The 144179-nt window shown below is 39.5% G+C and overlaps 2 protein-coding genes across 3 annotated transcripts; both read left to right on the top strand.

The window, feature by feature from the left end:
• Positions 1–37192: 37192 nt before the first annotated feature.
• LOC128648445 (acyl-coenzyme A amino acid N-acyltransferase 1) lies at positions 37193–55472 on the top strand. 2 transcript variants are annotated; one of them, XR_008400599.1, is made up of 5 exons: positions 37193–37294; positions 40525–41011; positions 51058–51260; positions 53643–54703; positions 54888–55472. XR_008400599.1 is itself a non-coding variant. In XM_053701106.1 (4 exons), the coding sequence occupies exons 2-4, from the start codon at positions 40549–40551 to the stop codon at positions 54237–54239; spliced, it is 1263 nt and encodes a 420-aa protein (XP_053557081.1). In that variant the 5' UTR covers positions 37193–37294; positions 40525–40548; the 3' UTR covers positions 54240–55472. The 2 variants fall into 2 exon arrangements, 1 of the variants encoding a protein (XP_053557081.1); XM_053701106.1 differs by having other exon boundaries at positions 53643–55472.
• A 5378-nt stretch (positions 55473–60850) lies between these two features.
• Positions 60851–109852, top strand: SKA1 (spindle and kinetochore associated complex subunit 1). Its single transcript, XM_053700404.1, has 7 exons — positions 60851–60910; positions 74208–74317; positions 77452–77576; positions 78277–78368; positions 83161–83292; positions 106122–106291; positions 106832–109852. The coding sequence occupies exons 2-7, from the start codon at positions 74230–74232 to the stop codon at positions 106978–106980; spliced, it is 756 nt and encodes a 251-aa protein (XP_053556379.1). The 5' UTR covers positions 60851–60910; positions 74208–74229; the 3' UTR covers positions 106981–109852.
• Positions 109853–144179: the final 34327 nt, after the last annotated feature.

The following is a 144179-nucleotide window of genomic DNA, read 5'->3' on the forward strand; positions in this document are numbered from 1 at the left end:
TCTCAGTCTCTTTAGCACATAATATATTTTCGTTTTGAGACGGACTGCTGCCCTATATTTCACTTCATGTCTTTAATTCTGCGAGCAGGGTTATAGCACTAAACTATAGAGAGTTGTTGTTCGTAAAAATTGGGAGCTACTAGGGGGGAACTTTTATCATTTATTTACATCTCCCAAAACTTTTTAAATTTACATTCACTTTTTATCTCAACTCCTCTCCCTTATCTGTATTTAGCAATAGCAACCATAAGACACTCAGTATATTCCCTCTACCATAAGTATCCACGGTACGCACATACTCATGAACTAAACCCACAAGCTATCCCATGCTCTCTTCCACTTTAAATTTTCTCAGGCATTTCATTTCAGACTTATGTGTGTATGGTTAATAGTTGTATGCCTAGATGCAAAAGACTTTGTTAGCATTTTGATCTCAAAGGGATGTATCACTATTAGACACCTTCCAATTTTGCTTAAATGAGGATCTCATAGTTTGAAATGCTTTAAGCTTATTTATACTAAGCTATAATTATATGTCCTGATCCCTGCATATGCTAGAGTAAGGAGTATGACCGGCGTAAGCAACATAATTCTATTCCCTTTTTCATTATTTCGGAAGACTGGATGATTTGGCCAATCTACACTACAAGGCAATATCCTCTCTAATACATATCAGCATAGTCTGCCCAGAAGTGACATTTGTTAGTTAAACTTAGTCTATAATTTTAGCCCAGTTTTCCTTTTCTTTATACGTTTGTTACATGAGGCTCTCGACCTTAAGATAGGCATACAGTCCATACAACCTTGAATTTATTTGTGGGCAGTTTACCTCTTTCATTGCAATGTATCTTTAGTTTTGCAAGTGTGGCAGTGACCCTTAGAGTCCATAGATTACTTTGACTATCCTATAGTTAATTGTTAACCCCCCTCCCCTCTCTGGTTAAATAGTTAAATATATATGACTCTTGTCCAATAACTTATATTTAGAGCGGTGCTTACCCGCTGATTCTTGTTGGATATTTCAAAGCCCATATGTGGCTGCCAATTTGGTTACCTTAAGCCTTTTCAGTTCCTCGTGTTTAAAAGGCCCATAAGGGGCCATCTAACTAACCAACCAATTAAGCTATTGTATTCAGAAAATGGAGGTTTGAAAAGCCTATTTGTTGTTATACATTGTTATGTCTCTTTTTCATTTATGATCCTTTTCATTTTTATTTGTTTTATATACGACAATGTTTATTGCATAATGATTCACCTATCTTTATTGTTACAAGGCTACCATTGTATGTTATTCCCTATCGCAAAACCTCAATAAAAAATTATTTAAAAAAAAAAAGAAACACAGATTATACTGATGGTTTTGTAAAGGTTTGAACTTAGAACTACTAGATTTCTACTTACACACAATTATTTTACATTCAAGGGGGGTTTCTATCTCCAGATATGTGGGACAGCGATAGGCGCAAAGTTTGCGCCCTCGTTTGCCAACCTCTTTATGGGGTGGTGGGAGATGTCCCGCATCTATGGAGATGGGAACCCCAATAGACAGAATATTCAGTTTTACAGGCGGTATATTGATGATCTACTCCTGGTGTGGAGAGGGACCGAGGGAAAGGCTAGGGAATTTGTGGATTGGTTAAATGTTAACGATTTTGGTTTGGAATTCACTTTTGAGTTCAATAAATCTGAAATCAATTTCCTAGATTTAACCCTAAAAGGCACTCCAAATACAGGTGTAGAGACTGTTGTCTATAGAAAACCAATCACAGGCAATACCTTTCTCCACGCCAGGAGCAGCCATCCAAAACAGGTTTTCAGATTGGTTGCAAAAGGGCAATTCGTAAGATTGAAACGCAACTGCAGTAACCTCGAGCAATAAAAGGTACATGCTAACCTATTATCTGACCGCATTAGAAATAGAGGTTATAAACCACATGAGATTGTGAAAGCTCAGGAAAGAGGTGAATTTGATTGAAAGAGAAAAGTTGTTAATGAAATCAGAAATATATAAGGAAAGGACCAGAGGAACCTATTTCGTTACGGACTATAGTACACAGTATCACAAAATTTGTAATATTGTACAGAGACATTTTAGGCTCCTTGCAGCAGATGATTCCCTGGTAGACACAATACAAGAAGGTTGCAAATGCTCCTTTAGGCGGGGTACTTCAATGGGGAACATCTTGGCACCCACACAACTGGAGCCATTAGTACAGAAAGATGGACGCTCTTGGCTTAGATTTAAAAGTGTGTATAGTTGTAGCAATTTTTCTTGTACGGCCTGTGAGCATTTGATTGAGGGTGGGGGCTTCATAAGTGAGGTTACTAAAAAGTCATATACACATAAAATATGCATGAATTGTAGAAATAAATACACAGTCTATTTGGAGAGTTGTAGAGACTGCCACCTACAGTATGTAGGGATGACGTTGAGAGAAACACGTTCACGTATTAGAGAACATCTCACTAATATAAAGGCAGGAGTTCTTACAACCCCCTGGTCCAACACTTCAAAATGGTCCTTAACCGAGATGTCAAATTTTTTTGATGGACCATTATTGAAATTGTTCATGTAGGTAGAAGAGAGGGGGATAGAGATAAAGCATTGGCCAAGAGGGAAATATTTTGGATATTCCAACTAAAAACCAGGTATCCATCTGGACTAAATTCGTCTTACGATTTAATTAACTATTGGAACTAGATTACGTCCTTTGTGAAATGTAACCAATATAGAATATTAAGCAACAGAATGTCCTGGGATATGTGTAAGGAAAGTAGTGAGTACAGTAAAGCCTCTTTCCCAATAACACTAGGATTTTTCTCTGTTCTACCAGATAGGGTGCTTAATGACATATTTATTTGGTACTAAAGTCTAGAACAGTCAGGCAGGATTCACACACCAATGTAAATTAAATCAAATTTATATTAGACCCACTACCATATAAGTAAAGACTCCAATTTGTTATTATAACAATACTGAAGGTTTGCCAACGAACACAATGAAAACAATAGAACTAATGTGTATTTGTGAATGAACAATAGCCTTAATATATGGGTTGAAGATGATGTAATTATTTTGAGTGGTCAAAGTTGTTATTATGTCTAGAGCTCACATGTAGTAAACACATTTGTTGAGTATTTTTACAGGTACTTTATAAATTAGAATGCATGAGAAATGTTATGGATTACATGGAAAATATATTTTGTATACTCAGTGATGAATGAGTTAATGAGTTAATTATACCTTAGCGAATCAGATGTTTTTAATTTCCTTTAAATAGCCCTTTAAGGAGAGGAGAGACAGTGATCTATGAGTATGGCTTAATTGCTGAAACGCGTAAGATTTATGATGTGCTAAGGGCATGTTTTTCTAATATCTGTTCCTGGTTTAATGAGAGCTTAATCAAGCTGAATAAAGTACATTGTTTTACTGCTACTCCGGACCTTTCTCTTTTTTCAATATATTGGTATGACAACAAGGGACCTACGAACATGAATTAGCGAACATTTGTCTTACATAAAAAACAATAATCCCTGTTCGGCTCTGGCTAAACATTTTATCACCATGCATAACCAAGATGTTAGTAGTTTTGTGTGGAATGCAATAGAAACTATAAAGAAACCGGGGGCGGAGTCTGGCCATGCTGGTGAATGGCCGCTAAACCTTGAAGCTCTGAGCCAGCATTAGACTCATTCAGAATGATAGCCAGATAAGAGTAACTTTTTTGGTCTACGTTACCAGACAAGAAGTCCCACTGACACCGGGAATGCTTACATCCCACATTGGAGACCATTGGGGATAAAATTGAAGCTGTTTACCCTCTCACGGAGAGCCGCGGCCGCCATCTTGGCCGACTTCAAGCTGAAACAGAACCGCTATCGCCTGCACATATTTTGTGTCCATTGCTTCAGGAAAAAGAGGTATGATGGCCGCAAGCACTTAAACACATGACCGCTAAGGAGAAAAGCAGAACTCATAACACTAATGCCGCTTGCCCTATTCAGAGCATAACCTATAAACCAAGTACAGCGTGGCATATTACCGCAATGCCGCATACACATAACCCCACTTCTTGGAAATAACAAGATATTAAGATGAGGAACTAGACTATGGGATAGATGACAGGCAGAGCAAGGAATCACTCACGATATATCAGATGAGCTGTTAACTCCGTTCTCAATATCTGCCGCCATAACGGACACAGACCACGTCACTAACACCTAATAACAGCTCCTACTTTAAGGATTCTTGCTGGATGGCAATGTTGGTTAACTGAATATTTCATGTTAATAATGGTCATACTTGGCATCATATTACCTATACCCTTCAGAAGTAAATAAAGCGACCTGCAGAGACTGAATATAGTTCCCTCTCTATATCATAAATATCATGTCTAGAAGGTCTGTTAGGCCTGATAAGGTACAGAAAGGGCAAACTTCTACCATTAAATCTGTTAGCAGTTTTTTCCAGGGAGCACTATCTCCTAATCTATCTAACACGGATCAGCCCCTATCTACAAAGATCAGCTCTGAGGAACCATCTTTAACAACAACCATGTCTGATGACTGTATAAAAGAACTCAGAGATAACATAGCTAATATGCCCACAAAAGCAGACTTTGACGCACTTAAAGCATTGATCACTTCTGAGCTGGTTCATATGAAAAAGGATATAAAGGACCTGGGGCACCGCATGGAATATGTGGAAGACTCACAAGATTCTCTAAGTACAATGTACGATAATCTATCTACATATGCCAATGTATCTAATTCACAAATTGAAGCTCTGCAAGACAAAGTAGAAGATTTGGACAATAGGGGGAGGCGGAATAATATACGCATAAGAGGCATTCCAGAAGCTATTAATTTCAACGAACTTCATCAATATTTACAAGGTTTTTTCAAGTTTATTCTTCAAAACCCGCAAGCCCCAGACTTAGAATTGGAAAGAGCTCATAGAGCCCTCAGACCTCCGCCTCCCCCAGGGTCCCCACCCAGAGATGTTATCTTAAAATTTCTGCGCTTTAATGAAAAGGAGAAGATATGGCTACAATCTAGAAAATCCCAAAGTATTATGTACCTGGATCATTCACTCCAAGTGTATCTGGATTTGAGCCCAACCACAGTTCAAAAACGCAAAGATGTGCGCTTCATCACTAAAGCCCTACAAGAAAGATCTATAAAATATAGATGGGGTTTTCCATTTAGCATATATATCTCACATGAAGGTCACTCCTACACTTACAAGTCACCTGAGGACTTAGACATGCTTTCTAAGGCCTTAAATATCAAGTGAGGTTACTAAAAAGTCATATACACATAAAATATGCATGAATTGTAGAAATAAATACACAGTCTATTTGGAGAGTTGTAGAGACTGCCACCTACAGTATGTAGGGATGACGTTGAGAGAAACACGTTCACGTATTAGAGAACATCTCACTAATATAAAGGCAGGAGTTCTTACAACCCCCTGGTCCAACACTTCAAAATGGTCCTTAACCGAGATGTAAAAATTTTTTGATGGACCATTATTGAAATTGTTCATGTAGGTAGAAGAGAGGGGGATAGAGATAAAGCATTGGCCAAGAGGGAAATATTTTGGATATTCCAACTAAAAACCAGGTATCCATCTGGACTAAATTCGTCTTACGATTTAATTAACTATTGGAACTAGATTACGTCCTTTGTGAAATGTAACCAATATAGAATATTAAGCAACAGAATGTCCTGGGATATGTGTAAGGAAAGTAGTGAGTACAGTAAAGCCTCTTTCCCAATAACACTAGGATTTTTCTCTGTTCTACCAGATAGGGTGCTTAATGACATATTTATTTGGTACTAAAGCCTAGAACAGTCAGGCAGGATTCACACACCAATGTAAATTAAATCAAATTTATATTAGACCCACTACCATATAAGTAAAGACTCCAATTTGTTATTATAACAATACTGAAGGTTTGCCAATGAACACAATGAAAACAATAGAACTAATGTGTATTTGTGAATGAACAATAGCCTTAATATATGGGTTGAAGATGATGTAATTATTTTGAGTGGTCAAAGTTGTTATTATGTCTAGAGCTCACATGTAGTAAACACATTTGTTGAGTATTTTTACAGGTACTTTATAAATTAGAATGCATGAGAAATGTTATGGATTACATGGAAAATATATTTTGTATACTCAGTGATGAATGAGTTAATGAGTTAATTATACCTTAGCGAATCAGATGTTTTTAATTTCCTTTAAATAGCCCTTTAAGGAGAGGAGAGACAGTGATCTATGAGTATGGCTTAATTGCTGAAACGCGTAAGATTTATGATGTGCTAAGGGCATGTTTTTCTAATATCTGTTCCTGGTTTAATGAGAGCTTAATCAAGCTGAATAAAGTACATTGTTTTACTGCTACTCCGGACCTTTCTCTTTTTTCAATATATTGGTATGACAACAAGGGACCTACGAACATGAATTAGCGAACATTTGTCTTACATAAAAAACAATAATCCCTGTTCGGCTCTGGCTAAACATTTTATCACCATGCATAACCAAGATGTTAGTAGTTTTGTGTGGAATGCAATAGAAACTATAAAGAAACCGGGGGCGGAGTCTGGCCATGCTGGTGAATGGCCGCTAAACCTTGAAGCTCTGAGCCAGCATTAGACTCATTCAGAATGATAGCCAGATAAGAGTAACTTTTTTGGTCTACGTTACCAGACAAGAAGTCCCACTGACACCGGGAATGCTTACATCCCACATTGGAGACCATTGGGGATAAAATTGAAGCTGTTTACCCTCTCACAGAGAGCCGCGGCCGCCAACTTGGCCGACTTCAAGCTGAAACAGAACCGCTATCGCCTGCGCATATTTTGTGTCCATTGCTTCAGGAAAAAGAGGTATGATGGCCGCAAGCACTTAAACACATGACCGCTAAGGAGAAAAGCAGAACTCATAACACTAATGCCGCTTGCCCTATTCAGAGCATAACCTATAAACCAAGTACAGCGTGGCATATTACCGCAATGCCGCATACACATAACCCCACTTCTTGGAAATAACAAGATATTAAGATGAGGAACTAGACTATGGGATAGATGACAGGCAGAGCAAGGAATCACTCACGATATATCAGATGAGCTGTTAACTCCGTTCTCAATATCTGCCGCCATAACGGACACAGACCACGTCACTAACACCTAATAACAGCTCCTACTTTAAGGATTCTTGCTGGATGGCAATGTTGGTTAACTGAATATTTCATGTTAATAATGGTCATACTTGGCATCATATTACCTATACCCTTCAGAAGTAAATAAAGCGACCTGCAGAGACTGAATATAGTTCCCTCTCTATATCATAAATATCATGTCTAGAAGGTCTGTTAGGCCTGATAAGGTACAGAAAGGGCAAACTTCTACCATTAAATCTGTTAGCAGTTTTTTCCAGGGAGCACTATCTCCTAATCTATCTAACACGGATCAGCCCCTATCTACAAAGATCAGCTCTGAGGAACCATCTTTAACAACAACCATGTCTGATGACTGTATAAAAGAACTCAGAGATAACATAGCTAATATGCCCACAAAAGCAGACTTTGACGCACTTAAAGCATTGATCACTTCTGAGCTGGTTCATATGAAAAAGGATATAAAGGACCTGGGGCACCGCATGGAATATGTGGAAGACTCACAAGATTCTCTAAGTACAATGTACGATAATCTATCTACATATGCCAATGTATCTAATTCACAAATTGAAGCTCTGCAAGACAAAGTAGAAGATTTGGACAATAGGGGGAGGCGGAATAATATACGCATAAGAGGCATTCCAGAAGCTATTAATTTCAACGAACTTCATCAATATTTACAAGGTTTTTTCAAGTTTATTCTTCAAAACCCGCAAGCCCCAGACTTAGAATTGGAAAGAGCTCATAGAGCCCTCAGACCTCCGCCTCCCCCAGGGTCCCCACCCAGAGATGTTATCTTAAAATTTCTGCGCTTTAATGAAAAGGAGAAGATATGGCTACAATCTAGAAAATCCCAAAGTATTATGTACCTGGATCATTCACTCCAAGTGTATCTGGATTTGAGCCCAACCACAGTTCAAAAACGCAAAGATGTGCGCTTCATCACTAAAGCCCTACAAGAAAGATCTATAAAATATAGATGGGGTTTTCCATTTAGCATATATATCTCACATGAAGGTCACTCCTACACTTACAAGTCACCTGAGGACTTAGACATGCTTTCTAAGGCCTTAAATATCAAGTTTCAAATGCCTAGGATCACGGATGTATCAATAAAAGGCCTCAGCACCGAGAGTCAAGCCACAAGCAAAGCAAAGAACTTAAGTTGGACAAAAGTTTCTTACAAGAAAATCAGTGTTAAAGCTACTACATCACAAGCAGATCAACAGATGGACTCTGTGACCTGAATATTCCCTCTTCGTCCAAAATGGGTGAGATCTTTACAGTTACAGCTAATTTTTGCATTTACAGGTTATATTGATATTTGTTTAATTTAGCTTTCACAAAGACAGTTCCTATGTAATTGGGTTACACTATATAAATTACTTAAATGACTTTGGACATGGTTTCTGTCTTGGAAGAAATGGAACTTGACTTTTCAGATAACCCAAGGGTGCCTAACCCTTTTTCTCTATATAGAATCCTCTGCTCCTTGAGCTCTAAACCAGCATATAACTACAAGGGGCCTCATTAATTATACGCTGGTAATGTTTATCTATCTCTTATCTCATTACATATGTCTACAAATAATGGAGTCTAAGCTGAGCACTCCTCACTCCACTTGTCATGTCCTATGACATACTTATGGTTTATTGTATTGTTTATTGTTATTGTTATATAATTTTGTTATATTATCAGTTGAATTTTTTGCTTTGTTCCGCAGCCGTCTCACAATGTCACTACGAGTTTTTTGTATATGTGCTCTTGGCCTTGATATATGTTTATGTGCCCATAGGTTTACCAACATATTTATGGCAGGTTTTGGTGTATGCTGAGATTAGCCATTACAGTCCTATAACGTTACAAAAGAGTCTAGCTAGACACCATCCCCATGTCTCAGTCAAATAAATGTTTAAAATTTATAACAACTAACACCAAAGGGTTAAATTGCCCACATAAATGTAACATAGCTAACCGAGACATAATAAGCCGCAAAGGCGATGTCATTTTTATGCAAGAGACGCATTTTTTGTCAGGTAGGGAGCCAAAGACTTTCTCGTATAAATTTGGGGATGCCCATTATGCCTCGAACTCCATAAAAACTAATAGGGTAGCCATTCTAATTAAGAGGGGGGTTCCCTTCATCCTAATCAAAAAATTTAAAGACAAATCGGGAAGGTTTCTTATCATAATAGGCAAATTGGTGAACACCATGGTCACCCTGATAAACGTATATTCTCCCAATTTGAAACAGGATGTTTTTTTTAAACACCTTACTAACATAATTCTTGAAGTGGCAAAAGGAGTTATTATCATGGGCGGGGATTTTAACCTCACACTGAACCCAAACTGGGATAATTCAAATGGTCTGTCCTCTGTGCCCCATAAAGTTATTAACTCAGTGAAACAAAACCTGAAAGACCTTACTGTACACGATGCATGGAGAATTATATACCAAGAAATTAGAGAATACACTTTTTAATCCAACCCACATCGTAGGCACTCTCGGCTTGACTATTTTATGTTAGATGTACCAACCTTTCAAGAGTAACTAAAATTGAGATTTCACCCAACGCATGGTCTGACCATGCCATGGTTGAATGTACTTTAGAGTGGTCACATACCCCCATGCACCAGTATATCTGGAGAATGGATGACACAATGCTGACAGACCCGATCGCTACTGAAAGAATTGGTGGGGTGATAGAAGAATATTTCCTTTTTAACAACGACGATGACTTTGACAGCAGACTAACATGGGAAGCACATAAGGCGGTAGTTAGAGGTGAGATGATTAGTATTAGATCTCACCAAGCTAAACTTGCTAGAAAACTACTGGAAGACACACTTAATGAGCTTAGTATCTTAGAAACACAAAGAGGTCTTGACCAGACGGACCTGACAATAACACAAAACATTGCTAACTGTAAATCACGCATTAATGACATGCTACATGCAGAATGTAAGAAGCAAGCTTTCAAATTACAGCAAAAATACTTTGAAAATGACAATAAGAGTAGCTCCCTTTTCGCAAGAAAACTAAAACGGAAGAAGAATAAAAGATTTATCCTATCTATTAACAACAACGAGGGGAAGAAAGTTTACACATCTCAGCAAATTGCCAGTTCCTTTAGGGAATACTATAAGAACTTATATAATCTTACTCCCACATTACCAATCTCCCCGACAGAACAGAAACACAAACCCACCTTGATAGAGAAATTAGCTCAGACCAGCAGGCTTCTCTGAGTAAGCCAATCGATCAATCTGAAATACTCGCAGTTATAAAAGACCTCCCTAATGGTAAGACACCAGGGCCGGACGGCTATACGAACGGCTATTATAAAACCTATAAAATATTGCTGGTACCACACTTACAGAAACTCTTTAATAAGATATCCGAAACTGACCCTTTCTCATCCTCTGCATTAGAAGCACATATAGTAGTCCTGCCTAAACCCGGGAAAACCCCAGACCGGGTAGAAAACTTTAGACCTATTTCTCTACTTAATTCGGATGTTAAGATTTAATATTTAAACTCATGGCAAACAGGCTATCCCAAGTGTTACCAAGTATCATAGATGGAGATCAGGTGGGTTTTATACAACACAGAGAAGCACGCGACAACACTGTGAGGGCCTTACATATCTTGAACTATATTAATCACACTAACCAACCATCAGCGATAGTGTCAACGGACGCGGAAAAAGCGTTCGACCGCGTCTGTTGGCACTTCATGAGAGCCACCCTGGAGAGGTTTGGTCTGGGATCATATTTCATATCTAAAATTATGGCCCTGTACAGCTCCCCAGTAGCCAAAATTAACGGAGTTAACGGAATACTATCTGCCCTGTTCCAGATATCTAACGGTACTCAACAAGGGTGCCCCCTATCCCCACTCCTTTTCGCATGCGTTATAGAGACACTGGCCTGTACTATTAGAAAGAATGAGACAATCTTTCACGTTTCAAATTTCCTTATTAATAACACTAAATCGGAGATGCTCACGGTTCACTGTGACCCTGATTATCTAAACCGTCTTACACAAACATGCCCTTTTCGGGTACATACAAAAAACCTAAAGTATCTAGGCATCTTTATAGCAACAACCAACCAGGAAATGTTTAGGGCTAACTATGATGCTCTACAGAGGATCATCACGGCCGATCTCTCTTCCTGGAGATCTAAAAGTATTTCATGGTTGGGCCGGATACACTCGATCAAAATGAACATACTTCCTAGGGTATTATACTTGTTGCAAACACTCCCTATCCCCCTTCCTAAAGACTTTATAACCTCATTACAGAATAAAATTTTTGACTTTATATGGGATAAAAAGAAAGCGAGAATTAACAAGACACTTATGTGCTTACCCGTAGATGAAGGAGGACTGGGAGTCCCTAATTTAAAGAAATACAGACAGGCGGTCTTTCTGCAGAGAATTGTAGACTGGTTTAGGAACTATGAGACTAAGAAGTGGGTAGCGTTAGAACACGACATAGCAGGAAAATCACATTTGGGAACGACATGCTGGCAACCAGCCCCACACCTGACTACAGCCTTCAAACAGAATGACATATTAACGGAAACTCTATCAGTATGGAAGGAAACATTGAGGCAATACCCAAACATTACCTCACAATTTTCCCCACTCACTCCCCTTACAGAAAATCCCGAAATACCTATTGGCCTCTCAAAAAATTAAACTCATAGACTGACCCCTAAGGGCTTTATTGTTATTACACTTGGGGGATGAGACAAGACTGTTCACTCTAAACGAGTTGGTGGAGAGGGGCTTGACCTTCTTTAGGTGTTGGTTTACTCTCCGCCAATGTCATTCTTATATATTCAAACACCCTGATAAACTTAACCTACTAAGAACCCTCACACCCTTTGAATCTCTGTGTTACTCTGACTCCCCCGCTGGAAAGACCTTATCTTTAGTATATACAATGCTTCAAAAACCTCCAGTAGGGTACACTCCATATTACCTAGATAGGTGGAACGAGGAGCTGGATACTGAATTAACTATAAACGATATATCCAAAATTTTTACAAATGTTTCTAAAGTTTCGGTGTCTAGCAGCCTTATATAACTAAATATTAAACTAATACAGAGATGGTATCTTACCCCAACGAGAATTAACAAACTGTTCCCGTCGGCTTCTCCCAAGTGTTGGAGGTGCGGAGGGGACCAGGGGACCATGATGCATATATGGTGGCAGTGCCCAGGAATAACACCAATCTGGGCTTCTGTGGTTAAAGCGACAAACACAATAGCTGAGCTGACGCTGCCCACTGACCCCCACATTTGGATACTCAACATCCTACCTGGCAAACTCCCAACATATAAAAGAAAGCTGATTTTTATTGCCGGCAATAGTCTAAAAAAAATGATTGCAAAAAATTGGAGATCTCAGTATGTCCCTTACATGGCCACCTGGTACTCCCAGTTTCAATTCATAATGTCTCTTGAAGAGTATGCTTATATGAGAACTAACAGGAGAGATATTTTGTGCAGATGAAGATCATGTGGGAATCATTCATTAGCAATATATAGTTGGTGGGCCAATTGGGGAGAGTGGGATATGGTTGCATCAAGAGCAAAACTGGATTTATAAGCTAGGTAAAACATCTGATAACACAAGAGCCTGGTAGAGATAGCATGTGGAACATGGTTGCACTAAGTTAAGTTATTTTGTTCAATTATTTTTCTTGTTTAATGTTTGTTCAAAACAAAAATATGTAAGTCTCTGTATTCCTGAAATGTGTACACTTCAATATTTTGTAATGTGAAACAGAAACTTCAATAAAAAACTTTAAAATTAAAAAAAAAAAAAAAAAAAACTATAAAGAAACCAATTAGAGGGGAGATAGACTACAAATTCTCAGAAAACAGGAAGTCTATTGGATATTTAAATTGAGAACTCGGGTAGCAGAGGGATTTTACTTTGATAATGATATTATAAATCTCTTGGAATAATATGTAAGTTGATTGAAAGCCCTTAATAATATAAGTTAATAAATATGTACAAATTGTTTTGTATGTTTTCATTATAAATGGAAGGGGAAAACTATGATAAGACATTTTGAGTCCTCACTCAAACTGCCTAAAAAATGTAACATTTCTTGGAAAAAAAAGGTCAAATATGGATAATACATAAATATTTATTGCAGCATTATTGCCAAAACTTTTGTATAAGTATCCATGTTTGTAAAGAATATTGTTTAACGTATTAAGACCCAATTACCAGTCTAACAATCAAGATACCTAGCAGTATTGTTTAGATTTGGAAAGCTGAAATTGTCTGCTGCTACTCCATAAGGGAAGTTGTTTATTATCTATTACCTTCATTGTATTCATTTTATTTTACTTTTTCCACAGCTACATTTCATTTTATTATACTTTATTTATGAAGCGCCAACATATTCTGCAGCGCTGTACATGGGTACAATTCATTTAAATACAAAAATGGTATCGAACTTAGGTACAAAAAATTTATATTAAACTTGTAAGAGACAAGACAACATTTTACAAACAAATACAGGAGGAATTGATGGCCCTATTCCCGTGGGAACTTACAATTTAAAAGGGTAGGAGGTTGAGAGACAGGAGTTGAAGACTGCAAGATTGAGTAAGATGTTAATGCAGAGTTAGATGAGGGAAATGTTAGGTAAGTGAAAGTTGGGTCATAGGCTTCTCTGAACAAAAAAGTATTCAGGGAGCATTTAAAGGAAGAAAGATTAGGGCAAAGCCTGACAGCACGAGGGAAAGTGTTCCAGAGGGTAGGTACTGTATATATATATATATATATATATATATATATAATGCTAATATAACATCTTCATAGCTCCAAGGACCAGATTCTAATTTTATATGCACTGTTTCAGGTAATTTCCTTATGTTTTTCACAAACATAGGTGTACAGATGTTACAGGGCCAGTAATAAAATACTTCTGATTTTCCTACAGTTTACCAGACAGTTATGAATTTGGAGCTCGGTCCTATTGTTCCTCTTTCCTCTATTCATAAGCTGATTTTTCCAAAGAAAACAGAGACCGCTTAAACCACACAAATGCATTACATAGGCCTTATTTCTGGACCACTACTTTTTTCGGCTCCTGTTATAGATTTAAATTGTTGTAACATATGGTAATCCATCAGCCACAACCCAGTGCTCAAGTGATAGACACTGACTTGTCAAATTAGATTCTTGGGGCACACCACCATCACATGTTAACCTAAAAAATAAATCTAAGAGCTCGCATTAATGTGCCAGAGAATATAGCATAATTGTAACATGGTATCAGATGTCATGTTATAGAGATGTAGGGGCGAACCCCATAGACAATAGCTGGAATGCTTCTTGTCTACAAAAGCCATTGAGTTTTCAAAGGGGTTGGAATAGGGAGAAATCTGAAAAATGCACGAAAAGCTATAAGGATGGAATTTGGCATGGGCATTCTAAAACTTTGGAACGTAGGCCTCCAAACTACCACACTGCCACCACATACAGGGAGTGCAGAATTATTAGGCAAGTTGAATTTTTGAGGATTAATTGTATTATTGAACAACAACCATGTTCTCAATGAACCCAAAAAACTAATTAATATCAAAGATGAATAGTTTTGGAAGTAGTTTTTAGTTTGTTTTTAGTTATAGCTATTTTAGGGGGATATCTGTGTGTGCAGGTGACTATTACTGTGCATAATTATTAGGCAACTTAACAAAAAACAAATATATACCCATTTCAATTATTTATTTTTACCAGTGAAACCAATATAACATCTCAACATTCACAAATATACATTTCTGACATTCAAAAACAAAACAAAAACAAATCAGTGACCAATATAGCCGCCTTTCTTTGCAAGGACACTCAAAAGCCTGCCATCCATGGATTCTGTCAGTGTTTTGATCTGTTCACCATCAACATTGCGTGCAGCAGCAACCACAGCCTCCCAGACACTGTTCAGAGAGGTGTACTGTTTTCCCTCCTTGTAAATCTCACATTTGATGATGGACCACAGGTTCTCAATGGGGTTCAGATCAGGTGAACAAGGAGGCCATGTCATTAGATTTTCTTCTTTTATACCCTTTCTTGCCAGCCACGCTGTGGAGTACTTGGACGCGTGTGATGGAGCATTGTCCTGCATGAAAATCATGTTTTTCTTGAAGAATGCAGACTTCTTCCTGTACCACTGTGTCAGGAACCTAGCTCCTTCTAGGACCCAGCGGAATCCTTCAAGCAACAAACTTGCAGCTTGCCTTTAAAAACCACCCCAAATCAATTCTCTTTGCTTAGTAATTTGGAGTACAAGGCAACCCTATTTACCTGAGCCTAACTACTTTGAATAACTTGTTTTCTGAACTTTTTTCCTCACAGGAACTTTTTGATACTTTGTTCAACTTTAACTGGAATTCATCCAAACAACTGCAGTGTTCATTAACTTAGGAGCTGACATGCAATCAATTGAATGAACTGCCTGAACCAAACTGCAAGTATTATTCTATGTGTTCTAATGCTTTGTTACTTGGAGAACTTTCACTGTGTAGTTAGTATTTAAAGGAGAGTTACCACAGAACTTGTCACTGAAAATCTGGCTTTAACCCTTATTGTAACATCCTGACTGCAGATTAATAAACAACACAGCTTCCACAGTGAAACTGGAACTTCCACAGAACAGGCTGTGCATTCATTACAGCTCTGCCACACTACAAGTGCAACACAAGACAAGGTACAAGTAATCTCTGCAAATAAAATAGCAATACTGCATGAGCATATGTATAACTGTTAACAGAACCTGGTTACTAGTTAAATATTTATGTGTTACACTGCATAAGACTCTGAGAGTTAATAGAACCATTACTACACCTGCAATTTAAGAACTAAAGCTAACTTAATATTGAGAACAATTTCTACAAATCCTATTCAAGTTTGCTTAACCCTAACTGCATAATCTGGGGTGTGGCAAAATAAACCACTAAACTATCACTATTAGGTGAGAATATCACTAAGCCATAGTGATATTCCTTTACAATAGTGAAACAAAACAATTATTAATAAATTAAGATCTGTGAATTGTGTTCCATCGTTAACTTCATATTTGTAGCCTGACATATTACTAAGCCTTAAAAATGGAGCCACCAGATCTACCACAGATAGTTTACAACCTCTCCCAAAAGGTTGATCAGCTTGCTCAGGCGGTTCATGATTTACAAATTGAAAATCAGTCTTTAAGGGGAATTATAAGAGACTCACTTACTACTCATACTGCACCACCTCAGCAAACACCTGAACCTTCAGTTTCACTACCAGAGCTCTTTTCTGGAAACAGGAAGCAGTATAGGCAGTTTAAGAATTCATGTCATTTACTTTATAATCTACGACCTCACAGTTATCCCACAGAGAGGATCAAGGTATTCAGTACTATTTCATTCCTGAGGGGTGAGCCAAGAATCTGGGCTGACAATCTGTGCGAACATAATGACCCAGTGCTAGGATCCCTTTCTGATTTTTTCACATGTATGGATGATCTTTTTCACGACACTGATGTACAAATGTCCGCTGAAGCCTCCATGAGGAACCTTAAGCAAGCCAAGAGACCCGTGGAGGAGTACATCACGGAATTCAAATTATACGCAGCTGATTCGGAATGGAGTCAGATTGCACTTCGAAACCAGTTCCGTTTAGGCCTCTCGGAGAGCTTGAAAGATGAAATCGCCAGGATAGAACTCCCAAAAACCCTAGAAGGAATGATGAATGCTGCAAAACAATTGGATCGCAGACTGCGAGAAAGGAAGGCAGAAAGGTTTTCTGCAGATGTCCGACCAAAACCTTCTATCTATTCCCCACCTCAACCAACCCAACATAGTAAACAAACAGCTGTTCCCATGGATATCGGAATAGCCCGTGGTCCTTTAACAACAGAAGAAAGATACCGCAGGAAGAGTAATAATCTGTGCATGTATTGCGCCAATCCTACACATTCAGTCCAGGAGTGTCCCATTTTACAGAAAAACAAGAAATGTAAGTTCAAAGTTACAAGTTATTTATTAAACACCACAAAAACTAAAACTTATTGCATGTTAACTCTCTCCATACAGTGGGACCAAGATCAGCTGACTACTGAAGCCATCATAGACTCGGGAGCTTATGGATGCTTTATTGATTATAATGTTGTAAAGCAAAATAAAATACCCCTTATAAAAAAGCATACTCCATTTTCTTTTCATATGATTGACGGTTCAGAACCTAAAACTGGCCCTATCACACACCATACCACACCGTTAACAGTTACTACAGCAGGACACACAGAACACCTCTCATTTGATGTTGTCTCGTCACCACATTTCCCAGTGGTTTTGGGTATTAGTTGGCTCAAATTACATAATCCAGTTATCCACTGGTCACTATCTTCCATAAAATTTGATTCAGTCTATTGTAAAACAACATGTTTCCACAAACATGTTCTACTCCAGACCGAAATAGCTACAGAAAAACCTGAGTTGCAAATTCCTTCACCTTATGCAGATTTCAAGGATGTATTCAGTAAAGTAGAAGCTGAGAACTTGCCTCCTCATCGTGCATACGATTGTCCAATACAACTTCAACCTGGTTCTTCCATCCCTTATGGACACTTGTACCCTCTCTGCAAGCCAGAATTGGATCATTTAAAGGAGTATCTCGAAGAAAATTTACGGAAAGGATTTATCAGAGCATCAACATCACCAGCAGGTGCCGGAATTTTTTTTGTGCGGAATAAGGATTCATCATTACGTCCCATAATCGATTACAGAGAACTCAACAAACGCACAATAAAAAATCGTTACCCACTCCCATTAATCCCAGAACTAATCGAAAGGTTATCTGAGGCAACTATATACACGAAACTCGATTTAAGGGGAGCCTATAACTTAGTGAGGATAAAAGAAGGACACGAATGGTTGACCGCATTCAGGACAAGGTATGGCCTTTATGAGTACCTTGTCATGCCGTTTGGTCTGTGCAACGCACCCGCCACTTTTCAACACTTCATAAACGATGTGTTCAGAGATCTCTTAGACATCTGTCTTGTGATATACCTAGACGATATTTTGATTTATTCTAAAAATGAAACAGAACACAAAACACACGTGCGATGGGTACTGTCTAGGCTCCGAGAGCATAAACTGTATGCTAAGTTGGAGAAATGCATATTCCATACCAAGCATGTGTCATTCCTTGGATATGATATCTCACCAACAGGTATCACTATGCAAAAACAAAAAGTAGACGCTGTCAAAAATTGGTTAATACCCAAGTCCAGAAAGGAACTCCAAAAATTCCTAGGTTTTGCAAACTACTACAGGAAATTCATTAGAAACTTTTCCAAGATAGCAAAACCACTGACGAAATTAACCAGCATTAACTCATCTTATAACTGGGATCCAGACGCTAATTCAGCTTTTGAATATTTAAAGGATAGTTTTACATCAGCACCCATTCTAAGATTTCCGAACCCCGAACACCACTATGTGTTGGAAGTTGATTCCTCTGATTTTGCCTTAGGCTCAGTTCTCTCTCAACAGGAAACACCAAACGATCCCATCCATCCAGTTTCTTACTTCTCACAGATGATGTCAACAGCTGAAAGAAATTATTCCATAGGAGATAAAGAACTCCTCGCAATAAAAAGATCACTGGAACACTGGAGGCATCTTCTCGAAGGTACCAAGTTTCCTATTACCATTTTCACAGATCACAGGAACCTACTTTATTTAGAAAACAACAAAACTCTTTCAGCAAGACAGGTCCGTTGGAGTTTATTCTTTTCGCGCTTCAACTTCAATATTGTATATAGACCTGCCTCCAGGAATGGTAAAGCAGATGCTCTGTCTCGCCTACCTGAGAAACCTAAAACAACAACCCAAAATACCACTATCTTACCTACCGAATGTTTTGTAGGTCTAACCACCGATGTGATAACCGAAATCAAACGTCATTGTCTCAAGGAGCCGGAGCTACCTCACTATTCTGTGCAGAAGATTGATGACCTGTACTACCATGAAGGGAAATTATACATTCCCAAAGCATTGCGAATAAATTTGCTCAAGTTATACCATGACTCTCCATTAGCCGGACACCCAGGAATTTACCGAACCTTGGAACAGCTTTCACGGGATTGTTGGTGGCCAAAAATGAAAGAATCCATCCGAGACTATATCTTAACTTGTGCCATTTGTGCCACTTCGAAATCCGAGAGAAGAGCTCCGTATGGATTATTAACTCCATTACCAGTACCGAAGAGACCCTGGTACCATCTATCGATGGATTTCATAGTGGATTTACCTGAATCAAATAAACAGACAACAATCCTAGTGGTCATAGATATATTTACTAAGATGGCCCATTTTGTGCCGTATCACAAAGTACCCACATCCTCTGAGACAGCACATTTATTCATAGATAACATACTCAAGCTACATGGGTTACCAAAGATAATAACCACCGATAGAGGAACACAATTCACCTCACATTTCTGGACAAAACTTTGTGACTTAACACAGATCGATCATCGTTTCTCGACATCATTTCACCCTCAGACCAAAGGTCAATCAGAGAGACTGAATCAATGGCTGGAACAATATCTTCGGTGCTATTGTTCCTACCATCAAGAACATTGGATGAACTTCCTCTCCATGGCTGAATTTGCCTATAACAATGCTGTAAACTCATCTACAAAATCTACACCATTTTATGCAAATTATGCCTACCATCCAACAATATCTTTCATTGCAACAGACACCTTAAATTCACCCTTAATCGATGATCTACATGATTCCTTACAAGACAATTTCCGCTTAATTGAAGAGAACATAAAAAATGCTCAGCTCACTCAAAAGCATTATTACGACCTCAAGAGAAGACCACCACCTATATACGCCATAGGTGATCTCGTTTGGCTATCCACCAAAAACATGAAATTACAGATACCGAGTAAGAAACTCTCGGGTCTGTTCATAGGACCATTCCCTATAGTTAGAATTGTCAATGAAAACGCAATGACTCTTAAATTACCTGATAGTATTAAGGTCCACCCCACATTTCATGTGTCACTATTGAAACCATACAGAGCCACTCGTCACTCTCAACTCATTCTTCCACCACCTCCTCAGGCACTGGATCCAGACGAATATGAAGTGCATTCCCTGCTGGATTCCAGGTTCCATAGAGGTGAATTACAATATCTGGTACGCTGGAAAAATTATTCAGCTGATGACGACACATGGGAACCTGCAACCAATCTTAGAGCTCAACGGCTGGTCACTCTCTTCCATCGCAGAAATCCAAATCGTCCCAGACCGGCAACTGTGGGACCGTTGCCCTGAGTGGGGGGTCATGTCAGGAACCTAGCTCCTTCTAGGACCCAGCGGAATCCTTCAAGCAACAAACTTGCAGCTTGCCTTTAAAAACCACCCCAAATCAATTCTCTTTGCTTAGTAATTTGGAGTACAAGGCTACCCTATTTACCTGAGCCTAACTACTTTGAATAACTTGTTTTCTGAACTTTTTTCCTCACAGGAACTTTTTGATACTTTGTTCAACTTTAACTGGAATTCATCCAAACAACTGCAGTGTTCATTAACTTAGGAGCTGACATGCAATCAATTGAATGAACTGCCTGAACCAAACTGCAAGTATTATTCTATGTGTTCTAATGCTTTGTTACTTGGAGAACTTTCACTGTGTAGTTAGTATTTAAAGGAGAGTTACCACAGAACTTGTCACTGAAAATCTGGCTTTAACCCTTATTGTAACATCCTGACTGCAGATTAATAAACAACACAGCTTCCACAGTGAAACTGGAACTTCCACAGAACAGGCTGTGCATTCATTACAGCTCTGCCACACTACAAGTGCAACACAAGACAAGGTACAAGTAATCTCTGCAAATAAAATAGCAATACTGCATGAGCATATGTATAACTGTTAACAGAACCTGGTTACTAGTTAAATATTTATGTGTTACACTGCATAAGACTCTGAGAGTTAATAGAACCATTACTACACCTGCAATTTAAGAACTAAAGCTAACTTAATATTGAGAACAATTTCTACAAATCCTATTCAAGTTTGCTTAACCCTAACTGCATAATCTGGGGTGTGGCAAAATAAACCACTAAACTATCACTATTAGGTGAGAATATCACTAAGCCATAGTGATATTCCTTTACAATAGTGAAACAAAACAATTATTAATAAATTAAGATCTGTGAATTGTGTTCCATCGTTAACTTCATATTTGTAGCCTGACACACTGCTTGAAGAAGGTGTCTTCCAGAAACTGGCAGTAGGACTGGGAGTTGAGCTTGACTCCATCCTCAACCCAAAAAGGCCCCACAAGCTCATCTTTGATGATACCAGCCCAAACCAGTACTCCACCTCCACCTTGCTGGCGTCTGAGTTGGACTGGAGCTCTCTGCCCTTTACCAATCCAGCCACGGGCCCATCCATCTGGCCCATCAAGACTCACTCTCATTTCATCAGTCCATAAAACCTTAGAAAAATCAGTCTTGAGATATTTCTTGGCCCAGTCTTGACGTTTCAGCTTGTGTGTTTTGTTCAGTGGTGGTCGTTTTCAGCCTTTCTTACCTTGGCCATGTCTCTGAGTATTGCACACCTTGTGCTTTTGGGCACTCCAGTGATGTTGCAGCTCTGAAATATGGCCAAACTGGTGGCAAGTGGCATCTTGGCAGCTGCACGCTTGACTTTTCTCAGTTCATGGGCAGTTATTTTGCGCCTTGGTTTTTCCACACGCTTCTTGCGACCCTGTTGACTATTTTGAATGAAACGCTTGATTTTTCGATGATCACGCTTCAGAAGCTTTGCAATTTTAAGAGTGCTGCATCCCTCTGCAAGATATCTCACTATTTTTTACTTTTCTGAGCCTGTCAAGTCCTTCTTTTGACCCATTTTGCCAAAGGAAAGGAAGTTGCCTAATAATTATGCACACCTTATATAGGGTGTTGATGTCATTAGACCACACCCCTTCTCATTACAGAGATGCACATCACCTAATATGCTTAATTGGTAGTAGGCTTTCGAGCCTATACAGCTTGGAGTAAGACAACATGCATAAAGAGGATGATGTGGTCAAAATACTCATTTGCCTAATAATTCTGCACACAGTGTATAGGGTCTGATGATCTAAAGGTCTCTGGGCTGATGAGATTATTAAAGAATGCACGCTAGTACTTCTATTTCCCTGATGGAATGATCTAAAGAAACTTTTTAAAAAATATCTTGGGTGCTTAACACACACATCATATCCCCTTGAGAATGTGGCCAGTAGAGGCTGGGAAACATGTTGGGGCAGACAGTGTGTGTCACGAAGTTGGGATCTGACTGGGAGAACAGGCAGAATTTATTAGAATTTTGCCGGGTGGTGATGTCACACACCACCCAATGGTGAACATTGACCGGAATAACTGACTTTAGTCAAACTCCCGCAGTACAAATTTAACTTTTTATCAAGGCTTTTAATCACATATGTTCGTGAGCATTTTGGTATTATATAATACATTTTGTTATTGAAGGTATCCCACCATTGCTGGTTTCTCTTTCCCTTTGCGCTTCAGTTTTGGGAATCACTATTGTTATAGTTGTGGAACAAGCAGCGTTTTTGAAGAAGCAGTATCTGGATTTCAGAGAAAAAACGTGGCTATTGTTCCATCTCATTCATCCTAAAAACACCAACCATCTTGCAACATTGTTTCCAGTTATTCGCCAAAGTAAGACTGTTTCATATATTGTATTTGGAACTGAGGGCTCTAATTTTTATCTTTTCTGTTAACTTTTTAAAGAAACATGGTGTCTCGCTAAGGGGCGTATACTGTATTTTTGTATAGGGAGGAGAAGCATACATTACAGAAGTGCACAATTAAATTTGTATTTTTAAAATCTTACAAAACAAATAATTGAACCATTCACACAAAAATAGACAGGAAAATTCTGTATTATTGTGCATCAAAAACCGTAACAAAATTCTTCACCAAAAATCGTATTTTATCAAAAACTTAAAATGTGTATGTAAATTACACAGAATTAATGTATTAAATATGCACAGTATAAATCGTAATTTAAGTGCTCAGGATGTGCAGAAAAAAAACACGCAGAAATTCATACTTATAAGTACAAAATACAAAGAGTAATTGTATTTTTGTAAAATTAACTGAACAAGGGAGTATGTGAAATTGTAATCCCAGGATAATTCTGTAAAAATGTTCGCACTGCAGATCACAGTGGTAGCGAGCTTTTCTTAAAACCCTCAAAAAACCAGAATTTATGCTTACCTGATAAATTACTTTCTCCAACGGTGTGTCCGGTCCACGGCGTCATCCTTACTTGTGGGAATATCTCTTCCCCAACAGGAAATGGCAAAGAGTCCCAGCAAAGCTTGCCATATAGTCCCTCCTAGGCTCCGCCCACCCCAGTCATTCGACCGACGGACAGGAGGAAAATTATAGGAGAAACCATATGTGTTAGGATTTGTTAAGTTATTTTAGAAAACACTACTACAACAGCTTACTGCTAATGTAGGACCACTCAGTCTCACACCTTACCTCGGATTCCCACAGATTGAACTTAAGGGAACCCTGATATGCTCATTGATCTGAGGCTCACTACAGCAGGGTAGCTGAGTGAAAACGGAACCTTCACGCAACAATAACTGCTAGCAGCAGAAAGGAGAGTAATTCTTAGAGGAATGTAACTTCAACAGTAGTGAAAGAGTTAATTACTGCAGGTGCCTTGATTCACACACACAAGCAGTGTAAAATAGTTTATGCAGCAGGCTTTAGCAAACACACCAAAAATCACACAGTACTTTGTTATCTGAATGAATAAATCAAGCTGAGGGCATTATGTAAACCATAATTTGATAATGAAAATTAGTTATTTCCAAACTTGTTCAATGAAAGCATAAGAAGCTGTGTTAATCTCATGAAACAGGTAAAGTTGAAGTTTATACAAACAGTTATTTGCAAGCAGAATGAAGGTTAATTGTGATAAAGACTGAAGTATGCTTAGGAAGTCCGTTTATGAGAAATGGTAGCAATATGAATCTTTGTCACAGTTATTTGTATGCAAGTTAGTAAGTAGAAGAAATAGTTTAGTGCATATTTGTCATCTGAAGCGTATATGAATCTCCAGCAGGTGAGAGTTACACAGTTAATATGGCAAGCTTGAGTGTAATGAAGTTGCAGCAGTACACACAGTTCATACAATGCAATATATACAGACCAGTATTACAGGAGATGGCAAATGAGCAGAGTAATACTGTTACCAGACAGCAAACAGTCCCAGCGGTATCACAGCGAGCCTGACAGAGAACCGCGGCGGGAGAATGTCGGGCGTGACGTCACGCGCTGCAGGGAGTAACTTCAATACAGGAGAGAGACTGAGAAATCTCTGACTGGAATAAACGGTGAAAATCTTCAGGCACAAAAGAGCATCTGCAGGTTGATTCAAGCAGGCAGAAACTCAGGGTGAGTTTGGAGAGCAATGAAGTGAAATACAGAGTTGTATAAACGGCTAGGTCTCTTCAGAAGCAGCTTGTCACTGAGCAACAAATTACCAAGCAATGAGTTCTGTTGGGAGGAGCCTTAAATAGGGCTAGTGAGTTCACTTTCTTAAAGGTACAGCATGAAAAGAGATAAATCCCTGACAGGACACCCCCCCCAAGGAGCCGCTCCGCGGATCAAGGACCAGGACGATCAGGATTCCTACGATGAAACAAGGAGACAAGACGGGGAGCAGAGACATTAGTGGAAGGTTCCCAAGAGTCCTCCTCCGGACCAAACCCTTTCCAACTGACAAGATATTGAAGTTGATTATGATGGTAACGAGAGTCTAGGATAGACTCAATCTCATACTCCATGCCATCAATAACTGAAGGATCCACCGTGTCATTCTGAGTCGTGTCTCTGATTGTACTGTACGGTTTCAAGAGAGAAACGTGGAATGTGGGATGTATCTTTAGAGAATCTGGTAGCTGAAGTGTTACAGCATTAACATTGACGACCTTTTGTATTGGATAAGGCCCTAAATATAGAGAAGCGAGTTTTTTAGAAGGAACTTGTAACCTTAAATGTTTAGTGCTTAACCAGACTTTGTCGCCAATCTTGTAATCTGGGGGCTTGGATCTACGTAGATCATAATGGTGTTTCTGAACAGCCTGAGCTTCTTGCAAGACTTGTTTCAATATTGTGAAATTGGTGGCAATGGTGTTAACAAGATCATTGACTATAGGCATGTCGGAATTGTTGGTCCGATTTGGGTAACATGAAGGATGAAATCCATAGTTGATGTAAAATGGTGTCATTTTAGTTGACGAATTTACAGCATTATTATGGGCAAATTCGGCAGTAGCAAGTAGAGAATGCCAGTTATCTTGTTGTTGAGTGCAGTAGCAACGAAGGTACTGCTCTAATGTTTGATTTGTCCTTTCTGTTTGACCATTCGTTTGTGGATGATAAGCGGTACTCAAACGTTTGGTAATGTTGAGAGAGGAGCACAGTTGATTCCAGAACCTTGAAGTGTATTGCGTACCTCTATCTGTGGTAATTGACTCAGGTAGACCATGTAATTTCACAATGTGATTCAGAAAAAGTGAGGCAGTTTCTGAAGCTGTAGGCAATCCTCTATGTGGTAGGAAATGTGCCATTTTAGAAAATAAGTCCACTACTACTAATATGGTGTTATAATTAGCTGATGAAGGTAGATCAACGATGAAATCCATAGCAATCGCTGCCCAAGGTCTGTCTGGTACTGGTAAAGAGAGAAGGTAACCATAGGGACTCTTATGCTGATGTTTCTTAGTTGTACATACCATACAGGATTCAATGTACTGTTGAATAGTATCATGCATCTTAGGCCACCAATAATTCCTTTTAATCAAATGAGCAGTTCTATGAACTCCAGGATGACCAGCCAACAAGGAGTCGTGGGCAAAGGTAAGTACCTCATTCCTGAGAGAAGGAGGTATATATAATAGAGTGCCATGGTAGTATAAGTTGTCCGAATGTTTTAGTACATCCAATTGATCCAAAGATGAATCATACCTTAAATGTTCTTGTAGAGTGGTTTTAAAATCAGTTGTTAGACAAATAATTCTATCCGAAGGTATGATAGATGAAGGAGAAACCACATCAGTAGGACGAGGGTCTTTTCTAGAAAGAGCATCGGCTTTCATATTTTTGGATCCTGGTCTATAAGTTATAACGTAATCAAAACGAGAAAAGAACAAACTCCATTGAACCTGGCGAGCAGTAAGTGTCTTGTTTGATTTTAAATATTCTAAATTACGGTGATCAGTATAGATGGTGATTGGATATGTTGCACCCTCCAGGAGGTGTCGCCAAAACTCCAAAGCTGATTTGATTGCAAGAAGTTCCTTATCACCAATTCCATAATTAATCTCCGCTGAACTCATGGTTCTAGAATAGTAGGAGACAGGATGCAAAGGTTCTTTATCAGAATGTCTTTGAGATAAAACTGCCCCCACAGCAAACTCAGAAGCATCAACTTCCAGCGTAAATTGACATGTGGGATCTGGAAATTGTAAAATAGGGGCTGAGACAAATTTACTTTTTAGAATATTAAAGGAATGATCAGCATCTTGATTCCAAACAAACTTAACTTGCTTACGTGTTAGCGTAGTGAGAGGTCTGACAATAAGAGAGACATCTTTAATGAACTTTCTATAAAAGTTCGCAAAGCCAAGGAATCTTTGAACATCTTTTTTATTACGTGGAATAGGCCAGTTAGTGATAGCGTCCACTTTGCTTGACTCCATTGAAATTCCAGTTGGTGAGATGCAATATCCAAGGAATGATATGGTGTTTGTGTTAAAAATACACTTTTCAAGCTTTGCATAGAGATGGTGTGCCCTTAAACGTGTTAATACTTGTTTGACATGTACAATGTGAGCCTGTAGAGAATTTGAATAAACCAAGATGTCATCCAAGTATACGACAATACAGACATCTAACAAATCATGAAAGACATCATTTATAAAACATTGAAATGTCGCTGGGGCATTGCACAACCCGAAGGGCATTACAGTGTATTCATACAAACCGTATCTAGTACGGAATGCAGTTAACCATTCATCCCCTGCCCTCATCCTGATCAAATTATAAGCACCTCTGAGGTCTAGTTTAGTAAAAACTGTGGCACCTTGTAAACGTTCAATAAGTTCAGGTATGAGGGGCAGGGGGTATCTGTTCTTTTTTGTGCATTTGTTCAACTGCCTATAATCGATGATAGGCCTAAGACTGCCATCTTTATTTTTTACAAAGAACATTGCTGCAGTTGCAGAGGAGGTGGAAGGTCTAATAAAGCCTTTTTTCAAGTTGTCATCTAGATATTCTTTTAAATGATTTAACTCTGGCTGTGACAACGGATATATATGACCATATGGTATGGAGCTTCCAGGTATAAGATCAATAGGACAGTCATAGTCTCTGTGTGGAGGTAGGGACTCAGCCTCTTTTTTATCAAAAACATGAGCAAACTCACTATAGCATTCTGGTAACTTATGTTCAGTGATTTGACAAAGTGTGTGTACCCCAAAACAGGATTGCTTACAGTGATTTGAATCGAAAACTACTGATGCTGTAGACCATGATATAGTGGGATTATGTTTTATTAACCAATTCAATCCAAGGATTAGTGGATAAACAGAAGTTGGAAGGACATCAAACGAAATAACTCTGTGTGTCCTGAAGGGGTAACCACTTTGAGTGGGATAGTGTGGTGAGTTATGGGACCAGAGCTAAAGAATGAACCGTCAACCAGACGAATAGCTAGTGCAACACTCTTTTTTATTAGTGGTATGTGATTATTAACAACAAAAGTGTTATCAGCAAAATTCCCAGAAGCCCCAGAGTCAATTATGGCCTGAACATTTATCTTCTGATGGGACCACTGTAAGGAGACATAAATAGATAGATGAGATTTTATGCTGTTAACCAAATTAACTGTATGGTCATTAGATGAAGTCTTACCCTTCTTTTGTCGAATCAGAGAGGGACAGTCCCTAACTGCATGGTTCTTTTCAGCACAGTATAAACATAAGTTTAGAAGCTTCCGCCTTGCTTTCTCTTCAGGTCTTAAGGGTCCCCTAATAACTGCAACATCCATGGGTTCTTCTATGGATCTAGTGGATACTGTGGAAGGAGTTGAGTGATAATAATTGGGAGTCCTTCTGGTGGTATTCTCCGAATAAGATCTTTCTGACTTCCTTTCCCTAAGTCGACAATCTATGCCAATAGAGAGAGTCATCAAGGCATCCAAGTCCTCTGGAATCACACCCCTTGCCAACTCATCCTTAACTGCATCATTAAGCCCCAAACGGAACTGGTTGCGTAGAGCAGGAATATTCCAAAGGGTGTCAGGAGCCCATCTTTTGAATTCAGTAAAGTAATCTTCTACCATTCTTTTGCCCTGCCTTAAAGATCTAATGGCAGTTTCAGCAGTATTTTTTCTATTGTGATCTTCATATAAGAGAGACATAGCAGAAAAAAAATCTTCTAGGGAATTTAGGATAGGATCATCTTTTTCATAAAAAGCATTGGCCCAAGACCTGGCCTCACCTCTGAGAAATTAAATTACAGTTAGAACTCTAATCCTGTCAGTTGGGTATGACTTAGGTTTCAAAGTAAAAAGCAGAGTGCAGGAATTCCTGAAATCCCTGAACATAGATCTGTCCCCAGAGAACTTTTCAGGCGGACTAACAATGGGTTCTGGGGTTGACTCAACATTAGGAGTTTTGTTAGCAAGGTGATCATTAATAAAAAAATTTATTTTCTGATTCTCTAATTGAATATCCCTTAAGCCTTGAATCATGTGATCCATACTCTGAGCTAGAGAACCAACTCTCCTGGACAGTTCACTTACATCCATGATTTTAGCTGTTAGTAGTATTCCTTTTTTAAGGCTTGGTAATATGTTAGGATTTGTTAAGTTATTTTAGAAAACACTACTACAACAGCTTACTGCTAATGTAGGACCACTCAGTCTCACACCTTACCTCGGATTCCCGCAGATTGAACTTAAGGGAACCCTGATATGCTCATTGATCTGAGGGTCACTACAGCAGGGTAGCTGAGTGAAAACGGAACCTTCACGCAACAATAACTGCTAGCAGCAGAAAGGAGAGTAATTCTTAGAGGAATGTAACTTCAACAGTAGTGAAAGAGTTAATTACTGCAGGTGCCTTGATTCACACACACAAGCAGTGTAAAATAGTTTATGCAGCAGGCTTTAGCAAACACACCAAAAATCACACAGTACTTTGTTATCTGAATGAATAAATCAAGCATTATGTAAACCATAATTTGATAATGAAAATAAGTTATTTCCAAACTTGTTCAATGAAAGCATAAGAAGCTGTGTTAATCTCATGAAACAGGTAAAGTTGAAGTTTATACAAACAGTTATTTGCAAGCAGAATGAAGGTTAATTGTGATAAAGACTGAAGTATGCTTAGGAAGTCCGTTTATGAGAAATGGTAGCAATATGAATCTTTGTCACAGTTATTTGTATGCAAGTTAGTAAGTAGAAGAAATAGTTTAGTGCATATTTGTCATCTGAAGCGTATATGAATCTCCAGCAGGTGAGAGTTACACAGTTAATATGGCAAGCTTGAGTGTAATGAAGTTGCAGCAGTACACACAGTTCATACAATGCAATATATACAGACCAGTATTACAGGAGATGGCAAATGAGCAGAGTAATACTGTTACCAGACAGCAAACAGTCCCAGCGGTATCACAGCGAGCCTGACAGAGAACCGCGGCGGGAGAATGTCGGGCGTGACGTCACACGCTGCAGGGAGTAACTTCAATACAGGAGAGAGACTGAGAAATCTCTGACTGGAATAAACGGTGAAAATCTTCAGGCACAAAAGAGCATCTGCAGGTTGATTCAAGCAGGCAGAAACTCAGGGTGAGTTTGGAGAGCAATGAAGTGAAATACAGAGTTGTATAAACGGCTAGGTCTCTTCAGAAGCAGCTTGTCACTGAGCAACAAATTACCAAGCAATGAGTTCTGTTGGGAGGAGCCTTAAATAGGGTTAGTGAGTTCACTTTCTTAAAGGTACAGCATGAAAAGAGATAAATCCCTGACAATATGGTACCGTGGTGACTGTAGTTAGAGAAAATAATTCATCAGACCTAATTAAAAAACCAGGGCGGGCCGTGGACCGGACACACCGTTGGAGAAAGTAATTTATCAGGTAAGCATAAATTCTGTTTTCTCCAACATTGGTGTGTCCGGTCCATGGCGTCATCCTTACTTGTGGGAACCAATACCAAAGCTTTAGGACACGGATGAAGGGAGGGAGCAAATCAGGTTACCTAAACGGAAGGCACCATGGCTTGCAAAACCTTTCTCCCAAAAATAGCCTCCGAAGAAGCAAAAGTATCAAATTTGTAAAATTTGGCAAAGGTGTGCAGTGAAGACCAAGTCGCTGCCTTACATATCTGATCAACAGAAGCCTCGTTCTTGAAGGCCCATGTGGAAGCCACAGCCCTAGTGGAGTGAGCTGTGATTCTTTCAGGAGGCTGCCGTCCGGCAGTCTCATAAGCCAATCGGATGATGCTTTTAAGCCAAAAGGAAAGAGAGGTAGAAGTCACTTTTTGACCTCTCCTTTTACCAGAATAAACGACAAACAGAGAAGATGTTTGTCTGAAATCTTTTGTAGCTTCTAAGTAGAACTTTAGAGCACGGACTACATCTAAGTTGTGTAGCAAACGTTCCTTCTTTGAAACTGGTTTCGGACACAAAGAAGGTACAACTATCTCCTGGTTAATATTCTTGTTGGAAACAACCTTTGGAAGAAAACCAGGCTTAGTACGCAAAACAACCTTATCTGAATGGAACACCAGATAGGGCGGAGTACACTGCAGAGCAGATAACTCTGAAACTCTTCTAGCAGAAGAAATAGCAACCAAAAACAAAACTTTCCAAGATAATAACTTAATATCTATGGAATGTAGAGGCTCAAACGGAACCCCTTGAAGAACTGAAAGAACTAGATTTAGACTCCAGGGAGGAGTCAAAGGTCTGTAAACAGGCTTGATCCTGACCAGAGCCTGAACAAATGCTTGAACATATGGCACAGCTGCCAGTCATTTGTGTAGTAAGACAGATAAAGCAGAAATCTGTCCCTTTAGAGAACTCGCAGATAATCCTTTATCCAAACCTTCCTGCAGAAAGGAAAGAATCTTAGGAATTTTTATCTTATTCCATGGTAATCCCTTGGATTCACACCAACAGATATATCTTTTCCATATTTTATGGTAAATCTTTCTAGTTACCGGTTTTCTGGCCTGAACCAGAGTATCTATCACAGAATCTGAAAACCCACGCTTTGATAGATTCAAGCGTTCAATCTCCAAGCCGTCAGCTGGAGGGAGACCAGATTTGGATGTTCGAATGGACCCTGAACAAGAAGGTCCTGTCTCAAAGGTAGCTTCCATGGTGGAACCGATGACATATTCACCAGGTCTGCATACCAAGTCCTGCGTGGCCACGCAGGAGCTATCAAGATCACCGAGGCCCTCTCCTGTTTGATCCTGGCTACCAGCCTGGGAATGAGAGGAAACGGTGGGAACACATAAGCTAGGTTGAAAGTCCAAGGTGCTACTAGTGCATCCACTAGAGTCGCCTTGGGATCCCTGGATCTGGACCCGTAACAAGGAACCTTGAAGTTCTGATGAGACCCCATAAGATCCATGTCTGGAATGCCCCATAAGTCAACTGGGCAAAGATCTCCGGGTGGAGTTCCCACTCCCCCGGATGGAAAGTCTGACGACTCAGATAATCCGCTTCCCAGTTTTCCACACCTGGGATGTGGATCGCAGATAGATGGCAGGAGTGATCCTCCGCCCATTGTATTATTTTGGTCACTTCTTTCATCGCAACAGTCGTCATGTTGTCTGATTGGAATCTTATGAATCTGGCCTTTGCAAGCTGAGGCCAAGCCCTGAGAGCATTGAATATCGCTCTTAGTTCCAGAATGTTTATCGGGAGAAGAGACTCTTCCCGAGACCACAGTCCCTGAGCTTTCAGGGATTCCCAGACCGCGCCCCAGCCCACTAGACTGGCGTCGGTCGTGACAATGACCCACTCTGGTCTGCGGAAGCTCATTCCCTGGGATAGATGGTCCAGGGTCAGCCACCAACGGAGTGACTCTCTGGTCTTCTGATCTACTTGAATCACTGGAGACAAGTCTGTATAGTCTCCATTCCACTGTTTGAGCATGCACAGTTGTAATGGTCTTAGATGAATTTGTGCAAAAGGAACTATGTCGATTGCTGCAACCATCAACCCTACCACTTCCATGCACTGAGCTATGGAAGGACGTGGAACAGAGTGAAGAACTTGACAAGCGCTTAGAAGTTTTGACTTTCTGACATCTGTCAGAAAAATCCTCATTTCTAAGGAATCTATTATTGTTCCCAAGAAGGGAACTCTTGTTGACGGAGACAGAGAACTCTTTTCTATGTTCACCTTCCATCCGTGAGATCTGAGAAAGGCCAGAACGATGTCTGTATGAGCCTTTGCTTTTGAAAGGGACGACGCTTGTATTAGAATGTCGTCCAAGTACGGTACTACTGCAATGCCCCTTGGTCTTAGAACCGCTAGAAGGGACCCGAGTACCTTTGTGAAAATCCTTCGAGCAGTGGCTAACCCGAATGGGAGGGCCACAAACTGGTAATGTTTGTCCAGAAAGGCGAACCTTAGGAACTGATGATGTTCTTTGTGGATAGGAATATGTAGGTACGCATCCTTTAGATCCACGGTAGTCATAAATTGACCTTCCTGGATAGTGGGTAGAATCGTTCGAATGGTTTCCATTTTGAACGATGGTACCCTGAGAAATTTGTTTAGGATCTTTAAATCCAGAATTGGTCTGAAGGTTCCCTCTTTTTTGGGAACTACGAACAGATTTGAGTAAAATCCCATTCCTTGTTCCGTCATTGGAACAGGGTGTATCACTCCCATCTTTAACAGGTCTTCTACACAATGTAAGAACGCCTGTCTCTTTATTTGGTTTAAGGATAAGTGAGACATGTGGAACCTTCCCCTTGGGGGTAGTTCCTTGAATTCCAGAAGATAACCCTGATAAACCATTTCTAGTGCCCAGGGATCCTGAACATCTCTTGCCCAAGCCTGAGCAAAGAGAGAGAGTCTGCCCCCTACTAGATCCGGTCCCGGATCGGGGGCTACTCCTTCATGCTGTTTTGTTAGCAGCAGCAGGCTTCTTGGCCTGCTTACCCTTGTTCCAGCCTTGCATAGGTTTCCAGGCTGGTTTAGGCTGTGAGGCATTACCCTCTTGCTTAGAGGATGCAGAATTAGAGGCCGGTCCGTTCCTGAAATTGCGAAAGGAACGAAAATTAGACTTATTCTTGGCCTTGAAAGGCCTATCTTGTGGAAGGGCGTGGCCCTTTCCCCCAGTAATGTCTGAGATAATCTCTTTCAATTCTGGCCCAAAGAGAGTTTTACCTTTGAAAGGGATGTTAAGCAATTTTGTCTTGGATGATACATCCGCTGACCAAGACTTTAGCCAAAGCGCTCTACGCGCCACAATTGCAAACCCTGAATTTTTCGCCGCTAATCTAGCTAATTGCAAAGCGGCATCTTAAATAAAAGAGTTAGCCAACTTAAGTGCGTGAACTCTGTCCATAACCTCCTCATACGGAGTCTCTCTACTGAGCGACTTTTCTAGTTCCTCGAACCAGAACCACGCTGCTGTAGTGACAGGAACAATGCACGAAATGGGTTGTAGAAGGTAACCCTGCTGTACAAAAATCTTTTTAAGCAAACCTTCCAATTTTTTATCCATAGGATCTTTGAAAGCACAACTATCCTCGATAGGGATAGTAGTTTGCTTGTTTAGAGTAGAAACTGCCCCCTCGACCTTAGGGACTGTCTGCCATAAGTCCTTTCTGGGGTCGACCATAGGAAATAATTTCTTAAATATAGGTGGGGGAACAAAAAGGTATGCCGGGCTTCTCCCACTCCTTATTCACTATGTCCGCCACCCGCTTGGGTATAGGAAAAGCGTCGGGGTGCACCGGAACCTCTAGAAACTTGTCCATCTTGCATAATTTCTCTGGAATGACCAAGTTGTCAAAATCATCCAGAGTAGATAACACCTCCTTAAGCAGTGCGCGGAGATGTTCTAATTTAAATTTAAATGTCACAACATCAGGTTCAGCTTGTTGAGAAATTTTTCCTGAATCTGAAATTTCCCCATCTGACAAAACCTCCCTCATGGCCACTTCAGATTGGTGTGAGGGTATGACAGAACAATTATCATCAGCACCCTCCTGCTCTTCAGTGTTTAAAACAGAGCAATCGCGCTTTCTCTGATATGCAGGCATTTTGGATAAAATATTTGCTATGGAGTTATCCATTACAGCCGTCAATTGTTGCATGGTAATAAGCATTGGCGCGCTAGATGTACTAGGGGCCTCCTGCGTGGGCAAAACTGGTGTAGACACAGTAGGGGATGATGTAGTATCATGTCTACTCCCCTCATCTGAGGAATCATCTTGGGCAATTTCATTATCTGTGGCAGTACTGTCCTTACTTTGTTTGGACGCTATGGCACAATTATCACACAATTTTGAGTGGGGAGACACATTGGCTTTCACACATATAGAACATAGCTTTTTCCGAAGGCTCAGACATGTTAAACAGGCTTAAACTTGTCAATAAAGCACAAAAAACTTTTAAAATAAAACCGTTACTGTCTCTTTAAATTTTAAACAGAGCACACTTTATTACTGAATATGTGAAAAAGTATGAAGGAATTGTTCAAAATTTACCAAAATTTCACCACAGTGTCTTAAAGCCTTAAGAGTATTGCATACCAATTTTCAGAGCTTTAACCCTTAAAATAACGGAACCGGAGCCGTTTACAAATTTAACCCCTATACAGTCCCAGCTACAGCCTTTGCTGTGACTTTACCAAGCCCAGAGGGGAATACGATACCAAATGACGCCTTCTAGAAACTTTTCCAACAACTTTCTGGTCCTCACACATTCATCTGCATGTCTTGCTCTCAAAAACAACTGCGCAGTAATGGCGTGAAAATGAGGCTCAGCCTACAACTGGGAAGGCCCTCCCTGACTGGAAAAGGTGTCTAACATAGTGCCTGCCGTTAAAAAACGCTCCCCAAGTTTATAAATGTGAATTATCAGCATAAACATGTATAAAATGTCCAAATAAAGCAATCGATTTAGCCCATAAAAGTGTCTACCAGTTTTATAGCCCATATTAAGCCTGTTATTCTGTTTGAAACTAAGAAAATGGCTTACCGGTCCCCATGAGGGGAAATGACAGCCTTCCAGCATTACACAGTCTTGTTAGAAATATGGCTAGTCATACCTTAAGCAGAAAAGTCTGCTAACTGTTTCCCCCAACTGAAGTTACTTCATCTCAACAGTCCTATGTGGAAACAGCAATCGATTTTAGTTACTGTCTGCTAAAATCATCTTCCTCTCACAAACAGAAATCTTCATCCTTTTCTGTTTCAGAGTAAATAGTACATACCAGCACTATTTTAAAATAACAAACTCTTGATAGTAGAATAAAAAACTACAACTAAACACCACATACTCTTAACCATCTCCGTGGAGATGTTGCCTGTGCAACGGCAAAGAGAATGACTGGGGTGGGCGGAGCCTAGGAGGGACTATATGGCCAGCTTTGCTGGAACTCTTTGCCATTTCCTGTTGGGGAAGAGATATTCCCACAAGTAAGGATGACGCCGTGGACCGGACACATCAATGTTGGAGAAACGTATAGCTTAATAGACAAACACACGCATACGAAAATCTAGGCGATTGTAAGATGCTATATGCAGAAAACAGCGTCATGTGATTTATATTGGCTGCAGGATTTAATTTTTAAAGGCGCCCTGTGTCCCCTTCCAGCGAGCTGCATTACTTTATATAGGAGCAATCTCGCCACTTGCATTGTCTGTTCTGTCAGTTATGCAAGAATGTTATACATACGCAAGAGCACTAGATGGCAGCACTTCTTCCTACCATGTGGTGCTTCAGACATGTGCAAAGTGAATTGGAAACTTTTAAAATTATATGCTCTGAATCATGAAAGAACATTTTTAGGTTTTATGCTCCTTCAAAGTTGTCTTAAATAAGCATTACACAGATATAAGGAAGTTGTGTAGATAATGTAAATATTTTTTTTTTTAAATATACAATGTCCTTTTTAATATCCAAAGTTTAAGAGTACTTATCTGTAGTGTGAGCTGAGCAGGACTCCAAATATTGTGTCACAATATCTAGTAACTAAAATCTGATCACTAGGATCATTTCTATTTGTTCTTTCATTTCCTGTGTTTAGTTAAAGGTCACACATTCCTCTGCTCACTGAACAGTTTAGTTAGCTATATTATTACATAATAGCTCTGCTATTCCCACCTCCTATAACCTCCGATCCAATAACAGCACATTATTTAGCTTGCCTCAATACAAAAAAAAAGCAGCTCGATCCTCCTTTTCCTACAGAGCGCCACAATTATGGAATGACCTCCCTCACACTTTAAAAACTTCCCCAAGCCTAAAATCCTTTAAGAGATCCCTCTATACATATCTCAAAACAGAATGCTCCTGTCATGGATAAATATTTCATACCTGCTCTATGTTAAATGTTTGCATATAATGTGTATTTTTATTATTGTTTTTGTATTTTATTGTACCCTATTGTATCAATGCAATGTTTTGTGATCCCAGGACATACTTGAAAACGAGAGAAATCTCAATGTATCCTTCCTGGTAAAATATTTTATAAATAAATAAATAAATAGCTCAGTGGTATAATACACAGCACTATAATGCAGTGAAGAAAATGTGTTTGTATTGGACTTTAGCAAATCATTGGGTGGAGTAGGCAACAGCCAATAAGAAGCTGACATACTACACAGCCAGGCATGTTGCCTTGTAGCACAGCACTGTAGTATTTTATAGACTCTCTGTCAAGCAGCAAACACTGACTGCTCGGTGCTGAAAAGGAATCATTTGGTAAGAGAGGGGAGGTGGATTCAATACAAATAATGCTTTATTGACATGACAGAGAACACAATTGTTTCTGGGTGGTGCATACAATTTTTGTTTTTGCATGTTGACATCTAGATTGCAATAGTTATCTGCAGAAACTCATACTATATGACTCATAATATAAACTCTCTTAACATAACCTGGAAAAAACCCACATTAACTCAGTCTGATTAACAAACATAATAAATACATGATTTACCTTATGTATATTTATATGGATAAGCATCTGATTCAATATTTTAAGTAAAGTAATTCATTCATGAAGTTATTTTTAGTGTTTTTGTTTTCTGCTTCCATGACGTGCAGTATCTGTAACATGATATGGTTACTTAAAGGGACATGAAACCCAATCATTTTCTTTCATGATTCAGAAAGAGCACGTCATTTTAAACAACTTTCCATTTTACTTCTATTATCAAATTTGCTTTGTTCTCTTGGCATCCTTTGTTGTATAGGTACCTTCAGGAGCAGAAATGTACTACTGGGATTCAGCTGCTGATTAGTGGTTGCACATACATGCCTCTTGACATTTTCTCACTTGATATGATCAGCTAGCTCCCAGTTGTGCACTGCTGCTCCTTCAACAAAGAATACCAAGAAAATGAAGCAAAATTGATCATTGGATCACATTGGAAAGTTGTTTAAAACTGTATGCTCTATCTGAATCATTGACATCTTTCTTGTCCCTTTAACCCCTTAAACCAAATGGACACATATATATATATACGTCATGTGGTACTTTGTCTATCGTACCGCATGCTGTGTATATACGTCCAAGCTGCAGGAAACTCCAGGCATCTGTCTGCATATGGAACTGAAACACGATTGGTGCTCAGGTTCCATATGAAGGCAGATGCCTGATCATTACAGAAGGTGACACTGTGTGTGTCACCATCTGTAACGATTATCTGCTGGTGCCGGTGGGAGGTGTGGGAGGGAAGGCGGGTGGGCTGGGCTGTCCAGCAGCCGAGGGAGAGAGTAGGCTGGGGCCTACACTGCAGGAAAAACATGAAGAGTGGGAGGGATGGATGGGGAGCTACACAACAGAAAAAGGGAGGTGGGGCTCCCTAGCTAATGATTGCCAGAGGGGGGGAGTGGGGGGACCACTATACTACATAAAAAAAAGTATGTCCAAATCGGGCCCAATTAGCCATTTTCCCTCCCCGGTGTCATGTGACTTGTTATAAGGTCTCAGGTGTGAATGGGGAGCAGGTGTGTTAAATTTGGTGTTATCGCTCTCACACTCTCTCATACTGGTCACTGGAAGTTTAACATGGCACCTCATGGCAAAGAACTCTCTGAGGATCTGAAAAAAAGAATTGTTGTTCTACATAAAGATGGCCTAGGCTATAAGAAGCTTTAGGGGATGGCTGGACCAGGGGCCTGATGCAGAGTCTCATTAGGATATGTTGCTGACAGTGACTGCAGGGGCTTGAGCTCTGATTCTTTTGTTTTTTTGGTCAGCATCAGTTTAATAATGCAGTGACTAGTTTTACATTTAGTGCCAGTTATTTGTGACTCTCAGGGTCAGGTCATTGTGAACATTTCTTGGTATGATGGTGGTGGTGCTATTTGTATAAGTACAGTCATTCTAACCCAATAACATTACGTATGGTTGTTTTCTGACCTTTACACTATATTATGGCTAGTGTTTTTAGTTTATAAATAATTTTGCTAGATCTTTCTGTTTTTGAAGCTCTATTAACATAACCCATTGTAATGCATTTTAAATATAGTTTTAAAATATTTTTTGTGAAAATACTTTGTTTGAAATCACCAGCAGGACTTAAAATATACAAAGCAAATTATCTGCCACTTGATAGATACTGATAAATGCAATGAATACGGTTGTCAGGAACAAGCCAAGGGCGCCACCAGATAAATACCAGGGATCAGTTAATACTAGAAAATCCATCACGAACTAAACATCACAGCAGAAGAAGGTCAGTTGTGTTCCAGTAGTCAGAAGCCAGCTAATCAGTCCTCAGTTCGGGGAACATGCAGGGATAAGGCTTGGAGCATAAACCAGGATATTACCTGGGGTCAAAACCTAGAAAGCAGATAAGAGACAAACACGCCAGGACTTCCATGAGAATAACCTTACTGATGTCAGCAGGGGTCTTTTAAAACCTCCCACATAGATATTGGCGCCAAGGTCACTTCCGACATCCAGGTTACAAATAGTGCTTCTTTTAGCACAGGTAGTCAGTCATGTTAATAGGAGAAGCCTGCAGATCCTGTGCGCTAAACTTAGTACATACCTCTAAATCCTCTTCATGCCCTCTAAGATGCCCTTAGCGCAGCATGCACTATCCGTCATGCCAATCCTCTTCAGCGCAGCTCTGGGGTCCAGCCATACTAACAGCTCCCCTCACAGCACAACCCTGACTTCTGCCCCCAGCCTTCAGATTAGTACTTAGATTGGACCTGAGACCATACACAACCAAATCAATAACTATGGTAGAAACCTTCTTCTGGTATGTGCCTGGGTAAAATTCTAAGGACTTCTCATTTTTTCTTACCTTTCTCAAAAATACAACCTCCAGTATCCCTGCACCCCCCCCCCCCCTTATAGTTGGAGTTAAAATCTACTCTTTCTGCCTTGCACTTAGGGTTCCCCCTTTTTATCCAATCCACTGTCATATATATGTATGTACTGTGCGCATAAATTCAACACACCAAGAAAGCTAATAAAACCAATCAAACTGTGTCATTTATGAAGTTCTTATAATAAGGCAGAATAAAAAACTGAAGCTAAAAAAATATATAGAGCCATGGTTTTTATACAATAACAAAGAAAAGTCAATATGTATTATACTAAAACAGCTGATCATAGTTAGGGAGCTAAAGACTTGTATCTGAGGCAGCATAGCTCCGGTTCTCATATATTGCAAATCCTATTCTCTTCTGTTAATAAGTACACTAGAAAAATAGCATTATAAATAGTTAAATAGAAAGGTTTTACATTTTAAAATAATGGTTGTTACCCATCTGTGTTCAGATTTTAGTTAGTAATATGTAATTCATGCATCCAAAGAACCACATTACTTTTTATGCAGAGACATCATAATGCATAATATTCTTGTCATTTTATTTTATACTTTTTTTCATTTATAGGTTTCTTTTTTGTAAGAAAAGGTCCATTGCTTTATAAAGTATAGATATTGTGCTTTGAAGTATTTCATTTCTTTCAGAATTGTTCTTCTGGATCCACTGACATGATTAGCCTTGTGGTTACACCTGAGGTGTCCCTGGCAGATGAGAATGTAAGGGTCCGTGTATGTGGTCTCCAGCCTCAACAGCTCATCACTCTGAGAGCTTGGGTAAAGGATGAGAAGGGGCATGTTTTCAGCTCTGTAGCCTTCTACATCAGTGATACAGATGGAGTAGTGGACCTGGATCATACACCAGCAGTGGGTGGAAATTATAAAGGAATTTATCCTATGGGGCTATTCTGGGCTCTAAAACCAGTCAACCCTTATCTAAGATTAATAAAACGTGATGTTATGGGAAGCCCTTTCTATATCAACTTGGAGGTTTACCTCTACCTGATACTCAGTTCGCCTCCTGAAAACCCTCCAGAAGTCTCTAAAGTTCTGGAGAGATGGTATGTGGCACCTGGTGTAAAGAGAATTCAGATCAGAGAAGGACGAGTGAGAGGGGCTCTCTTCCTACCTCCAGGTGAGATATTACTGTTGTTTTGTCTTTGTCCATTTTAATGGTTTAGATGTATCATATCAGTATTCTAATTCATAAATTTTTGAGATTATGACGTTTTATAAGAGTGAGTACTTAAAGAATAATTATAATGTTTGAGTAGCTGATTAAACAACTATTGTCCAAAGAGGCCATGCCATTAAAGGGACAGTCTAGGCCAAAATAAACTTTCATGATTCAGATAGACCATGTAATTTTAAACAATTTTCCAATTTACTTTTATCACCAATTATGCTTTGTTCTCTTGGTATTCTTAGTTGAAAGCTTAACCTAGGAGGTTCATATGCTAATTTCTTAGACCTTGAAGCCCACCTCTTTCAGATTGCATTTTAACAGTTTTTCACCACTAGAGGGTGTTAGTTCATGTATTTCATATAGATAAAACTGTGCTCGTGCACGAGAAGTTATCTGGGAGCAGTCACTGATTGGCTAGACTGGAAGTCTGTCAAAAGAACTGAAAAAAGGGGCAGTTTGCAGAGGTTTAGATACAAGATAATCACAGAGGTTAAAAGTATATTATTATAACTGTGTTAGTTATGCAAAACTTGGAAATGGGTAATAAAGGGATTATCTATCTTTTAAAACAATAAAAATTCTGGTGTAGACTGTCCCTTTAATTGCACCACATCCGTGATTTAATTGGTGATGATTGGTAAGTATGATCAGTGCACCGTGCATGAGGCATATTATATAATGTACTCACACATTAGGCACGTATAAGTGGTACCAATGCGGGGCTAGATTACAAGTGGTGTGATATCGTTAGCGTGGGTCACAATAAGCAAAATTGCTCCCATTTTACAAGTTGTAAGTAAACACTGTCGCTCGAACGCAAACTAAATTTGTGTGCTTCGGGTTAGCGTGAGTGAAAACCTAGAGTAAAGTGTAAGACTTAAAGGGATAGTAAAGTCCAAATTAAACTTTCATGATTCAGATAGGGCATGTCATTTCTCATTTAATTTTATCATCAAATTTGCTTTTTTCTCTTGGTGTTTTAGTTGAAAGCTAAACCTAGGTAGGTTTATATGCTAATTTTGTTCTAGTAAATGAATGCACTTCATTTTTATAGCAGAACCCTGTTTCTGCCTATCAGACTGGAGGTGGGGATACATTTTTTTTTTTTTTTGAATTGGCTTTCTAAACATTAGAAATATTATGTTACATTTTTTAAAATTTATTATGATATAAAAAAATATTAACAAACTGATAGGGTGTTTTAGGTGCATATGTGTAATAAAAATAGAAATAAACAGCACTGGTCATTATTATAGTAAAATTAAATTTTCAAGTGGAGTTTTTTTAATTTCTACCATATTACCAACAAACCACAATAGTTCATGAATATAAAATACACCTTTCATATATCATATTTTTTTCTCACTGTACATGACTGATATTGCTCTATGTCCTACTTAATTCAGGACTTTGTCCTCAAAGGTAATGCTTTACAAGTGACCAGATAAAGCACTGCTGATTATGGATTATAGTGGCTGTATAATTTACAAATCCCCATGTAATTTAGCTCTTCTTGGAAGCAGAAAGTATGTTGCCCTTCGAATGAAGTTCAGGTCTCTTCAAAGCTGTTCTCTTATTTTTGTTGAATTAGTTTTTCATTAAAGTTTAGAAATGTATGCAGTAAATCAAACAATTGTACTCTAAAAAAAGTAATATCAAATAAACAATCGTCATATATAATGATAAAAGTACCTTATCTGTATGGGGAAAAGGAACATTCTCATTACGATATCACATTAATCAGGTACAGAGAACGTCTAATGTGAAATTCTGTAAAAATAATTATTATCCAGATGGACAAATCAATATTTTAAGGGTAACATTTTAAATATAAAAGACTATCGCCTAGATTTAGAGTTTTGCGGCCAAAGGGGTGCGTTAGCTATGCGTGCTTTTTTCTGGCCGCACCTTTTAAATACCGCTGGTATTTAGAGTTCACAGAAGGGCTGCGTTAGGCTCCAAAAAGGGAGCGTATAGCATATTTACCGCAACTGCAACTCTCAATACCAGCGGTGCTTACGGACGCAGCCAGCTTCAAAAACGTGCTCGTGCATGATTTCCCCCATAGGAAACAATGGGGCAGTTTGAGCTGAAAAAAAACCTAACACCTGCAAAAAAGCAGCGTTCAGCTCCTAACGCGGCCCCATTGTTTCCTATGGGGAAACACTTCCTAAGTCTGCACCTAATACCCTAACGTGTACCCCGAGTCTAAACACCCCTAACCTTACACTTATTAACCCCTAATCTGCCGCTCCGTACACCGCCGCAACCTACCTTATCCCTATGTACCCCTAATCTGCCCCCACAACGTCGCCGCCAGCTACCTACAATAATTAACCCCTAATCTGCCGACCGCACCTCACCGCTACTATAATAAAGTTATTAACCCCTAATCCGCCTCACTCCCGCCTCAATAACCCTATAAGAAATAGTATTAACCCCTAATCTGCCCTCCCTAACATCGCCGACACCTAACTTCAATTATTAACCCCTAATCTGCCGACCGGATCTCGCCGCTACTCTAATAAATGTATTAATCCCTAAAGCTAAGTCTAACCCTAACACTAACACCCCCCTAAGTTAAATATAATTTAAATCTAACGAAATAAATTAACTCTTATTAAATAAATTATTCCTATTTAAAGATAAATACTTACCTGTAAAATAAACCCTAATATAGCTACAATATAACAAATAATTATATTGTAGTTATTTTAGGATTAATATTTATTTTACAGGCAACTTTGTATTTATTTTAACCAGGTACAATAGCTATTAAATAGTTATTTACTATTTAATAGCTACCTAGTTAAAATAATTACAAAATTACCTGTAAAATAAATCCTAACCTAAGTTACAATTAAACCTAACACTACACTATAAATAAATTAATTAAATACAATAGCTACAAATAAATACAATTAAATAAACTAACTAAAGTACAAAAAATAAAAAAGAACTAAGTTACAAAAAATAAAAAAATATTTACAAACATTAGAAAAATATTACAACAATTTTAAACTAATTACACCTACTCTAAGCCCCCTAATAAAATAACAAAGACCCCCAAAATAAAAAAAATGCCCTACCCTATTCTAAATTTAAAAAGTTCAAAGCTCTTTTACCTTACCAGCCCTGAAAAGGGCCATTTGCAGGGCATGCCCCAAATAATTCAGCTCTTTTGCCTGTAAAAAAAAACATACAATACCCCCCCAACATTACAACCCACCACCCACATACCCCTAATCTAACCCAAACCCCCCTTAAATAAACCTAACACTAAGCCCCTGAAGATCTTCCTACCTTATCTTCACCATGCCAGGTTCACTGATCCGTCCTCCGAAGTCTTCATCCAAGCCTCTGAAGTCTTCATCCAAGCCCAAGCGGGGGCTGGCGATCCATAATCTGGCTGAAGTCTTCTATCAAGCGGCGGCTGAAGAGGTCCAGAAGAGGCTCCAAAATCTTCCTCCTATCCGGGCAGAAGAGTAGATCCGGACCGGTAACCATCTTCTTCAAAGCGGTGACAAGCGGCTCCATGTTGAAGACCTCCGGCACGGATCCATCCTCTTCTTGCGACGTCCTAAGTCCGAATGAAGGTTCCTTTAAGGGACGTCATCCAAGATGGCGTCCCTCGAATTCCGATTGGCTGATAGGATTCTATCAGCCAATCGGAATTAAGGTAGGAAAATTCTGATTGGCTGATGGAATCAGCCAATCAGATTCAAGTTCAATCCGATTGGCTGATTGGATCAGCCAATCAGATTGAGCTTGAATCTGATTGGCTGATTCCATCAGCCAATCAGAATTTTCCTACCTTAATTCCGATTGGCTGATAGAATCCTATCAGCCAATCGGAATTCGAGGGACGCCATCTTGGATGACGTCCCTTAAAGGAACCTTCATTCGGACTTAGGACGTCGCAAGAAGAGGATGGATCCGCGCCGGAGGTCTTCAACATGGAGCCGCTTGTCACCGCTTTGAAGAAGATGGTTGCCGGTCCGGATCTACTCTTCTGCCCGGATAGGAGGAAGACTTTGGAGCCTCTTCTGGACCTCTTCAGCCGCCGCTTGATAGAAGACTTCAGCCGGATTATGGATCGCCAGCCCCCGCTTGGGCTTAGATGAAGACTTCGGAGGCTTGGATGAAGACTTCGGAGGACGGATCGGTGAACCTGGCATGGTGAAGATAAGGTAGGAAGATCTTCAGGGGCTTAGTGTTAGGTTTATTTAACGGGGGTTTGGGTTAGATTAGGGGTATGTGGGTGGTGGGTTGTAATGTTGGGGGGGGGGTATTGTATGTTTTTTTTTTACAGGCAAAAGAGCTGAATTATTTGGGGCATGCCCCGCAAATGGCCCTTTTCAGGGCTGGTAAGGTAAAAGAGCTTTGAACTTTTTAAATTTAGAATAGGGTAGGGCATTTTTTTATTTTGGGGGTCTTTGTTATTTTATTAGGGGGCTTAGAGTAGGTGTAATTAGTTTAAAATTGTTGTAATATTTTTCTAATGTTTGTAAATATTTTTTTATTTTTTGTACTTTAGTTAGTTTATTTAATTGTATTTATTTGTAGCTATTGTATTTAATTAATTTATTGATAGTGTAGTGTTAGGTTAGTTGTAACTTAGGTTAGGATTTATTTTACAGGTAATTTTGTAATTATTTTAACTATTTTAGCTATTAAATAGTAAATAACTATTTAATAGCTATTGTACCTGGTTAAAATAAATACAAAGTTGCCTGTAAAATAAATATTAATCCTAAAATAGCTACAATATAATTATAATTTATATTGTAGCTATATTAGGGTTTATTTTACAGGTAAGTATTTATCTTTAAATAGGAATAATTTATTTAATGAGTTAATTTATTTCGTTAGATTTAAATTATATTTAATTTAGGGGGGTGTTAGTGTTAGACTTAGCTTTAGGGGTTAATACATTTATTATAGTAGCGGTGTGGTCCGGTCGGCAGATTAGGGGTTAATAATTGTAGGTAGGTGGAGGCGACGTTGGGTGCGGCAGATTAGGGGTTAATAAATATAATATAGGGGTCGGCTGTGTTAGGGGCAGCAGATTAGGGGTACATAGGTATAATGTAGGTTGCGGCGGTGTACGGAGCGGCAGATTAGGGGTTAAAAAAAATATGCAGGTGTCAGCGATAGCGGGGGCGGCAGATTAAGGGTTAATAAATATTATGTAGGTGTCGGCGGTATTAGGGGCAGCAGATTAGGGGTACATAGGGATAACGTAGGTGGCGGCGGTTTGCGGTCGGCAGATTAGGGGTTAAAATTTTTTAATAGAGTGGCGGCGATGTGGGGGGGCCTCGGTTTAGGGGTACATAGGTAGTTTATGGGTGTTAGTGTACTTTAGAGCACAGTAGTTAAGAGCTTTATAAACCGGCGTTAGCCCAGAAAACTCTTAACTACTGACTTTTTTCTGCGGCTGGAGTTTTGTTGTTAGATTTCTAACGCTCACTTCAGCCACGACTCTAAATACCGGCGTTAGAAAGATCCCATTGAAAAGATAGGATACGCAATTGGCGTAGGGGGATCTGCGGTATGGAAAAGTCGCAGCTGCAAAGTGAGCGTTAGACCCTTTCCTGACTGACTCTAAATACCGGCGGTAGCCCAAAACCAGCGTTAGGAGCCTCTAACGCTGGTTTTGACGGCTAATGCCAAACTCTAAATCTAGGCCTATGAGAAAGAAAGAGTAAGGAAAGCACTGAGCAAACAGTACGTTACAAAGAAAGAATTGAATATAGAATATGATACGGGTAAGGTGGCGTCGGCAAGCTAAAAAAAAAGGGTATAAAAAGGTTTTGAAAGGAGGGATACATAATACTATAAATTGGTCTGTTATTCATATGCTGTCTGTCTTGCCTGAAGATCTACATCTCCCAAGTTTCAAGATATTGCTTTCTATTATCTAAAGGAGGAGGATAGGTTGGACATTCAGTGATAAAATCTAATCTTATTCAAGATTACATCAAAGGTGAGAATTTCCAGTTTCCAGTACTTAGCTATGCTAAGGGGTCGATTTATCAAGCTACAGCAGACAGGGGCGTACATACGCGCCCCTGTCTGCCGCAGCTCGCCTCTGGGGGCTGAATTCAGCATTGCACTAGAACACAGTTTTGCGCTCTTGTGCAATGCTGCTCCCTGCCCGCGCACATCCAATCACGCGCAGGCAGGAGCTGTCAATCTCCACCGGTCAGACGAGACCGGGGAAATTGAAATTCGCAAACCTAAGAGGTGGCGAAGAGGTTAGGGAAGTGCTTCATTAATACGGACTGCAGGTTCTCGTCGTAGGGGGGTGAAGGCTGGCGAAGCCTTCGATAAATCGACCCCTAACAGTGACTGCAGTAAAAATCTGAGCTACTAGTTTTTGGGCAAAGCCTCTATGGGAACATGTAACAATGCTTGTTCTGGGGTTAACTTTACATGTTTGTCAAATAGTTATCTTAGTAGTTTGGAAGTCAAAACCCAGTATTTTTGAACCCCTGGGCAGACCCACCACATATGAAAAAAAGGTTCCACCATCTTCACAACCTCTGAAGCACTTAGGAAGGCTATGAGATTTTTCAGTTCCTATTAGGATACATGTACCATCTATGAACCAATTTGAGGAAGCTTTCTTTCAAATTAGCACTACAAGTGAATGACAAACCTTTGTGGATTATATCAGACCAGTAATTTACAGTTTTAGAAAAAAATAAGTCCTTTTCACAATTATTCATAAATTTGAGTTTCTGTGGGCCTAAAGTCAGGTTAAATGCAGCGTATAATACTGCTATTGCCCCTTTAAAGAGACTTTATGCACTCAATTTTTCTTTGCATAAGTGTTTTGTAGATGATCTATTTATATAGCCCATACAGGTTTAAAAAAAAAAAAAAGAATAGTTTTGCTTATTTTTAAATAACATTGCTCTGATTTTCAGACTCCTAACCAAGCCCCAAAGTTTTAGGAGAATACTGAAGTATGTGTAAAGTCTTTTCATATGCAGAGGAAGGGGGAAGTGTCAGTTATTTCCCACTTAAAGTGGGTGTTCTAGCTACCTTTTTAACAGAGCTAAACTGGGAGCTTCTAAGTAAGTTTTTAAATGGTTTTATACTGGATTTTTATATCAGTATCTGTGCATATTATGCTTTATATTGGTGTCTATTACATGCAGTTATATAAAAATTGGTGTATACTGTCCCTTTAAGATATTGTGACGAAATGCATACCCGCTCAGAAAATGTAATATTTCCGCTCTGATATTTCTTTCGCAAAGTTTCTAGCTCTGGATAGCAGCTGTAAATACTGGAACCAATAATTGGGTAGTACCGGAGGGAATGTATTGGTCAAAAGTGAGTATAACAAAGCCCTTATAAACATCAGCAATTTTAAAGCATTCTTTATTAGCCCAGATACTGCTAACCTCTTTACTTACCTTTGAGGAGAGGGTAATCAAGGGGGAGGCTGGCAAACTCACACACAGCAGGGGAAATCTATTAGTAAGTGCATCCCATAATTTAATATTGTGGGTAACTGTGATGTATCTAGAGCTGCAACAACTAATCGTCATAATCGATTATGAAAATAGTTGTCAACGAATCTCATAATCGATTAGTTGGTTTGCAATTAGTTTGTCTGTGCACAACACCAGCTGCTTCACTCCAATGAACTCCTGCATATGGTATTGTGTTTTATGGTTATGTCCTTAGCCTAAAGGATGTCTACAGACGTATACTTTTCACTTTTTCAGGACAGTATACGTTTACAACTAACCCTGGCTTATGTACAACCCAGATATAATAGTCATCATTTGGATTGTTTATATTAAATTTGGTGATTTGGAACTATGGTTTTCATGATATAGTGCCAAGCTTTACACCTAGCCCCTAGATTGATGGGAGTTATTTAAATTGATGTGCACTATTATCTGTTTGCACAATTATTAGCGTATTGCTTGCTATTGCTGATTATATGTACTGTATAAATACATGTGTAAGGCTTTGTCCTATTATTGATATACAGTCCTTAGCACTTTTGATTTTGTTTTTTATTGTTTTTTTATATTTTTAATAAATTGTGATATGTAATAGAGTCAACCTTTATAAGTATATATTCGTTATTTTTGGAGCGGACTAGATATTTCCCCTAACCTTATAGCTGGTTATTTACCATTGCATATAGATATTCAAGATATTTTTATGTTAGAATGAAGTCAAGGGTTACTTTATTGAGAGGCCCCTTGCCAAGGTAGAAAACACTTAGCATTGGTGAAGAGCTAACAAAGATAAATATCCCACTTTGGTGAAATTGGCAAAACACTGCTTATACACCTCAACAGCCTTTTCTCTGCTGCAGGAAATATAGCTGCAAACAGAGAACCAGCCTTAGCCAGAAGCATGTGGACATGTTGAGATTTTTGCATTTCAATGCAAAGTTTCTGAAAGAGTGAATAACAGAATGTTATTAACAGTGATAGTCTAACTCTTTCTAGTTTTACCTCTTTTCAAACAGTTTGTGGTTTTGTTTTGTTTAATTATAAAACTGGGCTCTGCTGCTTAAAAATTGAAGAAACAGTTGTGTTAAAGTAAAGTTTTAGTCTGAAGTTTATATTTGTAACACTCATTATGTGGATTTTATTTAAAACATAGAAAACTATTATTGATTCTCTTTTTATCCGATTAGTCGATTAATCGAAAAAATAATCGGCCGATTAATCGATTATGAAAATAATCATTAGTTGCAGCCCTAGATGTATCTCTTTCAAGCTAAAGGTCTATGTTTCCTCTAGAACCAAAGGAGTTTACAAATGTTGTTGACTGAGATAATTTCACTTTCTAACTGAACCCAGGCTATTTTATGAGTCATACTGTGCCACTGTGCCGTCTGAGCAATCCTAGCAGCATAAAAGTACGCCTAAGGTTCGGAACTCATAATCCACCACCTTCTCTGTGTGTAAGCATAGTCTTTTAGGTACAGAAGTTTGGGAAGAATTGACATCTTGCTTACTACCATTCAGCCATAAAATGAGATTTTATATGTAGATCATTTCCTCATTTCTTTTTTTTAAATTGGAGAACAAGCGAGTGTGATTAATCTTATAAAGCTGTTCTAATTTACATGGAATATTTAATTGTTCTAGGAGTCCATCTGAAGTCAAAGTTTAATAAGAAGTTTCTTAGTAGAACTGTTCTCTTGTTTTAATCCCTTACAAGTGATGGTTTGTGAAATGTCACATCTTCACACTGTACACTTACACTGGGATTATATAAATATGGTTATCAGTGTGACTGACAAATTGTTTTATTTTATTTATATACTTCTATATTCTCTATTAGATTCAACTCCATTATCTAAAAAAACAAAAACAGTTTTGTGGGTAAAAAAAGAAAGGCAAGAGACGAAACTATCTATACTTTGTTATTTGAGCTATGATTGTTGAAAAACTCAGACAGTAGGCACGGTGCATAGATTGACAGGAGCACAACAATCTGGCTACCATGATAGCGATGTATGTCAAGCTTCCAGTGAGGATTCTTCAATATGGGAAGGTCTGGGCCAGTAACATCCACAGACAAAGAGCAGTGATGTTTTGAACCAATAGCATGGAGCAGTAATTTACCCATTGTGTTCCACTAACAGAGCAGTATTAGCCTCACATTTTTGTATTTATTTATTTATTTATTTATTTATTTAGTTAAAAGGTGTGAACTTGCTCTCCCCCCTCTTCCTAGCTCATGACGCAAAAGTTCTTCCAAGATGGCTTCAAAATAGACAGTAGGGGCAGTGCTTCTTTTGGAATTTTGTGGGCACGTTCTAGGAAAAAGATCTATTCCATAATCTTATGTGCTGTTGTGTCTTTATCAATACTAGATACTATCAATAATGCATTTACTCTTGGATAATTCAGCATGTCATCCAGCCCAAATCATATACATTTTATAAAAAGATATGCATTTGTACCTTTTCCAGTATATACAAAATACAATGTATATGTGTTTTTCAGGAGATGGTCCGTTTCCAGGAGTCATCGACATGTTTGGCGGTATTGGAGGATTGTTGGAATTTCGAAGCAGCCTTCTGGCCAGTCGTGGATTTGCCTCTCTTGCACTGGCTTATTTTGCTTATGAAGATCTGCCAAACTTCCTAGGACACGTGGATCTAACCTATTTTGAAGAAGCTGCAGAGCTTTTGCTTAAGAACCCCAAAGTAAAAAGAAATTCACTGTACATCACGCTACTATACCACATATTAAAGCCAATCTGAACCTTCACACACTACTAAAAAAGAAACCTATTGACTGTTAGAGCAAGTGACCTTTTTTACTAAATGAAAACAAGCACCATAATACAACTGCACAACACACTTTGCAACAAATAAAGGAACACACAGTTGTGACATATTTATATAATACCATCTAAATATCTTATGGTCACTGTAAAAATGGCAATTATTTAACTCTTCTTGACCAATACAGCAGTGTCAGTTGTCTACATAACAGTTTTCGTATTAAAGGGACAATCAACACCAGAATTGTTGTTGTTTTAAAAGATAGATAATCCCTTTATCACCCATCCCCCAGTTTTGCATAGCCAACACAGTTATATTAATATATTTTTTACCTCTGTGATTACCTTGTATCTAAGCATCTTCTGACAGCCCCCTGATCACATGACATTTTGTTTATTATCTATTGACTTTCATTTTAGCCAATTAGTGCAGTGTCTGTCACAAATCCACGGGCGTGATCACAATGTTATTTATATGGCTCACATGAACTAGCTCTCCCCTGTTGTGAAAAGCAAATAAAAAAGCATATAATAAGAGCGGCCTTCAAGGGCTTAGAAATTATCATATGAGCCTTCCTAGGTTTAGCCTTCAACTAAGAATACCAAAGAACAAAGCAAAATTAGTGATAAAAGTAAATTGGAAAGTTGTTTAAAATTGCATGCCCAATTTGAAACATGAAAGTTTTTTTGAGACTTGACTGTCCCTTTAAATTGCTTTTACTTAAGCCTTTCCATGCATAAATATGTTTACCATGATCAGTTGCTGCTCATTCATATGCATGATAGAAGCATTTTGAGTATAATGTTCCTTAAAGGGACATTCTAGGCCAAAATATACTTTCATGATTCAGATAGGGCATGTAATTTTAAAAAAATTTCCAATTTACTTTTATCACCAATTTTGCTTTGTTCTCTTGGTATTCTTAGTTGAAAACTTAACATAGGAGGTTCATATGCTAATTTCTTAGACCTTGAAGACCACCTCTTTCAGATTGCATTTTAACAGTTTTTCACCACTAGAGGATGTTAGTTCATGTATTTCATATAGATAACACTGTGCTTGTGCACGTGAAGTAATCTGGGAGCTGGCACTGATTGGCTAGACTGCACGTCTGTCAAAAGAACTGAAAAAAGGGGCAGTCTGCAGAGGCTTAGATACAAGGTAATCACAGAGGTTAAAAGTATATTAATATAACTGCGTTGGTTATGCAAAACTGGGGAATGGGTAATAAAGAAATTATCTATCTTTTAAAACAATAAAAATTCTGGTGTAGACTGTCCCTTTAATGATATAACGTAGCAGAAACCCAACCTGAACTGTGTATTTAGTATGGAAAGGATAGTAGATTTATAAATGAGTGGAAAATATACAGTAAGTATGTGAAACCCAAACATGTTCTTTTGTGATTCAGACAGAGCAAACCATTTTTAAAAACTTTCCAATTTACTTCTATTATAATTCCCATGATATTCTGTGTTGAAGAGATACCTAGGTAGGCATCTAGAGCACTATCTGGCAGGAAATAGTGCCGTCATCTATTGCTCTTGCAAATGGATTACATTCTTGCAAAACTGCTTCTGTATAGTGCTTCAGAAATTGTCCACCTCCTAACCATAAGTCCCTGCTTTTCAACAAAAGATACGAAGAGAAAGAAGAAAAAATTATAATAAAAGTAAATTATAACGTTTTTAAAAAAATCACATGCTTTGTCTGAATCATGAAAGAACATTTTTGGGTTTCATATCCCTTTAAAGGATTCCTGAGATATGCACCAAGCTACAGAGATGAATAATTAGGCATATTCTTTTAATTAAAAAAAAATAAAGGACATCGCCTAATAGTTCTTAAATTGCTGTACTCCCATGCATCAGTAATTAGTATGTGTGATTTCCTGCAAGAAATAAGTGTATCACTTGTGTACTTTATCAACCCTCATAGGTTGATAGGCATTTCCCACAAATGCTCATTGGTTGATAGGAACTTCCTACACATGCTCATTGGTTGATAGGAACTTCCTACACATGCTCATTGGTTGATAGGAACTTCCTACACATGCTCATTGGCTGATAGGGGCTTCCTGCTAAAGCTCACTAAGCATTTGTAGGAAGTAACTGTAAGCCAAGGAGCTTTAACAGGAAGTGCAGAATTGATTCTGGTATATTAGCTACTATTAAAAAAGCTTCTATTTCATATTTTTTCAAACAAAATTACATTTAAATGTTACTCTTTCTTATGGATGAATAGTTTTGAGTACAGTGTCCCTTTCCTAAACTATCAATAATGTAATTCTCTTTCATTTAGGTCTCTGGCGATGGCGTTGGCGTAGTGGCTATATGCAAAGGTGCAGAGATCGCACTGGCTATGGCCACTTACCTGCCTCAGGTAAAAGCAACAGTGTGTATTAATGGAACTAACGCAATTAATGGCAACTCTATGAGTTACGGTGACGTCTCCCTGTGTGGGATTCCCTACCACATAGAAAGAGTTACAGTGACAGACATAGGCGTCATGAGTTTAAGTGACACCTTAGCAGACACAAGAGATCCAGCACATCAGGACTGTATACTCCCACTGGAGAAGGCCAGAGGCTCCATTCTGTTCATAGTTGGAGAAGAGGATCAGAATTACGACAGTTTGAAATTTGCAAAAGAAGCATTGGCCAGAGCAAGGAAGCATGGCAAGAACAATGTGCACCTGAAGTCTTTCCCAAGAGCTGGTCATCTCCTGGAACCACCTGGGTCTCCTTTTTGTCCTGTATCACAGTCCCCTTTTTTCCCACTTCCACTGATGTGGGGAGGGGAGCTTCTTGCACACTGTAGTGCCCAGGAAATCAGTTGGAGAGAGATGCAAGACTTTTTCCGTAAGAACTTAAACAGTTCTATGCAGAGCAAGTTATAAACACCAATTAATAATGTGCAGATAGGATCTGCATGAGTGCCCTGACTTTCTTGCCATTTGAAAATTGTTGGAACAAAGTAACTGAATTTTAAAATGTTGTCCTATGTTGTATTGCTTATTTGTAATGTTACCAATCCAAGAGCAGTCATTTTCAGTGAAGACAGTCTTTCAACATATAAAGTGTGCTGCCCCTTTAAGTACAGCAAGTTCAAGGCAGCTAGCAAGACAGAACATATATTAATATTATGATCATTTATTTGTATAACTCCGCAAAATTCTGTAGCGCTGGGTACAAAGATAGGGGTATACAATGACAAGGATTTGTGATAAATTACAAAAGATAACAAACCAAACAAATCTAGCAGCAGGCGGGCAGCATCATATAAACACACCCAAAGATAACTCCATAAATGGGCAAAGAGAATAGGAAGTGCTGGGTTTATCAAGACAGCAGCTGTATATAGGTGGAGCTAACAAAGAGACAGAAGTCTCGAAACGTTGCTGTTTGTCCTGCTGTCTCACGAATAAATATCCATGCTGTCACTACTCTCTGTTTTTTTGATATCATTACCTTGACCTTGGAAGCAGGTCATTGTGACTTTGCAGGATAGCACCTGTGTGCTGGACTTTACTCTACTTCTCCTATAGGTGGAGCTATAAAGGACAAGGAAACAGAAGAGTTACAACATTGAGACCTGCCACAGATCACAGGCCAAGCAACTGCCTAGCAAACTGAGGACCCTAGTTCACCTCCAGTAGACAGTAGAACCTTCCTTTGTGTTCTTGATGCAGAAATTGTTTTCCCATAGATGATCCACTAGGAGTTGGCAATTCTCCATGTATTGTCTAAAGCAATGTTATTAGTACTGTGTCCTTTGAATACATGTCTGTTACACCTTACTGTGTCTGATGGTTTTTGGTTGTTCATCAGTACGTCACAAGGCTTTGCAAGCAAGGCAAGCTTCCACCAATATTCTTGTGGACCCTTTTGGAATCGTATCTTATCCATCCTGTGAATTGTTTCTGCTAGGATCATCATCTCCCTCTGTCCTAGTTTCCAGCAGGGATTACGATCTATCATTCTTATCTCAAATGCAGCATCAATTACAATCACTACAATGTATGATTTCATTTAAACTACCTGTACGTTTTGAACATAGTAACTTTGTTCTGATAAGTTGAATGTCCAATCTACTTTTGATAAAACACTTAATAAAACGATTTTTTTAACTATTGCGTCTGTTGGTTGATTGCATTTTATATATTTAACCATTTTAGGTATGTAACACTCCTAAGTTTACATTAAAGAAATAAAATGACCTGTAGACAGCTAAAAGTGCTAATATGATGACCATTAGTGATGACTAATATGGCAATGTCCCAGCCTTTTATGTGTCAACACATTTGGGGTTATTATGTGGTTGTCAAGTAAACAATCACTCATATAGGGCTAGATTACAAGTGGAGCGCTAATTTATTGTGCGCCCGCAAACAGGCAAATAAATAATCAGCCATTACAAATGGCTGGTTATTGCTACTGCGAGGTCGCAGTAGCAATTAGCGCTTATAAAATTAAACACAGAGCAGAACTCTGGTTAATTTTATAAATGTGCTCCAAATGCCCCAAAATACAGTGGTGTGTATTTTATTAAAAAATTGCAGCATTTTTATTTTTTAATAAAATAACTGCACAAGGCAGTTTTTAGGGGCTACAGTTGGCAGGCGTGGGGTGTTTGAAACAAAACAGCACTGAAAAGTGCCTTTACATTGCGGTCTATTGGAACTGTGTGTTTCCAATAAATATACTGTATATCTATATGCTTATATACAAAAAAAAAATACAGACAATTTGGGATGTTATTACAAAAAACCTGTACAAATGGAAAAGAACCGATACTCCCCTCTAAAGACCGCTGCCTTCCTACAGTCTCTCCCAGGGGACTGTTAAGTATATAGAAGTTCAGATATAGATGGAGCAGATCCTGTGTACCTCTCGATATGGTAAATAGATATCAATCTCAGGTGTTAAGGAATGAATTTCAGATGTCACTAGAAATGAAAACTTCACTGATGTATGTAAAACTAACCAAGTGATAGTGCAGTATTACGGCAGATGTTAGCTTGTAAAGATGCATCCCTCCAATGCATGAATGATAGTCAAGCTGGGGATTGAGAAAATACTCCGGTATTGAATGTGTAGCAACTCCGAGTATAAAAACAACATATACTCAACAAGTTTCAATAATTATATCGTCTTTTTCAAGAGCAAAATTAAAAGAATAAAAGGTTGAGCAACCTTTTATTCTTTTAATTTTGCTCTTGAAAAAGACGATATAATAGTTGAAACGTGTAGAGCTATATTAATAAACGTTTGTTTTCTTTTATATAAAAACATCTTTGCTGTTTTTGTGAATTTGCCGATCTTTGGACTCTAAGAAGTTAGTATGGGGTCGATTTAACAAGGGCCAAATGGCCCTCCATAACTTGTCAGTTGCCTCTGAGGCTGTGGTCTTCAGTCCGCCCGATCCCATATGATCGGGCTAATTGACATCCCCTGCTAGCGGCCAAATGGCCCCGAATCTGCAGGGGGCGGCATTGCACAAGCAGTTCTGGTGAACTGCTTGTGCAATGATAAATGCCGACAGCCTATGCTGTCGGCTTTCAGTGATGTCTGTCGGACATGATACGCTACAGCCCTAAGTGAGTTATAAATATTTTACATTCCAATAATCTTCCGAAAGAAGAAATGTTCACAGAAAAAGTGATTTTATTGCAAACAAAGTCCCGTGGAGTGCACTCTGTTTTTTGCTATATATACATTATATATATATATATATATAATATATATATATATATATATATATATATATATATATATAATATCATATAATATATATATCATATATATATTATATATATACATTTGATTTCATATTGAATTTGAGGCCGCGAGAAGCCATGCCCCTAGCCACCCCCCCTCCACCCCCATTTAGAAAGTGTCCAGGAATCTTCTGGGAAAAAGATGGCAACCCTAATTGCACTACTGGCAGCTAGCTAAACAGATCTAGTTAGCCAATCACAAGAGACAAATGTGTGCAGGCACCAATCAGCAGCTAGCTCCCACTAGTCTGGGATATATGCATATTCTTCCTCAGCAAGGGATACCAAGAGAATGAAGCACATTTGAAAATAAAAGTGAATTTAAAAGTGTCTTAAAATGACATGCTCTATCTGAATCATGCAAGTTTAGTTTTCACTTTTGCAAAGGGAGGAAGCAGCACGGCTCAGGAACACATCCGTAGATCATTGGGAAATAAATTTGCCCCGAGTATGGTAACTAGTGATTTGAAAAAAGGTAGTCACTTGGCTTAATAAGAAGGGGACTTTTCAATGCTTAGACACTAATTGTGACAGTCATATCTAAGGGTGGCACATTTAATAGCACTTCTACAGGTGCTGTTTATAAAATTGACCACTATGCTAACTGTGCTTCCACTTTCATGGTGTATCTTAGAGTGCAATTTTTGCAGGGCACAATATGTAGGTCAGACCTCACGTTGTCTCAGGTCAAGAATATGAGAACATAAGAGAGATGTTAAACACTTTGTTAAAGAGTCTAGTATAGCAAGACATTTTAATGGTTTACATTTTACTAATGTTTCCAATATGAATGTCAAGGTTATTGATGTTGTGAGATTGCCACCTAGAGGTGGCAATAAATATAAGATCCTTATGAAGAAAGAATTATATTGGATTTTTGTACTGAATACTAGAGAGCCAAATGGCTTAAATAAGGAATGGGATATTAGTTTTATTGAATGAATTAATATATTTTGAGTATTGTTATTATATTTGATAGATTGGACAAACTGAAACGGGTTTATATTGATTTCTGTTTGTTGAATAAGAGAACTTAATATCCCATCTATATATCCATCATTATAATGTTAATATTAGTAAAGATGCTGTCTCTGTATTTGCTCATTTGTTATGTAGGTAGATGTGGTCTTCTGTTTTCACTATGGTCTTGAATTGCAGAGTTATCTGATATTATCCGCATTATTTATTAACTAGTCCTAAAGCCCGTGTACACGGGCCATTTTTTGCAGTACAGTGGTCCCACCCCTTGCTCTCTCTCTCCCCCCTCTCTTTTGCTCGCTCTCTCTCTCTCCCCTCTCTTTTACTCTCTCCCCCCTCTCTTTTACTCTCTCTCTCCCCCTCTCTTTTGCTCTCTCTCTCCCCCCTCTCTTTTGTTCTCTCTCTCCCCCCCTCTCTTTTGCTCTCTCTCTCCCCCCTCTCTTTTGCTCTCTCTCCCCCCACTCTTTTGCTCTCTTTTCCCCCTCTCTTTTGCTCTCTCTCTCCCCCCTCTCTTTTGCGCTCTCTCTCCCCCTCTCTTTTGCGCTCTCTCCTCTCTTTTGCGCTCTCTCCCCCTCTCTTTTGTGCACTCTCCCTCCTCTCTTTTGTGCACTCTCCCCCCTCTCTTTTGTGCACTCTCCCCTCTCTATTTTGCTCTCTCTCTCTCCCCTCTCTTTTGCTCTCTCTCCCCCTCTCTTTTGCTCTCTCTCCCCTCTCTTTTGCTCTCTCTCTCCCCCCTCTCTTTTGCGCTCTCTCTCCCCCTCTTTTGTGCTCTCCCCCCCCCCCCTCTTTTGCGCTCTCTCTCCCCCTCTTTTGTGCTCTCTCTCCCCCCTCTCTTTTGCGCTCTCTCCCCCTCTCTTTTGCGCTCTCTCCCCCTCTCTTTTGTGCTCTCTCCCGCTCTCTTTTGTGCTCTCTCTCCCCCCTCTCTTTTGCTGTCTCTCTCCCCCTTCTCTTTTGCTGTCTCTCTCCCCTCTCTTTTGCTGTCTATCTCCCCTCTGTCTTTTGCTGTCTCTCTCCCCCTCTCTCTTTTGCTGTCTCTCTCTTCCTCTCTCTATCCCCCTCTTCTGCTCTCTCTATCCCCCCTCTTTAGAGCTCTCTGTCTCTTAGCAGCTGGCCAGGTATCTGGTCACGCCCGGCCCCGCCCATATCACGCCCGCCCACGCCCACCAGCCCTGTCATGCCCACTCCGCACCCGCCTGGCCATGCCCACTCCACCACACGCCGCTAGGTTAGTTGGAAGGCCAGGTGTGTTTGTCCTCACGCGCAGTCTCTACTGCGCATGACAGCTTCGGACAAACACACAGCATTTTATTATATAGGATGTAACGGATATGTTCTATATGTATTATTAAATCAATATTGTTTGCGTCCGCGCATCCATTACATTTTTAAATTTTTCCTATTACACAAGTAATTGTACAATGTATGCAACTTGTTAACTTGCTACTTTGTTAGTTCGCTACTTTATTATTTTGTAAATAGCTGGTTGAATTCTGTGAATCCTTTCTTTCCCCGTGTCTGTTTGTTGCTAATGCAATTTGTCTTTCAGTATGCTGTCACTCCCATATCTGAGTTTGTAGATCTGATTGGTGGTGGCAGGGTATATACTTACCTTGTTCTTACTTACCTATTATCCTATGAGTAAGTGCCGCACGGCACGAAACGCGTAAGGCCACGCCTCTTTCCCCCTCTGTGTTATGCTGTGTGTTTTTTCAATGGAATAAAGCTCCGCTTTTTATCAGGATCCGTGTGTGCTGCCTTTTTTCCTTTGTTTTAATTTTCACTTTCCTATTCTTTTAAGTGTGGGCTTCACAATTATGCATGGAAGCAGAGAACAATGAGCATTTAAAGGATATGAAACCCAAAAAAATAATTTGTGAATCATGCAGAGCATATAATTTTTTTAAAAAAGTTTCCAATTTCCTTCTAGCATTAAATTTGTTTTGATCCCTTGGTATTCTTTGTTGAAGAGCTACCCAGGTAGGTATCTGGAGCACTACATGGCAGATAATACTAAGTGCTGCCATCTAGTGCTCTTGCAAATGGATAACATTCTTGCAAAACTGTTTCCATATACATCTCCAGAAATGGACCTGCATCCTAAGCATACGGTTTTGCTTTTCAAAAAAAGTTACCAAAAGAACAAAGAAAAAATATAATAGAATTTGAAAGTTTTTTTTTTTTAATTGCACGCTCTATCTGAATCGTGAAATACATTTTTTGGGGTTCATATCCCTTTAAAGGATTCCTGAGATATGAACAAAGCTACAGAGATGAATAATTAGGCATATATTACTTTATTTAAAAAAAAAACAAAAAAACTACATGCCTTATAGTTCTTACCCACTATAAATTGTTGTACTCCCATGCATCAATAATTAGTATGTGTGACATGTCCTGCAACTAATACATTATGTATTTACATGTGTATCGCTTGTGTACTTGTGTATCAGCCCTCATAGGTTTATAGGCATTTCCCACAAATACTCATTGGTTGATTGGGACTTCCTACAAATGCCATACATTCTTCTGTGGGTATTTTGTATACTAATTGTTTACGGTTTATAAGTGGTTAATTAGAAATACTTAGGTAAAGCATTTCTTTTCTACTTACACCTGCAATGCAGAGCACGGACGCTATCGCTTGCCAATCACAACATGGCGGCGATCAAGTTTATGCCAATCATGGTACCTCAGTGAGATCGTGACGTGTTTGTTGTGCGTCCCTCTGTAACAGTCGCTCTAGTGACGTTTCACAACAGGAGTGAAGCGCTATATTTGAATCTGGAAGCAGTCAGTGATAAGATAAACAATCGGTATGTGTTGTTGTTAATGTAATACGGCTTCTAAACCTGTTATACCAATTGCTTTTATGTTTTCACACCGTACTACTCTGAAGCCGCGGGCTAAACTCTGTTCTGATAAAGTGGCCTCGGTTGTTTTCGATTGCGTAGGAATTTTCTATTATTTTTACTTAATTTTAGTTACTAGATGCGCAAGTCAGACACGTTTGAAGAATGCATATGCCTTTTATTTTTACGTATAAACTTAATAATTCTTGCAATTAGCTATTCTACTGGGTTGTAATTATATTAATTGTGGAAGTTATGAAAAGATAAAAAATAACTATAAATGCTGTATTATAGAATTGGTGCGTTTCACTTTGCCTATTACCAACTCGCACCTCTCTGTATTTTTGATTGATTTTTTAAAAGCGAGTTCCTGCAGAAAAAATAGTTTGTATGTTTTTGAGGTGTGTTAGTACCTCTAGTAAAGTGATAGGATTGCTGCTTCAGCCAGAGAGAAGGTTTAGGCCCAGTTGTACCTCTAGTAATATTCACAAACAAGATAAACATCTTCCCCTTTTTCCATGCAAAAAATATAGCAGTGTGTGTATATATATATATATATATATATATACACACACACATTCACACGTGTAATAGCACGCATATGCATGAGAGTAATGAAATTCCCTCAAGCTTGTGCAAACATGGCTATTTATGCAAAGTATATTATAGATAGGCTAACCAGAAGTCCCAGTTTGACTGGGATTGTCCCTGTTTGGAGGCGCTGTCCCAGTGTCCCACCCGATTGATCATTCTGTCCCGGCCGTAAGGTTGCCACCCAGCAGGTGCCAGAATGAGTAAAATACAGGCAATGCAAAAGCCTATTTTTTTCATTCTGTGTAATCTGTGCCAGTGACGTGACTGACGTCATTTCATCGGGCTGTGTGTGTCCATGCTGTCTCTGGTCTGCCTCTGTGGCGGCTGTGCTGCAAGAATTGCTGGTAAGGATAACTTGCTGAGGTTATAAATGTTGCTAGCAATAACTGTGGTGTCTATGTTTGCCCACCCGTCTTGACCGTGCAGCTGTCAGAGTAGTTTGCTATCGCCGTACTTAACTACTGATGTTCCCTATGGTATATCAAACTGCCCCCTATTGTGTTGATTGCGTAGCTCCTTTAATTGTACCTGTGCATATGTAAATGCATTATTACTTTTAGTAAGAGGGGTGGGAGCGGTAAATAAAATACAGAGGACAGTTATCACTTTAGTTCAGTAACTTGTGCAGTGTTGCTCAAAGTTTTTAAGTTCTATACTCTAAGGTAACTATGTGTGAAATAAATATCCACTAATCCACTTTACTCATAAAGTGAAAATGTATATACTGTCTGTTATCATTGTGGGTATTTGCGCTGCAGCCTGTTAAGTCACATTATTTTAGTTTGCCTCCCTGTTCTCATTTTCATGTCTTGAAGAGATTGTTTGTTTGACCTGTGTATCTGTAAAGGTTTGCACATGTGTTGTTTATTTCTTAGAACATATCAAAGGCATGTTTAACAAGTTGGGATGTTTTTATCTCTAACTGGAAAATTAGTTCCGGCCGACAATCACCATGCCCCCTTGACCACGTCCCTAACCACACCCCTACTGGCACCGCACTAGGTGGTCCCAGTTTCACTTATAAAAATTATGTTAAGCCTAATTATAGATAATGTATCCCTTATTCTTTGCTGTGTTCAATTTGAGTAGCTCATCTATTTGTATCCCAATTTTTAACCCACTCTCTCCATAGTTAAAGGGACAGTCTACATGCGTTTGCAAGCACCTTTTTTGGGATCATTGTGCTGCGGGCACCCCACTCCAGAGAATCTGTGGGTGTAGCACGAGAGCAAGGCAAATATGATGATAAAAGTAAATTGGAAAATTGTTTAAAATTGCATCATGAAAGTTTAATTTTGACTAGACTGTCCCTTTAAGCAGCTTGCTAATTTACTCCTATTATCAATTTTTCTATATTCTCTTGGTATTTTAAATTGAAGAAAGCAGGAGCCGACCCATTTTTTGTTCAGCACCAATCAGCAAACGCTACCCAGGTGTTGAACCAAAAATGGTCCGACTCCTAAGCTTACACTCCTGCTTTTTTTCAAATTAAGAAAATGAAGAAAAATTGATAATAGGAGTAAATTAGAAAGCTGCTTAAAATTGCATGCTCTATCTGAAACGTGAAAATGGGTTTTGTATCCCTTTTATCCCTAATCCTTGTAGGACACTCCAGTGCATTTACTTAGATTTATATAAATACTTTTAATAAGTTGAATTAAGTTCTCTTATTAGTTTTCTATAAAGTAATTACTGAGTTATAAACATCTATTTTCCCCTTTCTCATATAATGAAACTCTTCTAATAATAAATTATCTTTTACCCTCAGATTGTAATCTTGAGTTTCACTTTTTCCCCAGAATTTCAATATTAAAGTGAAGGTAAACTTTGATGAATGAAAGCACGTTAAAGACTATTAAAAACGGGGGCACTTTCATTCATCAAAGTTTAGAAGGCAGCTGTTTTGATAAAAAAAATTACCTTTGTTTTTTTCACAGCCAGAGCAGCTTCCCCCACCCGGAGATCCTCTCTTCACACGTCATCAATGACTAATCCAGCTTCCTCCAACAGGGGGAAAGCTGTGATTGGAGGAAGCTGGATAATTAATTGATGACGTATGAAGAGAGGATCTCCGTGTGGGAGAAGCTGCTCTGACTGCGAAAAAAACAAAGGTAAGTTGTTTTTTTTTTTTTTTTTTTTTTTTTTTTTTTTATTATTATTAAAGAGAGCTCTAGTTTACATCATATCATACAAAACATTTGACATTATTCAAGGTTACATAAAGTAGATTTGAAGTAGTCATCTTCACCGGTGTAAATGTCTGGCAGCCTAAGAAAATAAGGCATCTGATAATACAATCGACCCATGTGAATGACAGTTGCACATGTCGAAACTTTCTCAATTTTTATACGAATACAAATAGCTCTATTAAACAATAAAACATCAAACAATGCTTTCCACGAGACAAGATAGATGTCTCATGAGATAAATACATTCAGAATTTAAAGGATTAGGTGCATGAGATGGGGTAATGGTTTACTATTCTGAGTGAAGGATATAATTATTTGTTCACTATTTATAACTAACAGTATTTATCTTACCTGGCGAAAGGTCCGGGTTGACGCTAGTTTAGTCTAAAGATTCCCAGTAAAATTTTGCCTCTAGAAATAGGGGAAGTTTATTCCATTTATAAAAGCCATACTGTTCTAATGTGATGGTTTCATTCATTTGTTCCTTCCACAAATGGTGTGTGGGTATGAATATAGACTTCCAGTGTCGCGCTATCAGGAGTTTTGCACTATTTAGGCACATCTGCGTGAGAAGGGAACGTATTCTGCATCTACAGTTAGTGCTTTTATTCAGTAATGCAATTTCAGGTGTTAAAGTGAAGTCATGTCCGAGGAATATTTTCAGTGTGTGTTCTATCGCTTTCCAAAAACCTGAGAGTTTGGGACACTTCCACCACATGTGTAACATGGTGCCTGTATCTTTACATCCTCTCCAACACAGTGGGGAGGAGTGGGGGTAGATTTTATGGAGCCTATTAGGCATTAGGTACCAGCGGAGGACTTTAAAGTTTAGCTCTAGTAAGTGAGCAGATGTAGAGTATCTACGAGTGTTTCGAAATATGTTGGTCCAGTCTGTTTCGTCCAGTTGTGTACCTAACTCCTGTTGCCATTGTATTGTGTAACGAGGGAGTGGGGTTTGGCTTGCCGTATCTAATATCCTTTTGGATATCGAAAGGGATCCCCTGGTTATTGTAGCCGAAAGACACAAATGTTCGAAGGGTGTTGGGGTTCTAGTGAGATTTCGCTTAAGGTGATTGCGTTGTATAAAGTGTTTTTTTTTTTTTTTAAAATTATCTTTTTATTGAAGTCAAAAACCAGTACAGAGTATAAGGCATGTCACAAAACATTCACGAAACAATGTGTACAGAGCATAATTAGGAGACAATATATTCTAGTATCGCAAACATTTCCGTACAATATGGGCTATCACATAAAGAGACTTCAGTTTTGTTTTAGAGTATAACAGATGTAATATAAGTAAAAATGATCCTCTCCTAGCTATATACAAAGACAAGTAAGGTAGCTAATCAGATGAGAGTAAAACTAGGGAGGGGGTGACTCTATAGTTATATGGGGAAGAGGGATGCAGCGGGCAAGAGCCGCTCAAAATGTAATAGGGGTGGGGTGGGGTGGAGGGGCGGAGCCAGTTAGTATGTCTACACCAGGGACAAATTTAGGTGGGACTAGGGTGTTATTACTTAATATAAATACAATCAAACTCATCTAAACCCTTATATTCCTATAGAGGGGGCCTAGAGTCCTATAATATATTGTCAGATTAATTGGAGACTGGGGGGCTTGGGGGACCTCTGGGTGAGCCCCTCTCCTAGGGGAGTGCCACCTCTAGGCGATGTTGGAGAGGGAGAAGGGATTTGACCCGCCGGCATAAGTACCGGCGGGAAAGGGAGGAGAGAGGCTCAATCAAGAGAAATATAATGTGCTAGAAATGTGAGTGAGAGCATAGATAAACTAGGAATAACAGTCGTATAGTCACAGAGAATTAAAGTCAGTAACACATATAAATATAACACAGCACTTAGGTAAAAGAGAGGTCACGTGTACCCATATAGCCAGCAATAATTATTAAACACATTATAAAGAACCGGAGTATACTAGGGAGAGTCTAGATTACATGTATGCTCACTGACATTACTACGGATAATATGAAGAGCAAAATATGTTAATGAGGGAAAATAAACCACGGATATACTAGTGGGATATAGTGTATATGCGCCATGCGAACTATCTGTCTAGAAAAAGTAAAATAGCACCCAAAAGCACTAGTGCATAGTGATATACATGTTCCATGAGGGCTAACTATCTTCCAGAGGGGGCATGAAGCCAAGAAAATATTAGCTATTAGATTAGGTAGAAGATACAGGAAGAATTTACTTATGACAAGGAATAATGTCCAGGGAGCTGGCAGCCATAACCATTGTGTCTGTGCTAGAATCCTTTTACTGAACATTAAATATAGAGGCTGGATATGAACAAGAACTCTAGTCTTAGTTAGCCTCCATACCAATGGCTGTGTAATGTAGAAACCTCCAATATAACTCCCGTATTGTAGCTTATTAACTAAACCCATTACTCCATCCAGCTCAGCAAAAATATTTGAGGGTAATTTACAAGCTACACTGCAAGAATAAAGCTAATAAGTGAACTTTAAAGTGAAATGGAGTCATAAGGAGTCCCAGGTAGTCTCAGATAGAGATGTTTCCTATATATGCCCTTGTATGGACTTAAAGATTGTGATACCGTGAACATACTAACCACATAGTGATGTATAATACATGACTAGAAAAACCTCAGGCGGGGAAATTCACTACATATACGGCTAAAAATGCAGGTCAGGGTCAGCATATACACTATAGTAGATTATATCTGTTATGTATGGGAGGGATAAGAGAGCCCAGAATATAATAGCAGGAGTCCGGTTTCAATTAGATATTGCCAATAATGTTTTATGCATAATGCAAACCTATATAAATCTATAGATTATATAAGGGGGGGAGGGTAAGTCTGTAGATTAAGTAGAGGGGTAATCATCTTCTGCTTCACTCTCAATCATCTAATAGGTGTGTTAAGGAGGTAGAATAAGAAGGCTGTAAACCCAGATAGCTCCAATTAAGCGAACTATATATTATGTATAATAAATGTCATCTAGGAGATTTTATGACGTCAAACAACAACTAACTAGGCAGATATTTAAATATGAAAAATAACAAGAGCTTTTGGACTGTTTAAAATTTGACATTAAATCAAATGAGCTACGACTACTATGGGAACTTGTAATACTTTTAGGAGACTTAGCAGGGTTGTTCATCAGATATTAGAATAAACTTTCAACCTTAAAAATCAGGTAATCAAATGAGCTACAACTACTATGGAAACTTGTAATACTTTTAGGAGACTTAGCAGGGTTGTTCATCAGATATTAGAATAAACTTTCAACCTTAAAAATCAGGTAATATTTATACCAAACAAAGCTGTGTTTAAAAGGAAAAACTATAGTTCCAGTGTCCTGGTATTTCTCATTGCGCTATGTAGGCAAATACGGTGGTTATTAGGGAAATAATAACATGGAGAGTGTCCATGATACTGTGATTAGACATATAAGGAAAGTCACTTTCAGACAATATCGTCGTCATTCATATGCTAACTAAAAGGTTAATGAGGCTGATGTGAAAGTCTGTATGAAGATACATTGTCCCAGATATCGTATACCTGTAAGTCTAACAAAGCGCATCTGATTAACACTTCGCTGAAATCAGGTTTTACACAGGACCTGAGTCGATTCAGCCTATTCTCCTTCTGATGCAGTCTGCAAAAAGAGTGATGGCGGGTAGGAGCGCTGGATAATGTAGTAGGTTCGGCTCGGATCTCCATGTTTCCCAAAACATCGACATGAGCAATAGCTTACTCCGCAACCAAATACTGCCCTGAGGTTTTATTTGGCCAGCATACCAAAGGGTTTCTGTAGAAATGTTCCTTTTCAGCTTAATTGCCAAGGATTTACTCTCCGCTGCTGGGGCAATAATAGAAGCGTTTCCGTCTCCAGCCTGAGTAAGCATGTCAGCCGTCTCCGACTCCGGAGAATGTCCATCACTGTAGTCTCCGAGGATCGGGCTCCCCGAGAGGGCCAGCACTTTCCGTGGAGACCGGGCATCATCCACTGAGGTATTGGGTTGGGGGTCGCCTGAATATGAATGGCAAACGCCATTTTCAGTGTCAAATCTTTGCGGTGGAGGGGGGGTGACAACCGACAGATCAATCGGATATTGTAGCTTCTCAGTGTAGGGTCTGTTTGTAACTCCGATAGTACATCGTTCCGTGGAAAATGTTTCTCGCAACTCGAGGAAATAGTGATCTAGTTTTGTCTCTAGTTGTTTCAATAGGAGAAGGACGGTCGCCATCTTGATAGAGGTTCAGCCCTAGTATGACTTGTTATATCTGTGGCGTAGCAATCTCCTATAAACTGCTCTTCTAGTCCTTTTTCCGCTCAAAGACTGTCATTATTCCTTCTGGGATGCTAAATTGCATGAGTTTGATGACAATTTTCAAGATTAATAACTGTTGTAAAGGGTATAGGGCTAGGAGCTTCCTCTAAACACGTCTTACTCCATGGATGGCTAGCTCCGCCCCCCCGTATAAAGTGGTTTAATTGTGAATGTTTGAGCCATGAGGTAAACGCCCCATTTAATACGTTGTGGAGGTCCATTCATGATTTTAGCTTTCCTTGCTCTAAAGTTTCAATGATCGGGGCTGTGTAGGGGATATCCCATGTTACAACAGTTTTCTCAGTTGATTCATATCCTCCCATAAACTCCATAAATGGAGATATCGGGGTCAGTGGGGAGTATGGGGTGAAAATTCTTGGTGTATTCAAAACCAAGTGATCCCAGTTACCAAATATGTGTCTATATAGTTGTGACTTATAACAAAATGTGGACCGTATAGTTTTTAGGCATCCAGCATAAAGCACCAGGGCTTGGGGTTTTTAAAATCTGTGAGTCAAGGGAAATCCAAGCCTTATCTTCTTTTTTATTGTACCAATCTAATATCTGTTGTAGTATTATAGCTTTATAGTAGGACTCCAGATTAGGGACTCCCAATCCACCCCCCCTTATGTGGTCTATACATAGTTGCTGCGTTTATGCTAGAGTGAGTTTTACCCCATATAAATGTGTTGATAAGTTTTTGCAATTGCAGGAGGTAGGATTTAGGGAGCGAAATTGGTATAGTTTGGAGTATAGAAAGTATTCTGGGGAGTATAGTCATCTTGATGGATTGCATTCTTCCCCACCAAGAGACTGGTCTATCTTGCCATGAGAGCAAAGTATGCTGCGTGGCGTTGAATAGGGACTTATAGTTATTATCGCATAGTTGTGATATCTGAGGGGTTAATTGCATGCCTAAGTATTTTAGTTTACCAGAATGTGCTTTGTATGGGCAAATTAGCTGGAGACGTTTAAATTCGTTCCCTGGCTGAGTTATATTAAGCACCTCGGATTGTTGTTTATTTATTGCGAAATTAGATTACCGAAGTTATCAAATTCTTCTAATAGGGGGGTATGGAATCAATTGGGGATGTGATTGTCAATAAGACATCATCTGCGAACATCGATATTTTGTATTCGTTCGGTCCTATCTTGAGTCTAGCAATTTTCGGGTTATTCCTGATATGGGATGCTAGCGCTTCCATTGTTAATACAAATAATAGAGGGGAAAGCGGGCAGCCCTGTCTGGTACCGTTACGTATCAAAAAACCCTGGGACAAAACTTAATTGACTCTCACCCTTGCTGTAGGTGTGGAGTAGAGATGGAATATTCTTTTAATCATTTTTTCCCCAAGGCCGAAGAAGTGCAACGTTCTCTGCAAGAAAACCCAGTTCAGCCTGTCAAAGGCTTTCTCTGCATCAATGGAGACCAGGACCATGGGTTGGTTAGTTGCGTGAGCATATTCTATCAGACTCAAAGCTCTGATAGTATTATCTCTGGTCTCCCTGCACTGGCACAAAGCCGGCTTGGTCAACATGGATTATAGAGGGCACAATGGGATTAAGTCTTATGGCTATAATCTTTGCAAAAAATTTTTATATCGCCATTTACAAGCGATATAAGGCGATAATTACTCGGGTCATTAGCTGGTTTGCCCTGTTTATGGATCACTGAGATGTGGGCTTCCAATTGATGTGGCGAGAAATGTCCTTCCTGGTCTAGTGTATTAAACATTTTAGCTAGATACGGTGTAAGTATTTGTCTAAAATGTCTGTAGTAAAGATTAGTAAACCCGTCTGGCCGTGGGTAAGCTATTGATTGCATCTAAGATTTCCCTATTATTAATTGGGTCTTCTAGGGATTGAGATATATTTTCTGGGATCACAGGGAGCCGAGCTCTCTCAAGATATTGATCTATCATGGGGATATCAGTAGACAAGTTAGTCGGGATGTTGTAAAGACCAATGTAATAGGTGTTGAAAGTGTTTGCTATTTCTCTACAATCCAAAGTGTCTGTATTGTCTATCTTGGTCATTTTGTGAATATAGCTTGCGTAAGTCTGTTTTTTAAGAGATCTGGCTAATAGAGTCCCCGCTTTATTGCCCTCGGTAAAGTATAGTTTTTTAAGGTAATAGGCCTTTCTGCGTGCTTCTTTGTTTAGTAGATTATTTAAGTTTTGTCTTGCTGCTAGTAGGTTATTGACATTTATGTCACTTGAGGGGTTACTCATATGAGCAAGCTCAGCCTCGCAAAACTGGCTCAATAACTTGTTATATTCTGCCTTATATGTTTTGAGTAATATAGCCTTTTGCTTGAGGAATTCTCCCCTAATTACCGCCTTGTGGGCTTCCCATGTTATTAGTGGTGAGGTTTGGTCATTATCATTGTATTGAAAAAACTTGCGTAATGCCCGCACTATTTTATCAGTTATGTGGGGTTGTTATCTAATCTCCAGACATTGTCTGAAGGACGGTCTGGCCATTCCAGATCCACCGACACCGAAGAGTGATCTGACCATGGTGTGGGGCTAGTATCTGAATCTTGAACAAGAGGCATACTGAGTTGATCTATACAAACATAATCTAGTCTAGAGTGAGTTTTGTTGGGATTAGAAAAGAAGGTAAACGTTTTTTGGGACGGATGCTGGATTCTCCACACATCTAAGAGTGTGACAGAACGGAAATACTGTGTGATCACCTTAAGGGAGTTAGGGTGTGTGTGAATTTTTCCCTTTGGAATGATCCAAAGAGGGATTAAGTGTAACATTGAAGTCCCCCGCCAAGACAACTGTACCCTTTGCTATTCCCACTATCTCTTTAGAGATAGTTCTGAAATTTTTTGCCTGTCCTGTGTTAGGGGCGTATATATTTACAAGCGTGATGGGTCTATGGAAGAGATCTCCAACCAGTATCATGTAACGGCCATCTTTGTCGGTATGCTTGGTGTTCAAATTAAAGGGCAGGGAGTTATGGAATAATATGCCCACTCCATTTCTTTTCCTAACTGCATGTGAATTAAAATAACCTAGTGGGTAGGGTTTAGTGGTAAACTTTGGTTCAAATGATTTCACATTTCTGTTTGTGGAACCAGTTGAGGGCTACTGATGTTTTTGTGGGCGAATTTAAACCTTTAACATTTTGAGTAGTAATTTGGAATTTACGATTGGCCATGACTAAATACGTGGTTTAAAGAGTCTAGTCAGGGGATTCAGAGGAGCCATTATTATAAAGGGGTATGACATGCACCAAACACAGCGGGCCTTTATAGGTGCAATGGTGAGGTAGGTGTGATGCATAGGTGAGAAGGCAGCAAACAGTGTGAAATAGTTTGGTACCAAATAGGACAAAATTGGTTTGCTTGAGAAACCCCACTGGGATCGATAGTGTGCAAGAAACCTTTTGAATGTAATCAAAGAATAAGAAATTAACAGATAACAATATAACATAACAACAATTCCAGTAAAATTGCATAAAACAATATACAGTATATCCTTTCTGGGGGGGGGGAGTACTTCCTAGTTTACTACAAATGGTAAACTAAACAGTAAAGGGAACTTCCCTTGGTTCTGAGGTAATCTAAGACATTTTGATTTTTATTGAGGTCCTAAAAAATACTGTGTGAGCTGGCTGGCGCTCTAGACCTAGGAATAATTGAGTCTAAATAAGGGTAAACAATGACAGTTAAGCATGCTACATACTCATTCCCACCAATCAGTCTCAACTGACGGAAGTGTCAGGTAGTGTGGACCACCTAGCCTACTAAACAGACGTGTGCTTTAGAGTTTATCCTTACTTACAAGGAAGAGGAGAGAGTCATGTTGGATAATTTAAAGTAGCTGTTGAGCCGGAGGCCAAACTGGATCTCTTTCTATTCACTTTCGTCCAGCTTGATCGCTGTGGCTTTGGGTTGCCAGGCCTTATCAAATCTCCAATATCTGTTGGCTGGTTTAGTGAGGGAGGTTTCGGCTGTGATATATTCAATTTCTTGCAGAATTGCTCAAGATCATCCGGAGATCTGTAGATAGCAACTTGGGAGCCCGAGATTACTTTAATGCAGAACGGGAATCCCCATCTGTAGGGGATTTTTAGGTCCTGCAGGTGTGTTGTGAGGTATTTAGCTTCTCTTTGCTTGTCCAATGTTATTGGGCTTAAGTCTGCATAGATTTGAAGAGCATCACCATCATAAGATATTTGTTTAGCCTTCCTTGCGGCACTCATGATTCTCTCTTTATCTGCGTAGAGCTGGAACTTAAGTATGATGTCCCTGGGGGGCTTGTCGTCCGGTGGTTTCGGCCTAAGTGCTCTGTGAGCCCGCTCCAAGGGAAGGTTAGGGGTGTCGGCATCATGAAGAAGTGATTGAAAGAGGCCTTGTAAGTGCTGTGGTATTAAGTTTCCTGTTATCTTTTCGGATATTCCTCTTATTCTAATATTGCTACGGCGACTTCTATTGTCAAGATCTTCAATATGTGATTGCATTTGGTGTAGCATGGAGTCTTGTATGGTTGCAGCATGGTTTTGCAGGTCGCTGTCATTGTTAGTTTGATCAATGTTTTCCTCCAAGAATGCAACCCTATCTCCCAGATCAGAGAGGTCTTTTTTTCACCTCTGCCAGGCCTTCTTTTATCATCTTTCCCACATCTGTTAACAAAGAAGAGAAGTCTGCTTTGGTGGGTAAATTTTCAATGTCGGTTTTAGTGAGTGGTTCCTGGTCTTGCTGCGCTGGCATGCTGGCTTCTGAGTCTAAGGCCTCCGTATCTTGTTCTTGTGTGATTGCGCGGCCTACGCCAGGTGTTTCAAGCACTTTGAAGAAGTTGTTCAGCTTTGAATTAGATATAGATGATCCTTTAGACGATTTGTCCTACTTAGGTGTTCTTCTAGATGGCATTATTTCAAATAGATATTTTATGTTATTCAGAGCAGCCTGTGCGATTTTCTGAGAAATATCAGAGAGTTATAATAGAGAGCATGGTTCAAAGTTAGCAGTTCTACTTGCCGCCAGCCAAAAAATGTACCCCCTTCTGGCGTATAAATAATTATTAGAGACTTTAAGTGTAAAAAGTTCCACTTGCAGAAGGTTTGCAAAAATTGTGTTTAGATTCACCTTTACTCTAAGACGCTATAGCACTGGCATGAAGCTTACCACACTATAGAGTATTATTTCTATGACTCACATCCTGAGGTGTTGTATACAGCCTTTCTATAATGATTGTATGCCAAAATATTTAAAAATACAATAGTTGACAGGCCAATGCAGGGTACTATAACATTTACAACCTTTGCCATTAAAGAGAAATCCTGACCAAAGGCTTTATTTAGGTGTCGGTTATTATAGGTGTCGGTTTGCGTTTCCGCTTTTAACTCGATGTCCGTTACTGCATTTGATGCACTATAGTGTGCGCTGGCAGTAGGCAGTGCTCCCTCTAAGGACAGTTTTGTGTGCAGCCCAGCAGTGAAACAGTTAACAAGAGAACCATACCTTGCCATCTGCATTGTGCAGTGTTTGCTAATTGCAGGGTGTGGTTACCTAATTAACTGTTTCACCGCTGGGCCGCACACAAAACTCGCCTTAGAGGGAACATTGGCAGTAGGTGCAGTAACTGCGTAGGTGCACAGAAGAAGAGGCCTAAGTCACATGGCCGATGATCGATCCGACAGGCTGGGTGATGATTTTGAGCTTCTGTTGCATGGAGCCGTCAGAGGAGCTTATGTGCCCGTTTCAAGGGCATCAGCGTATAAATTCAGCTTTGTTTGCAAGCCTGCCTATTGTGAACTCTGTGCAAGTAATATGGCCGTCGGGATCCAGTCAGGAAGTACACTACATAACGGAGCACTAGTTAATTGCGGCCATAGTTGGTGGTGGCTGGCTCCGCCCCCTCCAAAGGTAAGTTTTTAATCAAAACGACTGCTTTGTAAACTTTGATGAATGAAAGTGCCCCTGTTTTTAATAGTATTTTTAAAAACCGGGCTTTCATTCATCAAAGTTTACCTTCACTTTAATTCAGTTAATGATACAACATAATCTAAACTCAAAGGAGTAAGATTTAATTTAAACTAGTTTGTGCTTTCTATGTTTTCTTAAGATTTCCTAGTATGTATGAAAATGTATCTTTGTTGTAAACAAAATTACTCCTAAGCATAACATCCTTTCTTTGTTTTTAGATGTAAGTTTTTGAGACTGGAAATGGACTCTGGTGAATTGGAAGAACTGTGTCTACATATTAATTCCAAGATTTCTTTAATCAAGAAGACACTACAGTTAAGAAATATTGGTAAGTGAAGACTTGCTGTAATCCTCTATTACTAGAATTAGTACAGCAATGCAGCAGCATTGGAACGAAACAAGAAAAACAGGTACAGCCCGACTCAAGTGTAACAATATTTAATGATACGTTAGTGCACATACATAAATGGCTACTACAAGAATTCAAACAATACAAGCAGAAAAACCAATACGGTTTAAAAATGGCATACACTCCGGACCAAGGAACGGATGGAAGTCTCACACGTCCGTCTTCTCCACCTCAGCCGTAAAAAAAACAAGTCCAGAGCCGGATATGGTGAATGCCGGATCTAGGTGAATGCTGTATGAAACTAAAAACTCTACGCGTTTCGTCTGAGAACACTCAGACTTTTTCAAGAGTGCAGCAGCATTCCAATATTTACTTATGTATTTTTACCTGATTCCTTATAATTACTTTACTGTAAATAATTGAAGGTGCACTGCGCTCAATACTCTATCAATATAAAACACCACATTTTACCTTTCATGGTTCAAGACGTTTTATATTTACTTCATTCTCTTTGTATCCTTTGTTGAAAAAAAACAAGATGCATAGGTAGGCTCAGAAGCCGCAATGAGTGCTAGCTGGTGATCAGCTAGGTCCCAGTAGTGCATTGATTCTCTGAAGCTGATTTTAAAGGGACACTAAACCCAAATCTTTCTTTAATGATTCAGAGCAAGCTATTTTAAGCAACTTTCTAATTTACTCCTATCAATTTTTCTTCGTTCTCTTGCTATCTTTAAAGGGACACTGTACCCAAAAATTTTCTTTCGTGATTCAGATTGAGCATGAAATTTTAAGCAACTTTCTAATTTACTCCTATTATCAAATTTTCTTCATTCTCTTGGTATCTTTATTTGAAATGCAAGAATGTAAGTTTAGAAGTCGGCCCATTTTTGGTGAACAACCTGGGTTGTCCTTGCTGATTGGTGGATAAATCCATCCTCTAATAAAAAAGTGCTGTCCAGAGTACTGAAACCAAAAAAAAGCTTAGATGCCTTCTTTTTCAAATAATGATAGCAAGAGAATGAAGAAAAATTGATAATAGGAGTAAATTAGAAAGTTGCTTAAAATTGCATGCTCTTTCTGAATTACAAAAGAAAAAATTTGGGTACAGTGTCCCTTTAAGAAAAAAACAAGAATTTAATCTTAGGAGCCAGCCCATTTTAGGTTCAGCACCCTGGATAGCGCTTGCTTATTTTTGGCTACATTTAGCAAACCAATAAGCAAGCATAACCCAGGTTCTGAACCAAAAATATCCCGGCTCTTAAAGGGACACTGAACCCAAATTTTTTCTTTTGTGATTCAGATAGAGCATGAAATTTTAAGCAACTTTCTAATTTACTGCTATTATCAAAATTTCTTAATTCTCTTGGTATCTTTATTTGAAATGCAAGAATGTAAGTTTAGATGCCGGCCCATTTTTGGTGAACAACCTGGGTTGTTTTTTCTGATTGGTGGATAAATTCATCCACCAATAAAAAAACGTGCTGTCCATAGTCCTGAACCAAAAAACCTAGATGCCTTTTTCAAATAAAGATAGCAAGAGAGCGAAGAAAAATTGATAATAGGAGTAAATTAGAAAGTTGTTTAAAATCACATGCTCTATCTGAATCATGAAAGAAAAAAAATTGGGTTCAGTGTCCCTTTAAGCTTTACATTCCTGCTTTTTTAATAAAGATAGCAAGCGAACAAAGAAAAATTGATAATAGGAGTAAATTAGAAAGATGCTTAACCCCTTAAGGACCAGCGACGTACCCTGTATGTCGCTGGCCTTTTTTTGGGACTTGATTGTTTTAAAGCGCGGTCTTGCCACCAGCGTTGCGACTGCTCTATTCCACAAAGCCTTCTGGAGGGAGGGCATTAATAGTGTGTTCTTGCTAGACTTGTGCTATTATGTCCTGAAAAAACCCTTAACGACCAGTGACATACAGGGTACATTGTGGTCATTAAGGGGTTAAAATTGCATGAAAAGAAAAAAATTGGGTTTAGTGTCCCTTTCACTATGTTGAAAAGCAGAATTATTGTGATCCATTTGAAGAAAAAGTTAATTTTTTAAATTAAATGTATAGTAAACACAATTTTTTTTCTTTCATGATTCAGATAGAACATGCACTTTTAAGCAACTACTTTTCTTCATTCTCTTGGCATCTTTATTTGAAAACAGGAATGTAAAGCTTAGGAGCCGGCCCATTGTTGGTTCAGAACCTGGGCTGCAATTGTTTATTAGTTTGCTAAATGTAGCAACCAATCACAAGCGCTAGCCTGGGTGCAGAAACCAAAAATGGGCCGGCTCCTTAGCTTATATTCCTACTTTTTCAAATAAAGATACCAAAGGAACAAAGAAAAATTGATAATAGCAGTAAATTAGAAAGTTGCTTAAAATTGCATGGTCTATCCGAATCATGAAAGAAAAAATGTGGGTTTACTATCCCTTTAATATGTTAACACATTTTCACGTTTAAATCATAATATGCTAGGGCTGTAGTGCAGTTTTTACTAAAGAACATTAGCCCAGGATGAAAATCTTAAAAACAGGGGCACTTTAATTCATTAAGGTTTACAGACTCTTATTTTTAAAAATACCTTTGGCGTCCAGTTAGTGGGGCACACAACGATTGGAAGGTTCTTCATCCATATGCTAAAGAGAGCAGGATATGAGGGCGGAGGATTGGCGTTATGTTTACCATAACGCAAAGGTAAGTATTTTAAAAAATAAGCGTCTTTGTAAACTTTAATGAATTAGTGTCTCTGTTTTTAAGATTATTTTTTTATCCTGGGCTTTAATTCATTAAAGTTTATAATCACTTTAAGAAGGATGACACCCATCATGTGTTAATGGTGCTAATCTGGTGTTTTATTTTAATTATAATAAATGATAGTACAGTAGTCTGTGGTTATGTGAAGAGCATTCTAAAAATGTCATCACTAATGTGACGAAAGCAAGACGGTTACAACTATGTATGTTGTAAAATATTATTAAGCAGGCATGCAACACAATACTATGGCTTTACTTTTATTGCTGAAAGAAAACTTTATAGATGTATATTTAATGAGCAGTTATGTGTCTTGGGAGGTTAGCAACGGGTTATACTTCTCACTATTGACATTCTTTTCTATAGGTCAAGATCTTTCTTTAAAAAATGTACTGGCTAAAGTAGGCCATGAAATGCATTCATTGTATGAAATTCTCAATCAATTAGAATTGGAAGTGCAGCGCCAAGAAACTATAGCAAATTCACTGAAGGTAAGAGTATGTTTAGAATACATAATGCTCCATGAGTGACTGCATGCTACATACCATTTTGTTTTACATGTATATATATGTGTGTGTATATATATATATATATATATATATATAATATGTGTATCTAAATAGTTAGACAGAAATTCACATAGTTTTATTTAGCACACTTTACAAAAATAAAGTTTAAATACATCTTTGGGAGTGCTGCCAATGAGGCCAAATAGTTACACAAAAAAGGTGATATTGGTGCTCATCCACGTTGTTGCCAAGAACTGTGGGTACAATATGTTAATGAGATATACAACCGCTTCCATTACCTTTAAATACTGAAGTCTCCTTATGGGTAGGTACAGTAAAATCAAGCTCTCATCAGATGAAAAGTGTTTGTGACTTGTACTTTTATTAAATGTAGGATTTTAATCTCAGACCTATATCTGCACCATAACTTACATGAATATTGTTTTTGTTTTGGAAATGAGCTTCACTTAGCAGCAAATCAAACCTAACTTATGCTTTCTTGAAGTTACTTTGATTTTGCCACACATACCCCATTAGGGGATTTCTGTGATTTTTACACCCAGAGTACTCTGGTGTATCAGTTACAATGTATATAGAATACTTCTGGGGGGAAAAGCAAGCAGACAATTTTGCCTAGATGTGCTAATTGACTATGCAATAATTTTTGTTTTCATCTATACAGGAACTGGAGGTTTCTATCACTCAAAATTTTGCTGATGCATCTCACTTGGTAGAAAATATCCCTCCACATCTTCCTAAGAAAGCTGTAGACAGGTATGTGTGTCCATTTCCCCTTTTTTGGTAGGAGTTAAACACATAGTTAAAGTATCACTTGGGAGCCGCAGTGCAAACCAGACAATTCTGTTGTGTGGTCCCTCTTTTGATGACAATGGGCAAGCTTGGACTGTAATATTTTGCATTGCTCCATCTCAGCTAATCGTCATTTGTTAAATCCCATTTTCTATTTTATTTGAAAGAGCAGATTTTTAACAACTGAAATTATATATGTTAATTAAACACCTGTCCAACTGCCTGATTGGATGCAGAAAGTGAATTTAAGCAATCCAAATGGAGGGGGCAGCTGTTAAAGGGACATATTAACCCCTTTGGTACCGGGACTTTCAGAAAAAAATCTTGCCCAGAATACCAGAGAATGTTTAGCATTTTTGCTATCACTCCATTTAAACAAAAATAGAGCCTTTTTTTTTTTTTTTTTTTATACCTATAACACAACTATATATTTTAAATATTGATTCAGGACCATTTCTGATATATTTTATGCCACTTTTTTGCTGCCAAATACAATCGTATAAAAAAAAAGTTAACTTTTTCACAAACTTTGTGTTTCTCACTGAAAATATATACATAATGCTTGTGCTTTGATAACACAAATGGTTTTAAAAGCTGCTTTTCGAGCCCCTTTGTTCAGAAATAGCAGACATGCATGGCTGAGTCTTTGCTTTTTGGTAATTAGAAGGCTGCTAATTGCAGCTGAGCCCTTCCTGGCACCGAAGGGGTTAATTAGTTAACTGGTAAAGGTAACAGTATTGTAATGCAGTGATTAACCTCCACTCCACAATCCCTCCCAAATAGCTCCTCCCTCCTCCTTACCATCTTGGGTACTGGCAGGCAGTCTGCCAGTATGCAGTTTAAGGTTCCACATACCCTCCCCAACAGCTCTCTAACCCTTCCCCCTCTCACTAGTGGTGGCCATCTTAGGTACTGGCAGCTATCTGCCAGTACCCAGTTTAAAGATATATTTTTTTAAATGTATTTATTTAATTTTTTTCTGTAGTTTAGGGGGTTCTCCCACCTCCCCGGGATAGACTATGTAGGGTGCCCCCTATTCCACCCTTTTCCCATAGTATAGCATCCTATTCCTTCCTCTCAGTTCAAATTTCTTTTTTCTGTAGCATACAGTGAGGGGAAAAAATGATTTGATCCCTGCTGATTTTGTACGTTTGTCCACTTCTTGTAGTTGGCCACCAGGTTTACACACATCTCAGGAGGGATTTTGTCCTACTCCTCTTTGCAGATACTCTCCAGGTCATTAAGGTTTCAAGGCTGACGTTTGGCAACTCGAACCTTCAGCTCCCTCCACAGATTTTCTATGGGATTGAGGTCTGGGATTAAGGCCACTCCAGGACCTTAATGTGCTTCTTCTTGAGCCACTCCTTTGTTGCCATGGCCGTGTGTTTTGGTTCATTTTCATGCTGGAATACCCATCCACGACCCATATTCAATGCCCTGGCTGAGGGAAGGAGGTTCTCAACCAAGATTTCACGGTACATGGCCCCGTCCATCGTCCCTTTTGATGCGGTGAAGTTGTCCTGTCCCCTTAGCAGAAAAACACCCCAAAGCATAATGTTTCCACCTCCATGTTTGACGGTGGGGATGGTGTTCTTGGGGTCATAGGCAGCATTCCTCCTTCTCCAAACACATTGAGTTGATTCCAAAAAACTCTGACCACAACACTTTCACCCAGTTCTCCTCTGAATTATTCAGATGTTCATTGGCAAACTTCAGACGGGCCTGTACATGTGCTTTCTTGAGCAGGGGGACCTTGCGGATGCTGCAGGATTTCAGTCCTTCACGGCGTAGTGTGTTACCAATTGTTTTCTTGGTGACTATGGTCCAAGCTGCCTTGATCATTGGCAAGATCCTCCCGTATAGTTCTGGGCTGATTCCTCACCATTCTCATGATCATTGAAACTCCACAAGGTGAGAACTTGCATGGAGCCCCAGACCGAGGGAGATTGACAGTTATTTTGTGTTTCTTCCATTTGAGAATAATCGCACCAACTGTTACCTTCTCACCAAGCTGCTTGGCGATGGTCTTAGCCCATTCCAGCCTTGTATAGGTCTACAATCTTGTCCCTGACATCCTTGGACAGCTCTTTGGTCTTGGCCATGGTGGAGAGTTTTGGAATCTGATTGATTGCTTCTGTGTTTTTTATACAGGGAACAAGCTGAGATTAGGAGCACTCCCTTTAAAAGAGTGCTCCTAATCTCAGCTTGTGTCCTGTATAAAAGACACCTGGGAGCCAGAAATCTTGCTGATTGATAGGGGATCAAATACTTATTTCACTCATTAAAATGCAAATCAATTTATAACTTTTTTAAAATGCGTTTTTCTGGATATTTTGGTTGTTATTCTGTCTCTCACTGTTCAAATAAACCTATCATTAAAATTATAGACTGATCATTTCTTTGTCAGTGGGCAAATGTACAAAATCAGCAGGGGATCAAATCATTTTCCCCTCACTGTACCTCAATACTATGCTCATAAAATGTATTTAGTGTTTAATGTCCCCTTAATGCTGCAAATAAATTAAAATATGTTTCCTTATAGAGTGTCTCCATTATGGTGATAAAATGGACATGTATTATTTGCTTCTTTGTGTAGGGGGGCAGTTTAAATGTAGATTCACTCGTAATATTGGAGGGTCCTTGTGCGTGGATGTCAGATCAATATACTTTTGTATCATGTTAGTTATACTTTGTGACTGAAGATAAGGAATATTTCTGTAGTTTGTAAATTACATTAATTCTTCTGAGTAGGGCTGCAACTAACGATTATTTTCATAATCGATTAATCGGCCGATTATTTTTTCGACTAATCGGATAAAAAGAGAATCAATAATAGTTTTCTAAACTTCAGACTAAAACTTTACTTTAACACAACTGTTTCTTCAATTTTTGAGCAGCAGAGCACAGTTTTATAATTAAACAAAACCACAAACTGTTTGAAAAGAGGTAAAACTAGAAAGAGTTAGACTATCACTGTTAATAACATTCTGTTATTCACTCTTTCAGAAACTTTGCATTGAAATGCAAAAATCTCAACCTGTCCACCTGCTTCTGGCTAAGGCTGGTTCTCTGCAGCTATATTTCCTGCAGCAGAGAAAAGGCTGTTGAGGTGTATAAGTAGGGTTTTGCCAATTTCACCAAAGTGGGATATTTATCTTTGTTAGCTCTTCACCAATGCTAAGTGTTTTCTACCTTGGCAAGGGGCCTCTCAATAAAGTAACCCTTGACTTCATTCTAACATAAAAATATCTTGAATATCTATATGCAATAGTAAATAACCAGCTATAAGGTTAGGGGAAATATCTAGTCCGCTCTAATAATAATGAATATATACTTATAAAGGTTGACTCTATTACATATCACAATTTATTAAAAATCTAAAAAAAAACAAAATCAAAAGCGCTAAGGACTGTATATCAATAACAGGACAAAAACGTACACATTTATTTATACAGTACATATAATCAGCAATAGCAAGCAATACGCTAATAATTGTGCAAACAGATAATAGTGCACATCAATTTAAATAACTCGCATCAATCTAGGGCAAGGTGTAAACAACAAGCTTGGCACTATATCATGAAAAGCATAGTTCCAAATCACCAGATTTAAAATAAACAATCCAAATGATGACTATTATAGCTGGGTTGCACATAAGCCAGGGGTAGTTGTAAACGTATACTGTCCTGAAAAAGTGAAAATTAGACGTCTGTAGACGTCCTTTAGACTAAGGACATAACCATAAATCACAATACCATATGCAGGAGTTCATTGGAGTGAAGCAGCTGGTGTTGTGCACAAACCAACTGATCGATTATGAGATTCGTTGACAACTATTTCCATAATCGATTATTATCGATTATGACGATTAGTTGTTGCAGCTCTACTTCTGAGTTAAGAGTAAGCTACAATGTAAACGGCTATTATAGTTAAAAAATGACATGCTCTAATTCAGGGCTTGACATTTTTTTTCAAAATCTAGGAGCCAGCCCATAACTTTAGGAGCCAGAAAATTTTTGCCATCCCAATTAGATGCTGGCAATGTGAAGAAGGGGACATCCATAGGTGTCTTGAGGGCCCTAAACCAGGGCACTAGGGCCCAATTTTAAGGCGCAAGTGGCTCCTTGATGCTTAGGTTTGTCAAATCCTGCTCTAATTCTTTAGAGCATGTCATTTTAAGGCTAGCGACCCTGCACCCAAAGGGTTTAATCCCCTTAATGGGTTAAACACATAGTACAAGTACTGCTCAGGACCTGCAGAGCACTGCTGTGAAAAAGAAAAAGTTTAATAGCAAGAACACAGCACTTGCTATTTTCACTGTTTAGTTTATACTGATGGGTCAAGAAGTACTACAGCACATGTGCAACCTGTATTTGAGGAGTCAGACACTGATAAAGGGCAGTAGGAGGGTGGTCTATGGGGACCGGTGATATCACCTCTGGTAGTATCGCTCACCTGCTTAAAAGTAAACAAAAACATTTAAATAAAATGTAGCATTTTCTTTATAGGTGTTGAAAAGTGATCTATAACATAGGAATTTCAGTAAAACTGCTTTATTAACAGGTCAGTGTCTACTGTCCTGTTAATATAACAAAGGTAATACTTATTTTTGCTTTTATTATCTTTGTGTATTTTTTGTGCCACATTCATATAGTTTTTATGAAAAAAGAAAAGCACCTAGTCCCTAATTTAGCCACCAGTAATGTGCAGTAACAGTACTTGGTGTGTGAGCCGCTCTTTGTCTTGTGTTTCTCAGCAGTGATTGTGCACCTGTGGAGCCAGCGGAATCTAAAGTTACAGTGCCTGAGCCAGCAAAGAAACCGACCAAAGAAAAGATTATCAAAGAAATGGAATTAATTACTGTACAGGAATTCGGGAGTGTCCCACAGTAAGTAACTACACATTAAAAACAAACAAAAAAAATATAATCTTTTTAATTTTATTTTTTGCACTTTTGTTTTACTAAAATCTCCAGATAAATATACTTATCGAAAGAATTAAGCATATTACATATTTCAAACACTACCTCTATGCAGATGTATACAAGCCTAAGAAGGTATCTTGGCATTCGCAGCTGGTGCAGAGCTTCCTCTAGCTCTCTCAGACTAATAAGCTCAGAGAGAATTCCTAAGCAGCACTTCTGATTTATTGTTTAGGCAAACTGTCTTGGAATCTGAATCAACTATTCCATAATGTTATGCCTTGTAAGTACCAGCAGAATACAGAACAGATGTTAGTACACATACTAAGTAATTCAGTGATGGTTTGAACAATCAAATTATAAACTGGACCAAAATCAGCCTATGCGTAAGAGTAATTATTTAAAAGTCATATGTTGCTCATTTGTAAATCTTCAAATACACTTTTCTCGTACCGCAAGAAAAAATGTTACAAAAAAATGCAACTACCACTTCAGCTTACAAAACAAGCAGTTGGACAGGTGTTTAAAGTATAAATAGGATCGTCCCCCTGAAGGATAACATCTCTGGGAAAGAACGTGATGAAACTCACTTTCCTTCCCAACTAGAGGGCCACTTTAGCACAGAGTGGTTCACTAAAAGGCAGATCATCAGGTTGATGGTATTTTTCTTATCCATTTCCTTCTGCCCTGAGACTCTTGAAGGATTGTGTGGTGGATAAAGAGGCAAGTAATGGAGAAACAGAACAGAGCCTACTCCCTTGGAAGTGTGATGATTTCACGTGTGCCCTAATATGAGATTGTAACTCTCCCAGTTTTGAGAAGCAGCAGGCTTGGTGCACATTAAGTGGCTTATTTTTGGGTAAACTACAACATAGCTGGCTCAGCAGATTTAAGAATGATGGTCTATATCTTACATGTTATCTGTCAGCAGGACGGAGGGAGAGGCACCACAGCGACAGGTTCAAACAACAGAGTGTAAGAAATAAAAAGTTACCTCTAGCTGTTAAAAACTGTGAAAAAAAAATCCTGCAGAATAATAGAGAGAACAATAGAGAGAATGAATGATGCAGATACGTACAGTGAGTTCCCAGGAATAAATTAGAAATATGACATTAGGAGATACATAATATACCACTTAAAGTACCCCACGTGGTTTAAAAAAAAATGAGTCTGTGCCAGTGGGCAAATAAAATAAAACATAGGAGCAAATAGAGCCTGTGGGTCTATGGTAAAAAATAAACTAAAGGTGATACTAGCACTGTTAAGGGTTGAATAAAAAATGTTTCCGTGTTGATGGGAACATACGATGCAGACTGTGTACAAAGGGAACAGTCCTAAACCTTTTAACTGGAAACAATGATAGTGAAAAAACAACCAACAATACAGAAGACCGACAAAAGTCCTTAGTAGCCTGAAGATAAAATTTAAGGACCTGCACAACATCTAAGTGTACAACAAAGTATCATTATAAGAAGAAAGATTAGGACAGAGAGAAGGAACAACAATTCCTGATCTGAAACTCTCTGAGCAGAAGAAGAACAAAACTCTTCAAGATAATAACTTAATATCTATTAATGCATAGGCTCAAACAGAGCCTAAAAAAATTATAAGAACAAGGAAAAAACTCCAAGGGAGCCACTAAAATACATGTCTGATTCGTACCAGAACCTGATAAGAGGATTGTACACCCGGCACATCCGCCATACGCTTGAGCAGCAGAACAGAAGAGCTGAATCTGACCCATGAGGGTACTAATATATGACACTTTTTCAAGGCCTACCAGGAGAAGGATAAGAACTTTGGGAACCTGCCATATCTTATAGTAATCTTCCTAGTGATAGGCTTATGAGCCTGAATCGTGGCCTCAAGCACCGATTCGAAAACCCCACGTACAATCTCTACTAGAACCGTCTACCGGATCCTGCGAGGCCACGCAGGAGTTAGGAGAAAACCAATGCTTCGAAGGATGGTTCGCGGAAGGAGAACAAACAGAGGAGGATGAGTCACCTGAAGTTCCAAGGAACTGACAGAGCATCTATTAGAAAGGCTTGAGGATATCTTTGACCTCAAACCAAACTTGGGAACATGGTGTTCCAACAAGACCCCATCAAAACCAATTTTGGGAACCCCCATTTGGTAGATTACCTTGAAAACACATCCTTTTCCCAATTGTCCATTTCATAACTGTGGATGGCAAATAGACAGAAACTGTGATCACATGAAAAAATCTGAAACACCTGCTATATGACTAAGGAACAAGAGTTCCTTTCTGGAAGTTGATGTAAAAACACAGAGACTATGTTGTCTGAATAGAACCTGCTAAAGTGGGATAAAGACAACTGAGGTCAAACCATCAGATCATTGAAAATCACTATTTACTCCAACTGATAAATGAGAGAGGAGACTTCTCCCAGGACCAAAGTCCCTGCGTTAAAATGTGGGCAGTGATCCCGCTACCTCTCGCCTGATAAGCGAGCACTCTACCATTTGAGCTAAACCCCAGCGAGACTTAACGAGTCCCAGGTACCTCCCCAGCCCAGCAGTCTGGAGTCCGCGGTCAAAATGCACAGGAGGACCTTTAAAACGTGAGTCCTGAAGCCAAAGATCTTGCTAAAACACCACGGGAAAGAGAGACTATTGTTGACAGATCTAGATACTCTTAGACATCCGGATAATCCTCATTTCACTGAATGAGCATGCAGAACTGCTTAGCTCTCAAATGGACTCGGACACGAAGTCACTGAGGCCGAACAGTGGACAAAAGAGGGAGCCAAGAGGAATGATTTAGGCTTTCCTGACCTCCGGCAGAGAACTTTCATTGAAAGAATGAATAATTCCTAAGCAGAATACCCATGTAGCTGGGACAAGGTATTCTTTTCCCAGTTCCACTTCCATTCGTGGAAAGAAGACAGACAACACAACCTCCAAAGAGATCTTGATCGAAGAAGGAATGGCTCCTGGACCAATAGGGTGTCCAGGAGGGACGCCACTGCAATCCTGGAACCAAATTGCAGCCCAGAAAAACCTGGAGAGAACTCTGGGAGCTGATACAAAGTCATTGTTGGCCCACAACAATGCAAATCTCAGAAATATGAGATGATCCCTTGAATGGGAATCTGAGGGTACGCATATTTTAGGTCTAAGGCCATTAGAAACTGACCCTCCTGTACCAAGGAAGAATGGAGCGATAGTCTCCATCTTGAGGAAACTAAACCTTTGTTCCTAAACTGGAATGGGAACAAGCCCTTCCAGGGAGGAACATTCTGAACACCTTTCAAGAACGCCTCTCTCTTTATCTGGACTATCGATAAACTAGAGAGGAAGAACCTACTCCTGGAAAAGAGCAAAATCAATTCGTAACCCTGGAATACTATATCTATAGCCCCTTAGGGATCTAGGCAATCTAGTATCCAGGCAAGAGAAAACTGAAAAAGACTGCCCCTCTCCCAAGATCCAATCCTGGAAGGTAAAGGGGAAGACTCCTACAAGGAACGTATCCAGGCAGGACAAAACCTGAGATAGACTGCCCCCCATAGGATCCGATCCTGGCTCGGGGGTAAACCCTACATGCTGAATGAGAGTTAGCTGTGGATTTCTTTAATTACTTCCCCCTGTTACAAGACTGATTGGGTATCCAAGAGGACTTGAAATACTCCTGCTTTGAAGACAAAGGGGATGAAGTTACGAAGGAACGAAAATTAGCAACAGAAATAAAAAAATGGCCTAATAGCCCTTCTGTGTAATTCGATCAGGCGTCGCATCAAAAGATGCCGCTCTTGTCCAGAAAGATCTCCATCTTTGTATCCCATGGATCCGTAAGGAGCAGCTATCTCCCCTAGAGATCCAAGTATTCTGTGCCATAGAAGCGCAGTCCACTAGGGCATACAGGAGACAGGGAGACAAGTATCCCCAAATATTCCTCTGAAAAAATCTGCAGCCCGTCTAGACACTTAGTCATAGGAATAAACAATGTAGTGGGACTTTCTAAGGTTGACAACAACAGGCTTATCTATGTCATGCAAGTAGCCAATATCGCCTTTAACAGTACATGAGGTGAATAAGCATACAACTGAAGGATACCACTTCAGTATCAGACAAAAGAATTATACCATCCTTATCTGAGATTCTACCCTCTCTTCTTACCTGACTTAGGGGAGAGAGCAGATCGAGAAACAGAAGCAGAAACCTTACTATCTGAACATTTTTAAAATCCTCTTGCGTTTTCCCTAAAGGTAAGGGGGAAAAAAATGGGTAAAAACACAGAAAAGCAGAGGACAAAATGAGCTGCAGATCTGAAGGCAAATATACTCCTCAGTAGTTTGAGAGGAACCGCAGGGCACTGAATGTGACACTTGGGACGCTAAAGGAGAAGCTGTACTGAACAGCATCATCCAAAGGAGACCTTGCGCTCAGGGGTTAAATATCAAATTTTTGCCACAGATCAGACCATTGCTTAGAAAAAAACACAGCGACACCCCTGTCCTGTTATTATATTATAACTGTCAGGGAAGGTATGAGTGGCAGCTGCACGTTGTAACTCAAAACATCCTAATTACATAGGAGTAGAATTCTGTATTAAAACATGCCCATCAAACAGGCTTATGTCACATAGGCTGGAAGAGCACAACAATTAAATAATTCCTTGTTGGAATGCAAGCTGTCCTTAACCCCTAATAGTCTGGAACACTTTAGGGAGGAGTTTAATTAAAATATAGTGACAATTTATAATGGCATCATAGATATGATAGGACTTCCGGAGGACAAAAAAAAACCTTGCATAATAACAAGAGCTACGTGATTATTAGAATATAAAACCCAGCAGTAATAAACACACTTATAACTGTAATTTAAAATGAAACGGCAGTTGAACGACTCAGAAGAAAATAGGAGGCACGCAGAAATAGCTGGTCTCTGCATTTCATGAGCCCCCACATTATGTCAGAGGAAACGCACTCAACCCCTCGCTCCGATCTTAAGGAGACAAGGGGGCGTGGCCATCACCCAGCTCAGGAGGAAAGCCGAAAATGGCGATTCTCCGCCACAACTTAGGAAGAAGGCGGAACTCAACTGAGCTGCACATGAGAGGGGGCAGAGATGAAGTGCGTAGTCTAGTTATCTCGCGCCTCATCCTGTCATAGCCGCCATTGATGTAACTGCTCTGGCAGTCAGAAAAAACACTACACACATGGAAAAATAAAAAACCCTTAAAGTGAAAGTAAATTTTAGCCCTTTACAACACATCCAAGTATTGTATACATTCAAAATATTAAGATTGCTATATTTTTTATTTATAAATGTGTGAATTTTGACTTTTATTTTCAATTTTATTTCTACCGTTATCCTTCATGCTCCGCCCATCTTACACTTCCTATGTTTGTGTGTTGACGTATAGAGAGGTCCCACCCGCTCTGTTCGTAGGTCAAATGCGCGTTCACAATCACATTGCGCATGCGCGAATTGTAGATCTTACGTTCAATGTGCATGCGATTCTGTGATGAGCCGGTGTACAACGCGCATGCGTGAATCGCGGTGGAAACATATTACTCCATGAATGACACAGTGTATTCATTCAGTACTATGCTATTTAAGTAAAATGAGAGAAAAAAACGGGTTGAATTGTAAGTCGGAAATTATAGAGTTTATTTGCGGCGAAAATTACATTTCAAAATTTATACAAAATCATGAATGAAACTCCTAATGATTTTAAATCATCTATATGACCGAGGAGAGCGAAGCGCCTAACTTTATCTTCACTTTAAGGAAGCCCAACACTGCGTCACTCTACTAATAACAGTCCTTAGCATTTAAAGAGTGCGCTCCTTCTAGAAATAGCATCCTTGTATTTTCCCAGACTGTACAGCAGGATTGTGAGTAACAATGCACTCTTGCCATTAACCCCAATTGAAACAATATATCATAAACAGGGTATACTCTATAAAGTATTATCCCCTAGTCTCCTGGTCACCAGTGCCTGCAGCCTGTCTTAAATATGCTTCCCCAGGATATATATATATATATATATATATATATAATTTGCATACGAAGAGAGAAGCGCTCTACCAGGAACGAACAACAGCTCAGTGGCTTGTTCTATGGCGATTTACCACCCGGAAGCAGCCTCTTTTAGACCAGTGTGCTTTTCACAGAAGAAAACTTTCCTGAAGTATATCAGTCTGATCCTGCCAAGTAAGGTCAGTCCAGCCCCGAAATACCAGGCAATTCTCCTCTGAACAAGGAACATGACAACCCCAGACGATCGTTTCGGCCTCCTATGGGCCTCGTCAGTGAGGTGCAGCCACATTCCTCTAAGCACACTGGGCAAGGAGTCCACGTCTGGTTTCCCCCATCACCCATAGGGAGACTTCCCCAGGGTCATAATAATTTGCATACGAAGAGAGAAGCGCTCTACCAGGAACGAACAACAGCTCAGTGGCTTGTTCTATGGCGATTTACCACCCGGAAGCAGCCTCTTTTAGACCAGTGTGCTTTTCACAGAAGAAAACTTTCCTGAAGTATATCAGTCTGATCCTGCCAAGTAAGGTCAGTCCAGCAGATTGCTATATTTTTTATTTATAAATGTGTGAATTTTGACTTTTATTTTCAATTTTATTTCTACCGTTATCCTTCATGCTCCGCCCATCTTACACTTCCTATGTTTGTGTGTTGACGTATAGAGAGGTCCCACCCGCTCTGTTCGTAGGTCAAATGCGCGTTCACAATCACATTGCGCATGCGCGAATCGTAGATCTTACGTTCAATGTGCATGTGATTCTGTGATGAGCTGGTGTACAACGCGCATGCGTGAATCGCGGTGGAAACATAGTACTCCATGAATGACACAGTGTATTCATTCAGTACTATGCTATTTAAGTAAAATGAGAGAAAAAAACGGGTTGAATTGTAAGTCGGAAATTATAGAGTTTATTTGCGGCGAAAATTACATTTCAAAATTTATACAAAATCATGAATGAAACTCCTAATGATTTTAAATCATCTATATGACCGAGGAGAGCGAAGCGCCTAACTTTATCTTCACTTTAAGGAAGCCCAACACTGCGTCACTCTACTAATAACAGTCCTTAGCATTTAAAGAGTGCGCTCCTTCTAGAAATAGCATCCTTGTATTTTCCCAGACTGTACAGCAGGATTGTGAGTAACAATGCACTCTTGCCATTAACCCCAATTGAAACAATATATCATAAACAGGGTATACTCTATAAAGTATTATCCCCTAGTCTCCTGGTCACCAGTGCCTGCAGCCTGTCTTAAATATGCTTCCCCAGGATATATATATATATATATATATATATATATGTCCCAAGAAATGCCTAAAGACTGATGTACCCCACTCCTTCTACAATATGAAGTATGTTGCCTCAGCCGCCAGCAACATTAAAACTGGTGTGATTTGTCTATGTATTAGGAGTAAGCACTCGCGTGGGTTCTGTCACACATCACCTTAAATATTTATGTGGAGGTACATAGAAATATGTGTATATAGGCCCTTAAACCAAGTCGGTATAACTTAAATAAGGATCTCACATACTCCATGTTTACGTGTGCATAGGGATTGATGCAATGAGAGTCATAAATATGTGTCTGTATAATGAACTAAAGTATACATAAGCAAGGTACCTAAGTCAGTGGTGTTAACCTTCTAGAAAAACCTGTGGCTTTTAAAAATGCGTAAAAACCTCAAACATATTGTGGCCACTCATAAGTTAACATTAGAGTTATAAGGCAGAAAACTAAAGAAAAACAGCAGTGAGATATATCTAAGCCACCCATATGAACCAACATTATTTAGATCATATATAGTTGAAAACGTTCCATAATGAAAAGTATAGAGCCAGGCTCCTAATAATCATGAAGGTATACTTTCATAAGAGTCACAAATTGTAAATTAGGGTAGTAACTACCAAACAATCAGACTCTTCATATCCTCTAATTTGTTAATAAGATAATAGCCAGTTACCCCACACCGGTTCTTCTAAGGTGGGCAAGGTTCTGCATGCCAGCTAGTGTTATTTTGGTGAGTCTCATGATGGGTCTAATGGTCATAAAGGCCCAGGGATGTGATCGTGTAGTACTAACTCCCTGCAGAGATATGATGCCCGTACTCAGCAATTTTAAGGTATGGCCCTCCTCGAACAATGAAGTGGAGTACGGTATGGCGTCTGCGATGGTATCAGAGAGTGTGTCAGGCCATTGAGTAACTGATTTGCCATCTTCAGTAGTCACTCCCTGCACTCCAGAATCTGATTTATCCGTCAACTTAGGAAGCTGGTCTTCTTCTCTGTATTGTGGATCTGCCATCACGTCTAATGAAACCCGTCCAGGGCTAATGATCTCCTTTGGGACCCAGCGCAGTGAGTCATCCAGAGCTATTGAAGTATAGGGAAGCGTCTCTGCCGACTCTTGTTTGGGGAGTGCTGTGTAGGGCAGTGTAAGCTCCACTGAAGGTTTCAAAACCCCATGCAAGCAACTACAGATTTTTCGCAGAACGTTCCATTCTCCCGTGAATACTTCTTGGAGCTCAGAAATATGAGCATCAAGCTTTGTCTCCGCCTCCCTGAACATTGCTACGACTGCAGCCTCCATTTTGATTGCGGGTATATTTTGTTCTGGTGTGCTTATTGAATCTTGTAGGGCAAAGTGATATTAAGGTGCGACTTTGACAAAGTAAAGAAGGTGTCAAACTAAGTCCATATAGCAGTGCTATTAGAGCTGATTGCACACTTACAATTTCAGATGCGGCCTAATGGCGGTCCTGCACTTAAATTTTGAGGCGTTTCAATGTGTTGCTTAATACAGGGTGCTCACTCTCCGACTGTGTCCGTTAGCATCTTGAAGGTATAATACAACTTTGGCTGGTTGTAGGACCAAAATTATTGCTGGTATGCTTGTTATTGCTGTAATATAAAGCGACCGTTACACGGGGCTCCGTGATTACATAGCCATCATGGCCGATGTTGGCTCTGCCTCCCGAGTTTTTGGATTTTTACATAGATTTTACTGGGCAGGCAATTGAACTATAGCCCCCCCTGTTAAATACTGGATAATCTAGAATCTTTGCTAAGAACAAAGTTGATAAAAGAGGGAAAAACAGTGTATATGCAAAGACAGCTGCAATTGGCAAACAAGAACTGAACGCACAAAAAAGGTTAAGATCTCAAGTCAAATCTTAGTAAGACATCAAAGGAAACAAGCAACAGCACTTCTGTTTAAAATAACAGAGTCCTTTATTAAAAGGACAGTCAACACCAAAATTGTTTAAAAAGATAGATAACGCCTTTACTACCTATTCCCCTGCTTTGCACAGCCAACATTGATATATTAATATACTTTATAACCTTTAAACCCTTACATTTCTGCCTTTTTATAAGCCACTACAGACAGCCTCTTATCACATGCTTTTTTATTAGCTTTTCACAAGAGACTGATAATCCATGTGGGCCATATAGATAACATTGTTTTCACGCCCGTGGGTTGTGCATGACACAGCACTAATTGGCTAAAATGCAAGTCAATAGATAATAATAAATAAATAGCCATGTGATAAGGGGGCTGTCAGAAGAGGCTTAGATACAAGGTAATCACAGAGGTAAAACAGGATAATTAATATTACAGTGTTGGTTATGGAATACTGGGGATTGGGTAATAACTGGATTATCTATGTTTTTAAACAATAACAATTTTGGAGTTGACTGTCCCTTTAAGGTGCAATGTTCATGTACAACAATATTTCCTTAATCATGCATGGCAACTACTATACTTATAGCATGCTTAAGTCCTCACTGGAGCCTGAAATGTTGGTGAACATGAACATTGCACCTTAAAGGGTCATGCAACCCCAAAAATTTCTTTCATGATTCAGACAGAAAATAAAATTTTAAACAACATTCTAATTGACTTCAATTATCTAATTAGCTTCATTCTTTAAATATCCTTTGTTTAGGAAAATAGCAATGCACATGGGTAAGCCAATCACCTGAGGCATCTATGTGCAGCCACCAATCAGCAGTTGCTGAACATATTTAGATATGCTGTTCAACAAATTATATCAAGAGAATAAAGCAAATTAGATAACAGAAGCGAATTGGAAAGTTGTTTAAAATTGCATGCTATTTCTAAATCATTAAAGTGAAGGTAAAGTATGGACGTTTTCTCCAACATTGGTGTGTCCGGTCCACGGCGTCATCCATTACTTGTGGGAATATTCTCTTCCCCAACAGGAAATGGCAAAGAGCACAGCAAAAGCTGTCCATATAGCCCCTCCTCAGGCTCCGCCCCCCAGTCATTCTCTTTGCCGCTCTGAACAAGTAGCATCTCCACGGAGATGGTGAAGAGTATGTGGTGTTTAGTTGTAGTTTTTTATTCTTCTATCAAAAGTTTGTTATTTTGAAATAGTACTGGTATGTGCTATTTACTCTGAAACAGAAAGAGATGAAGAGTTCTGTTTAAAAGAGGAGTATGATTTTAGCAGCAGTAACTAAAATCAATTGCTGTTCCCACGCAGGACTGTTGAGCTGAGAGAACTTCAGTTGGGGGGAACAGTTTGCAGACTTTTCTGCTCAAGGTATGACTAGCCATTTTTCTAACAAGACTGTGTAATGCTGGAAGGCTGTCATTTTCCCTCATGGGGATCGGTAAGCCATTTTCTTAGACTCAGAAAGAATAAAGGGCTTATTATGGGCTATTAACTGGTGGACACTTTTAAGGGCTAAATCGATTTAAGTTATTGTTTAAAGTTTGAAGTGGATTTCACACTTTTTATTATTTGGGGAACGTTTTTATCGCCAGGCACTAGTTAAGACACCTTCCCAGTCAGGAAGGGCCTTTCACTTTAGTAGGCAGAGCCTCATTTTCGCGCCATTATTGCACAGTTTCTTTTGAGTGCAGTACATGCAGCTGCATGTGAGAGGGTCTGGTATCCACTGAAAACGTTCCTAGAAGGCTTGAATTGATATCGTATATCCCCCTGGAATAGGTGAAGTCGCAACAAAGGCTGTGGCTGGGACTGTAGTGGGGTTAAATTGCAAACGGCTCCGGTTTCCGCATTTTAAGGGTTAACAGCTTGAAAATTGGGGTGCAATACTTTGAATGCATTAAGACACTGTGGTGAAAATTTGGTATAGATTGGATAATTCCTTCATAGTTTTTCACATATTCAGTAATAGTGTGCCCTGTTTAACATTTAAAGAGACAGTAGCGGTTTTGTTTAAAAACGTTTTTTGTGCTTTATTAACCAGTTTAAGCCTGTTTAACATGTCTGTACCTTCAGATAGATCATGTTCTGTATGTATGGAGGCCAAGGTGGTTCCCCCTTCAAATGTATGTGATAATTGTGCCATGGCGTCCAAACAAAGTAAGGACAGTACTGTCACATTTAGTAAGGTTGCCCAGGATGATTCCTCAGATGAAGGAAGTAGGGATAGTTCTGCATCCTCTCCTTCTGTGTCTATACCAGTTATGCCCGCGCAGGCGACCCCTAGTACTTCTAGCGCGCCAATGCTTGTTACTATGCAACAATTGACGGCAGTAATGGATAACTCCATAGCTAATATTTCTCCAACATTGGTGTGTCCGGTCCACGGCGTCATCCTTACTTGTGGGAATATCTCTTCCCCAACAGGAAATGGCAAAGAGTCCCAGCAAAGCTGTCCATATAGTCCCTCCTAGGCTCCGCCCACCCCAGTCATTCTCTTTGCCGTTGCACAGGCAACATCTCCACGGAGATGGTTAAGAGTATGTGGTGTTTAGTTGTAGTTTTTTTTTTATTCTACTATCAAGAGTTTGTTATTTTAAAATAGTGCTGGTATGTACTATTTACTCTGAAACAGAAAAAGATGAAGAGTTCTGTTTGTGAGAGGAAGTTGATTTTAGCAGACAGTAACTAAAATCGTTTGCTGTTTCCACATAGGACTGTTGAGATGAAGTAACTTCAGTTGGGGGAAACAGTTAGCAGACTTTTCTGCTTAAGGTATGACTAGCCATATTTCTAACAAGACTGTGTAATTCTGGAAGGCTGTCATTTCCCCTCATGGGGACCGGTAAGCCATTTTCTTAGTCTCAAACAGAATAAAGGGCTTAATATGGGCTATAAAACTGGTAGACACTTTTATGGGCAAAATCAATTGCTTTATTTGGGCATTTTATACATGTTTATGCTTTTAATTCACACTTATAAGCTTGGGGAACGTTTTTTAACGTCGGGCACTGTGTTGGACACCTTTCCAGTCAGGAAGGGCCTTCCCAGTTATAGGCTGAGCCTCATTTTCGCGCCATTACTGCGCAGTTACTTTTGAGAGCAAGACATGCAGATGCATGTGTGAGGATCTGAAAGTAGTTGGAAAAGTTCCTAGAAGGCTTCATTTGGTATCGTATTCCCCCCTGGGTTTGGTAAAGTCGCAGCAAAGGCTGTAGCTGGGACTGTAGAGGGGTTAAAACTGTAACCGGCTCCGGTTTCTTTATTTTAAGGGTTAAAGCTCTGAAAATTGGTGTGCAATACTTTGAATGCTTTAAGACACTGTGGTGAAAATTTGGTAAATTTTGAACAATTCCCTCATACTTTTTCACATATTCAGTAATAAAGTGTGCACTGTTTTAAATTTAAAGAGACAGTAACGATTTTGTTTTAAAACGGTTTTTGTACTTTCTTGACAAGTTTAAGCCTGTTTAACATGTCTGCACCTTCAGATAAGCTATGTTCTATATGTTTGAAGATCAATGTGTGTCCCCCTTCAAAATTGTGTGATAATTGTGCCATAGCGTCCAAACAAAGTAAGGACAGTATTGCCACAGATAGTAAAGTTGCCCAAGATGATTCATCAGATGAAGGGAGTAGACATAGTTCTACATCATCTCCTTCTGTGTCTACACCAGTTTTGCCCACGCAGGAGGCCCCTAGTACTTCTAGCGCGCCAATGCTTATTACTATGCAACAATTAACGGCAGTAATGGATAACTCCATAGCAAATATTTTATCCAAAATGCCTACATATCAGAGAAAGCGTGATTGCTCTGTTTTAAACACTGTAGAGCAGGAGGGCGCTGATGATAATTGCTCTGTCATACCCTCACACCAATCTGATGGGGTCATGAGGGAGGTTTTGTCGGATGGGGAAATTTCAGATTCAGGTAAAATTTCTCAACAGGCAGAACCTGATGTTGTGACATTTAAATTTAAATTAGAGCATCTCTGCGCACTGCTTAAGAAGGTGTTATCTACTCTGGATGATTGTGACAACCTGGTCATTCCAGAAAAATTATGCAAGATGGACAAGTTCCTAGAGGTTCCGGTGCACCCTGACGCTTTTCCTATACCCAAGCGGGTGGCGGATATAGTGAATAAGGAGTGGGAGAAGCCCGGCATACCTTTTGTCCCCCCCTCCTATATTTAAGAAATTATTTCCTATGGTCGACCCCAGAAAGGACTTATGGCAGACAGTCCCTAAGGTCGAGGGGGCAGTTTCTACTTTAAACAAGCGCACTACTATTCCTATCGAGGATAATTGTGCTTTCAAAGATCCTATGGATAAAAAATTGGAGGGTTTGCTTAAAAAGATTTTTGTACAGCAAGGTTACCTCCTGCAACCCATTTCGTGCATTGTTCCTGTCACTACAGCAGCGTGGTTCTGGTTCGAGGAACTAGAAAAGTCGCTCAGTAGAGAGACTCCGTATGAGGAGGTTATGGACAGAGTTCACGCACTCAAGTTGGCTAATTCTTTTATTTTAGATGCCGCTTTGCAACTAGCTAGATTAGCAGCGAAAAATTCAGGGTTTGCAATTGTGGCGCTCAGAGCGCTTTGGCTAAAGTCTTGGTCAGCGGATGTATCTTCCAAGACAAAATTGCTTAATATCCCCTTCAAGGGTAAGACTCTCTTTGGGCCAGAATTGAAAGAGATTATTTCAGACATCACTGGGGGAAAGGGCCTTGCCCTCCCACAAGATAGGCCTTTCAAAGCCAAGAATAAGTCTAATTTTCGTTCCTTTCGCAATTTCAGGAACGGACAGGCCTCTAACTCTGCATCCTCTAAACAAGAGGGTAATGCTTCTCAAACCAAACCAGCCTGGAAACCGATGCAAGGCTGGAACAAGGGTAAGCAGGCCAAGAAGCCTGCTGCTGCTAACAAAACAGCATGAAGGAGTAGCCCCCGATCCGGGACCGGATCTAGTAGGGGGCAGACTCTCTCTCTTTGCTCAGGCTTGGGCAAGAGATGTTCAGGATCCCTGGACACTAGAAATAGTTTCTCAGGGTTATCTTCTGGAATTCAAGGAACTACCCCCAAGGGGAAGGTTCCACATGTCTCACTTATCCTCAAACCAAATAAAGAGACAGGCATTCTTACATTGTGTAGAAGACCTGTTAAAGATGGGAGTGATACACCCAGTTCCAACGGCGGAACAAGGAATGGGATTTTACTCAAATCTGTTTGTAGTTCCCAAAAAAGAGGGAACTTTCAGACCAATTCTGGATTTAAAGATCCTAAACAAATTTCTCAGAGTACCATCGTTCAAAATGGAAACCATTCGAACGATTCTACCCACAATCCAGGAAGGTCAATTTATGACTACCGTGGATCTAAAGGATGCGTATCTACATATTCCTATCCACAAAGAACATCATCAGTTCCTAAGGTTCGCCTTTCTGGACAAACATTACCAGTTTGTGGCCCTCCCATTCGGGTTAGCCACTGCTCCAAGGATTTTCACAAAGGTACTCGGATCCCTTCTAGCGGTTCTAAGACCAAGGGGCATTGCAGTAGTACCGTACTTGGACGACATTCTAATACAAGCGTCGTCTCTTTCAAAGGCAAAGGCTCACACAGACATCGTTCTGGCCTTTCTCAGATCTCACGGATGGAAGGTGAACATAGAAAAAAGTTCCCTGTCTCCGTCGACAAGAGTTCCCTTCTTGGGAACAATAATAGATTCTTTAGAAATGAGGATTTTCCTGACAGAAGTCAGAAAGTCAAAACTTCTAAATGCTTGTCAAGTTCTTCATTCTATTCCTCGTCCTTCCGTAGCTCAGTGCATGGAAGTAGTAGGGTTGATGGTTGCAGCAATAGACATAGTTCCTTTTGCGCGAATTCATCTAAGACCATTACAACTGTGCATGCTGAAACAGTGGAATGGGGACTATACAGACTTGTCTCCAGTGATTCAAGTAGATCAGAAGACCAGAGACTCACTCCATTGGTGGCTAACCCTGGACCACCTGTCCCAGGGAATGAGCTTCCGCAGACCAGAGTGGGTCATCGTCACGACCGACGCCAGTCTAGTGGGCTGGGGCGCGGTCTAGGAATCCCTGAAAGCTAAGGGACTATGGTCTCGGGAAGAGTCTCTTCTCCCGATAAACATTCTGGAACTGAGAGCGATATTCAATGCTCTCAGGGCTTGGCCTCAACTAGCAAAGGCCAGATTCATAAGATTCCAATCAGACAACATGACGACTGTTGCTTATATCAATCATCAGGGGGGAACAAGGAGTTCCCTGGCGATGAAAGAAGTGACCAAAATAATAAAATGGGCGGAGGATCACTCCTGCCACCTATCTGCGATCCACATCCCAGGTGTGGAAAACTGGGAGGCGGATTATCTGAGTCGTCAGACATTCCATCCGGGGGAGTGGGAACTCCACCCGGAGATCTTTGCCCAGTTGACTCAATTATGGGGCATTCCAGATAAGGATCTGATGGCGTCTCGTCAGAACTTCAAGGTTCCTTGCTACGGGTCCAGATCCAGGGATCCCAAGGCGACTCTAGTGGATGCACTAGTAGCGCCTTGGACCTTCAACCTAGCTTATGTGTTTCCACCGTTTCCTCTCATTCCCAGGCTGGTAGCCAGGATCAAGCAGGAGAGGGCCTCGGTGATCTTGATAGCTCCTGCGTGGCCACGCAGGACTTGGTATGCAGACCTGGTGAATATGTCATCGGTTCCACCATGGAAGCTACCTTTGGGACAGGATCTTCTTGTACAGGGTCCATTCGAACATCCAAATCTGGTCTCCCTCCAGCTGACGGCTTGGAAATTGAACGCTTGATTCTATCAAAGCGTGGGTTTTCAGATTCTGTGATAGATACTCTAGTTCAAGCCAGAAAACCGGTAACTAGAAAAATTTACCATAAAATATGGAAAAGATATATCTGCTGGTGTGAATCCAAGGGATTCTTATGGAATAAGATAAAAATCCCTAAGATCCTTTCCTTTCTACAAGAGGGTTTGGATAAAGGATTATCAGTGAGTTCTCTAAAGGGACAGATTTCTGCTTTATCTGTCTTATTACACAAACGACTGGCAGCTGTGCCAGATGTTCAAGCATTTGTTCAGGCTCTGGTTAGGGTCAAGCCTGTTTACAGACCTTTGACTCCTCCCTGGAGTTTAAATCTAGTTCTTTCAGTTCTTCAAGGGGTTCCGTTTGAACCTCTACATTCCATAGATATTAAGTTGTTATCTTGGAAAGTTTTGTTTTTGGTTGCTATTTCTTCTGCTAGAAGAGTTTCTGAGTTATCTGCTCTGCAGTGTTCTCCGCCCTATCTGGTGTTCCATGCAGATAAGGTTGTTTTGCGTACTAAGCCTGGTTTTCTTCCAAAGGTTGTTTCTAACAAAAATATTAACCAGGAGATAGTTGTACCTTCTTTGTGTCCGAATCCAGTTTCAAAGAAGGAACGTTTGTTACACAATTTAGATGTAGTCCGTGCTCTAAAATTCTATTTAGAAGCTACAAAAGAGTTCAGACAAACTTCTTCTCTGTTTGTCGTCTATTCTGGTAAAAGGAGAGGTCAAAAAGCGACTTCTACCTCTCTTTCCTTTTGGCTTAAAAGCATCATCCGATTGGCTTACGAGACTGCCGGACGGCAGCCTCCTGAAAGAATCACAGCTCACTCCACTAGGGCTGTGGCTTCCACATGGGCCTTCAAGAACGAGGCTTCTGTTGTTCAGATATGTAAGGCAGCGACTTGGTCTTCACTGCACACTTTTGCCAAATTTTAAAAATTTGATACTTTTGCTTCTTCAGAGGCTATTTTTGGGAGAAAGGTTTTGCAAGCCGTGGTGCCTTCTGTTTAGGTAACCTGATTTGCTCCCTCCCTTCATCCGTGTCCTAAAGCTTTGGTATTGGTTCCCACAAGTAAGGATGACGCCGTGGACCGGACACACCAATGTTGGAGAAAACAGAATTTATGCTTACTTGATAAATTACTTTCTCCAACGGTGTGTCCGGTCCACGGCCCGCCCTGGTTTTTTAATCAGGTTTGATGAATTATTTTCTCTAACTACAGTCACCACGGCACCCTATAGTTTCTCCTGTTTTTTTCCTCCTGTCCGTCGGTCGAATGACTGGGGTGGGCGGAGCCTAGGAGGGACTATATGGACAGCTTTGCTGGGACTCTTTGCCATTTCCTGTTGGGGAAGAGATATTCCCACAAGTAAGGATGACGCCGTGGACCGGACATACCGTTGGAGAAAGTAATTTATCAGGTAAGCATAAATTCTGTTTTTATCCAAAATGCCAGCATTTCAGAGAAAGCGCGATTGCTCAGTTTTAAACACTGTAGAGCAGGAGTGCGCTGATGATAATTTATCTGTCATACCCTCACACCAGTCTGAAGTGGCAGTGAGGGAGGGTTTGTCAGATGGAGAAATTTCTGATACAGGAAGAATTTCTCAGCAGGCAGAACCTGATGTTGTGACATTTAAATTTAAATTAGAGCATCTCCGCGCATTACTTAAGGAGGTGCTATCTACTCTGGATGATTGTGACAATCTGGTCATCCCAGAAAAATTGTGCAAGATGGACAAGTTCCTAGAGGTCCCGGTGCACCCTGATGCCTTTCCGATACCAAAAAGGGTGGCGGACATAGTGAATAAGGAGTGGGAGAAGCCAGGAATACCTTTTTGTCCCTCCTCCTATATTTAAGAAATTGTTCCCCATGGTCGACCCCAGGAAGGACACATGGCAAACAGTCCCTAAGGTCGAGGGGGCGGTTTCTACACTAGCCAAACGCACAACCATTCCCATTGAGGACAATTGTGCTTTCAAAGATCCTATGGATAAAAAATTGGAGGGTTTGCTTAAAAAGATTTTTGTACAGCAAGGTTACCTCCTTCAACCTATTTCGTGCATTATTCCTGTCACTACAGCGGCGTGGTTCTGGTTCGAGGAACTGGAAAAGTCGCTCAGTAGGGAGACTCCATATGAGGAGGTCATGGACAGAATTCACGCACTTAAGTTAGCTAATTCCTTTATTTTAGACGCCGCTTTGCAGTTAGCGAGATTAGCGGCGAAAAATTCAGGGTTTGCAATTGTGGCGCGTAGAGTGCTCTGGCTAAAGTCTTGGTCGGCGGATGTATCTTCCAAAACAAAATTGCTTAATATCCCTTTCAAGGGTAAGACCCTTTTTGGGCCAGAATTGAAAGAAATTATTTCAGACATCACTGGGGGAAAGGGCCATGCCCTCCCACAAGATAGGCCTTTCAAGGCTAAGAATAAGTCCAATTTTCGTTCCTTTCGCAATTTCAGGAACGGACCGGCTTCCAACTCTGCAGCCTCTAGACAAGAGGGTAACGCTTCCCAGACTAAACCAGCTTGGAAACCAGTGCAAGGCTGGAACAAGGGTAAACAGGCCAAGAAGCCTGCTGCTGCTACCAAAACAGCATGAAGGGGTAGCCCCCGATCCGGGACCGGATCTAGTAGGGGGCAGACTCTCTCTCTCTTTGCTCAGGCTTGGGCAAGAGATGTTCAGGATCCCTGGGCACTAGAAATAGTCTCTCAGGGTTATCTTCTAGAATTCAAGGAACTCCCCCCAAGGGGAAGGTTCCACATGTCTCACTTATCTTCAAACGAAATAAAGAGACAGGCATTCTTACATTGTGTAGAAGACCTGTTAAAGATGGGAGTGATACACACAGTTCCAACTGTGGAACAAGGTCAGGGGTTTTACTCAAATCTGTTTGTAGTTCCCAAAAAAGAGGGAACTTTCAGACCAATTCTGGATTTAAAAATTCTAAACAAATTTCTCAGAGTTCCATCGTTCAAAATGGAACCATTCGAACAATTTTACCTACAATCCGGGAGGGTCAATATATGACTACCGTGGATTTAAAGGATGCGTATCTACATATTCCTATCCACAAAGATCATCATCAGTTCCTAAGGTTCGCCTTTCTGGACAAACATTATCAGTTCGTGGCTCTACCATTCGGACTAGCCACTGCTCCCAGAATTTTCACAAAGGTGCTCGGGTCCTTTCTAGCGGTTCTAAGACCAAGGGGCATTGCTGTGGCACCCTATCTGGACGACATTCTAATTCAAGTGTCGTCTCTTTCCAAGGCAAAGGCTCATACAGACATTGTTCTAGCCTTTCTCAGATCTCACGGGTGGAAGGTGAACGTAGAAAAGAGTTCCCTGTCTCCGTCGACAAGAGTTCCCTTTTTGGGAACAATAATAGATTCTTTAGAAATGAAGATCTTCTTGACAGAAGTCAGAAAGTCAAAGCTTCTAAACGCTTGTCAAGTTCTTCACTCTATTCTGCAGCCTTCCATAGCTCAGTGCATGGAAGTAGTAGGGTTGATGGTTGCAGCAATGGACATAGTTCCTTTTGCTCGAATTCATCTAAGACCATTACAACTGTGCATGCTCAAGCAGTGGAATGGGGACTATACAGACTTGTCTCCAAAGATTCAAGTAGACCAGATGACCAGAGACTCACTCCGTTGGTGGTTGTCCCAGGATCACCTGTCTCAGGGAATGAGTTTCCGCAGACCAGAGTGGATCATTGTCACGACCGACGCCAGTCTATTAGGCTGGGGCACGGTCTGGGATTCCCTGAAAGCTCAGGGTTTATGGTCTCGGGAAGAGTATCTTCTCCCGATCAACATCCTGGAACTGAGAGCGATATTCAATGCTCTCCGGGCTTGGCCTCAACTAGCGAAGGCCGGATTCATAAGATTCCAGTCAGACAACATGACGACTGTAGCTTACATCAACCATCAGGGGGGAACAAGGAGTTCCTTGACGATGAGAGAGGTATCCAAAATCATCAAATGGGCGGAGGATCACTCCTGCCACCTATCTGCAATCCACATCCCAGGAGTAGACAACTGGGAGGCGGATTATCTGAGTCGTCAGACTTTCCATCCGGGGGAGTGGGAACTCCACCCGGAGGTGTTTGCCCAGTTGACTCAATTATGGGGCATTCCAGACATGGATCTGATGGCGTCCCGTCAGAACTTCAAGGTTCCTTGCTACGGGTCCAGATCCAGGGATCCCAAGGCGACTCTAGTGGATGCATTAGTGGCGCCTTGGTCGTTCAACCTAGCTTATGCGTTTCCACCGTTCCCTCTCCTTCCCAGGCTTGTAGCCAGGATCAAACAGGAGCCTCAGTGATTCTGATAGCTCCTGCGTGGCCGCGCAGGACTTGGTATGCAGACCTGGTGAATATGTCATCGGCTCCACCATGGAAGCTACCTTTGAGACAGGATCTTCTAGTACATGGTCCATTCGAACATCCAAATCTAGTTTCTCTGCAGCTGACTGCTTGGAAATTGAACGTTTGATTTTATCCAAGCGTGGGTTTTCAGATTCAGTGATAGATATTCTGGTCCAAGCCAGAAAACCTGTGACTAGAAAGATTTACCATAAAATATGGAAAAGATATATCTGTTGGTGTGAATCCAAGGGATTCTCCTGGAGTAAGATTAAAATTCCTAAGATCCTCTCCTTTCTCCAAGAAGGTCTGGATAAGGGATTGTCAGCGAGTTCTCTAAAAGGACAGATTTCTGCTTTATCTGTCTTGTTACACAAACGACTGGTAGCTGTGCCAGATGTACAAGCTTTTGTACAGGCTTTGGTCAGAATCAAGCCTGTTTACAGACCCTTGACTCCTCCTTGGAGTCTAAATTTAGTTCTTTCAGTTCTTCAAGGGGTTCCGTTTGAACCCTTACATTCCGTAGATATCAAGTTACTATCTTGGAAAGTTCTGTTTTTGGTTGCTATTTCTTCTGCAAGAATAGTTTCGGAATTATCTGCTTTGCAGTGTAATACACCCTATCTGGTGTTCCATTCAGATAAGGTCGTTTTGCGTACTAAGCCTGGTTTTCTTCCGAAGGTTGTTTCCAACAGGAATATTAACCAGGAAATAGTTGTTCCTTCTCTGTGTCCGAATCCAGTTTCAAAGAAGGAACGTTTGTTACACAATTTAGATGTAGTTCGTGCTTTAAAGTTCTATTTAGAAGCAACAAAGGATTTTAGACAAACCTCATCTTTGTTTGTCGTAAGAGGAGAGGACAAAAAGCTACGGCTACCTCTCTTTCTGGCTGAAAATTATTATCCGATTGGCTTATGAGACTGCCGGACGGCAGCCTCCTGAACGAGTCACAGCTCACTCCACTAGGGCTGTGGCTTCCACATGGGCCTTCAAGAACGAGGCTTCTGTTGATCAGATATGTAAGGCAGCGACTTGGTCTTCTCTGCACACTTTTGCCAAATTTTACAAATTTGATACTTTTGCTTCTTCGGAGGCTATTTTTGGGAGAAAGGTTTTGCAAGCCGTGGTGCCTTCTGTTTAGGTAACCTGATTTGCTCCCTCCCTTCATCCGTGTCCTAAAGCTTTGGTACTGGTTCCCACAAGTAAGGATGACGCCGTGGACCGGACACACCAATGTTGGAGAAAACAGAATTTATGCTTACCTGATAAATTACTTTCTCCAACGGTGTGTCCGGTCCACGGCCCGCCCTGGTTTTTTAATCAGGTTTGAAAAATTTCTTTCTCTATATACTACAGTCACCACGGCACCCTATAGTTTCTCCTTTTTTCTCCTAACCGTCGATCGAATGACTGGGGGGCGGAGCCTGAGGAGGGGCTATATGGACAGCTTTTGCTGTGCTCTTTGCCATTTCCTGTTGGGGAAGAGAATATTCCCACAAGTAATGGATGACGCCGTGGACCGGACACACTGTTGGAGAAAGTAATTTATCAGGTAAGCATAAATTCTGTTTTTTCAGCATAATTATATTACCTATATCCTAAATAGTGTCATCGCTAACTTTTTTTCCAGCATTTCAATATGTATTTTTTTTATTACAAACTATTTATATTTACTTACTGTGCCGGTATTTTCTCCTCCCACCATCCATTTCCTGGTTTTTGACACTCTTACGTATAGAGCGGTCCCACCCGATCTATACGTATCTCAAAAGAGCGTTCTCGTGTACCTAACTAATTGCTCATGCGCACATTTTGCCGACGATTACCTATGCGCATGCGTTACTCTAATCGTTTGTAATGAAGAAGAAATAGCAGCGCTAAACGGGAGAGAGCTTCTCTAATAAGGGAGGAATTAATGGCAACGCATGCGCAAATCGTCAAGTAAAGCAATGACGGCCACGTAACGGCCATGTTTTCAATTGGCTTTTTCAAGAACGTGACCGGCAAGGAAAAAAAACAACAAAAAAACGGGTTGTTTTGAAAGCGCTGAAAATTAAATGCAAAAACAGAGATAAGTGAGTTTATATGCTAAATTAAAAAAAATGATGAATGAAACTAGCATTAATTTTGGGATTATTTTAACATGTACTCATACAATAGAGCTAACTTTACCTTCACTTTAAAGAAAAAAAATCTAGGTTTCATGTCCCTTTTATAAAATACTTTTTTGTTGTTTTAAACAGTTTTTAATAACCTCTTGAGAGCACATACCCAGGGTTTAGAGACAAGTTACATTTGCAATAAATAAATGAAAGCATTTATAGGAAAGAAATGTATTTATTGTTTTTATTTGTTTGTTAAATACAGGTACATGAAAAATCGCCTTACGTATGAACAAATTAATAACGTCATTGAAGAAATTAACAAAGCAGTTGTTGGAAAGTACAAAATCCTGCACCAGCCAATGAAATCTTTAGGCAACCCTGCTAAAAAGCAGCTGTGTCGATTTAGAGAGGAGGAAACAAAAGAGACTAAAGGTGTGTGACTATTCATATAAATTGTTTTTTTTTTTTTTTTTTGAAGATTAAAATAAATTAAAAATAATAGAAAACTGGGTACTGCGTACGGCCTTCTAATTGCCAAAAAACAATGGCAAAGCCATATATGTCTGCTATTTCTGAACAAAGGGGATCCAAGAGAAGCCTTTACAACAATTTGTGCCATGATTGCACAAGCTGTTTGTAAATAATTTCAGTGAGAAACCTAAAGTTTTTGAAATAGTTAAAGATTTTTTTTTTTCTAATTTGATCTCATTTGGAGGTGAAATGGTGGCATGAAATATACCAAAATGGGCCTAGATCAATACTTTGGGTTGTATACTAAAAATAAATAAATGTGGTTTTGATAGGTAAATAAAAAAAGGCTCTTTTTCTGTTTAAATGTAGTGATGGCAAAAATGCTCTGGTCTTTTGGGGAAGTTTTAGTCTGAAATGCCCGGTGGTTAAGGGGAAACAATCTTACATTGCACTTCCCCTTTAAATGATTTGCAAATTTACTTTTGGTCCTCTCTTTCACAGGTCAGTTCTTTATCGTAGAACAAGATATCAAGGAATTTACTCAAATGAAAGTTGATAAGCGATTTCATGGAATGTTAAGTATTTTACGGCATTGTCACCGTATTCGAGAAACACGTGGAAAAGGAATAGTGCGTTATATTATTTGCTAAATAACTTCTTGTTTTTGTGTGTGTAAATGTGTTTCACTTCGATTTTGGATCTTTTTTAAAAATAAACTTTATTGCATTTTTTTAAATCCATAAATAGGATTATTGTATTATACACTCTTGTGTTTTAGACATTCAAACATATGTGGCCTAAAATTATAGAAGTTTACCTGCATATAAAGTCTTATGGCAATACTATTGAGACTTTTACTGGCCAATCACCTACCACAGTATTTCCTTGCACCTGTTCTTGAGTAGCCCTAAGAGATCGAGATGATTTGTGGCTTAAGCATTGTGATCCAGAAATATAAAATAGTACCAATATATATTTGATATGAATGTCTAGATACACTTGCTTATTTAACACCTTAACAACCGAGGCAGTGCTAGGTACGTCCTACGTCGACGACCGCTCTAATAGCGATGCCTCGATGTTGAGGCGTCCTGCAATACTGTTCCCTACTGCCGGGCCCCAGGTTGATTGCTCCCCAGGAGTGATCACTTCCCGGTTGCATCACATGGAGCCCGGCAGTGTAACAGAGCATCAGATGCCATCGGTCAGGCTTCTGATGCTCTGCCTGTGTGCTGAGTGCCTCAAGGGGTCAAGGCACTCAGTAAAGTGCAAAAAAGTTTTTTTTTTAAATATATATTTATTATATAAAATAAAAGCCAATTTAGCCCCCCCCAGCTCATGTGGCTTCAAAGATGGCGCTGCATTTCTAGAGGCAGTGCATCATGGGGTTTCTGGGGGTGTCTCTAGCCTGCCTTATCATAGGGGCAGGCTAGGGTCATCCAATCAGAGCTTGCCCTTATAATTAAATTTATTATAATAAAAAATCCCATTTGTCTGGTCATGTCAATATTGGTAAATATTGACTCTGACCAGTGTGGATCTCCTTCCCTCTCCTCACTTGTGTTTTAGTGAGAGAGAGAGAGAGAGAGAGAGATCTGTGTTTATGGAGAGAGATTTAGCTAGTAGTTTTTGTAAAACTTGTGAGACCCAAAGGTTCTTTTCAGAGCCATTAACCCATATCTTGCCAGTGATCACTATAATGCTGTCTGTGCATTTTTTAGGGGTTTAATTTTTTTTAGTATTTTTTTTGTGAGACCCAAAGGAAATTTAGCTAGTTTTAGTTACTTTTTGTAAAAAAATTGTGAGACCCAAAGGAAACCCCCTATCTTGCCAGTGATGACTATAAATCACTAGCTCTTGCACAGCAACACTTTTTTTTTGCTATCTGTGCATTTTTTTCGGTGTTAATTTTTTTTAACAGATCGCTATATAAAGTGAGTGTGATCATGTCACAGAGGACGTATAGCACTGAAGAGGCGTATGCCATCCTTGCGTGAGAGTCTGACGCCTCTGTCTGACTCCTGCTAGCCCCCGTGCCAGACGGAGACATGTTGCTCCAGCTGGCATTGCTGCTGAGGAGTGGGTAGCGCCTCATCGCCAGAGGCCAGATAACCCACCCTTCACTGCAATTCCTGGCATCGATGTAGATGTCGCAGGATTTAACCCCCAACAGTTTATGGAGGTGTTTCTGGGTGATGTATTGGGGAACATTGTCGTCCAAACTAACTTATATGCCTGCAAAGCCTGATTCATATTTTGCAAAGCAGCAATGGGCCCCCATCCATGTGCCAGAATTTAAAAAATTCTGGGCATTGACTATGCTGATGGGCATCATAAAGAAACCCTTTATCCGCTCCTACTGGAGCAGTAACCACATCTCATCTACCCCATTTACTCCCAGTAGTATGTCGAGGAAGAGGTATGAAATTATTCTACATGTCATGCACTTCAGTGACAACAACCTGTGCCCCACTAGGGAGCATCCCCATTTGACAGGCTGTATAAAATCCACCCCCTGATTACTCACTTTGCTGCCAGGTTTGCAGAGGCTTATACACCTGGAAGGAATATATGCGTGGATGAATCCCTGATGAAGTATAAAGGAAGGCTGGGATTCAAGCAGTATATTCCTTCCAAACGCTTCAGTTTATGGTGTAAAGGTGTATAAGCTCTGTGAGAGCGAGACTGGGTATACTCAGGCCTTCCGGGTGTACGAGGGAAAGGATATCCACCTTGAACCTCCAGGTTGCCCAGGACATATGGGAACCAGTGGCAATATTGTCTGGGACCTGATATGACCCCTGATGAACAAAGGGTACCACTTGTATTTAGACAATTTTTATACAAGTGTCTCTTTGTTCAAGCTACTGTATTGTTTTGATACAGTAGCTTGCAGTACAATTAGAAAGAACTGCACAGGTTTCCCATGACAATTTGCATGCACCCGGCTACCAAGGGGGAGACCTCAGCTCTGCGCCAAGAGTAGCTGTTAGGTGTAGGCATACAGAGACAAGAAGGATGTGTACCTTTTTACCACCATCCACACTGAGAGGACTGTGGAGGTCTCTGTACGTAGCAGAGCTGAGAGCACAAGGAAGCCGGTGTGCATCAAGGCTTATAACCGGCATATGGGTAGGGTTGATCTGGCAAATCAGCTGCTGCAGCCCTACCTAATTATGCGGAAGACAACGGCCTGGTACAAAAAGGTTGCAATTTACTTAATGAATATTGCAACCCTCAACTCTTTTTGTTGTTCAAAAAAAGCAAACCCTAGAATGAAACTAACTTTTTTTACAGTTTCAGCTCCAGATAATTTCTGGGATTTTGTACCAAGATGCACCTGCTCCTGCTCGGGCGGTGATGGGAGAGAGTAGAGTTGGGGCTACCCATTTTATTTACTTTTTCTTCTTGAAACATGTACACAGTTTAATACAAAACAAATGATTTAGAGTTACATACATGTACATTTATAAGCTTTTCAATGATAAAGAAGTAAAATAAAACGTATTAAATAAAACAGAACATTGTGTGTATTATCTTATACAATCTTTTATATCCGATATCACAGTAAAATTTCATTTAAGTAGTGTATTCTCACTATTGTTGTCGTGGTGCTAGTTACATGAGAGTATTCTTTTACAAAAAATACTTAAAGGGATATGAAACCCAAAATGTTTCTTTCATGATTCAGATAGAGAATACAATTTTAAACAACTTTCCAATTTACTTCTATTATTTAATTTGATTCCTTCTCTTGTTATCCTTTGCTGAAAGGTTTATATTGGCAAGCTCAGAAGCAGCAAAGAACCTAGGTTCTAGCTGCTGATTGGTGGCTGCATATATATATATATATATACTGATTCATTGGCTCACCTATGTGTTCAGTTAGAAACCAGAAGTGCATTGCTGCTTCTTCAACAAATGATATCAAGAGAATGAAACAAATGAGATAATAGAAGTACAGTAAATTAGAAAGTTGTTTAAAATTGTATACTTTAACTGAATCATGAAAGAAAAAAAATGGGTTTCATGTCCCTTTAAGTATACCCGCTTTATTTTTAAAATCCCCCCTACTGTGGCAAAGCAGAATCCTCAAAAAAAAGATGCAGAGTCTGTACCAAGAGGGGACAGAGAAAGAACACCACCTTTTTACTGTCCTGATTGCCCTGGACAGCCTGTACTCTGCATTGGGGATTGCTTCAAGGGGTATCACAAACAGGTCCATTTTTATTTTTACATTTGCCGTTCAGTTGTTTTTTTCTTCTACTAGATACGACGAGTCCACGGATTCATCCTTACTTGTGGGATATTATCCTCCTGCTAACAGGAAGTGGCAAAGAGCACCACAGCAGAGCTGTATATATAGCTCTTCCCTTCTCTCCACCCCCAGTCATTCTCTTTGCCTATACTAAGTAATAGGAAGAGGTAAAGTGAAAGAGGTGTTAAAATGATAGTTTTTTATTTTCTTCAAGCAAGACTTTATTTTAAATGGTACCGGTGAGTGCTATTTTTTCTCACGCAGCAGATGGATGAAGATTTCTGCCTGGAGACTGATGATCTTAGCAGTTGTCACTAAGATCCAGAGAAGTTCCCACAGAATGGCTGAGGAGTACTTGAGAAGCTTCAGTGTGGGGAACGTTTTTCATGCTACAAGCATTGAGGTATGTTCAGTCATTTTTTTTCTGGATAGACTGTGTTAACTGGCTGACAGTGTTCCCATAAGGGAAGGGGGGTAAGCAGTAATCCTACATATGATAGAAGGGGTATTACTGGGACCTGTATGTTATGGGCTGAAAATTGGTTGACACTGGTAACATAATGTTTTTGAGACAAAACGGTTTTATGTTTAGAGGGCAACATAACGTTTTTATGGGCAAACGTTTTTATGTTTGATGGCACTGGAGGGTTTCACATGGCTTACAATATTAGATTGGGTATATGAAAAACCCACATTGCCTAGTAAAAACCGCTGTAAAGCGGTCTAGAACCTAGCCGAGAGACTTTCTGTAGATGGGCGGGGCCTAATTTTGCGCCTCAGATGCGCAGTTGAAATTCCTATGCAAGCTCCAGCTCCGGTGGGCCTAAACTGAAGATTTAGCCTAAACGAAGTGATAGAGTGAATTAACAGACCCCTGAGGGCAGGTAGGCGCCACAGCAGAGCTGTGGCGAGGGGCAGGGGGCTGCTATTTTAATTTCATAACGTTTTTGAGTAACTTTTTTTTTTTTCCATTAAGGGTTAAGCATACCTTACTTGTCGTGCAATCTTATCTGGCAAGATAAGACACATATATACTAAAATTGGGATAATTATAAAATTTTAGAGCAGTTTTGGAAAAATTGTTCGCTTTTTTTTACTCTTAAAGGCGCAGTACCGTTTTTCAGATTGTTTTTTTTTTTCACTAAATAAAGTGTTTTCAAGACTGTTTGTGGTCATTACTAGTCTGTTTCAACATGTCTGACATTGAGGAAAGTCAATGTTCTTTGTGTTTAGAAGCCATTGTGGAACTCCCACTTAAAATGTGTCCCTCATGTACTGAAAGGGCCTTACATTGCAAAGAACATATTTTAGGTGATAAAAGTATGTCTCAGGATGATTCTCAGTCTGAAGAGAATCAGGTTATGACATCCAATTCTCCCCAAGTGTCACAACCTTTAACGCCCGCTTAAGCGACGCCTAGTACTTCTAGTGCGTCTAATTCTTTTACCCTGCAAGATATGGCTGCAGTTATGTCTACTACCCTTACAGAGGTATTATCTAAACTGCCAGGTTTACAGGGTAAGCGCAGCAGGTCAGGTATTAGAGTAAATGCCGAGCCCTCTGATGCTTTATTGGCCATCTCCGATGTACTCTCACAGTGTTCTGATTTGGGGGTGGGGGAATTGCTGTCTGAGGGAGAGCTTTCAGACTCAGGAAAGATGTTCTCTCAAACAGACTCAGATGTGACGGCCTTTAAGTTTAAGCTTGAACACCTCCGCTTCTTTCTCTGGGAGGTTTTAGCGACTCTGGATGATTGTGACCCTATTGTAATCCCACCAGAGAAATTGTGTAAAATGGATAAATATCTAGAGGTCCCTACTTACACTGTTTTTCCAGTCCCTAGAAGGATTTCGGACACTTGTTACTAAGGAATGGGATAGACCAGGCATTCCCTTCTCTCCACCTCCTACTTTTAAGAAAATGTTTCCCATATCTGACACCATTCGGGATTCCTGGCAGGCGGTCCCTAAGGTGGAGGGAGCTATTTCTACCCTGGCTAAGCGTACAACTATACCTATTGAGGACAGTTGTGCTTTCAAAGATCCTATGGATAAAAAATTAGAGGGTCTTTTAAAGAAATTGTTTATTCATCAGGGTTTTCTTCTACAACCTATAGCGTGCATTGTTACAGTAACTACTGCAGCAGCTTTTTGGTTTGAGGCTCACACTGCAGAAATAATTAAACATACAAATAAAAGTTAAAAATAAAATTAAAATAGTTTGGTTTGTGGGGCCAAACTGGGTACTGGCAGACAGCCGCCAGTACCCAAGATGGCGGTAATTAGGTAGGGGAGAGGGTTAGAGAGCTGGAGGGGGGGATCAGGGAGGTTGGTGCTAAAATATTTTATAATTTTTATTTAAAAAAAAAAAAAACAATTATTTAGTACTGGCAGACTTTCTGCCAGTACTTAAGATGGCGGTAACAATTGTGGGGTGGGGGAGGGAAGAGAGCTGTTTGGGAGGGATCAGGGGGTGGGATGTGTCAGGTGGGAGGCTGATCTCTAAAATTAACCCTGCAAGCTCCCTACAAGCTACCTAATTTAACCCCTTCACTGCTGGGCATAATTCACGTGTGGTGCGCAGCAGCATTTAGCGGCCTTCTAATGACCAAAAAGCAACGCCAAAGCCATATAAATCTGCTATTTCTGAACAAAGGGGATTCCAGAGAAGCTTTTACAACAATTTCTGCCATAATAGCACAAGCTGTTTGTAAATAATTTCAGTGAGAAACCTAAAATTGTGAAAAATGTAAAGTTTTTTTTTTTATTTGCTCGCATTTGGCGGTGAAATGGTGGCAAAAAATATACCAAAATGGGCCTAGATCAATACTTGGGGTTGTCTACTACACTACACTAAAGCTAAAATTAACCCTACAAGCTCCCTAATTAACCCCTTCACTCCTGGGCATAAAACATGTGTGGTGCGCAGCGGCATTTAGCGGCCTTCTAATTACCAAAAAGCAACCACAAAGCCATATAAGTCTGTTATTTCTGAAAAAGGGGATCCCAGAGAAGCATTTACAACCATTTGTGCCATAATTGCAGAAGCTGTTTGTAAATAATTTCAGTGGGAAACCTAAAGTTTGTGACAAAATTTGTGAAAAAGTGAACTTTTTTTTTTATCGCATTTGGCGGTGAAATGGTGGCATGAAATATACCAAAATGGGCCTAGATCAATACTTTGGGATGTCTTCTAAAACAAAATATATACATGTCAAGGGATATTCAGGTATTCCTGACAGATATCAGGGTTCCAAAGTAACTAGCGCTAATTTTGAAAAAAAGTGGTTTGGAAATAGCAAAGTGCTACTTGTATTTATTGCCCCATAAATTGCAAAAAAAGCAAAGAACATGTAAACATTGGGTATTTCTAAACTCAGGACAAAATTTATAAGCTATTTAGCATGGGTGTTTTTTGGTGATTGTAGATGTGTAACAGATTTTGGGGGTCAAAGTTAGAAAAAGTGTGGTTTTTTTTCCATTTTTTCCTCATATTTTATCATTTTTTTTTTTAGTAAATTATAAGATATGATGAAAATAATGGTATCTTTAGAAAGTCCATTTAATGACGAGAAAAACGGTATATAATATGTGTGGGTACAGTAAACGAGTAAGAGGAAAATTACAGCTAAACGCAAACACTGCAGAAATGTAAAAATAGCCATTGTCATTAAGGGTAAGAAACTTGAAAAATGGTCCGGTCATTAAGGGGTTAAAGGGACATTAAACCCACATTTTTTCTTTCATGATCCAGATAGAAAATAGAATTTTAAACAACATTCCAATTTACTTCTATTATCTAATTTGTTTTATTCTTTAGATATCCTTTGTGGAAGAAATGGCAATGCACATGGGTGAGCCAATCACACAAGGCATCTATGTGCAGCCACTAATCAGCAGCTACTGAGCCTATGTAGATATGCTTGTCAGAAAAGTATATCAAGAGAATGAAGCAAATTAGATAATAGAAGTAAATTGGAATGTTGTTTAAAATTATATTTTGTATTTGAATCATGAAAGAAAAAATGTGGGTTTAATGTCCCTTTATGTCTTGGTCTGCTGATGTGTCATCAAAATCTAAACTTTTAGCTATTCCTTTTAAGGGTAAGACCCTATTCGGGCCTGAACTAAAGGAGATCATTTCCGACGTTACTGGAGGTAAAGGTCATGCCCTTCCTCAGGACAAGACGGTTAAAATGAGGGTCAAACAAAATAATTTTCGTTCCCTTCGAAACTTTAAAGGTCGACCCGCTACTTCCTCCTCCGCCACAAAGCAGGAGGGGAATTTTGCACAATCCAAGTCATTCTGGAGACCTAACCAGACCTGGAATAAAGGTAAACAGGCCAAGAAGTACCAAGACAGCATGAAGGGGGAAGACTTTCTGTCTTCGCTCAGGCTTGGACAAGGGATGTTCAGGATCCCTGGGCATTAGAAATCGTGACCCAGGGGTATCAACTAGAATTCAAGGATTTTCTCCCAAGAGGGAGATTTCATCTTTCACATTTGTAGACCAGACAAAAAGAGAGGCGTTCTTATGCTGTGTAGAAGACCTATATACCATGGGTGTAATCTGCCCAGTTCCAATACTAGAACAGGGGCAGGGGTTTTACTCAAATCTGGTCGTGGTTCCCAAAAAAGAGGGAACCTTCAGACCGATTTTAGATCTCAAATGCATAAACAAATTTCACAGAGTCCCATCATTCAAGATGGAGACCATTCAAACTATTTTACCAATGATCCAGGAGGGTCAATATATGACTACCGTGGACTTAAAGGTTTCGTATCTTCAAATTCCTATCCACAGAAATCATCACCAGTTTCTCAGGTTCACCTTCCTGGACAAACACTACCAGTTTGTGGCCCTCCCTTTCGGGTTGGCCACAGCTCCCAGAATCTTCACAAAGGTGCTAGGGTCCCTTCTGGCGGTTCTAAGGCCGCGGGGCATAGCAGTGGCGCCCTATGTGGACGATATTTTGATTCAGACGTCAACTTACCAGCTAGCCAAATCTCACACGGAATTCGTGTTGACTTTTCTAAGAACTCACGGGTGGAAGGTGAATATACAAAAGAGTTCACTAGTTCCACTGACAAGCGTTCCATTCCTAGGAACTCTGATAGACTCGGTAGACATGAAAATATTTCTGACGGAGGTCAGAAAGTCAAAGATCTTAACTACTTGCCGAGCACTTCGGTCCACTCCTCGGCCATCAATGGCGCAGTGTATGGAGGTCATTGGATTAATGGTAGCGGCAATGGACATCATTCTGTTTGCTCGCTTACATCTCAGACCACTGCAGCTGTGCATGCTCAGACAGTGGAATGGGGATTATGTGGATTTATCTCCTCAGATAAATCTGGATCTAGAGACCAGAGACTCTCTTCTTTGGTGGTTGTCACAGGATCATCTGTCCCAGGGAATGTGCTTCCGCAGACCAGCATGGGTCATAGTGACAACGGACACCAGCCTCTTGGGCTGGGGTGCAGTCTGGAAATCCCTGAAGGGTCAGGGTGTTTGGACTCAGGAGGAGTCCCTACTACTAATCAATATTCTGGAACTGAGAGCAATATTCAACGAGCTTCAAGCGTGGCCTCAGTTGGCTTTGGCCAAATTCATAAGATTCCAGTCGGACAATATCACAACTGTAGCATATATCAATCATCAAGGGGGAACAGAGTTCTCTAGCGATGATAGAGGTTTCCAAGATAATTCGATGGGCAGAGACTCACTCTTGCCATCTATCAGCAATCTATATCCTAGGAGTAGAGAACTGGGAAGCGGATTTTCTAAGTCGTCAGACTTTTCATCTGGGGGAGTGGGAGCTCCATCCCGAGGTGTTTGCGGCATTGATTCGTCAATGGGGCACACCGGAATTGGATCTGATGGCATCTCGTCAGAATGCCAAACTTCCTCATTACGGATCCAGATCAAGGGATCCCCAAACAGTACTGATAGATGCTCTAGCAGTATCTTGGTCGTTCAACCTGGCTTATGTGTTTCCTCCCTTTCCTCTCCTACCTCGTCTGATTGCCAGAATCAATCAGGAGAGGGCTTCGGTAATCTTGATAGCGCATGCGTGGCCACGTAGGACTTGGTTTGCAGATCTAGTGGAAATGTCATCTCTGCCACTGTGGAAACTGCCACTGAGGCAGGACCTTCTCATTCAAGGTCCGTTCCAACATCCAAATCTAAATTCTCTGCAGCTGACTGCCTGGAGATTGAACGCTTGATTTTATCTAAGCGGGGATTCTCTGAGTCGGTCATTGATACCTTGATTCAGGCTCGGAAGCCTGTCACTAGGAAAATTTACCATAAGATATGGCGTAAATATCTTTATTGGTGCGAATCCAAGGGCTACTCATGGAGTAGGGTTAGGATTCCCAGGATTTTGTCCTTTCTCCAAGAAGGATTGGAGAAGGGATTATCGGCTATTTCCTTAAAGGGACAAATTTCTGCTTTGTCAATTTTACTACACAAGCGTCTGGCGGATGTCCCAGACGCTCAGTCTTTTTGTCAGGCTTTAGTCAGAATCAAGCCTGTGTTTAAACCTGTTGCTCCGCCATGGAGTCTGAATTTAGTTCTAAATGTTCTTCAAGGGGTTCCGTTTGAACCCATGCATTCCATAGATATTAAGCTTTTATCTTGGAAAGTTTTGTTTTTAGTTGCTATTTCTTCTGCTCGAAGAGTTTCTGAGCTTTCTGCGTTACAATGCGACTCGCCTTATCTTATATTCCATTCTGATAAGGTGGTTTTGCGTACTATTGTAATCCAAAACTTGTGCAGACTGCAACAATGTTACATTGAATAATAACAAAGTAACTCCTGTGAAACAAATTCCCCTCGCTCAGGGTCCCACCAAATTCGGATATCACAGAGTTTAAAGGTTAGTAACCGTTTCTTATAGAAAAACAAGATTTTATATTCAACATGAACAGAGGGCTTACCGCTCCGGTGACAGTCTGTAGCTGTATGGAATGAACCTGGGATCACTTTCCCTGTCGTAGTTGCAATAGCAATACACTTGTTTGGTATTGGTATCAAAACGCTCACCCTCCGATGTGTTGCGGTATCCGGTCCTCTGTATGCACGACAGGTAAATACCTCTGTCGTGGGCTGTTCTGTGCTGAGACTGTTAGGGCTCTCCTAAACCCTTGTTCACAGCAAAACGTATACAACACAAGTATCACAGTTCAGCATATCCAGGATAGAGAGAGAGAGAGAGATGATGAAATATTAAAATATCACTTTATTGAGTTTTCATTAAAACAGACCTGGCACAGCACATTTAGAGACTCCACTGCTGACGCGTTTCCTGCCTCACTGGCAGTTCATCAGAGCACCGGGAAAACACTACAATCAGCTGTTTAATCAATTGTGAAAGTCTGAAAAGTCCAATCACATTGCGGTAAGAAAAACAAAGCACACCTGTATTTTAACCATTTCATGCCTGTTACCACAATAGACGGTGTTGAAAAATAGCCTTTTCAAACCCTCACAACCAACAGCACAATTAAAGATACTACATTAAAAATAACAAAAGTATAATACAAATAAGTTTAACAGAACTAGCATGGGAACTTAATATGTTTATACCTTAAGAATGTCGAAAAGGAACTCATACAGTATTCCACAATTGTTAAGCTTTGTTAGCAATAATAGCGATAGAACATAAAGGAAAGCCATTTCATACTAAAAGTTTAAAAAGATAAATGCAAATAGTTAACATGACTGTCATTAATATATTTCTCTAAATGAATAGTTTGCTATATTGCACTTGACATTTTCAACATTCAACAAATTGATCAAAAATAGACACAACAACGAAACATGCTAACAGTATTGCCACATAGATACATTCGTAATTTAGTGAAAGAGAGTATCTGACCAAACGTTAAGTATTACCAAAACCATTTCAAAGGGTTTGAAATGTAAGTTAATCATTATATTTATTATAAGTGCTCACTTAAAATACAGACTAAAAGTTTTCGATTAAATGACACAGAAAGTTTATAAATCTCTCTATCAATGAAGAGTTTTACATCGCTGATCTTATTGATCCCAAAGGGGTATCCCGTTTTTAGAGTGTATATCCAAAATATTTCTCTTTTCGAAAGAGCCTTATATCTGTCTTCTACTCTAGCTCCCAGTGAGACCTGTTCAATCCCTTGATATACAAAATTACCTAGTCTATTGGTATGTTCAAAGAAATGTTTAGCAACTGGGGTCTTAGGGGTCTCTGCTTCTAAAGATAATAAATGCTCTCTTATTCGATCTTTGAGATTCCTGGAGGTGAGACCCACATATTGAAAATTACAAAATGTGCAGGTGATAAGATAAACTACGTATATGGAATTACAGTTTATAGATTCTCTTATTTTATAGGATAATTTTGTCTGTGTAGATGTAAAACTATCTCCCACCAAGGTATAATCACAACATTTACAGGCTTTTACACCACACTTATGGAAACCAATATTAGTAGGGAGCCATCTATTCATATTGTCCCTTATCCTATTTTTACATCCAAAATTTTTCCTTATTTTATCACCTATAGTATCAGACCTGCTGGCAATAAAATTACGATTTCCAGAAATCGATTTTAGGTCAATATCTCTCTCTAGAAGTGGCAATCTAGTTTTGATTATATTGCAGATCTCATTAAATTGCCTACTATATTTTGTGATAAAATTAATCCCTTTGTTTTGTTTTCGTCTATTATCAGTATTCGTATAAATACGTTCTTTTGATAGATCGCTCTTGTCAAAATTTGATACCACTAGAGACATTTCTTTTAATTTCTCTAGGTCATAGCCTCTATCAACTAGGCGCTCTGTCAAATTGTTGGCATGTTTCCAATAGTCACTTATATTAGTGCAATTCCGCCTCAGTCTGATGTACTGGCCCGTTGGTATACCTTTTTTCAAATGATTAGGATGCGAGGAATCTGCCCTAAGAATAGTGTTGCCCCTAATTTCTTTCCTGTACACCTCTGTGAGTATCGTTCGATCATCACTACTCAACTGTAAATCAAGGTAAGGTATACTAGTGTCAGAGGCACTGAAGGTGAATTTCAGATTATCCTCATTGAAATTGAGATAATCTATAAAATTATTTAATTCTCCCTCAGTACCTTCCCATACCAGAAGAATATCTATGTACCTTGTGTACATTTTTATATTCTTCTGAAACATATTGTTTTCACTAAAGATTTTTTTATCACCTCAAAAAATGCTAGATAAAGATTTGCATACGATGGGGCAAATTTTGCCCCATTGCTGTTCCTCTAAGCTGTACAAAGAACTCTCCATTAAACATGAAGAAATTTCTATTCAGCAAAAAAGTAATGGCTTGTAGAATGTACTCAATCAGTTCAGCGTTATATCCTGAATACCTTTCCAACATCTTTTTTATAGCATTTATTCCTAAGGTGCGTGGTATACAGGAATAAAGTGAGACAACATCAATAGTAACAAATTACCCTTTTTTCCATTGGAAATCTTGAATAAGCCTAATCAGATGTTTAGTGTCTCTGAGAAACCCAGGTAAAGATTGCACTATTGGTTGTAATTGAGCATCTACCCATTGTCCTAATTTCTCCCCCAGGGAGCCAATTGCAGAAATAATTGGTCTCCCTGGAGGGTTAACAAGTGATTTGTGTATCTTAGGTAAATATTTAAAAATGGGTACCCTTGGATTTTCGACAAACATATATTCACTTGTTTTAGCTGTAAGTATTGAATATTCCATACCCAAATCTAATAGATGCCTTAACTCTTTCTGAAATTTGATAGTTGAATTATATGTCAGCTTTTTATACGTACCAGTATCACCTAGTTGCCTATATGCTTCTTTAAGATAATCTGTGTTATTTAAGACAACAATAGAGCCCCCTTTATCAGAGTCAACAATCACTATATCCTGATTATTCAACAACACACCGGAGGGTGAGCGTTTTGATACCAATACCAAACAAGTGCATTGCTATTGCAACTACGTCGGGGAAAGTAATCCCAGGTTCATTCCATACAGCTACAGACTGTCACCGGAGCGGTAAGCCCTCTGTTCATGTTGAATATAAAATCTTGTTTTTCTATAAGAAACGGTTACTAACCTTTACACTCTGTGATATCTGCATTTGGTGGGACCCTGAGCGAGGGGAATTTGTTTCACAGGAGTTACTTTGTTATTATTCAATGTAACATTGCTGCAGTCTGCACAAGTTTTGGATTACAATTGTATTTGAATTTATCTCCGTGGAGACCATACAGTGTTTATTGTACTTGATATCTAAACAAGATCTACAAACAAACAATGGCTGGAATTAATGATAAACATAGGAGAGAGAGATTTGAACAGCTATTTAAAGGCACAGCACAAAATGAGAGTAAACTAGATTTGGGAACTTTATATGCGAATAAAGAAAAGACACACATTAAAGAACTTAAACTCTGGTGGGACATAGAATTTCTGGAGCAATACCTGGAAGAAAAAAGAATCCCTAGGGGTTACGTATGAAAAAATTGCTCATTGATATTAATGGAGAAATTAGTTAAGTTCAAAAAGAACAGAGAGAAAGTATACTGACTGAACTTGAAAGTATGGATCAACAACTTGAGGCATTTAAAGATGATGAGAAACTGATACCTTTTCAAAATCAACTTGATGAAACATTAGAAAAAACAGTATGGAACTGTCTGACCATAAATGTAAAAAATACGAGAGAGATACCAGGGATTTTGAACTGGATATAGTATACAGTTGGAATACTGAAAGAAGGGCACAAAGAAATAAGAACAATAAACATAAGAACACCAGCAAAAATAATAACCAAAGGAAAGTGACTAAACTAATTCAAGCTCTGTTTCAGCACCAGTTACACCTGATATAAATACACCAACTACTTCCACACCGATTAGAGCGACGCTGGACACGGAGATTAGGAGCAAAGCCAAAAAACGGGGTGAATCCTGTGGCAAGTGCAAAAGAAAAACACAAAGAAACATCAGAGGAGAACCTGGTGACAGGACAAGCGATACCCAGATATCCGAGTCGAAGAACACAGTGGAAGAAGAAAAACAACAAATAATAAATCTCTCGTCGACTATATTGGATGACAGTGAAATCTCAGTACTTGCAAAGGGACTAGGTTTTTCACCTACTAGGGACTTTAATCTTTTTGAAACGATTTTGGACATTAATAAATGTGTTCGCAAAATAACATTAACTAAACACTTCAAAAATTTGGATGCAGTAGATCGGCCCTGTGGCACACAGAGAGACACATTAGTTCTGAATGACATTTGTAACTTCAGAGATCTATGTGACATCGTGTCTCTGTGTGAGCTACAGGATATTGATACCAATACTGGCAGCTTTATTAAACAAAGATTGATTAAAGCGTCCAAACCTAGTACTTTTTATCCAGTAAATGCTAGAAATTATATTATTGAGCTTTTCCATTCCATTCTTGAACAAGATCTCATTTCACTATCAGATAAAGTAAGTAACAGTGACAAATCTGGTAACTATATCTATAAAAATTTGAGCAATAAAGAGACGAGCATTAATGAGATTAAAGAATAATCAGGATATAGTGATTGTTGACTCTGATAAAGGGGGCTCTATTGTTGTCTTAAATAACACAGATTATCTTTAAAGAAGCATATAGGCAACTAGGTGATACTGGTACGTATAAAAAGCTGACATTTAATCTAACTATCAAATTTCAGAAAGAGTTAAGACATCTATTAGATTTGGGTATGGGATATTCAATACTTACAGCTAAAAAAGTGAATATATCTTTGTCGAAAATCCAAGGGTATCCATTTTTAAATATTTACCTAAGATACACAAATCCCTTGTTGACCCTCCAGGGAGACCAATTATTTCTGCAATTGGCTCCCTGGGGGAGAAATTAGGGCAATGGGTAGATGCTCAATTACAACCAATAGTGCAATCTTTACCTGGGTTTCTCAGAGACACTAAACATCTGATTAGGCTTATTCAAGATTTCCAATGGAAAAAAGGGTATTTATTTGTTACTATAGATGTTGTCTCACTTTATTCCTGTATACCACACACCTTAGGAATAAATGCTATAAAAAAAGATGTTGGAAAGGTATTCAGGATATAACGCTGAACTGATTGAGTACATTCTACAAGCCATTACTTTTTTGCTGAATAGAAATTTCTTCATGTTTCATGGAGAGTTCTTTGTACAGTTTAGAGGAACAGCGATATGGCAAAATTTGCCCCATCGTATGCGAATCTTTATCTAGCATTTTTTGAGGTGATGAAAATCTTTAGTGAAAACAATATGTTTCAGAAGAATATAAAAATGTACACAAGGTACATAGATGATATTCTTCTGGTATGGGAAGGTACTGAGGGAGAATTAAATAATTTTATAGATTAACTCGATTTCAATGAGGATAATCTGAAATTCCCCTTCAGTGCCTCTGACACTAGTATACCTTACCTTGATTTACAGTTGAGTAGTGATGATCGAACGATACTCACAGAGGTGTACAGGAAAGAAATTAGTGGCAACACTATTCTTAGGGCAGATTCCTTGCATCCTAATCATTTGAAAAAAGGTATACCAAAGAGCCAGTACATCAGACTCAGGCGGAATTGCACTAATATAAGTGACTATTGGAAACATGCCAACAATTTGACAGAGCGCCTAGTTGATAGAGGCTATGACCTTAAAAGACCTTAAAAGAAATGTCTCTAGTGGTATCCAATTTTGACTGGAACGATCTATTAAAAGAACGTATTTATACAAATACTGATAATAGACGAAAGCAAAACAAAGGGATTAATTTTATCACAAAATATAGTAGGCAATTTAATGAGCTCTGCAATATAATCAAAACTAGATTGCCACTTCTAGAGAGAGATATTGACCTAAAATAGATTTCTGGAAATTGTAATTTTATTGCCAGCAGGTCTGATACTATAGGTGATAAAATAAGGAAAAATTTTGGATGTAAAAATAAGATAAGGGACAATAGAATGAATAGATGGCTCCCTACTAATATTGGTTTCCATAAGTGTGGTGTAAAACCCTGTAAATGTTGTGATTATACCTTGGTGGGAGATAGTTTTACATCTACACAGACAAAATTATCCTATAAAATAAGAGAATCTATAAACAGTAATTCCATATACGTAGTTTATCTTATCACCTGCACACTTTGTAATTTTCAATATGTGGGTCTCACCTCCAGGAATCTCAAAGATCGAATAAGAGAGCATTTATTATCTTTAGAAGCAGAGACCCCTAAGACCCCAGTTGCTAAACATTTCTTTGAACATACCAATAGAGACTAGGTCATTTTGTATATCAAGGGATTGAACAGGTCTCACTGGGAGCTAGAGGAGGAGATAGATATCAGGCTCTAGCAAAAAGAGAAATATTTTGGATATACACTCTAAAAACGGGATACCCCTTTGGGATCAATAAGATCAGCGATGTAAAACTCTTCATTGATAGAGAGATTTATAAACTTTCTGTGTCATTTAATCGAATACTTTTAGTCTGTATTTTAAGTAAGTACTTATATTAAATATAATGATTAACTTACATTTCATACCCTTTGAAATGGTTTTGGTAATACTTAAAGGGCCATAATACCCAAATGTTTAAACACTAGAAAGTCATGCAGCATAGCTGTAAAAAGCTGACTAGAAAATATCTCCTGAACATCTATTTTAAAAAAGAAAGATATTTTACCTCAAAAGTTCCTCAGTAACCACCTCCCATTGTAAAGGATTTCTAAGCAGCATATTAGTATGTCTGTCCTGGGACAGCTTAGGGGATGAGCCTCGTGAACTCTCATATTATTTCACCAATCAGGTAAAGGAAGCTTACTATGAAATCTCATGAGAGTTAAGTCAAATCTCATGAGATCACAGTAAAAGAGTTCATGGCCTCAGCACTGCTGATGCTGATTGGCTGCTGTTCATTTCTTCATTTTTTAATTATTTTTTTTACCTTCATCTGAGCAACAGCTGAGTATAACTTTTTACACAGAACTTACTCTGTTGAGCTGAGGAGATTGTGAGGTAAAATATCTTCCTTTTTTACATAGAGATGCTCAGGTGATATTTTCCTGTCAGCTTTTTACAGTTATACTGCATCAGTTTCAAGTGATTTAGTATATGAGTATTATGTCCCTTTAAGGTTTGGTCAGATACTCTCTTTCACTAAATTACGAATGTATCTATGTGGCTATACTGTTAGCATGTTTCGTTGTTGTGTCTATTTTTGATTAATTTGTTGAATGTTGAAAATGTCAAGTGCAATATAGCAAACTATTCATTTAGAGACATATATTAATGGCAGTCATGTTAACTATTTGCATTTATCTTTTTAAACTTTTAGTATGAAATGGCTTTCCTTTATGTTCTATCGCTATTATTGCTAACTGCTAACAAAGCTTAACAATTGTGGAATACTGTATGTGTTCCTTTTCGATATTCTTAAGGTATAAAGATATTAAGTTCCCATGCTAGTTCTTTTAAACTTATTTGTATTATACTTTTGTTATTTTTAATGTTGTATCTTTAATTGTGCTGTTGGTTGTGAGGGTTTGAAAAGGCTATTTTTCAACACTGTCTATTGTGGTAATAGGCATGAAATGGTTAAAATACAGGTGTGCTTTGTTTTTTTTTACCGCAATGTGATTGGGCTTTTCAGACTTTCAAAATTGATTAAACAGCTGATTGTAGTGTTTTCCCGGTGCTCTGATGAACTGCCAGTGAGGCAGGAAACGCCTCAGCAATGTAGTCTCTAAATGTGCTGTGCCAGGACTGTTTTAATGAAAACTCAATAAAGTGATATTTTAATATTTCATCATCTCTCTCTCTCTATCCTGAATATGCTGAACTGTAATACTTGTGTTGTATAGGTTTTGCATACTAAACCTGGATTCCTTCCTAAGGTTGTTTCAAATAAGAATATTAATCAGGAAATTGTTGTTTCTTCTCTATGTCCTAATCCTTCTTCTAAGAAGGAGCGTCTGTTACATAACTTGGACGTGGTTCGTGCCTTGAAGTTTTACTTACAAGCGACCAAGGATTTCCGTCAAACATCTTCTCTATTTGTTGTTTATTCTGGAAAGCGTAGGGGTCAAAAAGCTACGGCTACCTCTTTCTTTTTGGCTGAAAAGCATCATCCGTTTGGCATACGAGACTGCTTACAGCTCATTCTACTAGAGCGGTGGCTTCCACATGGGCTTTTAAAAAGGATGCTTCTGTTGAACAGATTTGTAAGGCTGTGACGTGGTCCTCCATACCTTTTCCAAATTTTACAAATTTGATACTTTTGCTTCTTCTGAGGCTATTTTTGGGAGAAAAGTTTTTCAAGCAGTGGTGCCTTCTGTTTAGGTATCTGTCTTGTCCCTCCCATTCATCCTTGTCCTGTAGCTTTGGTATTGTATCCCACAAGTAAGGATGAATCCGTGGACTTGTCGTATCTAGTAGAAGAAAAGGAAATTTATGCTTACCTGATAAATTGATTTCTTCTACGATACGACAAGTCCACGGCCCTCCCTGTCATATTAGACAGATTATATTTTTGTGTTCAAAACTTCAGTCACCTCTGCACCTTTTAGTTTTTCCTTTCTCTTCCTATAACCTTCGGTCGAATGAGTGGGGGTGGAGAGAAGGGAGGAGCTATATATACAGCTCTGCTGTGGTGCTCTTTGCCACTTCCTGTTAGCAGGAGGATAATATCCCACAAGTAAGGATGAATCCGTGGACTCGTCGTATCGTAGAAGAAATCAATTTATCAGGTAAGCATAACTTTCCTTTTTTTGGTTACGTTTACTGTTACTGAGTTTTGTTTTTTTACTTCTACTGTTCCAGATATTTACATTTCACTGCTCTATTTTTTATAAGTTCTAAAATTGGTGCTGTATTTTACCAAAACCCCTGTCAAACCTATGGATAGGGGACATGGTTGTGCTCAGGGGGCCTTGCAGAAAACAACCTGGAGTGTGTTCTTGCAATAACTTACAACAGGCTCTCCTAAATCATAGTAAAAAAACAATGAGTGTGTAAAAATTAAAAAATTACCACCATACGCTGTCTCCAATTTTTTTGGCTAAAACGGTTGCATCAAAGCATTCCATATACAATACCTTGGGGTGTTAACGTTTCAAATATATACACTTTCATGGTAATAAATAAAACTAGGGTATGCGATAGGCCTATCAGAAGAAATACTCTCAATTTCAACTCAAATTACAAGTCATACAATTGTAACTGAACCTTCTGAAAATCCTGGTAAATCTATGCATGGGTGTAATGAGTAGGTGTTGCAGAAAACAACCTGGAGTGTTTAACTGCAATAACTTACAACAGGCTCTCCTAAATAATAGTCAAAAAGCAATGTGTGTGTAAAAATTACCACAATACACTGTCTCCAATTTTTTTGGCTAAAACAGTTGCATCAAAGCACACCATATACAATACCTGGGAGTGTCAACGTTTTTAAATATATACACTTTCATGGCAATAAATAAAACTGGGGTATGTGATAGGCCCCAAACTAAAGATATGCCTATCAGAAGAAATACTCTCAATTATAACTCAAATTACAATTGTAACTGAACCTTCCCAAAATCCTGGCAAACCTATGCATAGGGGACATGGGTGTACTCAGGAGGCCTTGCAGAAAACAACCATGAGTGTTTTCTTGTAATAACTTATAACAGGCTCTCCTAAATCACAAATCATGGTGTGTGTAAAAATAAAAAATTACAACCACACACTTCTCAATTTTGTTTGGGTTAAAACAGTTGCATCAAAGTCATCAAAACACTCAATATACAATACCTTGGCGTGTCAACTTTTTAAATATATGCAAGTTCATGGCAAATCATGCATGATTAAGGGACTGTGATCCCAAAACGTTGCATACCTGTGCTGTTTATGCTTTTTTTTTTTTTTTTTGAAAGAAAAGAAATTTTAACAATCATAACCATTTCCTAAGTAATGAATTAATTCTTATTACATTTTTCACTTAAACAAAAGATCCAATGAAAGTGTCACACTGAGTCTACAGAAAAATTATTACATTATATATTATAGTGTGGCAACTTCCTATACCTCTCAGACTCCAACTATTACACATAATACAGAGAGAGGGACACTAATACCAAGCTTCCATACAGAATTAAACAGTTTTCCGCTACCACACACATCTCCGTATTATCCAAAGATCTTTGTAATCCGAGGGTATTCTCTGGCACCCCCAGACCACCTTTGTATTATTCCATTCAACACAAACTTCCTTCTGCGCTCTATCTAACTCTACGCCTATTATTTTTAGAACAACGTATACTGACTTTATCTACATTGACCCACCTACTACAGGTGAGCTAGGGGAGGGGGGAGGCAAAGAAAAACAAATGCTTATGCTTTAATAAAAGAAGATTTGTAAATATTCATGGTGCTGTGGAGTATTGGATTTTTGAATTTGTGGGCTGGAGGTTGCCAGCTTGTTCACTGTGCATCAGATCCCAGGAGGGAAATAACCCATTGCCGGTCTCCATTTGTATTGCTGCCCCCTAAAAATAAGGCATTTTAACCCCCAGAGAACCCGACACACCTATACATGGGTGGTATCACTGAACTCAGGAGATAAAGTGAAAAAAAAACAGGAAATCAGTGGTGCTATTGAAGGAATTAAGAGGTTATAAGAAGTTGAGTGTCAAATGTAGTAGATTATGCTGAGTGTCAAATATAATTGAGCTATATAGCGAGAATAATTAAAGTAAGTGTACAATTTCTCGTAAGGGGGCATAGGAAATCAGCATAAGAAATCAGCTCAGATAGTTATATAAATATTTTTTTGGAATTATGATGTTAAATAAACACTAATAAAAAAACTAAGGAATTAATAATACCCACTTTCTGATATAAGGGAAATATACCTTTTACGAATGCAGAGAGTGAATACCCCTTTAAGAATGGAAAACGGCAATATGGGTAACACGGATATAAATAGAAGCTGACAAGCTTTAACAAGTCATCTTGATAAAGGCAGCACATGCCGAAACGCGTTGAAGAAGTGACTTGTTTTTAATTCATAAGGGACTTGACATCAAAAGATTTGTGCCGTTTTGAATTTACAATAGGAACTCTTATCTGGTTTCCTGATTGGCTTACTAAAGGTCAGATGACCGAGCCGACAACACAGGCAGTGAAGATGCTGAACTTTTCCCGCTACCATTGACAGCACCAAGTGAGGACAACAGTAATAGCTAGGAAAGTCTGCTACAAAGTGTGTCCGCTAAAGAGGATCTAAATAGCCAATTCAGAAATCTGGTAAGACCACGATACTGACCGATCAGTTACTTTTCTGCAAATTTCTTTTCCAACTTAAAAAGGACTTGATATATAGCAGAACAACTTTAAAGTGACAGTATCTATAACGTAATACTCTCTGCATATGTAACGGGAATCCAAGCTGACATTGATGCTATTTGAGCTATAATTGTTACTCTTTATATCAGCCTTCGATACCAATAAGGAGTGTGTTACATAGTATTGACTCATATCCATGGAGCTCCGTATCTCTTTCGATAAAATAAATCTTATTTGACAATATCCCAGCACTTTGGGAACATTTTAAAATACTAAGTGGGTCTTACGCTATAACTCTACATATTGCACCAAAATCCTCATTGATGGGGTTATGAAGATTATTTTAAGACATGTTTTTTTTTTAAAGATATAAATTTCATTTTCTGGCAAGGATTGTGTTATTCATTGCTTCATTATATTTGTATTTGAATAACTGCACTGCTTTCTTTATATGTGTCTCTATATAAGACACTGTCCAAATATATTTGAATAGTATTTTATTTTATTTTTTTTAAAGTTGTGGCCACTCTGTATGCTGTATATTTATGCTACATTTGATCTTTATCAGTTATTTTTTACTAAGTGTGTATATTAAATATATATTTCTGATTGATAACTATATGTGCTGATTTCTTGTGCTAATTTCCTATGCCCCCCTACGGGAAATTGTACACTTAGTTTAATTATTCTCGCTATATAGCTCAGTTATATTTGACACTCAGCATAATCTACTACATTTGACACTTAACTTCTTATAACCTCTTAATTCCTCAGCTCCAATAGCGCCACTCATTTCCTCTTTTTTCACTTTGTCTAGTTTATAACCGTGTTAGAGAGATCACAGTCTAATACTGTGAGTAGGCTTAGAGGAATTTTAGAATAGACTAGGGTCCAGATATTTTGTTTTCTTAACCGGATTTAGGAGATGTTGCTGAACACATATTGTGGTGTTCTTTAGAAGTAACCCTTAAAGTTCTCAGTAAATGTATTCTTAAATTGCTATGTGTGCCAAAAAATCACCACATTTTTTTCTTCAAAGTTTGGCAGAGATTGGTGGTAAAATAGTTGCATGAAGAGAGTCAAAATACCCCAAGTTTAATACCTTAGGTTATCTTTTAAAAAATATAGATATGTGAAGGGTTATTCAGGGATTCCTGACAGATATCAGTGTTACAATGTAACTATCACTAATTTTGAGAGAAAAAAATTGGTTTGGAAATAGCAAAGTGCTACTTGTACTTATTGCCCTATAACTTGCAAAAAAAGCAAAGAACATGGAAACATTGTTTTTTTTCTAAACTCAGGCCAAAATTTAGAAACTATTTAGCATGTTTTTTTTTTTTGGTGGATTCATCATAGTAATAATGCTAGTAAATTATAAGATATGATGAAAATAATGGTATCTTTAGAAAGTCCATTTAATGTCGAGAAAAACGGTATATAATATGTGTGGATACAGTAAATGAGTAAGAGGAAAATTATAGCTAAACGCAAACACTGCAGAAATGTAAAAACAGCCCTGGTCCTTATCGATAAGAAAATTGAGAAATGGTCTTGTCACTAAGTAACATAAATAAGTGTTTCTGCATTCCAGTCCTCAGGACCCCCCAACAAGACCAATTTTCATGATATCTGAACTAGAGCACAGGTGAAATAATCAGCTGATCAGTAACTATGGTTACAAACACTGACAAATCACTCCATTATCTATCTTCTGAGAGACCTCTGGTCTGGATGTTCTGGGCAAGTTATTGCCAAGAACAACTGCTCTGGCACAGCTGCCAGTACCCAAGATGGTGGCAAATAGGTAGGTGGGGAGGGTTAGAGAGGTGTTTGGGGGGGATCAGGGAGGTTGGAGGTTAAGGCAGGGGTCCATCACAGCTGAATAATTAAAAAACAAACAAAAAAAAACACCTTTTATTTTAGTACTGGCAGACTTTCTGCCAGTACTTAAGATGGCGGGGACAATTGTGGGGTGGGGGAGGGAAGAGAGCTGTCTGGGAGGGATCAGGGGGTGGGATGTGTCAGGTGAGAGGCTAATCTCTACACTAAAGCTAAAATTAACCCTGCAAGCTCTCTACAAGCTACCTAATTAACCCCTTCACTGCTGGGCATAATACAAGTGTGGTGCGCAACAGCATTTAGCGGCCTCCTAATTGCCAAAAAGCAACGCCAAAGCCATATATGTCTGCTATTTCTGAACAAAGGAGATCCCAGAGAAGCATTTACAACCATTTGTGCCATAATTGCACAAGCTGTTTGTAAATAATTTAAGTGAGAAACCTAAAATTGTGAAAAATGTCACTTTTTTTTTTATTTGCTCGCATTTGGCGGTGAAATGGTGGCATGAAATATACCAAAATGGGCCTGGATCAATACTTTGGGTTGTCTACTACACTAGACTAAAGCTAAAATTAACCCTTCAAGGTCCCTACAAGATCCCTAATTAACCCCTTCACTGCTGGGCATAATACACGTGTGGTGCGCAGCTGCATTTAGCGGCCTTCTAATTACCAAAAAGCAACGCCAAAGCCATATATGTCTGCTATTTCTGAACAAAGGGGATCCCAGAGAAGCATTTACAACCATTTATGCCATAATTGCACAAACTGTTTGTAAATTATTTCAGTGAGAAATCTAAAGTTTGTGACAAAATTTGTGAAAAAGTGAACAATTTTTTTTATTTGCTCGCATTTGGCAGTGAAATGGTGGCATGAAATATACCAAAATGGGCATAAATCAATACTTTGGGTTGTCTTCTAAAAAAAATATATACATGTCAAGGGATATTCAGGGATTCCGGACAGATATCAGTGTTCCAATGTAACTAGCGCTAATTTTGAAAAAAAGTGGTTTGGAAATAGCAAAGTTCTACTTGTACTTATTGCCCTATAATTTGCAAAAAAAGCAAACAACATGTAACCATTGGGTATTTCTAAACTCAGGACAAAATTTAGAAACTATTTAGCATGGGTGTTTTTTGGTGATTGTAGATGTGTAACAGATTTTGGAGGTCAAAGTTAGAAAAAGTGTGTTTTTTTCCTCATATTTTATATATTTTTTATATTAAATTATAAGATATGATGAAAAAAATGGTATCTTTAGAAAGTCCATTTAATGGCGAGACAAACGGTATATAATATGTGTGGGTACAGTAAATGAGTAAGAGGAAAATTACAGCTAAACACTAACACTGCAGAAATGTAAAAATAGCCATTGTCATTAAGGGTAAGAAAACTGAAAAATGGTCCGGTCATTAAGGGGTTAAAGCTTTAAAGCCGTTATGACGGAATACAACGTCATAGCTAACGGCTGTCCTGAAGCCTACTGCGCTTGCAGGAATTGATCGCGGTCTGGAGGGTGTTCCTAGCGTCGTAGGGATGCCCCCCAGACCCGATCCCATAATTGAAATCTTGCGATCGTTTGCATGATCGCGTGATTTCAATTTGTCTACATCGGAACGCTCTTCCGATGTAGACTTTTTAGCCCGGTCGCGAAAGGGTTAATGCTTAACTACCCTTAATCACCCACTGCAATATGGATTTCGTCCCCAACACTCCACAGAGACAGCAATCCTTAAAGGGACACTCAAGTCAAAATTAAACTTTCATGATTCAGATAATGCAGCAATTTTCAACAACTTCACCATTTTTTTCATTAACTAAATGTGTACAGTCTTTTCTCCTGTTAAGTGTAGTCAGTCCACGGGTCATCCATTACTTATGGGATTATAACTCCTCCCTAACAGGAAGTGCAAGAGGATCACCCAAGCAGAGCTGCTGTATAGCTCCTCCCCTCTACATCATACCCAGTCATTCTCTTGCACCTAACTAATAGATAGGATGTGTGAGAGGACAGTGGTTATTAAAACTTAGTTTTTATTTCTTCAATCAAAAGTTTGTTATTTTAAACGGCACCGGAGTGTGTTGTTTTTTCTCAGGCAGCATTAGAAGAAGAATCTGCCTGAGTTTGTGTATGATCTTAGCGGACGTAAATAAGATCCATTTGCTGTTCTCTGCCATTCTGAGGAGCGAGGTAACTTCAGAACAGGGGACAGCGGGCAGGGTTCACCTGCAAAGAGGTATGTTGCAGTATATTATTTTCTAAGGAATGGAATTGACTGAGAAAATACTGCTAATACCGATAAAATGTAAGTACAGCCTTAAATGCAGTAGTAGCAACTGGTATCAGGCTGTTATGTATGTATGTTGGCACTGAAGTATTTCTGGGGAATGGCACTTCACTAAGAAAATACTGTATACATATAACTTATAGCCTTTCTGCAGTAAAAGCGACTAGCAACAGGCTTTTTTATAACTTTTCATGTATTTATATTTAAAACGTTTACTGGCTTGTTAATCGTTTTAGCTCTGTGGTACTTGGTGAAAAATTTTATGGGCATTAATTTCCACTTGGCTGTCGTTTGTTTTAAATAAAATCAGTTTATTGAGCTTCCCCACTGTTGTATTAGGAGTGGGAGGGCCCTATTTTGGCGCTTTTCTACGCAGTAGAAATTCAGTCACAAGTCTTCCTTGTTCTCCCTGCATGATCCAGGACGTCTCTACAGAGCTCAGGGGTCTCCAAAACTAGTTTTGAGGGAGGTAATCACTCACAGCAGACCTGTGAGACTGTGTTTTGACTGTGATAAAAACGTATATATTTTATTTGTTACCCGTTTTTTTGGTATTAAGGGGTTAATCATCCATTTAGTGGGTGCATTCCTTTGCTAAATTAATACATTTTCTGTAAAAATTTGGTTTCTATAACTAATCCGGTTCATTGTTATTTCAACTGTGACAGTTTTTGTGTGCTTCTTAAAGGCACAGTAACGTTTTTTATATTGCTTGAAAATTGTTTTGAAAAGTATTTTCCAAGCTTGCTAGTCTAATTGCTAGTTTGTTTAAACATGTCTGACACAGAGGAATCTCTTTGTGCAATATGTTCAAAGGCCAATGTGGAGCCCAATAGAAATTTGTGTACTAATTGCATTGATGCTACTTTAAATAAAAGCCAATCTGTACATGTCAAGAAAATTTCACCAGACAACGAGGGGAAAGTTATGCCGACTAACCCTCCTCACGTGTCAGTACCTGCATCTCCCGCTCAGGAGGTGCGTGATATTGTGACGCCAAGTACATCAGGGCGGCCATTACAAATCACTTTCCAAGACATGGCTAATGTTATGACTGAAGTTTTATCTAAATTGCCAGAACTTAGAGGTAAACGCGACCACTCTGGGGTGAGAACATAGTACGCTGATAATGTTAGAGCCATGTCTGATACTGCGTCACAAATGGCAGAGCATGAAGACGGAGAGCTTCATTCTGTAGGTGACGGATCTGATCCAAATAGACTGGACTCAGACATTTCAAATTTTAAATTTAAGCTTGAGAACCTCCGTGTATTATTAGGGGAGGTATTAGCGGCTCTGAATGATTGTAACACGGTTGCAATCCCAGAGAAATTATGTGGGCTGGATAGATACTATGCGGTACCGGCGTGTACTGACGTTTTTCCTATACCTAAGAGGCTTACAGAGATTATTACCAAGGAGTGGGATAGGCCCGGTGTACCCTTTTCCCCCCCTCCTATATTTAGAAAAATGTTTCCAATAGACGCCACCACACGGGACTTATGGCAGACGGTCCCTAAGGTGGAGGGAGCAGTTTCTACTCTGGCTAAGCGTACCACTATCCCGGTGGAGGATAGCTGTGCCTTTTCAGATCCAATGGATAAAAAGTTAGAGGGTTACCTTAAGAAAATGTTTACTCAACAAGGTTTTATATTACAACCCCTCGCATGCATTGCGCCTGTCACGGCTGCGGCGGCATTCTGGTTTGAGTCTCTGGAAGAGACCCTTGAAACAGCTCCATTGGATGAGATTATAAACAAGCTTAAAGCCCTTAAGCTAGCTAATTCATTTATTTCTGATGCCGTAGTACATCTAACTAAGCTTACGGCTAAGAATTCCGGATTCGCCATTCAGACGCGCAGAGCGCTGTGGCTAAAATCCTGGTCAGCCGATGTGACTTCTAAATCTAAATTGCTTAACATACCTTTCAAAGGGCAGACATTATTCGGGCCCGGTTTGAAGGAAATTATCGCTGACATTACCGGAGGTAAGGGCCATGCCCTGCCTCAAGACAGAGCCAAACCAAGGGCTAGACAGTCTAATTTTCGTGCCTTTCGTAACTTCAAGGCAGGAGCAGCATCTACTTCCTCCGCTCCAAAACAGGAAGGAACTGTTGCTCGCTACAGACAGGGCTGGAAACCTAACCAGACCTGGAACAAGGGCAAGCAGGCCAGAAAACCTGCTGCTGCCCCTAAGACAGCATGAAGTGAGGGCCCCCAATCCGGAAACGGATCTAGTAGGGGGCAGACTTTCTCTCTTCGCCCAGGCTTGGGCAAGAGATGTCCAGGATCCCTGGGCGTTAGGGATCATATCTCAGGGATATCTTCTGGACTTCAAAGCTTCTCCTCCAAAAGGGAGATTTCATCTTTCAAGGTTGTCAACAAACCAGATAAAGAAAGAGGCGTTTCTACGCTGTGTACAAGATCTTTTACTAATGGGAGTGATCCATTCGGTTCCGCGGTCGGAACACGGACAAGGGTTTTACTCAAATCTGTTTGTGGTTCCCAAGAAAGAAGGAACCTTCAGACCAATCTTGGATTTAAAGATCCTAAACAAATTCCTAAGAGTTCCATCGTTCGAAATGGAAACTATTCGGACAATCTTACCCATGATCCAAAAGGGTCAGTACATGACCACAGTGGATTTAAAGGATGCCTACCTTCACATACCGATTCACAAAGATCATTACCGGTACCTAAGGTTTGCCTTCCTAGACAGGCATTACCAGTTTGTAGCTCTTCCCTTCAGGTTAGCTACAGCTCCAAGAATCTTTACAAAGGTTCTGGGCTCTCTTCTGGCGGTACTAAGACCGCGAGGAATATCGGTAGCTCCGTACCTAGACGACATTCTGATTCAAGCGTCAAGATTCCAAACTGCCAAGTCTCATACAGAGTTTGTACTGGCATTTCTAAGGTCACATGGGTGGAAAGTGAACGAAGAAAAGAGTTCTCTATTGCCACTCACAAGAGTTCCCTTTTTAGGGACTCTTATAGATTCTGTAGAAATGAAAATTTACCTGACAGAAGACAGATTAACAAAACTTCTAAATGCTTGCCGTGTCCTGCATTCCATTCCACACCCGTCAGTGGCTCAATGCATGGAGGTAATCGGCTTAATGGTAGCGGCAATGGACATAGTACCCTTTGCACGCCTGCATCTCAGACCACTGCAATTGTGCATGCTAAGTCAGTGGAATGGGGATTACTCAGATTTGTCCCCTATGCTGAATCTGGATCAAGAGACCAGAAATTCTCTTCTATGGTGGCTCTCTCGGCCACATCTGTCCAAGGGGATGCCCTTCAGCAGGCCAGATTGGACGATTGTAACAACAGACGCCAGCCTGATAGGTTGGGGCGCTGTCTGGAACTCCCTGAAGACTCAGGGATCATGGACTCAGGAGGAGAGTCTCCTTCCCATAAATATTCTGGAATTAAGAGCAGTTTTCAATGCCCTTCTGGCTTGGCCTCAGTTAGCAACTCTGAGGTTCATCAGGTTTCAGTCGGACAACATCACGACTGTGGCTTACATCAACCATCAGGGAGGGACAAGGAGTTCCCTAGTGATGATGGAAGTCTCAAAGATAATTCACTGGGCAGAGTCTCACTCTTGCCACCTATCAGCGATCCACATCCCAGGCGTGGAGAACTGGGAAGCGGATTTTCTAAGTCGCCAGACTTTTCATCCGGGGGAATGGGAACTTCATCCGGAGGTCTTTGCCCAAATACTTCGGCGTTGGGGCAAACCAGATCTGGATCTCATGGCGTCTCGCCAGAACGCCAAACTTCCTTGTTACGGATCCAGGTCCAGAGACCCGGGAGCAGTTCTGATAGATGCTCTGACAGCACCTTGGGCCTTCAACATGGCTTATGTGTTTCCACCCTTCCCGATGCTTCCTCGATTGATTGCCAGGATCAAACAGGAGAGAGCATCGGTGATTCTAATAGCGCCTGCGTGGCCACGCAGGACCTGGTATGCAGACCTAGTGGACATGTCGTCCTGTCCACCATGGTCTCTACCTCTGAGACAGGACCTTCTGGTGCAGGGTCCTTTCAAACATCCAAATCTAATTTCTCTGAGGCTGACTGCATGGAGATTGAACGCTTGATTCTATCAAAGCGTGGATTCTCGGAGTCAGTGATTGATACCTTAATACAGGCTAGGAAGCCTGTTACCAGGAAAATTTACCATAAAATATGGCGCAAATACTTGCATTGGTGCGAATCCAAGAGTTACTCATGGAGTAAGGTTAGGATTCCTAGGATATTGTCTTTTCTGCAAGAAGGTTTAGAAAAGGGTTTATCCGCTAGTTCGTTAAAGGGACAGATCTCAGCTTTGTCCATCCTTTTACACAAACGTCTGTCAGAAGTTCCAGACGTTCAGGCTTTTTGTCAGGCTTTGGCCAGGATTAAGCCTGTGTTTAAAACTGTTACTCCGCCATGGAGCTTAAACTTAGCTCTTAACGTTTTACAGGGTGTTCCGTTTGAACCCCTTCATTCCATTGATATCAAGCTGTTATCTTGGAAAGTTCTGTTTTTAATGGCTATTTCCTCGGCTCGAAGAGTTATCGGCCTTACATTGTGATTCCCCTTATCTGATTTTCCATTCAGACAAGGTAGTTCTGCGTACTAAACCTGGGTTCTTACCTAAGGTCGTTACTAACAGGAATATCAATCAAGAGATTGTTGTTCCATCATTGTGCCCTAACCCTTCCTCAAAAAAGGAACGACTTCTGCACAATCTGGACGTTGTCCGTGCCCTGAAATTTTATTTGCAGGCAACTAAAGATTTTCGACAAACTTCTTCCCTGTTTGTCGTATATTCTGGACAGAGGAGAGGTCAAAAGGCTTCGGCTACCTCTCTCTCCTTCTGGCTTCGTAGCATAATACGTTTAGCCTATGAGACTGCTGGACAGCAGCCTCCTGAAAGAATTACAGCTCATTCTACCAGAGCTGTGGCTTCCACTTGGGCCTTTAAGAATGAGGCCTCTGTTGAACAGATTTGCAAGGCTGCAACTTGGTCATCACTTCACACTTTTTCCAAATTTTACAAATTTGACACTTTTGCTTCTTCGGAGGCTGTTTTTGGGAGAAAGGTTCTTCAGGCAGTGGTTCCTTCCGTGTAAAGAGCCTGCCTGTCCCTCCCGTCATCCGTGTACTTTTAGCTTTGGTATTGGTATCCCATAAGTAATGGATGACCCGTGGACTGACTACACTTAACAGGAGAAAACAAAATTTATGCTTACCTGATAAATTCCTTTCTCCTGTAGTGTAGTCAGTCCACGGCCCGCCCTGTTTTTTATGGCAGGTCTAAATTTTAAATTATCCTCCAGTCACCACTGCACCCTATAGTTTCTCCTTTCTCATTTGGTTTTCGGTCGAATGACTGGGTATGACGTAGAGGGGAGGAGCTATATAGCAGCTCTGCTTGGGTGATCCTCTTGCACTTCCTGTTAGGGAGGAGTTATAATCCCATAAGTAATGGATGACCCGTGGACTGACTACACTACAGGAGAAAGGAATTTATCAGGTAAGCATAAATTTTGTTTTTATATTTACACTTTTTGAGTCATCAGCTACTACTGAGCATGTGCAAGAAATTAGAGAATATATACGTATATGCCTTTGTGATTGGCTAATGGCTGTCACATGATACAGTGGGAGTGGAAATATACATAACTTTGTCAGAAAAAATCTACTCATTTGAAGTTCAGACTAAGTGCTATTGCATTGTCTTTTTATAATGCATGTGTTGATTATGCAAATCTACTGTATTTACTGGTTCTTTAAGGTTACAACCTACTTACAGCAAAATCGAAAGGCCACTTCTTTGCAAATTCTCCTCGATCTGTCTGTAGCCTTTGATACTGTTGACCACCCTCTCTTGCTCCAAACCCTCCAATACTTCAGTATTTGCGACACAGCCTTCTTATGGTTCTCTTCCTATCTGTCTAACTGTACCTTTAGTGTAGCCTTCTCTGGTGCATCCTCTGCCCCTTTATCACTTTCTGTAGGGGTACCGCAAGGCTCTGTCCTTGGTCCCCTTCTCTTCTCAATCTACACGTCATCATTAGGTTCCTTAATAAAGTCCCATGAGTTTCAAGATCATTTGTATGCTTATGACACCCAAATCTACATCTCTGCACCAGACCTATCTCCTTCCTTGCTAACATGTGTCACTAAATGTCTATCTCATCCTAAATGTTCTCTCACTACCTTAAAGGGCCACTGTAAGTAAATATTTTCTATGCCTGTTACTAACTAACTACCCCAAATACGCTTTTTATCAATAGCATTTCGCATTTCATTAACATATCTCTACCGTATATCAGAAATATTGTCTGCAAATTTAATTGTTTTCCAAACCCTCTCCGTGGGTATCCTTTGCTCTGTACCAATCCGTTTACAATACCTAAGTTTCAAAATGGTGCTTTAAACACAACTTCATTAGTTTAAGTATTTTGAACACGAAGTGCTGAAAATAGTGGGCAGGATAACGTGACATCATCGGGGAATAAAAGATATAACTTTTATAACGTTATGAAACTTCGTTCTGGAGAAAATATAGGTCAGTTGGTTTTAATTAATGTTTATTAACTTTAATATGTTAGTTGTTTGGCTTACAAATTATAACAGAAAGTAATCCTTTAAGCTAAATCTCATCAAAACTGAGCTTCTTATTTTCCACACCCCATTTTTCAATAAATGTCAATAGCTCATTACCGCAACCCCACATGCAGGATGTCTTGGGGTCACACTTGACTCAGATCTTTATTTCACCCCTCACATTCAGTCTTTGGACAATTCCTGCCGCTTGCACCTTAAAAACATCCATAAAATTTGACATTTCCTTACACAAAACACAACTAAGATTTTAATCCACTCTCTCATCCTTTCCCACCTTGACTGCTGCAACGTCTTCATCTGCTGCACTTCTCTGCCAATCCTTTCACTGGCTTCTTTTAGCCTACAGAATTAGACACAAAATTCTGACTCTGACATACAGGGAGTGCAGAATTATTAGGCAAATGAGTATTTTGACCACATCATCCTCTTTATGCATGTTGTCTTACTCCAAGCTGTATAGGCTCGAAAGCCTACTACCAATTAAGCATATTAGGTGATGTGCATCTCTGTAATGAGAAGGGGTGTGGTCTAATGACATCAACACCCTATATCAGGTGTGCATAATTATTAGGCAACTTCTTTTCCTTTGGCAAAATGGGTCAAAAGAAGGACTTGACAGGCGCAGAAAAGTCAAAAATAGTGAGATATCTTGCAGAGGGATGCAGCACTCTTAAAATTGCAAAGCTTCTGAAGCATGATCATCGAACAATCAAGCGTTTCATTCAAAATAGTCAACAGGGTTGCAAGAAGCGTGTGGAAAAACCAAGGCGCAAAATAACTGCCCATGAACTGAGAAAAGTCAAGCGTGCAGCTGCCAAGATGCCACTTGCCACCAGTTTGGCCATATTTCAGAGCTGCAACATCACTGGAGTGCCCAAAAGCACAAGGTGTGCAATACTCAGAGACATGGCCAAGGTAAGAAAGGCTGAAAGACGACCACCACTGAACAAGACACACTAGCTGAAACGTCAAGACTGGGCCAAGAAATATCTCAAGACTGATTTTTCTAAGGTTTTATGGACTGATGAAATGAGAGTGAGTCTTGATGGGCCAGATGGATGGGCCCGTGGCTGGATTGGTAAAGGGCAGAGAGCTCCAGTCCGACTCAGACGCCAGCAAGGTGGAGGTGGAGTACTGGTTTGGGCTGGTATCATCAAAGATGAGCTTGTGGGGCCTTTTCGGGTTGAGGATGGAGTCAAGCTCAACTCCCAGTCCTACTGCCAGTTTCTGGAAGACACCTTCTTCAAGCAGTGGTACAGGAAGAAGTCTGCATCCTTCAAGAAAAACATGATTTTCATGCAGGACAATGCTCCATCACACGCGTCCAAGTACTCCACAGCGTGGCTGGCAAGAAAGGGTATAAAAGAAGAAAATCTAATGACATGGCCTCCTTGTTCACCTGATCTGAACCCCATTGAGAACCTGTGGTCCATCATCAAATGTGAGATTTACAAGGAGGGAAAACAGTACACCTCTCTGAACAGTGTCTGGGAGGCTGTGGTTGCTGCTGCACGCAATGTTGATGGTGAACAGATCAAAACACTGACAGAATCCATGGATGGCAGGCTTTTGAGTGTCCTTGCAAAGAAAGGTGGCTATATTGGTCACTGATTTGTTTTTGTTTTGTTTTTGAATGTCAGAAATGTATATTTGTGAATGTTGAGATGTTATATTGGTTTCACTGGTAAAAATAAATAATTGAAATGGGTATATATTTGTTTTTTGTTAAGTTGCCTAATAATTATGCACAGTAATAGTCACCTGCACACACAGATATCCCCCTAAAATAGCTATAACTAAAAACAAACTAAAAACTACTTCCAAAACTATTCAGCTTTGATATTAATGAGTTTTTTGGGTTCATTGAGAACATGGTTGTTGTTCAATAATAAAATTAATCCTCAAAAATACAACTTGCCTAATAATTCTGCACTCCCTGTACAAGACCCTCAACTGCACTGATCTCCCCTATATCTCAGACCTTGTATCCAGATACTCTTCCTCCTGTCGTCATCGCTCTGCTCATGACCTCCTCCTCTCTTGATACCTCCTCACATTCCTGTCTACATGACTTCTCCAGACTGGACTATCTTGTGGAACTCTGCCTTGCTCAACAAGACTCTCCCCTAGTTTTGAAAGTTTCAAGCTCTCCCTAAAGACTCTACTGTTCAGGGATGCATACAACATACGCTAACCTTTTCTAACCCCAGTTCCTCTCCTCCTTTATCCCTTGAACCCCCTTAGCATGTAAGCCTATGAGCCCAGTTGTTTGCAGATCACCTTCATAAGAACTGCCTACAACAGTGCAATTCTCGACAGGACCCTCTACCCTCTTGATCCCTATAAATGTTACCTTGCATATCATGCCTATGTTTATAGTGCTACAGAATTTGTTAACGCTCTACAAATACCTGATAATAATAATAGTTTAAGCCCCGAACATTGCTGCATTTTGAATGTACTAATATGCAATAAGGATGGCTTTTATTGAGTACTGTGGACATGGATTTGTTTCTATGATTAGAGGGGAAAGAGCAGAGCCCAGTGTCTACACCGGCATCTGGCTTCCTGAATAGCTGCTGTATTTTTGAACTATGTTTTTCTATAAATAAAGTAAAAGAGAAATACATACAGCTATTTTATTTCAATTTGTAATAAATGGAAAAACTGTATCACAAATTCTGCTTTTTCATTTTTTTGTCAAAGCTTCTGAAATGGAACAGTATCTCAAAATGTAACATTTTTTTTAAGGTAAATATGCATTTTTTAAAAATAAACTTGTTGCAGCATTATTATGCGGGTTTTTAAATATAAAAAAAATTTCAACAAGCATCTACCTCAGCATGTTCTCGTGTAGGGCTGCAACTAACGATTATTTTCATAATTTATTAATTGGACGATTAATTTATTTAGAAGCAGTGATGCAGTTGCGCAAATTTCAAGTTGATCGCAGAGTGCCAAGCACAGGAGCGTGCTGTGATCAATTAACATGGGGCGCATGGTGACGCTCTGATTGGCTAGAAAGAACTGCCACTCAAATAACCCACATGAAAAATCTGAGAGAGAGGCTACATTCAATAACATAATGTAGCAGGAATAAAAAGATAAGTATTTAATGTACAGATGACTTGGGTAATAAATAAGCATATCGATATGCTAGTTAGGAGAAGACCTTTCCAAATATGTTAAGCAGTTTGGGAAGATTTACCATCACTTTAAAAAGAAACGTATACTGTCCTGAAAAAGTGAAAAGTAAACATCTATAGACGTCCTTTAGGCTAATGACAACACAATACCATGGACAGGAGTTCATCTAAGTGAAGCAGCTGTTGCTGTGTGCAAATCAACTAATCGCAGATTGTTAGGTGTTGTTTTCAGGAGGTGGGGTGTCAGTTCAGAACTGGGCATCGGGCACACCGTACCAGCTGGAAATTAGTACTTATCTGTTCAGGATATCCAGGAGAATAGATTTCAGACCACGCAGCTATGATTCCAAAAGCTATTCTGTTTATTGCAAGTTGAAAGGCACTTTTTATAGCCAAGAGTTACAGCATATAGTGTTAACAAGTGACATATTCATAATTACATCATCTTACATAGTATTTCTGCAAGAACAAAGAAACTCATTTAAAATATAATTGGAAGAAAAGGAGTGTTAGGGAGTTATTTCTACAGAAATACCTAACTTCAGATAACAGTAACTGGGCCTCCTAGCCCAGCACAAATCAAAGCCGTTTGCCATCTTGTAGAGATAACAATGCATCCAAGCACATCGTCAGGGTCATTCTCAGGGCTATTCTAGCTATGCAAGTCTCCCTAACATCAGCATATTTCTCACTACATAATAAACCACTATAATAAAAGATTCATTAGACAAGATGGATACCTAAGACAAAATGGCGGCGAAGAACAAGATGGCGCTAGTTATGCTAACAATTCCTAACATACCACCCTTTTATCCTAACAGAATAACATAAAAATAGACAGGCGCAGAAAATTAGTAAAGCCTTTAACAACAGTATAAGCTTAATACTACTGTAACAGGACTCTATGTGAGAATACTATAGAGCAAAATATTCACATGTCGTGTTATAATTTTATAGGCTAATAGGGCACAATTTGTCACTGCACATAGGTGCGGCCTCTCCAATACTTTCCGTCTACCCTCCAGCATCCCCAAAACTACCGGTCTATCTGCACAAAGACCCAACCAGCCCCCATCTACCCCCAAACAACGCTGCATCTTTTATTTCTCCACCTGCATTGCTAGCACCCCCCCCCCAATATGTCCAACAGTTCTTTTTAAAGCATGACATGGTAACAGCACAACTGTCTCTAGGTGGCCTCTGATCACTTTAAGAACAGTCTTTGTCCTCTTAGAGTGCTCCACCTTCCTCAGACAATTTGCTTTAATACAGTTTATTTGCAGTAGGGGTGCTTATCCAGTGCTCTTCCACAGG

Source organism: Bombina bombina, chromosome 2 (genome assembly GCF_027579735.1).
Source record: "Bombina bombina isolate aBomBom1 chromosome 2, aBomBom1.pri, whole genome shotgun sequence".
Taxonomy (NCBI): Eukaryota; Metazoa; Chordata; class Amphibia; order Anura; family Bombinatoridae; genus Bombina; species Bombina bombina.

Excerpts from the sequence above, each read along its gene's own strand:
- LOC128648445 (XM_053701106.1), top strand. The coding sequence starts at position 40,549 with ATGATTAGCCTTGTGGTTACACCTGAGGTGTCCCTGGCAGATGAGAAT. Across the intron at positions 41,012-51,057 it reads GGCTCTCTTCCTACCTCCAG|GAGATGGTCCGTTTCCAGGA; the intron begins GTGAGATATTAC and ends TGTGTTTTTCAG. Across the intron at positions 51,261-53,642 it reads TTTTGCTTAAGAACCCCAAA|GTCTCTGGCGATGGCGTTGG; the intron begins GTAAAAAGAAAT and ends TCTTTCATTTAG.
- SKA1 (XM_053700404.1), top strand. The coding sequence starts at position 74,230 with ATGGACTCTGGTGAATTGGAAGAACTGTGTCTACATATTAATTCCAAG. Across the intron at positions 77,577-78,276 it reads CTATAGCAAATTCACTGAAG|GAACTGGAGGTTTCTATCAC; the intron begins GTAAGAGTATGT and ends TCATCTATACAG. Across the intron at positions 106,292-106,831 it reads GGAAACAAAAGAGACTAAAG|GTCAGTTCTTTATCGTAGAA; the intron begins GTGTGTGACTAT and ends TCTCTTTCACAG.